This window comes from Saccoglossus kowalevskii, chromosome 9 (genome assembly GCF_978046115.1).
Source record: "Saccoglossus kowalevskii chromosome 9, keSacKowa6.1, whole genome shotgun sequence".
In the NCBI taxonomy this organism is placed as follows: domain Eukaryota; kingdom Metazoa; phylum Hemichordata; class Enteropneusta; family Harrimaniidae; genus Saccoglossus; species Saccoglossus kowalevskii.
Window position 1 is genome coordinate 28,192,890 of NC_140649.1, and position 144,179 is coordinate 28,337,068.

General features: G+C 32.2%; 3 protein-coding genes across 11 annotated transcripts; 2 read left to right on the forward strand and 1 right to left on the reverse strand.

The window, feature by feature from the left end:
* Positions 1 to 5,485: 5,485 nt before the first annotated feature.
* On the reverse strand, positions 5,486 to 19,827 carry LOC100373200 (hsp70/Hsp90 co-chaperone CNS1 homolog). Its single transcript, XM_085503368.1, has 10 exons — positions 19,628 to 19,827; positions 15,980 to 16,097; positions 15,072 to 15,233; positions 13,210 to 13,357; positions 12,813 to 12,867; positions 9,752 to 9,838; positions 7,853 to 8,019; positions 7,378 to 7,465; positions 6,936 to 7,018; positions 5,486 to 5,756 (listed from the first exon to the last, which is right to left on the reverse strand). The coding sequence occupies exons 1-10, from the start codon at positions 19,757 to 19,759 to the stop codon at positions 5,645 to 5,647; spliced, it is 1,152 nt and encodes a 383-aa protein (XP_085359494.1). The 5' UTR covers positions 19,760 to 19,827; the 3' UTR covers positions 5,486 to 5,644.
* A 60-nt stretch (positions 19,828 to 19,887) lies between these two features.
* On the forward strand, positions 19,888 to 32,865 carry LOC100373053 (peroxiredoxin-like 2C). The gene is made up of 7 exons (XM_006812592.3): positions 19,888 to 20,216; positions 22,179 to 22,215; positions 22,476 to 22,507; positions 27,094 to 27,147; positions 27,535 to 27,634; positions 28,462 to 28,593; positions 32,444 to 32,865. The coding sequence occupies exons 1-7, from the start codon at positions 20,019 to 20,021 to the stop codon at positions 32,569 to 32,571; spliced, it is 681 nt and encodes a 226-aa protein (XP_006812655.2). The 5' UTR covers positions 19,888 to 20,018; the 3' UTR covers positions 32,572 to 32,865.
* Positions 32,866 to 42,399: 9,534 nt separating this feature from the next.
* LOC100372905 (dual specificity protein phosphatase CDC14A) lies at positions 42,400 to 91,868 on the forward strand. 9 transcript variants are annotated; one of them, XM_078005509.2, is made up of 19 exons: positions 42,400 to 42,754; positions 42,951 to 43,041; positions 43,132 to 43,207; positions 47,307 to 47,399; positions 56,218 to 56,297; positions 65,013 to 65,142; positions 72,495 to 72,582; positions 72,719 to 72,949; positions 73,422 to 73,560; positions 73,814 to 73,964; positions 74,743 to 74,814; positions 77,785 to 77,900; positions 78,071 to 78,118; positions 79,157 to 79,216; positions 81,295 to 81,312; positions 82,857 to 83,000; positions 83,667 to 83,769; positions 85,234 to 85,283; positions 88,506 to 91,868. In XM_078005509.2, exons 1-19 carry the CDS (start codon positions 42,685 to 42,687, stop codon positions 88,546 to 88,548), a joined length of 1,803 nt encoding a protein of 600 aa, XP_077861635.1. In that variant the 5' UTR covers positions 42,400 to 42,684; the 3' UTR covers positions 88,549 to 91,868. The 9 variants fall into 9 exon arrangements, with proteins under 9 accessions (XP_077861635.1, XP_085359498.1, XP_085359502.1 ...); XM_085503372.1 differs by lacking the exon at positions 85,234 to 85,283; XM_085503376.1 differs by lacking the exon at positions 83,667 to 83,769.
* The last annotated feature ends 52,311 nt before the right edge of the window (positions 91,869 to 144,179 follow it).

Below are 144,179 nucleotides of genomic sequence, written 5' to 3' on the forward strand. Positions count from 1 at the left end.
CGCACTGATCCTTAGCTTAGTTAGAGCAGATCTGTGCGATGGGTTTTTAACATCTTCCAGATATTTTTCAAAATCGAAATTATGTTTTATCATTCTATAAGTTCTTAATTTATTTTTGCGATTTTTACCTTTGTTATCATTATATAGTGTCTCTTTAAAATGATTTTTGAACATTGATTTTAGATTGCTCTCAAGGGATGTAATGATTGTCTGTTTTTTATCAGCTGTCACAGTATCCAACATATGGTCCATGTTTGTAATATTAAATATGTTTTTAGCGTGGGACACCCAATTTTTTATCCCCTTTGAGTCCATATCTTTACCTAGTCTGAAGGCCTCATAGATTAAAGTGTTACATGGTTTGTCAGAAATTCTGAGCCAATATTTTATTGTCTGTACAATGCTTGAGAAGGCAAGAGGATAGCTTCCTAATTCCAGAAGGCAAGCTATATTTGATGCTTTGCAGTTAACTTTTAACAGAAATTTGCAAAATTTACTGTGTAATTTTTCCATAGGTAAATTAAAGTTGGACAGATTGTTTATATTAATATTTTCATTTGACCATATTTCACAGCAGTACAGCAACACTGGTTTAATTACAGAGTCAAACATTTTGAGATATATTTTAATTGGGATGTTTGTTTCGGAAAATAATTGTTGCTTTAACTTGAAACATGCTTTCATAGCTCTGTTTGCGAGATCTTCCTGTGCTTTACAAAATTTACCTGAAGCACTCAGTTTGATGCCTAGGTATGAGTATGTAGGGACATTTTCTAGTTCTTGTTTGTCAATGCAAAATTTGTGTTTTTTGATGTGTTTACCCATTTTATTAAATATCATGATTTTGGATTTTGTAGTATTAACTTCTAATTTCCATTTTTTGCAGTAGGTTCCTAATGAGTTTAAAGCGTTTTGCAGCCCGGATTCCGAAACAGACAGCAAAAGCAGGTCATCTGCATATAACATACAGGATAGCTGACTGACTGTTAGAGAGGGGGGGGGGTCATTATTGGACTGCTCAATTTCATTTTTTATATCATTCACATAAATGTTGAACAGAAGAGGGCTTAGTCCATCGCCCTGTCTGATGCCTCTTTTTACTGGGAATTCACTGGTGAGGCCATTTTTGGTTTTGACACAACTTAGAGATACTGAATACATTGACCTGATGATAGTATAGAATTTTCCTGTGATACCATTTTGTGCAAGTTTGTGAAACAAGCCTTGATGCCAAACTGAATCAAAGGCTTTTTTAAAGTCAATGAAGCATGCAAAGACTTTTTTCCTTTTTTCCAGGTATTTTGCAAGAATTTGTTTCAGAACAAATATGTGATCACTTGTTCTGAACTTGGGGATGAATCCAATCTGTTCCTTAACAATTAAGTTATTTACATCAATATATTTAATAAGTCTTTGTTTTAAAACTGCTGTGAACAGTTTGCTCAAGGTGTTTAACAGTGTAATGCCCCTATAGTTACTAGGGTCAGATTTATCACCCTTTTTAAAGACTGGGGTTATTATTCCTGTATTCCAGTTAGTGGGGAAAAATCCACTTGTAAGAATCATATTAAAAAGTTTTTGAACTGGTATAATAAGAGTGTGCCTGCCAGCTTTAATCATCTCATTTGAGATGTTATCTTTTCCTGGGGATTTCCCATTTTTAAGGTTATTAATAGCTTTTTGGATTTCAAGTTGTGAGATTGGTTCATTTAGTTCTTTTGAATCTGTTGATAATTTATTTAAGATATTAGACTCATGATTGATGTTTGTATTAATATCTTGACTGTCTGTATCATTATTAAGGTCTTTGAAATGGTTGAATAGTTTATTACAATCAATATTTTCATAGCTATTATCTTTGTTATCATTTTTTAGTTCTCTAATTAACTCCCAATATTTGTTGGCGTTTGATTCACCCAGTTTTTGAAGTTTATTTAAGATGTCACTCTTAAATTCCATTCTCTTCTTTTTTACCAAATTTCTATATTTTTTCTTCATATTATAAGTTTCTTTATAAGTTTTGTTAAAAGGGTTAGTACTCATGTTTATCGACATTTTGTATACCTCTTTTTTTAAGGCATTAAGTTCTCTAGTATACCACTTTGGTTTGGCTTTTTTGGTGTTTTTCTTTTTACTTTTAATTACATGTTTTCGAAGACTTTTACCAGCTACTTTAATGTAGATGTTTGATAGCATTGAGCTCGCTGAGCCAATGGATTGTTTTGAGCAATCAAAATGCTCTCCACAAAACCTTTCTATCAACACAGCAATTTCTTTACTCATAATAGCCTCATAATAGTGATAACTGGAGTGTTTGTCCCATTTGTAAGAAATGTTTGGCTGTATATGATTAATAACCTGGATGGTTTCTGTTCTGTTTTGGTTTTCATGAACAGTGTCAAACAATTTGTTTGTTTCAATCCGAAATGACATCTGACAGTGGTCAGAAAGATTTAGATTCAGATCATGAATTTGGAAAAGATGACATTTTTTGAATAAATCATGGCTGACGATAGTGTAGTCAACCACACTACTGCCTGCACTTTGATGACATGTAAATCTGCCTAGTTTGTCACCTATGCATCTGCCATTAAGTATGACAAGATCTGAAGAATTACATAGATCTAAAAGGTGATTGCCATAATTGTTTTTGGTTTTTATATCCTGAGAATTTCTTTTTGTAAATGATATGTTTTCTTGGGAAAATTTATACTGTGAATTTTTGAAAAGGGCAACATCTAGATCATTAGTATGTACGTAATGACCGACTTCTCCGATGTTTCACCGGCCGACTTCCCCACTGGCCGACTTCTCTGATGTTCACTGGCCGACTTCTCGCACTGGCCGACTTCTCCGTTGTTTTGCTGGTCGACTTCTCTTGTTACCGTTATAACCCGGGGTTATAACAGGTATAAAAGCTCTTATCTCAGTCGGTCAACGCTTATCAAGCCAGCCTGGTACTGGAGTTATTCAAATATTTGACTTTGTGTAATCATTGACGGAATTACCTAAAGGTATTTTACAATAATATATTATCGCATTTTCATCACAGTGTTTACATATTTAAATTACTCTGATTATTACTTTGGCTCTCAGCAGCGTGTGGAATGAATTACCAATCTCAAAATCATGTGACCATTTCGAATTTTGATTTTCACCGATCGTATATATTAATTATACCCAATTATTAAAAGTAAGGGGTTCTCGTACAAAAACAATATACAATTGTTGCAAGAATAATTAGATAATGCCAAAATTAACTAAATATAGTAGCACACAAAAAAATCGTTAAAATCGTCTACGTACAAGTACACTAACCAGTGGCAATGTTAAATAAAAATTAAAATTCCAATTTATAGAAAATATATATGCAAACTCAGAATTAGTGATCATAATTTAATGATAGAGAAAGGTCGTCATACTAGACCAAAAACAAAAGCGGATGATAGAATGTGCGAAAGGTGTGGTACTAATAAAGTTGAGGATGAATTTCACTTTCTGATTGATTGTCCACAACACAAAGAAGCAAGAATGAGACTATTTCAATCAGCACAAACCTCAAATCATAATTTCACATGTTAGATAATGAAGCAAAGTTTATACTAGTAAATATTATGGGCAACATACATATAGAACTGGCAATTTATATTAACGAAAGTGACATTTTCTAAACCATTTTCATCTCTTCTTTTTGTTGTTGATATTCTTGTTTTGTTTCTTAGAATAGTGTTTGACTATGTTCTATTCAAAATGAAAAATGTCAATAAAGTTATTATGTTATTATGTTATGAACGCTATATTATGTTTAATGTACAATTTCTGTGAATATATTCCCCTATTACTGCATGTGTACAGAAAGGTGTACTAGATTGGTTCAGTAAGTTATTTTGGTTGTTGTGTGCACCATGAAGCTCCATGTGTAACTAACCGACTGACTTGGCAGTGAATGACTTGTTTATTTGTTCATGTATAATGCTGGAGATTGTCTTCATTTCAGACAATTCTTTAAACTAATTAAATACAAGTGTAACAATGCATGACTCTGTAACAATTAAAGTTCAGACGTTAGAACCCGTGCATTTAATCTCCTTCCTGTTGTTCTTTAAACAATCTCAAACCCACTCTATTTTTTTTTCAGTTGAAACCCTTTAAAATCAGGGGCTTGCCAATAGAAGTACATATACAAGAATAAATAAATTACCACATGTCTTGCTAGGTCCGCAAGTCCCATTTTCTGACTCCATCCGAACAGGGACTAATGATCTGTTGTAAAGAGGTGCATGGGCGAGACAGTCAATATCGACATTTATCAATATTTTCCCTTCACTCCAAGGCGGCAAAATATCAGGTGGTAACTTTACACATTCCATTGTGATGTAAACAATCAATAATTATGGTCTCTGTACAAGTTTTCACTGAGCAACATGACTAACAATATGTATCTACCGGTACTCAGTAGTCTGTCTGTTTGTGAAAATCAAGTGTCAAGAAAGGTGAAACCAAGTTAAATGTTGTACATGACCATGCCTGGGTAAAAAATGAAGAAAAGCTGAAAATTAGTTTTCGAAGGATTATCTGAGGGAATTCCACGATCTGGTCCCATTATCCAATGAAAACGTACACCATAGCGGAGCATCTCAGATCAATTAGTTTGAATTTGGAGCCAGTTTGTGGGTTCCACAAAAAAAAAAAAACTAGAAACATTGAGAGAAATTATCCATGAAGGTAGATATTCTTACCAACAATTTGCAATTGTGACAAGACCTGTTTATTTTAGATGTTTCTATTGAAGGAACAAGGAATGGCAAATGATCCATATAATATATACAAACAACTAATCACTAAGTGGCTTCTGTGTTCCTAACAACTAATACCAGAGTCCATTCATTAAGTGATATAGCTGGTTGAGCACATTAGTCAAGGGAGGTGTGGAAATACATTTTACAGTATCGTGAGATTCGATTGAACAATTTCTCATACCCAGAGAAGCATGTAGATTGTTTTAATTTAAAACTTTTAAGTGGAGCCATCAGTTGCCACAGTGGTACAAGGAATCCACTGTGGTGTCAAGAAACCCTTATTTGAATCTTTGCACTGTTTTGATTCCCTAAATATCAAATGAGAAATGGCATTTAAACATTGTCACTGGTAGCATAGTGGTTATTGCAACAGACTCATGATTGGTAGACCCAAGTTCAAATCCTACCTTAAGCTGCACATCAAATGCGTCGACCCCTACCCTGGGCGAGTGTGCCACAGACTCAATGGGAAGGCTGATTCCACTGGTCGAGATTCATTCACGACTCATATGCCACTCTGGGGAACCTTGGTTAAGGTCCGCAGATGCTTGTGTTCGACCATGGAGGTTCTTATTACCTCCATGGTTCGACCGAGCCTGGTTAAAACCAGGATAGCACATTAAAATTGCCATTTGATAGAGAGATGGCCACACATTGTTTTATGTAACACATCATCAGAACACGCGAGCATGTACAAGTATATTTATTCAATAATATATCATAATTGTCTCAAATATGCTGCAGTTTATTACATATTTCATTTCTGAATTGTGAATCAATGTTTTCATATTCCATGGTTGTTTTTAATTTATATGATAACATATCAGCAGTGTTACAAGTTTTTGTTATCCAAACATCTGTTGACACACACGTGCAAAGTTCTCAAAGTAGTGATCCTTGAAAGGTGATCCAGCCACTAAAATAATGAAGTGTGGAGTGTAAGGATGAAGTGTATACCTGAAAAGATAACAGAGTTAGAGTCATTAGTGTTGTTCTTACTGGACAAAATAAGCCGTTGTCACAACACCTTTTATTTGAGAACGTTGTTAAAATGTGTGTGTGAACAGAATACGCCGTTGTGGCGTCGGCAATTTTTTTGACACCATCGTAAAAGGGGTGGGCCAGATCCTAAACGCTGTTGTCACACTGGCTCTTGCACAATGCAATGTGCCATGTGAACACAACACGCCCTCTATCGCCGACTTATTTATGCTTGTCAGTACACGAGATGGCGTCAGAGGTTACAGGTCGAAAGAAACGAGATTACTGATATCTGTATGGAGAGAATCGAATATTCAAAGAATTATGGATGGAACATCTAGGGGTGCTAGAGTATATCCTCTGATTGCAGAAAAAGCGGCTGAAAAGGGGTTAGACAGAACGTCATTACAATGTCAACGGAAGATCAAAACTTTATGTATAAAGTACAGAGAAGTGACAGCACAATCCTCAAACACCGGCCTTTTTACTATTGAAAACGCGAGCAGACAATTTAGCAGATTATCAAATATTTGCACAGCAAAAAAACAGTGTTAACACTGGCATTTTTTAGACGTGTGAGAACGTAGTTAATAACTGAAGAGATTACATAAATACACTGGTGGTAAAATGCCCATGGTAACTATGGCTACAGATTTTGCAACAAATCAAACCACCTTCAATACCATCAGAAGAGGGTGTTTTATGTAATGGTTGCTTATTTGAAAATAAGTTTCAAAACTTTATATCTAAATCCCAAATTACCGGTACTTTATTAATGGTGGCCCGTGCTTACTGGTAGTCTCATCTCAAATGAACATGCACATTGTTATGTAACACAAAGACTTGTGACATAAAAAGCTACTACACATGTCTTTTTAAAAAAGAAGTTAATCTCTTTACTGTTCGCATAAGTGAGATACATCATGGAAGTGCACCATTGCACAAATATTGCTTATTTTGTCAAAGCGATAATATCTTGAAATATTTATATTTTATAAAATGCTTCAATCCAGGTAACTAAAAACGGCTTTTACTATTATTCACTGGGTTTCAGTTAATTTTTTTTAATACTGCAGAGATATTCACTAGGTTTCAAATTCACTATCTTGGGGAAAACAATATCATGTGCTAAACAATAAATAATTAAGTACTTACCCTTTCATTGTGATTGCCTCAGCCAGTGTCATGTCAGGCATAACACGGTTAAGCTTTCTAGAACTCATATCTTCATAATATATCTGTGAAATAATGAAAACAGTTTATTTTATTCTAGATATGGAGAGTCGAAAAAACATATAAAATTGTACATATACCTATAAAATTGTCAACTTGTACACTTCAAAATATGTCAACATGAAAACCTACATACAGAAATAAATCAGTGCAACATACCTTTATATTCTTTCTCTGCTCCCCAAGCAGCCTATCACCATAAGTGTTACATACCTCCATTCTCTGCATACCAAGCAGCCTATCACCATAAGTGTTACATACCTCCATTCTCTGCATACCAAGCAGCCTATCACCATAAGTGTTACGGGGTACATACCTTTATTCTCTGCATCCCAAGCAGCCTATCACCATAAGTGTTACATACCTCTATTCTCTCTGCTCTGTATTTCTTCTCTGCATCCCAACCAGCATATTCATCTTCTTTGAACATTTCATTCAAATGCTCAACAAATCTGAATTAAACAAGAGTATGAATGGAGGCAGTTTAAATGACACTCTAAGTAAAAAAGAGATCGTAATTATTTAGCTTTTGCTCTGAGTGCCTGCAAACATTCAATCATACCATAATAGTTGAAAAGTTGCATTTATTAGGAATACTGTAAAATACTTTATTTTCACTTAGAATTAATTTTCGCTATTTTCGCTGAAGTAATAATTCAGTGAAAATAAAATCCAGCGAATATACTTTTTTTCCTATAATATTTTACATTCAACCCGCCAAAAATCAGTGAAAATAAATTCCAGCTAAAATAAAGTATTTCACAGTATACAATTGTCTGTAGAGGCGTTAAAATTTAGATAGATAGGAATAAAATTTGTGTTTGTGTTGCTATGGTTACCTGTGATTCTCATTGAAATCTGCAATGATATCGGACTGAGCATACTCTGGGTATAGAAACAATACTGGCCAATGAATAACTCCATCACTGTCAATAATTGGTTCATGTCCACTACCCTCAGAGTAATCTTCAGGTGCCTCTATGTTTTTAATAGTGATGCCACGTTGCTGTAAAAGTAAAAACATATATTTAAAATAGCGAGCTAGGAGCCTCTATTGATAGCAAAATGACTTGTATATATTCTATTGTTTTCAGTGTAGGATGTGTAATACCTCGGTACTGTTCAATAGCATGTAAGCATGGGGTGTACATTTCAGAAATGAACATACAACTGATTGAAACATGGGGGTCACTCAGTCCCACTCGTAACTTTTTCTTCCTGCTCCCTTGCTGGGCAAAGGACTTCATCCTGTCCCCCATTACAAGGACGAACGCCCACTTTCTGGCTTTTCCTTTGTATGGCATGGCAATTTATGAACACCTTTGCCCAATGGTCACCAGTGGGAGTTTTAAAGGGTGACCCCTTGCCCAATTTTTTTGTGTGTATTTTTATTGTGTAATCTTTCCATTAGTGGTTATGTCAATGCATGTATTTTATTTCTTTATAGCTGACTTGTTTTAATAAATTGTCTTACTTTTAATCTGGTGTGTAGTGTCTTTAAAAATTTTTGGTTTGTGTTGGCACAGACCTGGTTTGTAAAGACACGGCCCCTGAGCTTGATGCAATTCCAGGATTCACACCTTTTTGAGTTAACCAATCAGTTTGCATTAATTTTGACCATACACAGGGCTCCTTTTTTAACCAATCAATGTAATTCTATTAGCCAATCAGTGCTGTCTTGCATAGCATCTCTCCTTTGATGCAACTTATTTGCGTGAACGTTCTTGTCGGCTAACCCACCAACCAACCCCATCTTACCTCCTCTTCTGGTCATTTTTCACCCCACTATTTGGCAAAGAATTTCATCTGGTCCCCCATTACAAGAACAAACGCCCACTTTCTGGCTTTTCCTTTGTATGGCATGGCAATTTATGAACACCTTTGCCCAATGCTCACCAGTGGGAGTTTTGAAGGGTGACCCCTTGCCCAATTTTTAGTGTGTATTCTTTCCTTTCTTACTTTTAATCTGGTGTGTAGTGTCTTTACAAACTATACTATGTACGACTGTGAAAAGATACCCAATTCAAATACCATATTTCATCTATTAGAAGTACAGCTCTAATATACCGGATTCGACTGATACCCCGCCCATGGGCACTATTTCAAATAGTGGGCGATGTTTTAGTCCACACATTGTCTGACTGAGCCAACAAACATTTTAACAGATCCCAATTTTGCCGTCCGACATCTTGCATCTTTCGTACTGTTTCAAATATGATGCTAAAAAACAATTTGAGTTTGAGAAAACATAACACAAAACGATTTTCTTTTGGTATACTCTTTCGTAGGATGTATTGGCCCTGAAAAGGGCAATAAAATTATAGTACATGTACAGAGTATTCATACGATGTTGACACGAGAACAAAAGAATTAGTTTAAAACGTCGCCCCTCCTCCATTTAATTTTGGTTTGTATGTTGCATGTATATTAGATCATTAAAATGACTCCATAGACACACCCTCTGTTATAAGTGCATATATTAGAAATAACAGTGCAAATTAAAAAAAAATACAATTTTTTTTTTCTTCTGATTGTACGAGTTTGATGACTTCACTTGATTATTTATACCAATTTGATTCTACCAAAGAACTGAATATTTGATTTCAGTAAAATGTGTAAACCTGAGTGTGCATACCTGTAAACCTTGTGTACAAATGCTGGCATCTCACATTGCCAAAGATAGCACGCTTTAATACACATTCGCTGAACAGGACCAAGATGTAACATTTTATACCAACCTGTATGGCAGTTTCCAACACTCGCTTTTCTTCAGCTTTTTGCTTCATTTTCTTTGCCTTTATCCTTTCATCTCGTTCTTGTTTTCGCTGAAATCAAAACATATACATTTATTTAGATGGTTTATTTGAAATATTTGATATGAATTAATAATAATAATAATTAAATTTTTGAGACTGAATACACTTTTTTTAGTTAAAAGGTGCTGTAGAAAAATATATAGGTTGAGAATTTCAGTGACTATATTACAAATTGATTTGTAAAAAATATTGTGATCACCATCATCAACTAACAAGAGTATTGGCTGTTGCTTTGTCGAACAGGTTGGGACTATAGATTGTTGATACCTATTTATTTTAAAAGTGTCAAAGAAACGTCTCAGGTCATGAGTGGAAGCTAAGTGTCTTCTCAGGTCACGAGTGGAAGCTAGGTGGCCTCTCAGGTCACGGGTGGAAGCTAAGTGTCTTCTCAGGTCACGAGTGGAAGCTAGGTGGCCTCTCAGGTCATGACTTAGTAGCTAAGTGGCTTCTGAGGTCACAAATGGTAGCTAGGCGGCCTCTGAGGTCACGAGTGGCATCTATAGGTGGCCTCTCAGGTCACGAGTGGTAGCTAGGCGGCCTCTCGGGTCACGAGTGGTAGCTTGGTGGCTTCCTTAGTAGGTGGCCTAGCTAGGTGGCCTCTCAGTTCATCAGTGACAGCTAAGTAGCCTCTTAGGTCATCAGTGGTAGTTAGGTGGTCTCTGAGGTCACAAATAGTAGCTAGGTGGCGTGCATGGTTAAAGATTCATTTCACACATAATTCTACGGTACATGCTGGAGGCAAGAATGAGTGAGAGTGTTGATAATCACATATATTAGATTTGTCCAGATGTCAAATTCTAAAGATGCATTCAAAAAAGTGTAAACACTGACAATTCAAAATACCATGTTTTATTTATCAATGAGAGAGAATAAATATTAAACAATATGATCCAGAAAATTAAAAAAATGCAATATATCAACAGCCAGTTGATATATCAACAGATATTTAGTCCGAAATCAGGGACTATTAATTTGGGGGTTTGTTGGTGCGTGTGTCTGGAACCATTTCTCAGACATGCTATGACCAAGCTTATTCAAACTTCACATGAAGATAATGTACGATGACTTGCATATGCACGTCGAGTTTTATAACAATTTGATCAAATATGGCTGACTGGTGGCCATTTTGGCTCTAAAATTTGCTAAATTCCGATACTGGGTTTGTTCCTAGTTAATCATTACCTACATCTTTCATATCAAAACTGTGCCCACTATGAGATTCTGTTATTGCCCCTATCTGTGGCCACAATATCATCACATTCATTAATTCTCACTCCTCTGGTTCACCAACATTTGTCAGTAAGCTTCTTGAAAAGATCTGTGTTTTCTGGCTTAAACAAGCCCAGAATAATGTGTTCTCTTTTGTCTGAATGAATTCATGTGCCGCAGTTTTCATCCTTGACACTGGAGTTGCTGTATCATATGGATTTGGATGCTAAACAAATCGATTGCATTTTTTTTTGTCCAATTACTGGACGTTGCAAAGATCCTAGTTTGCCTTGTGAAGACATCAGGACTAAACTCCCGAAGTGTGCTATTGTTATCTCTCCATTTTTTTCAAGTGATATCAGAGTGTCTAGTTGACTCAAAGTCTCCTGACTTTCTTTATCAGCAGTTCTGCATCACTGCTGTTTTGTAATAAATTGTCTATGAATTTGTTTTGTACTTGATCAGACGTTTCTCAGTTATGTTATACTGACGTATTTCATTCTTAATTGTTTGATTCATTGTAGTCAGTTTTTATTACCCTTGGATGATCATGTTCCTCTTTTTTATCTATTGTTGCATATGAATGTTTCTTTATCATCTGTTCTTGAATTACAAGTTGTTTCGTTCTTTGGACTGTATTTCCACATCTTTCCTGCTTTGTTGCACTTCAATCAGTTTTGTATCTAGATCTTGAGCATAGCTTGCCAGTAAATCATGGTGTCTATGTGCTACCATCTGTAAATCTGTCACGATATGGCCTCTGTGCTCAAACGACATCAAACATATATCGCAGATTGATACCAGCTGACATTTCTCACAGTAAAATCCAATTATTTTATCTTCAGCTTTTCTAAACTGCTCAGCAGCAACAATGCGATGATGTCGCGTGATACGCACCTGCTTGTTGATAGATTTTCTACACAATCATGACATGTTCTGTCACCTTGTTGATTTTCCTGTTCCTCAACCAGCATTAGCACAGAATTTGTCAAGCTACTACGTGGGAGTTGTTGAGCATTTCTCACAGTGTCTACAGTTAGGACAACTCAGTGTGCCATATGGATCAATCCAACTGTACAAACATCGCTCATAGAAGGAATAACAACATTTTTTATATCATTTCTTATATCGCTCCAAACAGATAGAACATGCCAGTACATGTAGTTGGTCATGATTTTGTTAACAGGTATTTTTTCTCTAATTTTGCTGTGTTACCTTAATACTGTATGTGTATCGAGTTCATATTTACATAGCAGACAAAGCTCATATCCAGTGGATAATGTTCACTTGGCAAACAGCCAGGATGGTACATGTGTCCATGGAAAAAGGTGGTGCATCATTTATTTCTTTCTTTCTTTCTTTTTTGTTTCAACCTCTGGTTCAATTCTTCATGTGATAACAATGTCATTCCTATCATGTGTACCACCAGAAGAATACCAAAAATTTCATTCATTGCCATGGTGATTAAGGGCTATTATTTATCCAAACTTATTTTTTTTTTAGCTTTAGCATTTTTGTGTGTGTGTGCATTGTATCCATTATCATTTATTCCAATAGATGTAAAGTGATTAAAAATTCAATAATGCTATTGTGAGAACCCTGTACTTATACTTGTTTTGCGTGCACATAAGTGTGCAGAAATAAGAGGACCATATTTTTATAAATAAAAGCACATAATCAGATGCAACTATAAATGACATCACAGAATAAAATTATCAGTATATGAGTTTTTTTCTAGGAAATACAATATTATTTTAAATCTGTGCAGACTCACCTTTCCCTGGTCTGCGAGTGTTCTGGTTTCTAATAGTTTCTTATCTGTGGGACTGATTTACATGGAAAATTAAGGAAATACACAACACCCTACATGTTTCATGGGCTTATTTTATCTTATTTACTTTCATGTATAGCTGTTGTCAAGTTCTAGTCAAATTGGTTTTTATATGCTAATTATTTATAGGTCACAGTGGATAAAAGTGACTATGAATGTTACAGCAGTGATTTTGTACCATAATTATGATAATAAATTTCTTATGTATGAAGATTTCATTCATTAAATGCCAAAATACACAAACAGGAAAACAAAACCAATAAACAAGGATTATTTTGGGACAGTTTGCACATGACAATTGTCTTCAATTGTACAATCATGTTTCTAGGCAAAAAAGGATATTTTAAGTGCCATGTCACACCAATCTAAGCATTTTTCATATTTTCGCAACTTCAGCAAACATTCTGCTCCTCGTATTAATGCCTTTAAATGATCAGGTTTCAGTTTTTTGGCTCTTGCTACATCCATCATACAGGACTGGTAGTTTTCTGAAAAACAAAACAAAAAAATGTTAACCGAAAATGCAAAGTTATTAATGATCAAATTCATGGATATTACAAAACGTGGCAACTTTTATCAAATTTCTTGATTTAATTATGTCATCATTGATGTCATAACTTTCAGTTTAGCTATATAAAACATAATATGTTGCAATAATCACTCTTAGTAATGAATAAGAAAATAACACACGTGTTTCTATGGTGATGACACTAGTACAATATGTGTTTAATTAGTAGCACATGTATATACATACATGTATGTAATTTTTGCATTTGGAGATGTGCTTCTAAAAGAGCAAATATTGTAATTATAATGAGACGCTCACAGCGACCAGAAACATGAATATTTCTTTTTAAAATATAGGGAATGAAAATAACAACTATATTATAGCATTACCAATACCAGTAGATTTTATGACATCATTGCAGCAGATTATTCGCAATAATGTATGGTCCATTGCCAATAACAGCGGATATCAATATTAAAATCAGACAATTTTGTGAGAGCATCGTCGTCTTCTCTGTACTCTAAAGCACGCTCGGTCAAAGCGCTCCATCTAGTAAGCGTGCTTCCAATTTCCAGGACTAATGCCGCTATACTGGTGGCTTCTAGACGAAGTCGCTCTATTGTGTCGATGAAGTGAGATTAACTGAGGGTGATTTAGTCAAGCAAATTCAATAAACGAGGTGGGGGGCGTATGTCTACGAGTACAGAGAAATGAATTTGTTCTGTTTTTGTAGTGAGTAGTACTACACAATTTGCGAAACGAGATCACCGAAAGACCGCATGACTTTTATTTCCTCAGCGTCGAATTCCCGGTAAATGTCACAGTTCGTGGCACAGTTTGCATAAACAAATGAAACTATCCGTGTGCTTTTATACAGTCACTGCTGGTGCCTCTTCTAGAATGACTAACACCCACTAGCATTTCTGCAGCCATGTTTGGTTTGGCTTCAAAGTATCACCTGCCTCCCGTAGAATTTGAAAATAACTATTACACAGACAGGACAGTTGTCAATAACATCTACCTTGAAGGTCTAAAAACATCCATGGGATGGGGTAATGATACGACTACATACATGTACCCCGAGTACGCACCCCTATGCATGGTCGATCCAGTCAGTCCACTACATCGATCTAGCGCAGCATAGTGCAATGCCATGGCGCACACCTTGACAGCAATGCTATTCCACACTACACGTCAGTCACTCGCAATGTAAATGATTTAAATACAATAACATTTGTTGGATTAAAACTAGTTTCTTTCTTAGTTTGCCTGAAGAAATTGTGGCATTATAAATTATTCAGATTCACTGTGGAGTTTTTCTCCAAATTTTCCGTTTTTTTAGTGGCAGCAAATTCACTGGTAGTGACAACGCTACAAAATAATAACAATGATGAACTCCCCGACAACCCATAATGGACTCAAGCATATGTACTTGGCACTCCATATATGTACTTGGCTCACGCCTTGTAATATATGTCGCACAAAGTGAGCTTTCACTGATTATGGGTTGGCGGAACATTCACTATTGTTTAATTATAAAATCTCCTCAGATAAGATAATGGAACCAGTTCAAGAAATTTTGAATGGGAACTCATAATCTGAATACGACAAGAAAATTTGCCTTGAAAAGGTTTAGGGTAAAAAAAGACAAAAATAATAAAATCAAGAATGAAAGCAATCATTTTAGAACTAACCAATATGAAACTGTGCAGCAGCTCTGTTCGTCAGTAGAATAACTTTTAATAAGTCGTCATCAAAATTCTCTTTAAGTGCTTCTGTGTATGCAAACACAGCTTTCCTGTAGTCTCTTTCTTTAAAATACTGGTTGCCTTCTTCTTTATAACTCTGAGCTTTCTCTGTGGAACAAATTTGTATCATTTGATGTACCATACTTTTAGAACAGTGGTAACAAGAGATTAGTACCCTCTACAGACCACTGAGAGCTACATTGAGGTCAAACATTTTATGTTTTTTTTTACTTCTCTGTAAAATCCTAAAGAAAACACTGAAGAACATTTTATTCTATACAAAATAGGAGAGCAGAACAACAAATCATTTTGGCAAAATATTATTAATAACAAACGAGTATGGAAGTGACCACTTTCTAATTTGGCCATAAAAAGATAGTGTTGGCATCCAAAATCTAGGCAGGCCAGTTAAATGGAAACACACAATTTTTTTATTTGGCTTATTAATCTGTGTCCTCCTATCAGCTTGAAATCAACTCATAGCAGGAGATACAAAAAAATGAGGGTAGTGAATTCAAATACTGTTTATTTTCGCTTGGAATTTATTTTCGCTGAAGGGATGATTCTGTGAAAATAAAATCCAGCGAATATACTTTTTTTCCTATATTTCACATTAAACTCATCAAAAATCAGTGAAAATAAATTCCAAGCAAAACGCCCAAAAAGCCTTTTCAGCGAAAAATTAATTCCAGCGAAAATAAAGTATTCCACAATAGATCAATCCAGAGTTGCAAGTCTAAAGCAAAACATGCTACCATAGAAATCTAGCATAGAAAAAATTCTGTGACAAAGGGTACAATAACAATGTTTTTTTACTGGAGTTTATAAGAATGCTAAAAGATGTAAGTAATTACCTACTGGCGTGGAATCTTCATCATATTTTATTTTTTGTATTGCAGCTAAGGCTGGATTATTAGCATAGTCAGCTTCATTGGGAGATTTGGTCATAAAGAGTGGAACATTCTCTATTTCCTAAAAAATACAAACATACTAGTAGTAACTTTATAAAATACAACATAAAAAGTCAAACAAAAAATATTAAATAGCTGACTACATAATACCATGGACGGGAAATATTTTCTGGGATTAATATTAGCAGACTTGGCATATTCACTAGGTTTTAAATTCACTACTTTGTGAAGGAAACAGTTGAGTCTATTGTTAAATTTCCTTGGTTTTATTGTCTAATAGTTGTAAAAAATAGAAAACACAGTTTGTCTTTTTTTGTCTTCATTTAAAGGGAGGTGGTATAGGGTTCACAGCAACATACACAATAAAGATAGTAATTATTTATTTATGTCTTTAGCCCAGTTTTAATCATTTTTTTTATAAATCCACAGGGCCAGTTACACTGCTATAAATTAAAATATAATTTGTAAATACAAATAATGTTTTCATCCTTACTATTTAAAATATTTATTAATAATACCATTGTATTTGTTGTCTTGAGGCAATCTAGTGTTTTCTGAACAAACTGTCTTTTTCCTTAGTGTATACATGTAACTGTCATGACAGCAAGAAATATTTCTTGTTTTCAATCTTTTTCCTAAACTGAACATTTCCTATCACAGATTGGTACGGCAATGGACAGTTATTCTCAGTTTGTCATAGAAAAATGATATAGCCTTTCTATTTATCATTTGCAAGTATATTTTCCAGAAAAAAATTTGTTTAATTTTCTGTAATTATTGTTATGGTTTGCCTTTTTCTTGTCATTGTTATAAATTCTTTAAATCTTTTCTGGCATTTAAGTTTTTTACAAATGTCCTTCATTAAGGCTTCTTGTATTTTAATTCATTGTTAGAAACCCAATTTGTCATACCTATGTTGTGCATTTTCAAACCAAGCTGATATGCTTTGCTCATTAGTGTATTTTCTGGCATATCCCTTATCCTCCAATAGAAACCAACCACTGAACTACCGGGGGGGGGGGGGGGGGGGGGTACTGTATCTTATTTGTGCAACCTACACTCCTATCAGTACATGTATCAGTGGGAGTGGGGGTATATTTATGAGCAGGATTATGGAATAAATGTGTAAAAGTAATTGTTTCAACACAAAAAACAGAGGAAAATCTTTAATTTACAAGGCATGATGGGAAATTCTAGGATCCTTGCTGCCACTCATTTCAGTACAGTTTTTTCATTAAAAAAAAAAAAAATTCTCCCATCCAATTCCTAAATGACCAATAAACACAATAATTCATTTACCTTTCTGTTAATATATTACTTTGATATTTATAGTTTTGCTGAGAGAAATATTTGCCTTTTGTCTTTCAGACATTGATTGTTACTGTTTGTAAAATCTAAGTTACAAATTGGTAAAAAGTCTGTTTTCTTTCACTTAGACACAAATTTTTAGGGTGGCATTATAAAGCATTAAAAAGCAATCATTTAGAGCAAATAGTTGCTTTTACATAATGAATAAATTGGATTTGGATTAAAAAAAAAAATTCTGTTTTGGTGGCAAAGTGCTAGTTTGTTTGGTGTCAGTGTTACAGGCAATAGCATTTGTAGTAAACCAGTCCTTAGGTTAGCCCTGAGTACAGTCCTTAGGTTAGCCCTGAGTACAGTCCTTAGGTTAGCCCTGAGTACAGTCCTTAGGTTAGCCCTGAGTACAGTCCTTAGGTTAGCCCTGAGTACAGTCCTTAGGTTAGCCCTGAGTACAGTCCTTAGGTTAGCCCTGAGTACAGTCCTTAGGTTAGCCCTGAGTACAGTCCTTAGGTTAGCCCTGAGTACAGTCCTTAGGTTAGCCCTGAGTACAGTCCTTAGGTTAGCCCTGAGTACAGTCCTTAGGTTAGCCCTGAGTACAGTCCTTAGGTTAGCCCTGAGTACAGTCCTTAGGTTAGCCCTGAGTACAGTCCTTAGGTTAGCCCTGAGTACAGTCCTTAGGTTAGCCCTGAGTACAGTCCTTAGGTTAGCCCTGAGTACAGTCCTTAGGTTAGCCCTGAGTACAGTCCTTAGGTTAGCCCTGAGTACAGTCCTTAGGTTAGCCCTGAGTACAGTCCTTAGGTTAGCCCTGAGTACAGTCCTTAGGTTAGCCCTGAGTACAGTCCTGTAGGTTGGCCTCCTTCGACTGATCATTCGCCACTATTGTAAAGGAATGTATCAGGCGATTTAAGAGGCATTCAGATTTGCAGTTAAAAATTAAGCAGGTCGATACGTCCAACTATTCTAAATACCTTAACCGGAAGCGAAATTACATAAGATTTCCCACTAGGGGCGATCAAATCGACATTTTCCAACGTCAACCGCCATCTTGTTCTTCACGTACTAACAAAACATTGTTTCGTTGTGTCAAACTAGCTTTCGCTGTTCATTTTACCGCCACAAAAAAGGTATTTGTGATCGCTAGATTGGTCGATAGATGTTTTAGCTGGTTACAATCATGAAATCTGGTTTTCTGTCATAAATTTGTAGGCGGATGCTGAATCCTCGGTCTATGTGACTTCTCAGAACTGTGGGGGCCAAATGATCAACGGAAGGAAGCCAACCTACATTGTACAGAACTGTTCTCAGGGCTATCCTTAGGTTTGACTAAATTTTACCCAACAATCTTTGCCAACTTTTTTGTTTTTATAATTTATGGTAGATAATGAAATTAATTGAACTCCATTATTATACATCTGTCATCGTAACGCCATAAGTTACAGCGTGCCGTAATTTTGAGGTATTTTATGGGGTATTTTCATACTACCATATTAGGAAATGCGAATTCCAAATATGGAATAATTACGCACGTAAGCGTCCTCTAATAATAAAAACAAACATGGCTGTCACCAGGATTTGACTGGACTCCATACAAAGAAGTTCGCTAATTTTGTTCTAAACTGTTTGGATTTTGGCATTCCCATGATGTATCCTTGGAAAAAAAAGATGTATAATAATAAGGTTATTACGAAGATACCTCAAAGTATGCTACGCGTTGGTCGATACTGTCACTGTACTGTCTTCGTGCATACTTTGAGGTATCTTCGTAATAACCTTATATTATAACCTGTAAATACCCATGAATACATCACCTATCTTATAGTGACGCTAAATTGAGTTTTAATTTAGCTGCACACATCCTCCCCTACTCTCCCCAACCGTAGCTCCGAGATGACCTATGGCATTTCAAAGTACAAATATGTCTTGTCACTCGGGATTGTTCACACTTCATGGTCAGTGACCTCTGGCATTTAGGACTTGTTCATCCAAGTTTCACGTGTCTTGCTGCAGATTTAATCACTGTGACCGTCAAGGAACATCCCGTACAAAGGGTTTACCATTTGAAATACTCGGGGTGGAAAGTGCCGTAGATTACATTGTTTTCACATGTTATATGATGTTATATTCATTTGTCTCATGTGTAATTGAACATATCTGTCCACTATTCGAGATCTTTTTTGTTTCGGAAAGTACTGTTCCAAAATCTTCCAGCCCCCCCCCCCCCCCCAGGGAGCTCTCTGCTTCACCTGACATTTCACAGCTGAAGTAGTGCATAGTTGCATACAAACAAACCTTTTCCCAGTTTTCTTCAGAAAACCCTTCCGTATATGGTTTCTTCTCGAGACTGTCTATATGGTCTTCGATTTCTTGGTCCAAAGCCTTCGCCAACGAACTCAAATCGGTAGCACCATGCTTCTCAGCCATGTTGATATCGCGAACGCACGCGTGACCTTTCACCCGTACCCTGACCTAACCCCGTGGTCACGTGAGATTGCTTGCGCGTTTTTAACTCGAGTTGAGACATCCCACAAATCCAAAACGTGCACATCATGCTTTGATTGTCATAAAAATCACCGATAGTATTGCGCCTGTCAATTATGTGAAACAAAAAAAAGTGTTTGTGTTTGCTATGGTAACACGAAATTTCGTCCGACCGTTCAGGTGAAAGGTCAGCTTTTCTACTATGGCGACTATCGACAGAGGTGCAACACCAAGTGAGGGCTTAACATCGGTGGATATGTACGTTCCAGCACCAGAACCGTCAACGCCACATATCGATTATGAAATCATAGCAAAAATGCCAGTGTGGGATAGTAATGGTATCATGATCCCACTCGATCACTTATATAGAAACCAAAAAGTGATTATTGTATTTATTCGAGTAAGTACTCTACTGCACACACAGTCTTTCTCTTTCATCGTTTCTGTGACGTTGACAGTGTTGTGTTTACACACTTTCGTACGTGTTTACCGTGGCTTGTGTTTACCTAAGGTTGGTATAGCTTCACGCATGAAAATCGCATTTGTTTAGTAATGTTTAGTCTTTTTTACCTCCATGGTTTAGTGCGATGGTGAATATTAGATGATTTGGAGAATTGCTATTTCAAAGAAAAAAACAGGTGTCTCAAGGAGTCCAATAAACGGGTAAAGAAATACCCTAGTAATGGTTTTAAAACCTCAGCATGATAACTGATGTAGTTGTTTGACCAGTTTTTCATTTAAAGTTTTTCAGTAATCATGAAGCTCCATGCAGTAATCAAGACAGCATGTGTTGTACATGTTGAATAACACCTATTAGTGACAAGCGTAAAATTTAATTTTTACACTAATTTAAATACATAGCATGATTATTTTACATGTATGTTCAGATTTTGTGAAGTTTGTACACTGTTCCTGTCAACATTACTTTGCTCTTTACAATAAGCACAGAAATAAACTGATTATAAAAAACGCTATCTACCTATCACTTTTTTTGGAACATTGCAAAATCCTTTCAAAGTTTTTTTTTTTTTTTTACTTTGGCAATTTCAATCCAAACAGCTCATTTTTACAAGGGGTGTTGAGTGGTAAAAATCATTTACTTTCAGAAATAGCATTATCAAAGCTCTTAAAAAACTGCCAGCAATTAAATAATAAATTAAAATAAAATAAAGTAAAGTAAATGTATACAAATGTAATAAAAATAAATAATTAAACACATATTTAATAAAAAGAATATTTAAGCCCAAACTAGAATTTTATTTTAATGAGATTGAATCACATTGCTGATGGTGTTCTATGGAAGCTTGATTTTGTGGGTGATAATTCCTCTGTTAAAACCCTTTTCATTCAGAGGGTCTGCGTGAAATATAAATATGGTGAATTTTTTTATGCTTTGAGCATTCTACACTTAAAAACAATTAATCAGTCTTTGATTACAGGTGTACAATATGATTTCAATTATAGTTGGTTTTTCAAACTGCAAATTTCCAATGATTGAATCGAACATCGTAACAAACACTACTAAGAATTTTCCAAGGAATGTTCCAAGAAAAAATGGTAGGGAGATACCTCTGTTTTCACTATCAGCTACTGTAATACTGTCCTATTGTAGCTCTAGACATTTTCACTGTCACTGCAACCATCACAGGTGAAAACAAAGGCCGAAAAATCTCAGAAAACTGTACTATGGGCAAAAACAATAGGGCTCACTTTATACTAGTATAATAGCATAACACAACTTATCTGTGACACTCTATTTTCCTGGGGAGAACCATAGACCCTCCAGTAGAGGGTCTATGGGAGAACACAGTTTATGAGAAGGTTAAACAATGTCAGTTGGGACTTTCTATTCCCGGATCACAATTTAAAGAACTTCCAGCAAAATATTGTATTGTTCAAAATTTGTTATGTTCCAGCCTAGTATATACAGCTATAATGTTGTTCATAAATTATTTTATTACCTTTCCCTTCTAAATGCACTGATTAGTTTTAAAAATCTTTTTTTCTTTTCCTTATAAATATTTATTTAGTGCAGAATTGTTATGCTTCATAATACTGTACAATATTTTAGCTGGAATAAATTTTCGCTGAAAAGACATTTTTTTATGAAATTTAATTGTATGGATTCTTGATGAGTTGAATGTAAAATCTAGAAAAAAAGGTGTATTTGCTGGTTTTTATTTTCACTTATGCATCCTTCTGCGAAAATAAAGTATTTTGCCGTTGTGTTTTTTCTCCATTTAAAAGCTAATTTCAAATAGAGGTGCATTAAAGGTAACTTTTAAACAGAACTTAATGTTAGCATTACAGTTTACTACTTTATACATTAACAATAACAATGTTTGTTGTTATTTATTTGTAGAATTTTCTATGTTACACTGCTAAAGAGTATGTAGAAGGTAAGTTATATACTTATTTACTGTATATTTGCACAATATTTCTTGTATTAATGTTTGTCATTAATCCAGTCTAGTGGAGTCACACTATTGGAAAATTAAAATATGCATGTCTATATGAATGCTGAATGTTGTAACATGCATCTTGGATGTATTTGGAGCTATTCTCTCTGCTTATAGTCTAGCAATTATTTAATATTTTGTAGTACTTTTGTTTGTTTGTAACCATAGTAAATACAGTACATTTATGATACATTTTACAGATTTAGCCAAAATTCCACCAAACTACCTCTGGGTAAGTACATGTATTTTTAATTCCTGTGTGTGAAGCACACAATGGGAGTCTTTGCAGTTAGTATGTCTGTATGTGTATGTGTGTATGTGTGTCCATGAACCACACATCGGGTTTTGATGAAACTTTATACATAGATGGTCTGGGCCAATGTGCAGATTTGATTAGGTTTTGGTCAAAATCTATGCATATTAATTACCTAATTTGCATGATAATTAGCTAATTTTTAGCTGTTCCATGACTGTTCCACTGATATCTAAAGAACCACTCATAGGATTTTGATAACACTTTGTACATAGTTGCTCTGAACAAATGCTAGGTTTTGATCAGTTTTGGGTAAAAATCTGTAAATATAATTACCTAATTTGCATAATGGTTGGTAAATTTTCGGCTTTTCTACTGATATCTCAAGTATTAATTCATCACATTCCAATGAAACTTGGTACATAGATGTCATAGGACACTGCACAGAGCTGATAGTTTTTGGGGTAATATCAGTACATATTAATTACCTAATTTGCATAATTAATTAATTTTCAGCTTTCCCACTGATATCTTGAGTACTAATCATCACATTTCAATGAATCCAGGACTATGCAGAGATCCAATTAGTTTTTTGGTAAATATTTATGCTTATTAATCAATTAATTTGCATAATTAACCATTTTTCAACTTTCACACTGATATCTCAAATACTAATCATCACATTTCAATGAAACTTTGTACATGGGATACTGTAGGACAATAGACGAACCTGGTTAATTGTGGGTTAAAATCTGTACATATTAATTACCTAATTTGCATAATTAACCAATTTTCAGCTTTCACACTGATATCTAAAGTACTAATTATTCCATTTCAATGAAACGAGAGTTCTTTCCAAGCTTTCTTTGATTTATATTTAAGGTATAAGCCAAATTCAAAATAGGAATGTTTTGATTTATTCAAATTTATTATTATGGTTACCGTAGTATGGTGTACTCCTGAGCAAATATTAAGTATGATGGTGTACAGAAAGGTGATACTCACCATATCTTGGCTATAATTTTAGTAATGTTTGTATTCTGTCGGTTTAAGATGTTATATTGGATTATATCTTGTGTGATGACATAATGTGAACATTAACTATTGTGAATGGCAAGGTATTTTGGGTTTTAAACTATCATGTGGGGTTCTAATAAAAACCTGCCTGTCAGCTGTGATTTGTATTGTTAGTCCCTGTTCGAACAAAGTCCGAAAACGAGGACTATTAAGGTAGAGATGCAGGTTTGTGGGCACTTGGGAGTTTTTTTTTTTTTTTTTTGCTTTTTCATTATCCAAACAGTCTTGGCTATAGACTGTTAAAATTTTGTAGAATTGTAAATAGTGAGTGGAACATACTCAAAAAACGATTTTAAAATATAGATAACAGGTGCAAACATTCTCTCTTTTGAATGCTTAGCAAGGTTTAGCAAGGCTTTACACGAATCATTAAAAAGAAACATGGTGAAAAAAAGAAATGACGAGATCTCCATATTATGCACTATATTTAACTTTTAACAAAACGATAATACATTTAAATTTGGAACTGTTACAGCCATTTTAATTATGAGCATTAGCAAACTTCTTACTGAGTGAATTGTTATGCAAATTAGCAATTATCTCAGCTTCTTTTTAGTGCACATCCCAGAACTTTAAAGAAAAATAGCTCCTAGACGCTTTGACCTTTTGTTTTGAAATTTTCACAAAGGATTGACAATGTGTTTATCTTCAAAACGCCATCGGGGCATTGTTTTTGGTTGCACAGTGTTACAACAATCGTACAGACAACTAGCCTGGGTGTTAATTTATGCATAAACTTGAAGTAGTGAAATTTGAGCTGCTGCCTTGGAAAACTGACAGTTTTCAAGACGGCACTTTCTTCATGGTAAACAGATGTACCCATAAACCAATTTTTACAGGAAACAGAAGCATGGTTTAGAAGCTAATTTTTTTAAAATCACTTTTGACCAAAAAAGCACATTTTTGTGCATATTTCAAACTACAGGGTCCCTAAAAAAAAAAATACTAACATTTTAAAATTCATACAATAAGCTTTCCGAAAATATATAGTTTTGTGGAAAAGGGAGATCATCTTAGTTTCCTAATTAACTAATTAAAATACCTGTCAGGTAAACTGCATCTCTACCTTAATTTGGGTTCGTTCTGTCTGCCCGTACGTCCGGAGCTATATCTCGGACACCCATTAACGAATTTTATTCAAACTTTACATGAAGACAATACATAATGTCTTACATATGTGCGTCAAGTTACTTTTCACTGACTAGCAGTCATTTTGGATGTAAAATTTGCTATTTCTGATACCTAAACGTGTCTGCAGCAGTTTCTCAGAGATGACTGGGCCAATTTGGATCAAAGTTGGTATGATGATCATACATATTGTAGGTGCACGTCATTTTGTTTTTCATGGTACCCATGCTACCTTATCTTGAATACAATGAACGTTTCTGTTTAAATTTTGTACAAAGATAGTATACTAAGGGGTACATGCGCACCAACATTATGTTTGTGATTCAATTCAATATGGCTGGCCGACACCCAAATTTCATGTAAAGGCACTAAATCGTCATTTTTACATGTCCGGAGCTGTTTCTCAGAGATGACTGGGCCGATTTGGATCAAATTGGGTATGGTATGATCATACATATTTGGTCATAGGTGCATGTCATACTTTTTTCGTGATTCAAACAAATATGGCTGACTGGCAGCCATTTTGTTTTTCATGGTACCCATGCTACTTTCTCTTGAATGCCATGAACGTTTCTGTTTAAATTTTGTACAAAGATAGTATACCAAGAGATACAACTACACCATCATTATTTTTGTGATTCGATTCAATACGGCTGAGCGACGCCCAAATTTCCTGTAAAAACGTTATATCGTCATTTTTTACATGTCTGGAGCTGTTTCTCAAAGATAACTAGGCCAATTTAGATCAAAGTTGATATGTTAATCATACATATGGGGTTATAGGTGCACGTTATATTTTTTTCATGATTCGAACAAATATGGCTGACTGACTGCCATTTTGTTTTTCATGGTACCCATGCTACTTTCTCTTGAATGCAATAAACATTTCTGTTTAAATTTTGTACAAAGATAGTATACCAATGGATACATGCGCGCCAACATTATTTTTGTGATTCAATTCAATATGGCTGACTGACACCCAATTTATATGTAAAAGCACTATAAATCGTCATTTTTACATGTCCAGAGCTGTTTCTCAGAGATGACTAGGCCAATTTGGATCAAAGTTGGTATGATTATCATACATATTGGGTTATAGTTGCATGTCATATTTTTTCTGTGATTCAAACTAATATGGCTGACTGGTGGCCATTTTTTTTCATGATACCCATGCCTACTCTCCCATGAATGCAATGAACATTTCTGTTTAAATTTTGTACAAAGACAGTATACCAATAGATACATCAACATGAACATTATTTTTGTAATTTGATTCAATATGACTGAACAATGTCCAATTCTCATGTAAAAGCACTAAATCATAATTGTTTACAAATCCATCTCCTATTAATGGTTTCAATCTAATCTCAATGACTTCATCAGCATCAAATTGATATGTCAGATCTCAAAATTTTGGATGGGGACTGTGTCATTAACAATGACTTGTTGCCTAATAATTAGCTTCGTGGTTGGATCGCCGTGGTGATTGCTCAGAGTTATAGCATTCTTTATACATGTATTTTAACATCAATGCAACAACAAGAAAACAATGGCAACAGTCTTAGTACATGTAGATGATGCCATCCTTACACACGGTTGCTATGGGACCTTAAAATGTTTTTAATACTAGTACTACTGGAATACTTTGGGTTTTGTTTTGACTTCTCTGAGTGTAGATGTAGGAATTAAATTTCCAAAAATGTGGTCTCTTAATTTTCATATGCTGAAACCTGTTGTAAAACATATGTTAATTAAGGTTTCTCTGTTATTGGCTGATAATAGCTGTGTTCTCACTGGAGAACTCGATCCGGATTGAGATGGAGCTAAACCTCGAGATGTGCTGAAATCTAACAGTCGGGATCGAGTTGGCACGTGCTGAGTTTTTGCGTATCTCGGTCCGCTTAGAAAGCCCAGATCTAACTCAGCACGTGCCCACTTTTGTGTGTCGGAACGCATTTTAGTGGTACCGAAACAGCCCCCAGTGGCGAACCAGAGAGAGGTTTGCATATTCCTTTCATTCGAACTCAAAAAATGGCGGCAAGTGTATCGTCCGGAGAGACTTCTACACCAAGAAAGGTTTGGACAGATATCAAAATTTTGGCAAACTTAACAACATTAAAATACAAGACAGCTGGACCGTTCCAATGATCAGACATGCCGCCGGCCATTTTGATTAAAAACTGTCACCACTCCATCGAATGAGGGCATGATTTAGGCATATGTCGACTGGGTCCAGTACTAGTATGAACGCATTGTTGTTAATCCTTATACAAACATTGAAGATTAACTCGGTTTCGATCCGGATCAAGTTCGCCAGTGAAAACACAACTAATGTTTTCATAATACTAATTTATTATTAGGATGCAAATGTACGTCTGGTTGTGATTGGTTGTAGTGAATGGAAATATATCAAGGTACAGTCTTTTTTTATTACTTCTGATCTGATTAATTTAAGTGCCATTTTAAAATACTCATGCGTGTAATATTAACATTATTCAACACTATGTATGTACACATTACCAGTATTAAAATGTTGAATAATACCAAGTCACAATACTGGTAATAATGTAACGGGCATTTACATGTTTACATGCTTTACATGTTACCTATGTTACCTTTTTTGAGAGGTTTTGTTGACCAACAAAGTAAATTCCCAAAATGAATGTTGAGACCCAGACATTCAGGGATCACCCTTCATGGAATATGGATACTACCCGGTAGATTTATGCTATTTCATGAATCAAATACACCAACTACTGATTCCATAAGTATCCCAAAATGCTGACATTTCTTCTTTTCAGGCATTCAAGAATGAAACTGGTTTTCCATATGAACTTTATGTAGATCAAGAAAAAAACATTTTTAGTGCATTGAAGTTAAAGAACCATTCTTCAGTTCAAGGTAAGACATACGCGGTTTAGTTTTAGTGATCTGCTACTACAGGGTAAAGTTGTGATTTCCAACATTATGGTATCACTCACCTGTCTTAACAACTCACATGACATTATGACATGATATGAATCATCACTACCAGAATTAGAGGTTTTTATGTCATAATGCAATTACATTAATGCACAATAATGTAAAACTTTAAATTTATTTCAACAAAAAGCTCCCAAAATTAACACAAATTTCAGGATGTGTGAAACTCTGAGAATTTTGCTGTTCCCAGTGAGCCTTGCTACATAGAGCTATAGTGCATTGGTGAAGAGTTTGATTGATTTGTTATTTCAACCCAAACCACATTGATTGAGCTAGAATAGGGAGTTTATGTTCAAGTTCCTGGTTAAAAATTTTGTTTTGGCATCATGTCAGCAATCTCTGTTGTTATGTAAGCTCTTGAAATTTTCTAGAAAACTGTTTGAATAGAAAAATTATTATTTTAGTGATTGTTATGAAGAGGAATGTACATGTACATATCATGTGTTATTTGCCCTTTTCCACTCAATCAGTATATAATATTGTATCCTCATATATCACTGCTTAAATATAGTTCTGAGGCCTACTTCTTTCCCTGGCTTAATAACAGTGCAGTACCATGTCACATGACATACCAAACAACTTGACATGCGTGTACAACGTCTCCTAATGTACCATTCGCCCATTCAATACGACTTACCAAATGACTTACCCTACCTGTGCCTTTAATTGTAATTCACTGAATATAGCTCACTTAGTATTTGCATGAATTGTATAATGCCTTTTTTGTATTTTTCTGTACTTTGCAGGTAGCATACATAGTCCCCATGTCAAGTCGTCTATATTTGGAGGACTGATAAAAAGCACTTGGCGAGCTATGTTACATGGTGATTACCATGGTGATATTAAACAATTAGGAGGTCAACTCATTGTTGGACCAGGTTAGTTCCAATGTCGTAGCAAATTCTGTTATTTCAGTTATATGTTATATTATTACATATTTGTTCACAGATTCTAAATTATAAAAACAGAATAATCAATAGAGACTGTAGTCACTTAGTACTGTGCAGGGGTTTAGTTAAGAGCCGGCCGCCGACATAATGGCCTGCTGTAAGGCTACGACGGTCTCGCTGCAGCGCTTCGCAATGCTGAGAGCCTTTTTATTTTATTTTTGGCCTGTTGTTACAGGATGATGGCCTGCTATTAAATGTATTTGTGAAACCCCTGCAGTACACTGTGCTTTTATCTCAGAAAGTCAAAACTCAAAGGTAACACATGAACTTCTTTTGTCAACTAGCTACAAGATATTACTGACAGTTGTGATGCTGCTTCCTGGATCAAAACAAAAATAAAATACATGATATATTGACAATATATAGCTATGGTCTATTTAGAAAACTAAATTACACAATAATAAACTATGCACATAAAACAAATTTAAAACAACATATGAATTTGAACCATATTTAGAACAAGTGAAGAATATCAATCGCAGAACAAGCATTACAAAATTCAGAATATCAGCACATGTTCTACCAATAGTAAGACTGAGGTATCTAGGAATTACCCTAGAGGCAAGTAATTGTATCCATTGTAATGGTGGAAATGAAGTACATGCTTTAATAGAATGTAACCATCAAGGCATATCGGATGCACATTCACGATTCTGTGATACAATTTCGCTATATGATGAGAGCATTCTGACAAAACAAGACAAATTTGAAAAACTATTAAGCTCAAGTTTTAGTTTTATTATGAATAGATTTGCTAAATTTGTAAATGAAAAATTTTCCATGTTCTACAAAACTTTGTAAAACACATTTTTAGTCCCCGTTCGGACGCAGTCCGAAAACGGGGACTTATGTTTTGCCCTGTGTGCGTCCGTGCGTCCGTCCGTCCGTGCGTCCGTGCGTCCGTGATCACCTGTATCTCGAACATGCATGGACCGATTAAGTTCAAACTTCACTCATACATCACACATTATATGGGACATATGCACATGCATTTTTTTCATGATCCGATTAACGATAGCCGAATAGCGGCCATTTTAAGGCCGAAAATGCATCAAAATCGCACATTTTCACCATTCCGGACCCGGATCTCAGTTATGCATGGACGGATTTTGTTCAAATTTGGTACATACATTAAACATAATAGGACCTTGATGCACGTCATTTTTTTTTTTGGATCGGGTTCGAAATGGCCGACTGGCGGCCATTTTGTTTTAAAGAATTCAGTTCTGGATCCGTATCTGTGACATGCTTGGATTGATCGAGTTCAAACTTCACACACACAAGATACATCATGTCACAAATATGTATGTGCATTTGTTTCATGATCTCATTAACGATAGCCAAATGGCAGCCGCTTTAAGGCCGAAAATGCATTGAAATCGCACATTTTCACCATTCCGGACCCGGATCTCAGTTATGCATGGACGGATTTCATTCAAATTTGGTACATACATTAAACATAATAGGACCTTGATGCACGTCATTTTTTTTTTCGGATCAAGTTCGAAATAGCCGACTGGCGGCCATTTTGTTTTAAAGAATTCAGTTCTGGATCCGTATCCGAGACATGTCTGGATTGATCAAGTTCAAACTTCACACACACAAGGTACATCATGTCACAAATATGTATGTGCATTTGTTTCATGATCTCATTAACGATAGCCAAATGGGGGCCGCTTTAAGGCCGAAAATGCATTGAAATCGCACATTTTCACCATTCCGGACCCATATCTCAGTTATTCATGGATGGATTTTGTTCAAATTTGGTACATACATTAAACATAATAGGACCTTGATGCACGTCATTTTTTTTTTTCGGATCAAGTTCGAAATAGCCGACTGGCGGCCATTTTGTTTTAAAGAATTCAGTTCTGGATCCGTATCCGAGACATGTCTGGATTGATCAAGTTCAAACTTCACACACACAAGGTACATCATGTCACAAATATGTATGTGCATTTGTTTCATGATCTCATTAACGATAGCCAAATGGGGGCCGCTTTAAGGCCGAAAATGCATTGAAATCGCACATTTTCACCATTCCGGACCCATATCTCAGTTATGCATGGATGGATTTTGTTCAAATTTGGTACATACATTAAACATAATAGGACCTTGATGCACGTCTTTCTTTTTTTTTCGGATCAAGTTCGAAATGGCCGACTGGCGGCCATTTTGTTAAAGAATTCAGTTCTGGATCCGTATCCAAGACATGTCTGGATTGATCAAGTTCAAACTTCACACACACATGGTACATCATGTCACAAATAGATATGTGCATTTGTTTCATGATCTCATTAACGATAGCCAAATGGGGGCCGCTTTAAGGCCGAAAATGCATTGAAATCGCACATTTTCACCATTCCGGACCCATATCTCAGTTATGCATGGATGGATTTTGTTCAAATTTGGTACATACATTAAACATAATAGGACCTTGATGCACGTCTTTCTTTTTTTTTCGGATCAAGTTCGAAATGGCCGACTGGCGGCCATTTTGTTAAAGAATTCAGTTCTGGATCCGTATCCAAGACATGTCTGGATTGATCAAGTTCAAACTTCACACACACATGGTACATCATGTCACAAATAGATATGTGCATTTGTTTCATGATCTGCTTAACAATAGCGGAATGATGGCCATTTTAAGGCCGAAAATGCATCAAAATCACGTATTTTCACAATTCCAGAACCGGATCTCAGTCATGCATGGATGGATTTTGTTCAGATTTAGCACAATGTGTTGTACATATGCAGGTGCATTTCGGTCATGATCTGCTTTGAATGTATATGTCACTCAAATATGAACGGAACGGGGACGTGTCATTGACAATGACTTGTCATATTTTTGGTTCCCAAATTACTGTCAGACGTGATATAATTCTCTTTGCGCATGCATAACCTACCTAGCAACAGGTGAGGGTAGGACAAAAATATAAAAATCAAAAGACACCGGTAGACATGCAACCCGGAAGACGTCAGCGACATATTAAAACATTTTTTTAGAGATAGCGAAATGAGTGTGGGTGGGTACAAACGAGGACAGCTAGAAGAACTTTTTAAGATAGCTGGTGAACATGGATTTGCAGTGTGTGTTTCACAGAGTAAATATGAATGTGACATGATTTTTTAACTCCCAAACTACCCACAAAAAATATGAAAATATTACACTATAGCCAAAGATAATTTGCCTGCTCGTTATTCTTGCTTAGGCAGAATAGTGTGCAAATTTTTAGAGGCTGGTACGAGTTAGTGGAAAGATGATGGCAGTTTTATTTCAGGGGAATTTTTATGCTGCGTGTTGAAAACACAGATGTTCCATGCTTTGCACCTCTACATGTCATAATTTCAGGTTTGTTGACCATAGGTCACGCAATATGCACAAGCTCACAAACGATGAACGCACAAATTAGATGTTCTATTCTATTCTATTCTATTCTATTCTATTCTATTCTATTCTATTCTATTCTATTCTATTCTATTCTATTCTATTCTATTCTATTCTATTCTATTCTATTAATAGTAATTGTCTACACTCTTCGTCTGTATTCATTTCTCAGACATGCATTGCCTTATTTCATTCAGATTTTGCATAACATCTATGCATATTCACATCAATTACTTTTGGTAACGAATCAGAATGGTTAGTATTTCTCTAATATGCATTGAATCATTCAATTAAATGTAGTTACAGGGTGTCAATTGATCTAGCTATATGTTATGATTTTCTCCTTAGCATTTTTTTTATTAATTTGGTTACGGTATTTCTATTTTTCAGGTCCTCAAGAGCATTTCTTCCATATTGATAATAACATGATGGACCACACCCCAATAAACCGATTGCTAGCTGTGGCTGGTGTGGACCAAGTCAGTTATGAGAAACATGCTAGAGTCATTCAGCTATAATAGATCTATGAGCTTATTGCTGGTTACTGGATATACCGTGGAATCTGTATTAGAAGCCGCATCCTTAATAGAAGTCCCACCCATTCTTTTTGAATAATTGAGAACCATACATTCACCATTTTTCATATGTGTAGATGCTCTAATAGAAGCCACATCCTCTCTGTTGCATAATACCAGTTTAACAGAAGCTATGATTTCTAATACAGATTTTTCAGTTATTTTAATTGAAAATAACCTGTACAACACAACACAACAATAAACAAACTAAAACAAATAAATAAGTCAAAACATTAAAGGACGGCATGTGTTCTAATCTTGTGTATACAAACAATGTTTTTTTCATGCATACTTTACATTACTATCAGACCCATATCGAACAGATGACAATCACTACCCTTTGAAAGATGAATGTAAACAAATCTTCAGTATTCAAGTTTTTAAGGCTAAGGCCACAAGAAAAAAAATCTTAGCAGTTAAAAGGTTACAAATTCTGTTTTCTCTCATAGTGCTACTCTACCTGCCTTTTCAATTGGCCACATTCTGGCAGAAACTCTAAATAAAAATTGATCTTAATTTTTTACCAAAATCCAAAAAAATTTACTTTTTTCTTTTTCTGTTTTATATTATATCTGAGTTTTTCCTTCATCATTGTCATCGATGTCAATCAGTGTTAGGCATAGTTTTAACTTTCATCTTTTTTCTTCTAATTTTCACTCTATAAGTACATAAACTTGCATGTCCAACCCTCCTTGTTGGCTCTCAACCAACGACCCTAACCCATTTCTACCATGAATCGTCCCTTCAAATATGTTTTTCAGAATAATTGTCAAATAATTTTACAACTTACAATTCTACAGCATTAGGGTCTTCTAATGAGACTCAACAGAAATACTTCTATACAATGGTGAAAACAGAATTACTATGCTTCTATGTCAATATTTAATTCATAATTTTTTTTCACCAATACCTTTGGTGCAATATTTTATGTATTTTTCTAAAATATTAATCTATTATTATCTATAAATTTTGGACCAAATGAATACAAATTTCCATCGGTTTCAGTTTTTAATCAAAATTGTTGCAAAAAATGTATATTCTTTTGCAGAATGATTTTGGCATCAAACAGCTAAAGTTGAAACGATTAAAGATTAATCGGTGAATGTCTAGTCAACTCTTTATATGTATGAAACAACTTTTCGTGTTTTAATGAAGTTTTAATGATTGTGGTTGCGCATTACAAAAATTAATTTCACATTTATAAAACTTAAATAATTTTTCAGGTCTAAGTGCAATGTAAATCTTACTGTTTAACAAAGATTTGTAAATCTGATATTTATTGTATACTTTTTTTACTCCTTTCTCTGTTAAAAATTTTCTATGTATATTTTTGCTACCAAATATATTTATACTTTGTTATCACTACTCTATTTGTAATGAGTTGTTTATACCAGTATACAGTGTGTTTGATACTGTTTTTTAAGCAAAAAAAAAATGCTGCATTTTGGTTCTCAAATTAGAGACATTTCTTGAGGTTGATTCTTATTTTCTTCATTAAAGAATGACAGTCGGTAGGTAATTTTACCTTCTAAATAATTAATGATTGTTTGCAATTGTAATTTTACAATAATTTTTAAATTTTATGTGTGTATAAATTAATTTGAACAATGCACTCAAAATTATAATTTTTTTTCTCATTGATTTTCTCCATTGTAAGTACTGTAGAATAATTTATTATCAGTTCCAATGATCTTTTAATAATTAAGCATCAATATAATATTGTGATAATATTTGTTGATGATAATTTTTTTTGTTTTTGTAGGGATTGTGTGCTGAATTCAAATAACAATTGTATTTTATAAAACTGCTTTAGTTCTGTATGTAAAAAATATTTTCAATAAAATGCTTTCGATCATCAAATAATAAAATGACGATTCATTGTTTCTCACCTTGTCCATATCACCATAGATGAAAGGCAAGGTATATAATGATAAAATGTCTGTCCTCATTGTTGTCGTTTGTTGCTGTTATTGACTCCATCATACAAATTTTTCTTGTGGTTACAATAACTCAAACAGTTTTTATCAAATTTCTTTCAAACTTGGATATTTTATTATTCAGTTTGGGGTCTTGCTCACGTTTGATTATGGTACAGGTTCTGTTAAGATGTTGGTTAAATTTCACTTTAAATTGTCTTCTTGTCCTCAAATTTGGGAATCTTTTCAATCACTATGAAATGTCAACCAAATTTGACTAAATAAATAAAACTTTTTTAGATGTCAGGGTTCTCCACGGTTTGAAAATTAAACCGGGCGCGTCAATGTGAAGATGGAGTGGGCGTGGCACTTGACCTTTGACATTACATTTTGTAACGTGCATCATTGGCATGGATGTTGAAAAAATGGAAACCATAAAATCTATTGTATAATTACATATGCATAATATATATATTTGTTATTACAAAATAGTTTTCATAAATGAATGAGAACTTTGTAGAGCTATAAGTGGAGAGAATAAATACGTTTATACTGTTTATAATGAAATCCAGTAGTACTGTTCACATGATACCAGTTCTGTTCAGTGTAATTGTCTGCCTGCAATTTATTATAGGTTTTGTATACAATGTATAATATTTTTTCATTATCTAATCAATGGAAATATGAATCAAAATTTCGTCCTTTTTATTTTTGCGGAAATAAGAATCAAAATTTCGTCCTTCTTGTTCTTGCGGAGCCCCTCCGCCAATATGTGATATGAACATGGAGGTATAAACATACCTTCATGATGCGAATTAACCGTAATCTCCATGTTTAATTCACATATCGCCCTCTATCGGTTGTCGTCAACGCAACTCTGCCCGATATTAAACTGAATAACTTTCCGTAAAATCCACGGATATTTAATTTTGGGAATTTCAAAAAATTAATACAATGTATTTTTTAGTATTTATGTCTAATGCACATTGTATGAAAACAAATACAACGTCAGTGGGTTCAACGTACCCCCTAACTGTATACATGTAGTAATAATTATAGTGACTTGCAGCTCCAACAACTGCCAAGCCCAATGGACTTGTAATGATACATTTACAAATTTCTTTTCAATGAGTTTTAACCTAAATACTCTTATCGTAAGTCAAGTGTATCTACAAGTTCACGACGAAATGTCTCAACACGAAGTGTTAATATATCCATGTGTAGTTGGGCCATTAATAGAGGTCACCTGCATGCGACTAGTTTGACTCGGCCAACCGAAATTTGCGATATTTTTTTTTTACTTTTTAATTACATGTACATTGTCTAAACCCATAGTCTTCATTTACCTGGTCTATTTCGCAATACAATAACATTCAACGCATGATCTCATAGAAATGTATTTTTTGTGTAATTATATTGCTATTCAATTTAGTAAAAAAATACGAGTATATCCAGAACATATCTGCGATCTCTGCACGAGTCCTAGTCGGTACCACCCTCACTGCAGGTAGTGGGGATGGGGTGGTCACTTTCCGCAAAGAGGCATGGGTGTAATGGTGGGAACATCCCAGTGCCAAGAAAAAAACAAGAAATATATTGTTATGCCAAGTTAAGAATATGTCTTAGTATTCAACAATCTTAATATTGCTTTTAAAGAGAGTATATACCAGATGGAAATACTGTGTAAGATACTAATAATCTGCCACCCAGTATCCTCATATTTAGCGTTGTACTTTGTCTGTATGTAAGAAATTCTAATTTATTATGGGTATGTTGTTCACAGCGCCCAAATAGCTTATGGGTACATTTTGTGAATTTATAATGTGGACTACTTAACGCAGTATCCCTCCACTCCTTTGTAGAAAGTGCCGTAATTGTTCACCTTCTTTGCTTTTATTTTTCCTCGGATCATATGACAATGGCTAGGTGTCGAGATGTGTGTGTTAAAATAAACTGACAATGCATTTTAGTGCAATCACCGTGACTGCAAATCTCCCGTAAAGATAAGAGGTCTATAAGACCAAGTGTACATGCTTGTAAATGAGTCCCAATCAGATCTAGATGTAGTACAAAACTGGGATGTTTCGTCCGTCAGCATTTCTCTGACATGGCTTGACTGATTTTATTTAAGGGAAATTGATAGAGAGAATTTGTTTACTTCGGCGCCCGCTGTAATTTTGAAAACTGTCTATTGCCCAACAATACACCCATACAAACATCTGCACTGGGGTTAATACATCACCTATACAACACGCAAAAACAAAACAAAATATTCTAACAATTTTGGTGTGATCATCACATGTGATGAGTAATAGGTGATTTTCCGTACAATTGCGAGATCTCGCGAGATGCATGAAAGACGCGCGTCGAACGTCTGCCGCAAAAATCGAACGATTTGATTTTGAACTAGAATTTCTTTATTTCGCAGCTTACATTGACCGGCCGATCTTCGACAGAGGAATATTGCTTCCGAATACCCTCACTTAATCGAAATTGCCTATCATCAAATGTGGACAGCACATTATTAAGCATGGAAATGTCCCCGAAATACTTTCGCGTTTGTCGAATCCCACGCGATGTTTGACGCGACTACGACGCTATGACCTTTGTTTGTCCTGTTTTTACGTTCGATTTCACGCATAACGCGTGATTCTCGCAGTGTACGGAAAATGGTCTATTGGTTACTGATGCACATTTGCCATTTTGGTTTGTTCTCATGTGTTCCACACTTTCGCCATTTGTTTTAATTTACTTGAATGCCAATTTCATTTCGGCTATGATGAAATTTCGATGACATTCTTCATTCTTTGTGTCTTCATAGTTCAATTCAGTCGAATTTAAACATAAAAAGGGGCTACATCACCAGAATCCCAAATGGATTTTAAATTTTGAACATAAGAGAAAAACTGGACATGAAGCGAAATTTGGTATGTATATACTATTATTATAGCCTAAAATTTCTTGTAAAATTTAATTTAATGTGATATAACCTTTTGAACTGTTAAAAAGACACAAAAGCTCCAAGAGAAATCGGTTCTTTGATTATAATACATGTATTTAGTAGCCAATATTACATTTCTAGTTGTGTCATTGTGGGGCTTTGTTGTACAGCATATCAAATCCAAAACAGTAATCACATTTGAGTCTTCACTTAAATTGTGTTGAGGCAAAACTGTACGTTCATGTAGTAAGGAATTGTATCGTGCACCGACCATCTCGGTTGAAATCCCGTATTTGTTTGGTATTTATTTGGTATATACACTGAAAATCCTAGTAACCGTGGTTCACTGTAAATCCACCTTTTTTTATAAATAATACGCACAGAATTCGATTTTAGCAACAATTTCGATAGAGCACAATGAAAACACATATCCTCATGAAAACCCCACTAAAAATATTTTAAACATTGTGACCGCAATGTTTTATTTCATTTTATAACAAACTTTTAAAAATTGTTTACTTTTGTGTAGTGTTCTACCTTAAGTACTGTTTGTATTGTAAGAGGTTGAAAATAGATAATAATAGCATGTCAGAAAACAAAATGAAAATACAAGACAATGTAAGACGACAGTCGGCAGCAAGAGTCCACAGTCCTCTACGGCGACAAAGGGAATATTTCATCTGAAGCGTTCCATTGTCTTATGACGTCACGGTTCATATATTCGCCAATAAACGGTGACACAAGCGAATGAAAGTTGAGTTCAGGAAATAAAAAAAAGTGTGCTATTCGTTTGTGTTGCTGTGAACACGTCTGAATTGTACAACAAATTTACTTTACGCGCTGCTGGCCCTGACTGTAGCGTAAATTAGGTGAGTACATGGTAGCTTGAACGTGAAAACGCGGACGCTTCGTGGCGCTCCTGGTGGACGCGCACGGCATGCGTGCACTTGGTTGCGGTTACGAACAATAAGGGAATTGTATAATTTTGTAATCTGGTTGCGAGTTTCACTCTGAAATAATGTAGCATCTTTCATATACAACATATTTATTAAACTGTGAATTCCTGCAAAGTAGTAACAAAGTAACGTATTTAGCCACGATAGTTACTTTCATTTCATTATAGTTTTAGCTGTTATTTCTGTGTCATTTATCATGTCTAAATATTTTCTGTTTTAAGCTTACTACGTTCGTACGTATATTACGCATTTGTTCAAACAAAATGATCTATGTACAGTTCTAGTCATGCTTACATTTAAATAGAAATACCCCCAAAGTGAGAAATTACATTTCTTACAAAAGTGTTCTTCAATTTCCGCTGACCTCATAATACCAGTGATACAAACATTCCGTTCATAATCCCCACATTTATGAGACGGTGGGATAAAATAATACGTTTTCATAGTTTTTAAATGAATGCAATATCTAGTTAGTTTCCTATGTGGACATGCAAAAAGTCAAAATAATGTACATTATGATACATAATGTATTAATGGGGCCAATATACTGAAAGACATGTCTTTTTAGCTAGCATGTTATTTTAGCTAATTTAGCTAATCTGTAATTTCGCTGATTCATGATGTCGCTAATTTAAAATAAAGTATATTCTCACAATGAGATTGTTGGCACTTCAGCTAAATTAAGATTAGTTAATTCATGCATGGAGTCAAATTCGCTAAAGTGGCATGTAGCTGTTTTACAGTACTATCAGGGGGGAAATCTCTCTCTCGGGGTTCTCCACTGTTCTCCATACTGTTAACGGTGTTAGTCGTCAAGCGCGGTTTCGTCTCTGCCATCGAGCCAGTTAGTTCGGTTCACAAGAAAGACACATCTTCGCCATTTCACTTTTCTTCACAGGATGTCAATGTGCGTAAGACGCAATGCCCGGGTTCTCCACCACGTATCAGGGGGAAATCTCTCTCTCGGGGTTCTCCACACTTGTCAGGGGGGAAACTCGTCTCGTCTCTCTATCTCGTCCCCTTGTGGTACGGGATCGGGAAAGTCACTTTAACTTTACAGTCAAATAAGGCACACACAACGAAATACGTTTCAACTCTCGTCTTAGTCGATCTTTTGGAGCACTCTATAAGACACAGCGCCCTGGGGAAAAGTTCCCAAGACTCTCACAAGGCTGAACCAAGACTCGCCCAAGACTGGACTGCCTCAAGGCTCGCCCCTGGACTGGACTCTCGACTGCACTCTCTCTCTACTGCGTCTGTCGTGGAGTCTTCGCCAAGACCAACTCAAGCTCTCTTTATTCATTTTCAAAACTCTAACCAATTACAAAACAGTAAAAAAACTCTAGGGCGTAACCTTCAATCATAAAGCCAATCACACTAAGTACTGAATACGTCATATCTTTTGATTAATCGTTCACTACATTAATAACTATGGATATAAACTGTCAGATTGAGTAGTCTAAAAAGCGGTGGTTATCTGGTAATTAGTTCCAAATCACTGAGCCAAGTTCCGTCCAAAACTTCAAATAGGCCTACACGATGACAGACATAACACAGCAATTCGCTAATAATCAACTAATTAAGTCGGTCAACAGATACGCGAAAACAAATTCATGACAGTACATATATAATCTCTTCCGTGTGAATGACTCCTTCGGGGTACTCTCACTGTGGCCGTTCTCGGACGTACAATTTCAAGATTTCTGAAACGAATTCGATCTCGAACTCAATAGAATGTTGTCCGCAACTAGTGGAAGCAACATTACATTTACATTACATGGGCAAGATGTAAAATGTAATCAGCTATTTTATTCGACGGTAATTTGTACACAGATTTTATTTTTTGTAAGCGTATAAAGCATTTTCCACATTAAATGTCGCAATTCTCACGCAATTCCTAATTTTGATTCTTAAACACAAATTATCAAATATAAAAATGTATAGTGGAATTTGCTTTATCTGTAAAGTGTAAAAACTTGTGATCATTGTAAATGGAACTTTCATTTTATTTTCTGTAAAAACGTAAAATGCCCTTTTTCTTCCTGTAATCTGTACTAGCTATCCCCCTTATCTCCTTCTTTATTCTGAAGCGCAAGAACTCGTGGCCCTTTGTGTAATGTTAGCTCAAATTTAGATTTGAATTTATCAACATCTCTGTAGATCATTTCTCCGGCTATTGTGATGTGAAATCGACACCTGTCGCCGCATTACACGTCCCCTGAAAATTGTACAAGCCTTAATTGTTGACTTTTTCAAGGCCGAAGAGTCTCTGAAACAGGCATCATGCGTAAACAAATGCCTTTTCCTCTCCTTCCTGGAATAGGCCCGGGAAACAGGTATAGAACGGTCTCAATCCCCGATCTCAACTGAATCTCGAGCTGAAACTACTTCAACCACGGTAATGAATTTAGTAGTGATAGATTATATGTGTATTTTCAGCAATGACACAGGGTAGAAAACGGAAAGCAGAAGATTGTGTTCTACTGATTATACACCAGGTGTCAAAACGACCCAGACGCGAACCATCTCCCAACCTATACATACAAGGTAAGGAATATATAATGACTGTCAATTGAGGGCGTCCTAGACGTTGCCTCATTTGAAGACTTTACGATTACGTGTATTGAAAGAGACACGTCTTTCAGTGGTATCATAGAGGGGAGAATAAGTTAGAGGGTTGGCAAGGGGTATTTTCATAAGCTGTAATTAACTATTTTTATTTTTGTAATAATGTAATTTAAATAAATAAAAAAAACGTATAAATTCGTAGACACGGGCAAGGTGTAAAATCTAATCAGCTATTTTATTCGTCCGTAATTTGTACAAAGATATTATTTTTTGTAAACGTATAAAGCATTTCTCGAATTGAATGTCGTAATTCGTACGTAATTTCCAATTTTGATTCTTAAACCCAAATTATCAAAAATATTATAAAAATGTAAAATGTAATTAGGAGTTTTTACTGTAAATGGAACTATCATTTTATTTCTTGTAAAAACGTAAAATACCGTTTTTAATTCCTGTAACCTGTACCAGCTACCCTCCTGCCCCCTCAAGTTACGTTCTGATACGTTTTTCCCTGGTTCATCCCTGGTTTGTGGACGGTATGCGGTACTGATCATCGTGTGAAAAACATAAATCACAATGACGATATAAAGCAGATCCGGATTCAGCTTGAAACAAAACTAAAGTAAACCAGATTAAAAGCCGCTCTCTCCCTTTTTCTAATAACTTCCAAGTTCCATTGCGATATTGTATCAGTCTTTGAATTAAAAACAACAACAACAACAAACAAACATAAAACAAAAAAACAGCGGCAACATATACAAGTTTTTCCCCCCAATTCATTTTGCATGAATATATTTGTTTGCACTGTCAATAGTGAACACAATAATACGACATATTTTCGGGCCAACACAACTGAATTACTAAGTGGCAATAATAACTTTTGACAACTGGTATCGACCCCGTATTTATGATCAATTTTATTGGCTTCGTGCTTCTGTTTTCTGGTTGAACGTGTTGTTTGTGTATGAAAGGGAAACCACTGAGTTTATCAACAGTTCAATATATCGCATGTTTCGTTCGTAAAAGACGGATGACATCATCCCCTCGTGGAACATTTCATTGTTGATGAAGGTAAATATTTAAAATCGATAATGAAATGTGGGCTGTGCATTTTTTTCTTTCTCAAATAACATGCCTATAAACGACGTATAACCATCTTAATATATTCCATTGCACCCAAAATATTCAATGATATTAATTGTATAATTTAAATACCGTAATGTATCTTCGAAATTCACCCCTAGATACGAAAATGGTTGTATCCAAAATAGTGTTTCTATTTGGCGATGACAACACTGCGAAGCACTAGCAATTAACATATTCCCGTGACAACGAACTGAACTGAGCTGCTGATTGGCCCGCCAGTGACACATGACCTGTAGCCAGCCCTGTTTTCGAATTTATCCAAAAGAAATATGGCCGTTCGCGTCTCCTAGAAGTTTGGCAGGTCGTTTCGTCGTTTTTGGATCAAATTTTGTCCCCTTTACCATCGAGCACAGGTCATCACGTCTATTTGCGCACGCAGTGTATGTGTTCATGGTTGTTGCTGCTTCGTAACTTTAAGGATATCGTCAGACAACACGCGGAAACAGGGATTTAAGGTCACCCAGTGATCTGTTGTTGAGTGGGGGACTTTTAAGTTTGGGTCGGAAACCGGTACGGTGGGACTATTTTAATGGATAATAGGACGATTTTTGAAATGGCAGAAGAGAATGAGTTACTTAGCGCTTCAGAAATTATAAAAGGTAGGTGCCATTTCCGATATTGACAACAACTGAATGCTATATAAAATGTTGATGGACTGACATTCGCGTGTGTATACGTAGTAGGGAGTTTTAAAGCATACACTGCGTATACCGTACTACTTACTACGCGCGACTGTATGTTAACATTTTTATCATGGACTTTATCTCTTCTCACAGTTATTCCTTCACGTTTCAGATCGCTTGTATTTTGCAACCTTGCGGAATAAACCTAGAAGTACTACAAACACACACTATTTCTGTATCGACGACGAGTTAATTTATGAAAAGTAAGTATTATATTTGCTGCCACCCATATATGTATACAGTGTTCGAAGTTTTAAATTTTTTAACCATATGTTTGTTTTTCCTATTTGTAGCTTTTACGCTGACTTCGGGCCACTAAATTTAGCTCTGTTGTACAGGTATTGCTGTAAACTAAACAAGAAGTTAAAGGTGAGATACATAAAATGAAAATGAACTCGCTGTAACCGCAAATTTGATGTGTGACGTATAATGAGCTTACTGTTTTCTCGTAGTAACAGTATGAACGCCATTCATAAATTCCGTAGGTTGTTGATATGGTATAGGTAGTAGGTGGGCGGTATGTCGTGCTGCCACATTAACTGCCAAATGAAAAATAAATAAATAACTCAAGCTAATATAAGTTGGTACTGTATGTAAATTAGTTTTCTTAGATTGTATTGGAGCATTGATAGGGTGTGGTACATGTAATTGTCCCTTTAAACTTCTTAAAGACAGTTTCAATGAGAACTCTTCTGTCAATGAATACTATTATAACTCTTGACTTCACTTGAAAAAAGTCTGGTTTGAAGGATTCCTAGACTCCAGATATAAAAAGAATAAAAATGAATCCTGGGGAGGTTCTCGGCCCACAGAATTTGACCTTGTCATTTTGATGTTTGGTCCTTGAAATTCTTATTGCCAGGAGCAAATAGAACAAATTCTACATAAACATGGTAGAACACAGGTGGCAATTCAGATTATCCTTGACTCTAAATGTAAATTTTTATATTGCTTAATACAGAATGTTGAAATTTTGCATTGTTTATCTGGGAGTGGATAATGAAATGTTTTGAGTTGTTTCTTCATCTGAGCATGATGATCTGAGTTGACATACCTATTGTCAGGTGAACTGAATCCCAATTTCTAAAGTAAATTGCAGCAGCATCACATTCTTATTCACCATCGCTTGAAACATATAAATCTTTTGTGATGATATTTTTTTTGTTTACAATACTACTTCGCCCCATAGCTCTAAAATCTTAATTCACTTAGCACTCATGGTTTAACCAGTTCTTTTTAAAACGCATGGTTGATATGTTTCCTGTTTGATGCATGCAAAATATTTGTTTAATTTTATATACAAACTTTGAACACGTGCTGCAAGGCGACTGACATAATGGTTTTGTGATTTAAAAGGTAGTGGTCGTTATGTAAGGTGCATTTGAGTAAACATTACATTTTACATGCATTGTATACTGCGCATTGGACCATATCAAACGTGGTGTGTTGCGGCAACCTCCACCCTCTAAACTTACATGTTGGTAAGAATAAAGGAGGATAATTTTTTGCAGAGGTCTGTGTGATAATAAATAAAGATAAAAGGTATTAAATCAGAGCAGAGAATGTCCTCTCCTGGCGCTATTTATTGACCCTGTGAATTTCATAACGCAGTTCTGTGTGACCACCTAAATAACAGTCATGAAACAGTGGATGTTTTTTTTCAAACACTGGTGTAGTTTGTTTTATGCATCTATGATTACTTTGAATGGAAGTATGTCAATAAGATCCAGATGTCTCTGATTCTTCATTTTGTCAGTTGTCCGAAGTTCTAGTCAATGATGACTATAAAATAAATAAAAGAAAAACAAAGTGTCCAATTATTCATAACTTTTAATTTTTATTTATATCAGGGATTGTGATTACCTTAAATGTGCCTAAAAATGCATAATTTGTAAGAAACCCTAATTTTGATACTAGCCTGTGTCTTTACTGTGATTGAGATACATAGAATGTAATTTGAATAAGTCATAAAGCAATCTTCTCAAAAACTATTAGTACAACTCTTGTTATTCATATTACAGTAGATCTAAATAGTTTTATTTGAGTGAGCATATAGTAATGCATGGTATTCCTATCTAGATCAATATATTTTTTATGATTTGTTAAATCTCATCCTTAATAATAGTGAAACCAATGTTTATTCTAAAACTGCTACTGTAGTAGTTGGAAATTGATTATCATTATTTCTGTTTGCGTAGTAATGTGATCTTGTTAGTTGAGAGGAAGTAGAACCTAGTTTGTCAGACTGTCAATTGTTCATGTGTTTGTTAGTAATAGCATAGGGTGACGGGTGTAAACTACTCTCTCTGTAGTATACATTGCTTGTGACAGCAGGACATACAACATGTAGTAGATATAGGAACACAACTGTAATTTGTTGACAACAGTGAATGTTAATTACTGTACCTGCATGGCAATGAGGGAGTAAAATGTAAAGCTCCTGAGATCGGTTCTGATTGGCTACCTACCAAATGGTTAGACCAATCAGAGCCCAGCTTGTTTGTTGACATGTTTTTTTTTAACTTATCACTTTCCACCTTGTATATATGCTTGACTTAACTGCAATGAGGTCATTGACATGCTATTTTATGGTGATTGTGGCTCTGTTCAGCTGACTGATGTCTATCTTATCTGCAGAATTATGCTACTATTCACAAATTGGATAACATGTCGGCTTCTATTTGCACTGATTTCAACCCTCCTCCTTTCCTTGCATGTGCTTATATCGCAATTACATCATCTGGTCAATGCAACGGCTGTATTTCCACTATTAGAATCTCATGTAATTCAAAAATAAAATATATATTTGTTCATAAATCCATCTTTAGAGATGTTTCTACTACCAAAAAATTTCCACATTGTGTTCCGAAAAAAAAAATGTTGGTAATTATCTCTGAACCCTTTAATTTTGGTCACCAATCACAAAATAAATAAAGCTGCATATTTTTGCAAAGATCTCTGTTCAAGATCTGTAATTAGAAATTATTTCAATTGGTCCAAAATAACCTAAAATGTTTTTTAATTGTTCATCAAAATGTTAGTCAAAAAAATGATGTTTAATATTAAATTTGAACGAAAATGCGATGGTGCTTTTATAGATTTCAACTGAACATTGGAGGATTTTCTCTCAGCTGTGAATTTATCGGAATCTTGGTGCCTGTCAAATAATTTAGAGGAGGCAAAAGTTGACTATAGAACTCGTATACTAGCTGCTTCAAAACTAGAATATATAAACGATATATCACTGTATTTACACAACTAGCTTATTCATTGTATCTTATTTATTGCTATCTAGTGCTGCTATATTTTAGTTATCATGTCACGCCAGCATCATTCACATGCTAGCATCTCACAATATTTTGCCATAAATCTGATGACACTCTTTGCTCCTTTTCCTCCCACTTTTTCTCCATTTTGTAGGCTTTCACTTTCAGAGACGACAATTGCTGGAGTCATGTAAGCTTAATGTCTTTCACTCACGTCTCTGCATGCTGTTCTTTTTTTGAAATTAAGTTCACTTTAGTGTCTTGCAGTTTGATAAGAAGAATCATATTATAGTTAGTTCCCTTATTAATAGCCAACTTAGCATGCTTTTTATTGCACCTGTTTTTGTTTCTGTATCAGTTCAATTTTGCATCACTATAAACACTCCTTTCATAAATGAATAACAAATGCTTTGGAATAAAACTAAATTATAATGGAGTTTTTAGTTTTCTACTCCTACCACTGTTTATTATGGCTTCTTTAGTTTGGATTATCAACTAATTCCCAGCAACTGATTGTTCTTGTAGATTTTACCGTTAATGTTTTTTTCTAAAATGTACATGTATAATTTGAATCTTCCAATTCATATTTGTTGTTATTAATATATAGTAATTATCAAAATATGACATTTATTTTGTAATAATACATAGTAATAATCTAATGTGTAATAATGTTCAATTGGGAGTGGAGATGAAGGTACGGTATGTACAATCAGCCAATCAGACTGCTTTAGTGAGCTGTACATAACTAATATTGTTCACTGTTTTTTCTAGAGGTTGGATATACAGTGTATTAATTAATAAAATGTACTGCACAACCATCTAGAAAGTTAGATTGTTTTCAGTATCTGGACCTATTGTAGTGACAACTTATGTACACTATTCTAAAACTGTACAAATGTTGTATGGTACACAAACTGCGCCCCCCTCCATTTTTGGAGGTATATGGAAAAGTTATGTTTTTTTTTCTGTTGAGGATTCTCAGACAAAACAACTGGATGCATTGAAGCAGAAATCCTGGCCCTTGTAAGAGTGTACTTTCAAAGTTTAGCCTTTGCCCCCATCTTCACTTTGACAACAATAATATCTCAATAGTCGAGTAATCGTGTCGTTTGTGTTTCTTAAGACATAGAGGATGTGGAGCTTGTGAGTTTTCACAACAGGCATGTTTGGTTTTTTAAATATATACTTTGTTTTGATTGCAGTCTTTTTCTCTGAACAAAAAGAAGATAGTCCACTATACCAGCTTTGATGCCAGAAAACGTGCCAATGCGGCTTTCCTGATAGGTGCCTATTCGGTAAGTACACCTTAGCTGTATTTCACTGTGACAAGGTCACAGGGTCAGTATACATTGAACACTGATTCCAAAGAACAGGATGTTTATATTGCTATGGATTGTACACCCTGTATATTTTATGGTGGCCTGTACCTGGTCATGTAAAAGTAGACGTGTGTTAACATTTGAACACACGAGCCTTGAATCAACTGCAGACATAAGCCATTTTTTTCCTCTCAGTTATTCACATTTTTGAATCCATATAATTCTAAGCCAAAACTACCTTTGTGAACACGCATGTAATGCAATTTAGACAGCTGTGACATAAAATTCTGGTTGACTAAACTGGCATGTTATTATGATTGATATACACCATGTTACATGACATGTTACTATGTGTTTACTCATTGGGTACCACAAAGCTAATTTTGGCTCATTTTTACTTGAATTAAAAAAAGTATGAAAATAAGATTTGGTGAAAACTGACAGCATATTAGATTTATGAAAATCTAGCGAACGTTGTAAATACGGCTAGAATTTAAATTTTTGTTCGAGTTTACATGCAATCTGCTAATGTTTTTGTTTATTTTCTGTGCATATACATTTCGTTCGTATTTACTTCTTTCTTTCGTGATCGGAAGACGATTATTAAAAATACAGCTGTAAATTGAAACCACTGTAGTTGCGTATCGTGAGCAATAAGTGGCAACAATGTCGGGCGACAATGAATTCAAGCGATTGACACATTGCCATGAATACACTTGATAACTGCTTGCAGACCTCCAGTGGTTATTGTTTATGTCTGGACTCTTGAAACAATAGCAAAATAAAGGGTTGGGCAACTACTCTTTTGTTTAGGCTTGGGAAGAACAATGCAAGCTTTTTACAAATAATTTCAGCTGGATGTACGTTGGTGGGCGGGTGTTGAGAGTTACTGGGCGGCCGTAAAACTTGATGGGCGGGCCGCCCGCCTAAAACCCCTTGTGGAGAACACTGATTATAATACTGTATTCACTCTATTAGTTGCACATACACTTATATAAATGACAGGTGTATCTGTGGTCAAAATAAGTAACTTTTTGGAACATGCATAGTAATCTATAATAAATGAAATTTTTGAATTTTGTTTGTTTTTGTTGGAGATGCATTCCTAATAAAGCAAATACAGTGTATGCTGATACCTATAATAATACATGAATGTTGCCATACATAGACATTTATTTGTATGTGTTTTGATGCTGTTTGATTTTTGTAACACCATTAATTCCTAATACTGGTGATTTTAGTTCTCTGAGGATGATATACAAGCAAGAGTGTGGCATCAGTCGTAGTATTTTTTTAGTCCTCGTTCGGGCGCAGTCCGAAAACGGGGACTTATGTTTTGACCTCTGTGCGTGCATGCGTCCAGACCTGTATCTTTGAAATGCCTGGATCAATCACAATCAAACTTCACACATACATCATACATGATATTATACATATGCATCAAAATCAAGCATTTCTTGGCTGTTTACAGATGGATTTTGTTCAAACTTGGCATATGCATTGGACATTATGGGACCTTGATGCAAATCATTTTGTTTTTCAGATAAGATTCAAAATGTGGTTCTAGTGCTTTGACTGATTATGTTCAAATTTTAAATATTCATTATACATCATGTCATAGATATACAAAATGGCCGAATTGTGACTACTTTTATGCTAAAAAAATCATCAAATATCAAGCATTTCTGGGATTTATAGATGTATTTCGTACAAACTTGTAACATACATTAGACATTATGGGTTCCTGATCATTTTATTTTTCAGATCGGATTGAAAATGGCTGACTGGTGGCCATTTTGTTTTAATGAATGTGGTTCTAGTGTCATATCTCTGACATGCTTTCACTGATTATGTTCAAATTTCACATATTCATTATACATCATGTTATAGATATTTAGATGTATTCAAAATGGCTGATTTTGTTTTGATTAATGCTGTTCCAGAGGAATATCTCTCAATATGGACAAGTACTCATTTGACAATCAAATACAAATGTCAATTATTTTAATGTTAAACAATCATCATATTCCTGACATGCTATATTCCAGCTATATTACTATAAACAAAACTATATATCTTAAATTTGATAACAAACAGGGACTGTGCCATGCATGGCTTGTCACTAATGTTGTGTCTTAATCATCTCCATTTAAATTGGTACAGTATCCCATAGAGCACTGAAATACACGATCTCATTACTAGCGATGTTGTAAGGAGGCAGTTTGTTTTGTATGTAAAGCAAACATTTTGTACTGTGACTACATGTCTATTATTATTTCCTAGCTGTTTGCTTCGTTCAACTTAACTGCTTGGTTTCTATTTCTATACTGTATCCTGAAAAAACATGACATGTCGTTATTGACAATATTTTTTTGTTCAATTAAGAACTGAGCCCAAAATGAAATGTGTTACTCAATTCACACTATGTTAGCATATACAGACTATACATCACCTGCAAGCTAAAAGTTTGTTTATTTCTAACTATTTGCATGCTAGTACCATATATAAAACTTGACTTATTCTTGGGAGCGGACATCCGTCATTATCACCGCTTGACAACCATCATCAGTGAAAACATTCTCAGGGAATTGTACTTTGGGCTAGTTGTTGAGACTCCAAACAGTGCAACAAAATTAGCCCTACACATACATATATAAATTTGGTTATTTAGGATTGCCTCAAAGTTAAGTTTGTGCTGTTTTCCTGACATTAGCTGTTTTCACCGACTCTTCGACCAACATTCCACAGCAGCTTGCGCATAGCCCATAGAAATACATGATACAGTGGTGCGTCTCTTAGCAACATAGAACGTGCTGTAACATAGCTCCGCCCCCAACAATTCAACAGATCTTTACTCATTTGGTAATCAAAGGTCATACTGGCTCAGTATTACATGGATTAAAAATATGAAAACAAAAATACATTTTATTCTCACTCCTGTTAGACTTGAAAAGCATAAAATAAGAAAAATGTTCTCCTTAACAAGATGGTAATTTAGATCAATGTAGGACATGTGTTGAACTCAGTGCCTTGTAAGTTTAACCATGAACGAACAGTAACCCGAATCTCTAGGGAGCTGTGTTATTGACTCTATAGCTGAACTATTGAAGGATGATCTTCCAAGTATTAAACACAATTCTTTGTCAAAGGCTACCCAAGCTTTTTTATCTAGAATATTTTTAGTCCTCTCGCATGGGCTGGCTTGCCATAATTTTCAAGAAATGCAACACAGTACCGATGAGCTAACTAATAGCTTTCTGCTCTAGATGTGATAGAACTGGTAAATTATTACTGTCATTAAAGTTGATCCTAAAATAACTATGTAACCATCTTCAATGATCCATTAAATCATGACATAAAAACATTCTTAATCAGCATTATTATCAGCATAATACTGTAAATGTACTAATTATTCACTGCATTTTAATTTTGCTCATCAATTGCCTTCATGTACTGTTGACTTTGTCTGATTGATTTCATATTGTACTCTCTCAGATTTGTTCATTTTGTGAGGATATTTTCAATTCTGAAATTGAAATGTGCATTGCTAACAGCAGGGCTATTTTAGTCAAGAGAATGTGTATTATATCCTGCTTACTTAGTTGTGTTTGTTTGTAGTACATATGTAATAGTTCCTCATATGTAAGATCTTATGCAGTCAGAGAAACACAACATACTGTCAACTTCATTTTTGTGTTGTTTTGCTGACTCACAAAATTTGTCTTGTTTACAGCAAAATATCCTACTGCGGCTGTCATTGCTCTACTTCCAACATTTAGCAAGCTGTCAGTGACCAATGATATCACCTGTTTATTTCAACTTTTTTTAATTACATGACCTTTTGACCCAAATAAAGTACTTTGTTGCTAGCATTTTGAATTCATGCGTAGATTATTTGCTGGTCATTTTTATCATGTATTGATACCACCAATGGGTTACAAGTAATAAAGACAGCAATTGGTGAAAATTATCCTAACTGGTTTTCAACCAATCCCTTTCTACCTTGATTTGTCAATAAGCATACTTAATAAAATAATTTCTTGGGGGAAGGACGGGTATTATTAATACCTGTTAAAATACTGTAATATAGCTAGCTACATGTCCATTTTAATGTCAACCTCATGAAGAAGACATTTTGTTGAATTACATGTAGCTATGCAGAAATATCTGAGCCAATGTAAAACTATTTCCAAGGTTGTACCTAATAGGCTACCCAACCAGACCAATGTCAGACCAATCAAAGATCAGCTGTTTGTTGGCATGTTGTTTCAATATATCAACTTCTGTTTTGTATACATGTATATGGTTTGACTCAACTTAAATATCTTGCCAGCTATGAACAGTAATTTTACTTATAATGATAATTGTATTGGTCTGCCTGTTGATGTCATTTTTCCTATTCATCTATGGAGGCTTTCAGCAGGTGTTGTGTTAACATTTGGTCTTTTGACTTTAATTATGTGTTTGCACTTTTTTGTGTTTCTGTAAAACTGTTTTTGGATTATCCAAAAATTCACCTTGTTGCAATACCGGTACTAATTCATTCATACGTACATTTATGTATATCTAAATTATCAGTTACTAGAACAAAGTCAGTGAGTACATCCCAATTTACTGTATAGCAAGGTCATTGGACTGTTCCTACTGTTGTCTGTCTGTACAGTGGGTAGGAGGGTAGAATGTCTATAATGATTATTCATTCGTGTATGTTCATTACAGGAACATACAAGGTTATTGTATTGTCAGTGGAAGGACATTTTATTTACATAAATTTCAGCGTACATACATAACCTCTGTGGTTTAGTCATCGCAGTATAGTTAAATTTATGGTGCAGTTAACATTTTAGCAGTTTGATAATTTGACTACACTCACGAACTTACTGTGACAGTGAAAGAAAGGACAGAGACTCAATAATTTCGTTGTTTCAGCCTGCACCAGGAGCTGGTTGTTCTATGAAAGAGATGTCAGATATAGTTGATATCACAACCACTGTCTGGTATATAATCACATGTTATTAACACAAAGTGCTGGACGTTTGTCTGTAAAAAGCATTGCTAAATTACTAGTTTGCTTGCTAACATGTGCTGCATTGGTGTTTGAATGTTACATTCAATGGTAGTAAAGTGCTAGTGACATAGTTTAAATTTCGTGAACAACAATATTTTTTGAATGCTATATGTAGCCTGGAACTCATTTTGAACAGGAAAAGCAGATTCACTATAATAAGGGTTCAACCCTAGAGAAATAAGTGGTCATTAATAAATTGGCAGGGTATTGACCTCCACATGTTAATGTCAAGGTGAAAGTTAATTCTTTAGGGGATAAAACTGTCAGTTATTTTCTCTCCTCATAGAAGCTTGCATTATTATGCATTATGCTTTGATATACACCAATCAGTTTGGTTAGTTTTAATTCTGGTCACCAATGTATGTTGCCTTCAGGAAGCTTTCTTCTCATGGGATTCATCAGTCAAGTGTATTTTACGAGAGAGTGTTCTGTAAGCTCTAATTGTTTGCTCATACATTTGTATATACATTACATGTAAGTAATTGGTCAGATGCTGTAAGAGGCAGTATACAAAAACAACAGGAAACCTCTGACACAACAGATGCTAATATGATCAATGTCAAAAATCCTGATTTCTACATGTAGTGTTTCTAACTACTGTAAAACCTGTGTATATAGTGACCGCCTGATGGCTCTGTTAAAATAGTCTTTAATAAACAGGTGGTATTTTATGAAGGTTGTATTATTTGTTTTATAAATGTAATGCTAATTATTAATTTGGTATTTAAAACAAGGACAAATCTGCAAAAATATTTCTGAAAGGGTGGTTAAACAGTGTATAAGAAAAGTGGTCTTTATACAATGGTTGCATCAAGATGAAAGTCACTAGAATTTATCATTACAGGCAGGTGGTCTTTATATAGAGGGGTCACTAACACAGATTTGACTACTACATATTCTTTCTCTACTGGCTTCTTTAATCAGACAAGGAATCCATGCAATCACTTCCTTATTTGCATAGATAGTAGAATGGAAAAGCAAAAAAATAATTTGACAAGAGAAAAAATCTTGATGAAATGATTGAAATAATCTGTTGTATTAAAAAAAACACTTGATGTTCATTGAATAGCTGTGCATCCTAACTGTCTATTGGCATGACTGGGTTTCATTACCGACGCACTTCATCAAAGAACTGCCTTCTCAAATCTAAGTCTGAACATGGAATATTCTATGAGCTTGTGCTTCTTAGTTCTCTAAGGGATTGAGTTAATGAAATTGAATTAAAGAAGACGTTTTGTGTTTTTTGTTATTACCCGATGTATAGGAATGTGTAGTTGAATTCTATTATTGGTATCTCAATCCCACACAGATTAACGTACAACTGACTTATTGTTGTCGCTGAATTTAGGTCACGTTCACCACACACTTTTTGTAGAGCGCCATTTTATCCTTCTTATAAACGTTTTTCATGTATTAAGGCTAGGTGTAATAATTGAATCGCATCTTTGAAGTTAAGCTTATTAGGAAGTTTGGAATGCTACTAATTTATGCAAGTGATATGGCTAATTACGAAAATGTAGAGAGATTCACTTTTAGCCGTTCTTAATCATATATTTGATATGAATATGGACAACACTTTTCTAATAGCTAATTCAGCCATGAAATTTAATGCATTGCTTCCTTTTCTTAGACAGATTTTACCCCTTTGTGTTCATTGAAAGGGGTGGGGCTGCAAACCACGTTGATATATTAGGCTACGTCAAAGCAAGTAATTGTGATGGAACGTTTTGAGGGTCATTGTTAGTCGTGCTGTTTTGTGCTCATTTTTACTGTGCGTATGTAGCCCATGGAACACAATGCCCAATGACGTACACAGTAGCGTTATTACCGTCACTGGGGCGGTCAGCTCGGTTCTATTCACAATTAGGGACCAGGTGTAATATCAGACAACATTCCACACGTTGTACGTAAACATTCTCACCTATATATTCTACTACATCAGCATAATACTGTGAACCCTGGCATGGCATTCTTGAGGACTACATTTTTCAAAAATCACCAACACTCTGTTTTGTGGGACCCCGGCGAATTTGTCACTGCTAGCAAATTTTGTGGTTTGTCTCGTGCAATATTAAAGGGATGTGTATCAGGGGTTTCACAAATGCATTTAATAGCAGGCCATCATCCTGTAACAACAGGCCAAATATAAAATAAAAAGGCTCTTGGTAGTGCGAAGCGCTACAACAAGACCGGCGTAGGCAGTCAGGGGGGCAGAGAGTAGACAGCCAGTTTGGGCTTGTAGCCGGCGATGGGCTCTTAACGAAACCCCTGGTGTATTGTTAGTTTATATTTATTTTATATTGTCATCTGCTGGGTAAAAGTAGGAACATTGCACTTGTTATACTGTAGAATTGTTTTAATTTTTCTAAAGAGACAGTAGTTATTAAATCATCAATTGTTGACCTTTGCAGTACATCAAATTGCTGTGTTCAACAGAAATGAATGACCACTCAAATAAAATCACCTACAATACTTGGTAATCATAAACATCCTCTGACTACCGGGGGTATACTGTTTAATTCACTCGTTCTTATCAGAAGATTGGATTTTCAGAAAGCAGATGAGAGTAGAAAACATGTAGCAGAAAAATCATATTTGTCGATAGGGGCATATGCATGGAAAGATTAACATAACGCCTGCAGGAAGCAACTAGTGATAGCAAAAATAAATGGGAAAAACAGCCTCAGCAGGCAATTTGTAGAAAGATTTGTTCACATTGCGTAAAATTTGTGATATCTGAGTTATAGAAGCAATCAAAAATACCTCCAACGCCTATAACACTCATGAAATTCAGAAAATGAGAAGTCGGAAAATATGACATGATTATTTTTTTCTTTTTATTAAATTTTGCAGAAAAATAGGATTGTTAAATCTTTCATCCATACCGCATTTCATTTCATCTTGACCGACCTCATTACTGTTTTTATGCTCATCATCCCTGAAGTATATTCAGAAATTAAAGTGTTAATTAATTGAGACAGTGAATATATTAAATTGTAAATTGAGTTCTGGTGAGGGTCACCTAATCATTACTCTTTGTTTTTCAATCCCATATCATGAGCTTGTAATTAGCTTTTATTTACCTAATGTTGGATCATACCACTTATGGGAGAGGGGTAGATATTCACATGCAATTTAAGGGACAATGTGTTCGATATTGGGATGGGTTATTTTACATTGTAGTATGTAGTAAAGGTGAATTTCAATTCATGCACTGTTTTATGACTATATTGAAAAATACATTAAAATGGAGTTTGAATTCCTGTGTGATTTGCTACATGTCAACACTATACACACAATCTTTTTTACTTTAATTCAGAGATAAATATTAGCGAGAGTGATGACAAACAAAAATAATATGTGTGCACATAATATTATATACTGTAGAAGACTTTATTTTAGCTGGAATTAATTTTTGCAGAAAAGGCTTTTTGGGTGTTTTGTATGGAATTTATTTTCACTGATTTTTGAGGAGTTGAATGTGAAATCATCCGAAAATAAATTCCAAGTGAAAATAAAGTATTCTACAGTAGTCAAATGAAATACCTACTATATTTTTGGGGAAATGGAAAGTGAATTTTATGCAGATAAGCCCATATTTTGTAACTTTCCAGTTCTCGGTGTAGTTTTATTCATTTACACTATCAAGACACAATATATACCTTCTGTTGTGACAGATAATGGGCAGTATGTATTCATATAAACTTGTATTTTTTTTGATTATAGATAATATATTTAAAGAAGACTCCCGAGGAAGCGTATCGTCCTCTGGTAGCTGGCAATAATCCCCCATATTTACCATTCAGGTAAGAATAATATTATTTTGTGAAAGTGTATTATATATTGTTTTGGATTTCATGCGACAGTAGTCAATAAAACGTAAATTGATACTTTACTGCTGCAGGCATCAATTTCTTATTTATGTAGGTAGCCTTGTGGCACTGTGTTCTGTGTGATTATCAGTATACTGTATTTTATGAGAAACAATGTGGAATTAGGAGCACACCTTAAGCAAAAATCTCTTTCACTGTACAATTGTATGTTAAATAATTTTTTACCATAAAGTGATATTTTTCCATCTTCCGTTGCTATAGCTACATGTACAAGTATTGTTACCATAAATTCACCTCTGTGCTATAATTTTGTGTCTGAAACAAATGCAACTTATACTGAAACGTTAACTTTTTTTCAACCCCATCGTTATAGCTACCTTCTAAATTGGACAATAGATAATAATAGAGCAAATATGTTGATGTTAAAAATACATAAATATATTTTTTTCTGTGCGCTATGTTGAAGCCCTTTTAAAAAGATAGCATTGACAAATCTTCCGGTGTGAGCTAGGATAGTTTCATCAACAAATGTTTTGAGAATAATAAATGTCTCAACTACAATGTATCTTTGCTGCTTACAGTTGTCCGGTATTAGCAGCTGTGTTGTTCACCATGCCTAATAAACATTTACTAACATTCTCTAATCAATATTGCAAGTATCAGTTATTTTTGTTACTTATTCAAATTAAATTTTTTGATCCAAGGTTACTCACAAAATATGTGAAGTTTTTATTAACTTTTAATTTTTGGAATTCACTTTGTTTACAGTTTAAAATTTTTCCTGCAGAGAATTGTATGTTGTTAATCATTCCTACTTATTGCATATGTGAAATGGTTTCATATTTCAGATCAGCTGACAAATTTTCTATATGCAGTGATGATAATTAATACTCTCCTAATGCTATCGTATTTTGTTATTTAATAATATTTAATGTTGGATTTAGTTTCATCAGGGATTCTGGTATGATTGCACAAGTCAGAGCATGGGTGAGCAAACTGGATATCAAAACAAACACATCAAATCCAGCATAGACAATCTCTGTACCGTATTTGCTCTATTAGAATAGCAGATATAATAGCACATTAACCTCAAATCAGCAGCATTTTTTTCATTACATAATTTTTTTTAGGAAGCATGAGAATTTATGTGCTAGATTATTATTGTTCAATCAATCATCAGTATTTGTTATGTTAATCGAGTCCATTCAAATAAATCACCAAATCTGTTACAACATCATCTGAGCTGTTAAATGCAAGTTTTCAGATTTGTGCTTGGTATGATAAACTAGGTATCAATAACCATTAGACTTTATAATGTCTGGCATTAATTCAAATCTTACTGTTTATTTTTTTATACAAATGGCTTCCATTTCTAAACGTCATTCAATGCTGCAAGTTTTTTTCTACATGTAGACATCTAACAAATAATGAATCCAAGGCATGCATGTAACCAAATGACTAGAGTGAAGTTTTCTTTCCCTTGCCTCATTTCCAATCTGTTCATGCAAGTTGTTTGTCCATATATAAAGTCAACCATTATTCAATTTGCTTTTCTTTTCATTTTCAAATTTAGGTCATCTATCAATATTCATAACATGTAAGAATGTTCCATTCAATGCATGGGGGTTGAAGACACAATTGGATGAGCAGGGTTAAATTGTTTTATTTATTATTTAAAATTATTCTTTAAAATTGGTCTATTAATATTCAATTTTGACAATTTTGACTGCAATGTATACGCATGACATATATTCAGTGTAGCGTGCATTATGTGTAATGCCTGGGTATAAGTATATCAAGATAAATGTGGTAATACATAAACTACAATACAATACTACCGTGGGCTGTTTAATTTTCACAGCTAGAAATGCCAGTGATTTGATAATTTAAAGATGTTCTTGAAGATAAAATTTCACTGACTGGATGTATTACAGTAAAATTTCACAAAAATGAATGACTCTGGATTTAACCCAGTAAAATTTTACAAAATGACTACAAAATTTCACAATTCTCACTGTATCTTGAAATTTGCAAGATTTTGTCTATGTGAAATTAACATTAAGTTTGTCCTTCATTGTATTATGAATAATTTAATATACAAATTTGATCTTTGTGAGTTTAAAATATTGTTTGTCACGGGTCTTGTTATGGTTCTCTTGCTCCCATGAGAGCCGTGTGACCATGATGTTTTATATCTGTGATTTGTACTGATTTCATTTTACTTGGCTGATGTAGATCTAATGCTTGGCTGTTACTGTGTGTGTCTCGAAGGTTAGGTAACAATTTGGGATTACCGAAATGTGTTGATAAAAAGCATAAATCATCCCGTGTAACTGATTATGTCATAATGGTGTTTTATCACTACAATATCAGTAAAAATGTTGACAATGGAAAACAAATGTCAGGCATGTTGTACAAAAACAGACTGCTACAGATTAACATTTTGTACAACCACAATCAGTAACATCAGTACATGCCCACTTCTAAATCTAAATAATATTCATGCTTATAGGAATATATTTGTCATTCACTACATGCTTCAGTATCATCAGGTTGAAATCAGAATAGGAGTGGGTGGATGTTTGGGTGAGTGGGTTGGTGGCATACACGTGACAGCTCATATGCTTGTAAACTTATTTACATATTGATTGTATGAAGTAGTATGGTCTTTTCAATCATATCAACACAGGACTCGGTGTTTTCGCTGGAAGCCAAACAAATAAGCTGTTATGTTTTGTTGGTCACATATACCATTTGCAATGGTCTTGATAATAGGGTGTACTTTGACCCTATAGGGTTATTGTGTTTTTGTATTTCACTGTCGCAGTGTCAGGTAGTGAGCTTCCTAACAGTTTTATGGCAACGGTCTTTCACAATAACTGGTATAACAGTCGTGACTTAACAGCTCTGTATTCCAGTAACAATCTTTTAGTACCATGACACGTATGCTATTTTTGACAATGATTCAGGGCTCTATCCGAATCACAAATTACCGGTATACAAAAATAAAACGTGCTATAACTTTGGTTGTCTTTAATGTGTACTTAGTTTGGTTGGTTTGTTTATTATTGTTGTCATGGAAACCACAAAGGGTGTTTTAATTTGTTTTCCGTATGTACTTTTTCAAGACTGCCACATCTCAGAGTTTTAATGGTTTCCAGGTTTCCTTTTAGTCTACATTTATTTCATTCTATATGTATGTTGGTGGGTGTTGAGTTTGGTGAAAAATAAGGATTTCAAAAGCTTAAGAATTGTGTGTCTTTTTTTTAAACTGGATTTCCTGTTTGGTACATACAAATTCATTACACACTAGGTTATTATTTTGCTGTATCACTTGATAAGTGCTATCTAAAAGAACCTGGAATTTGAATATACCGGTACTCTTGTCCTAAAATAGTGGAAATCAATCAAAGTACAAGAAATATTACATTTTCACTGAATGTTTGTTTTAGTTTTGCTGATTTTACTGTCTTGAATGGTTTTATTAATTTATTACCCCCCCCTCCTCCTCCAGCAAACATGTCTGTGGGCCAACATAATCTCTGTGTAACAGTGGTTGCCAGCATACCACTGTTGTGAGAAATGTCCATGCAGTTACCTGTGTTTACTTTAAGTTCAGTTTTATTTCAGTTTGTAAGTTTGTTTGAATCCAAAGAATTGTTGCCATTAGATGATGTTTTCAGAGACTGTAAGATTTCCTAATGTTTTCTGTGACTCCCACTCCAAAGAAGCCCAGTGACACAATCCTGTAGTTCACTCCTGTTGTGATTAACTGTTAACAGGACTTTTGCAGAAGCTCTGGCAATAAAGCAAATACAATATACAATTCAACTAATTACGTACCAACCCTTTTCGCTTTTTTCACCCAACCCCCATTTATAAAATTCCTGGCTATAGTTTCAATTTAAACAATTTATGGATTTAACTGCACCCTAGATACTGGGTAATATTCGCCTATTATTCAACTCCAACCCCCTACTGTGTTGGCTCTGTTGCCAAATTTCTCTAGAATACTGTAATGCGTGTGCAGTTGCTGACACTGTGAGCGGTCTCTTTACATGGCCGAACAATTAAAGAGCTAACATGTTTCCAGGTTACAGCGAGATACAAAGCAAGGATGTTGTCCCTATTGTTATAAAAAAAAGGACAGACCGGTATTCCTTCAGTGTATTTACCACTTATGCAAACACTGGTACAATTATGTGCTTTCTCCCCAACCTTGCCTTACTGTGTTTAAATTTCTACCTGTATATAACTGTACATTTTGCTGACATCTCATGTTTGTAGAGTAGCTTAACAAGTCAGCATGGACACAATTTTATCCTTAGCAGTTATCCATTCCAGTGCTCTGACGTAGCGGGTTTCTATTACAGCTGTATTTGAAATGTAATTTTCCCATACCGTGTTGTTACAGACTAATGGCATTAAACTGATTGCCTTCAGTTGTATTAACCCTGATTGGAAAATTGCTTGTCAATTTATTAAGCCCCAAGGTATAATGTTCAATTCATTACTGGGGCACTGGAGTGTATGGAATAATTTACTTGGGAGTTCAATGGTATGCGGCTTACAAGTCAAATCTGTTACCCTACAGGCTTGGTTAAGAAATACATAGTGATTATCTCCATGTGACCACAATAGTCAAAATACTGCTGTTATTTCAAACATAATGTCACAATATGAGTACGGTAATTCGTTTTTTGCTGGAACTGGTTTCTTGTAAAAATTTCCAAATCTGGAATTGTGCAAGATGCAAATGCAAATGAGAATTTGTAGATGGGGGTTTAGTGGTTGCCACGTGCATGCTCTAAAACAGTCTACATAAACAATGAATACTTCAGAGAAATGTCTAACCTATTTATTGCAAGTAGATTTTCCAAAATGTTCTATTGTTGTATATATAATTGTTATTTTTATATAGATATCGATTAATATTAACCAAAAAATATATCTGATTACAATAAATATGATTACCAGTTACTTTCTCAATCAGTCTCTACAATGTAGAATGAAATCCTGTTTCATTTGTTGCTATAATTGTTTTATATGACTTTGGATTATTTATATTTGACTGTGTGTCACCTGTTGTTGGTGCCATGTGTGAGGTCACCTCTCCTCATGTTTCTATGTACACAAGATATCTAGTGCTAATATTTCTTTCAACTCATCTATTAACTTTTGACACCATTTCATAAATCATAAGATTAAGGAGGCTGGGTATCGATGATTCATTTCGTCATGATGCACTTTGTTGCATTTTGTTAATTAATGCTGCTACCCACTTTCCCATGACCATCGTAATACTGCCTTTTTAGCTATGCATGAAACTGCAATAATCTTAAGTGGAATTCAGATATGTGCTTGTAATAATGGAAATTTGTACAGGTACTTTAACACCTGAATGCTACACGAAAGAGACATTATTCTCACACTTTAATTCCTGTATTTAGAATTTTTTCTTTCTCTATATGCACTCATTTGGTGTTGTGTGTGTCTTTTTCTGATAAAACTCAAAGAGAGCACTTCTGTTGAATAAAAGACAATTTGGTTCATCAATCTGCCACATTTGTGACGATAAAGACTTGCAGATGTTTTAGGCACAATGCATTGTCCATTCACTGTCTCCTGATGTTTTCTGCACACACAATACCATAATTTCCTGGTCTGTACAGTACATTGAGAAATGCATGTATCGTATTTGAAAATGCATGTGCTTACATCATTTTCTTAAGTGTGCTTATTTTTTTACGCTTTTTAATTGACAGATTCATGAATATGAATTTTTAATGAGAAATTATTGATGCAAACGGTTGACAACAACAAGAAACCTAAACGACATTGTTGCACTATAATTCTTATGATTAAAATAAATCATGTGTTTAGCTTACATGATCTTCTAATAAAGATAGAGCTAATATGGTATTCCACTTTAAGCTGACACATTACATCATACATGCTGGTCTAAAAATAGTTCTGGTCACAGGACACCAATCGTTTTGCACCTGAAAATGTTGGAATTTCACCTTATCTGATTTGGTAAACAATAACAGCATTGTGTACTGCTGTCTGAGTGATATATGATCTAAAAATATGTGGTCAAGAATTTGCAGGTATAGTTTACAATAAGGCAGCTTCGTTTCCTTGTTGGCTAACAATTTCAATTCTAAATTTTAATGACAATTTGAAATTTGTTTAAAAATACCTCAACAAATGTCAGAATTAAATTTAACACTGGTAGCTTGAAACATTTATAGCCATTAAAAATTCAACTAGCCTATCACATAGGGTTTAACCTTCATCCTGCCAAATCCATGTACAATGTACTTATGTATCGACTTAACCAGTTATGGTTTAAACTTGCGTGTACAATGTAATATTGCGACTTACACACCCCTCTCGTGTCAACCCCTTGAACTCTAACCTAACTTCTTCCATAATTTGAGTGTGCAATATTTAATACATTTCTATCTATGTTTTTAAACTTCTTTGCTAATTACAGACCAAATTAGTCATTTCTTTAAAGAATTATGGAAAGAAAATGTGGGTTTTGTAAAAGGCAACTAAAGATGACATGAACAAAGTGTCACTAAGGGCATCAAGATATTTAGGTGTAGGGCATCAAGATATTTGACTCCACATGCATTTCCTTGATCATTAAATATTCAAGTTGTTTTATGCTTGGCTGGTTTTATGCTCTTGCTCCTAGGAAGAGTAGTTTTAATTCTTGATTAAAATGTTTTCAATTTTCTGCCTGATGGACACCTATCATCTTTTCATACAAAATGTCTTATGGGCCTCTCGCCAGGTTGTTTTACATCCTGAGTTCATTAACATGGAATGCAGTTGTGTTCTTTCCACGTATGAAAACTCCTTTTTTGTAAATAGGGATAAGGAGGCTCATAATCAGTCATAATCAAACGTGGTTCAAGGTGTGTTCAATTGCAGAGATTAATTTTATACCACAAAGATTATTAATATTTAGAATGGTTGCTTTCAAAGATATACAATAGCAGAGCCTACCATCTTTGATATATGCAGATGGGTGGGTGTGTGCACTGAATAGGACTAAAAGAACTATTTTCACATAACATAATACATGCATGTGGATCAGAAATTGTTCGTAAAGTTTACAGTCTATGAGACAATCGTCTTGTATATTCAAGGCGTATAAGGCAGAGATACAAAATATTTTGTTCTCTGTTTACATGTAGTGCACATACAACTTTACAACTCTAGTACAAGTTCTTCCTCATGTGACAAGGTTCATTATTTTGTTCATAAATTGCTGAACGATGTGATTTGAGTACATGTATAAATGCTGCAATCAGTGCCATGGTCAGAAAACATTCCTACTGTTCACCCAGTCAATTCTGCAGTAATGACTTAAATTATTTTGACAAAGAACTGTTTAAGGAGGTGGTTTTCCTGAAAAGCCAAAATCTGAAACGACCAAAGCAATAACATTTGGCACAGGAAATTCCATTGGTAATTTACATGCATATAAAAGTTCACTCAATTCGTGAAAACCTTTTTATTCGTCTGAAACAAACGATTGTTATTGCGCTGTATATATGGCACAGAATAGGAACAATAGGCTTTATTGCCATGGTTACCAATAAATGTGTTTGGTAGTTCATATAATGCAAACTGCCAATGACCTCGTGTTTTCATTGCTGCAATTTATCTACCATTGTGTCATGTCTAATACTCTTAAATATACGTTTATAAGTTTGTAAGAATATGACACTTTGAATGAGGTCATATGTTATTATTGGGACATAGTTCAGTGGTTATATGAACATTGAATGGATTCCTGGACTGTTGGGTGTCTTGGTTTTGTTAAATCTTCGAATTATCTGATTATTTAATATTGCTTTTTGTTTATTTGATTGAAAAATAAACTATGCAACCAATACTAACCACAAAGTTTTCCATCCATTTTACTCTGTGAACTCATACATTTGTACATGCATATCTTTCATGCATTTTTGTCTTTGCACTTTATATCACTGCAATGTGAGTGACTGCATTGAAATGAAACTGTCTATTCTGGTATGAAGAGTGAGGATTTGGTTATGTGTAGTCAGCTTCTTTCTGTCTTGGACCTCTTTGGAAATGAGTAGGTGCTCAGACGTAAGAGCTCCTATAAAATGAACAAATAATCCTATAATATATAATCCCAAATATAATAAACACTTCACACTATATTTATATAAACCAAGATTGTCTGTTCTGTAGCCACTTTGGTTTTGAGCATCACTTTCAAACCTGGTCCATAATCATGTGATAATATGAGGTTATTATGAGAATACTGCAAAAGTATGCACAAAGGTAGTACAATGTTTATTTTGTTGGACGTGTAGCAGAGGTGGATGCCGTCCGGTATCACTGGAGTACATGCTTTGCTACATTCTCGTGATAATCTTTATCATTCAAATTCTTTGATCATTCATTGATATAATTTTATTTTAGTTACACGCTAAATTGTTGCTGCATAAACATAAGACAAATTTTCCAAATAAAAAATACTTTTCAACGCGTTCATACATCATTTTACAGACTTCTATTGTTTTTGCTGACAGATGTATGATAATGAGGTTATTACAGGGATACTGCATTAATTAATTATTCTGAATCATGTCATGTCTCGTACATTAATATTTAATAATTTTTTCCTCTCAATTTCAGGGATGCATCGTTCGGTTCGTGTACATACAATCTTACACTTTTAGACTGTCTGAAAGCAATAGATAGAGCTTTAGACAATGGTTTCTTTCACTTTGATACATTTGACGTAGAGGAGTATGAACATTATGAGGTAAGTTCATGTCACTTAAGGTCAAACCAAGTCCAAATTCTTCCTGGGTTTAACTCCTAAATAGGGTTAACCACTTTACTGTCCCTGGCCTCTAATGCATATGACTTTGGGAGACTCAGGATTTACACAGTATTAGCGCATTGGATATTTTTGCCATAACAAAAGGTCAGGAGAAACAACTGTGACATTCAATGACAGAAACTGTTGCTTGGCTATAATATTATTAATTACAATAAACAGTATTTGTATTTTATTTGTACTGATTCACCCACCTATATAAATAAGCAACAATAAATTCCAAGTGAAACTATGTACATGTAGTAGACTAAGTGGGATCAAGCATAAGGATTTAAGAGAAGACTGCAAACATTATATTAAAATTGTGGCGTTGTTGCAGTAATGGTCAGGGCTTGTACATGTATCGGTATACAAGGATCTAAGGATACCCAATTTCAAGCATAAAAACTGCTAAAAATGCCTTGCAATGATTGCACTTATGGAGAAAATTAACAGTGTATGGGAATTCTGAAGACACTAAAATGTTGGGGGCCTTTCATTCCATTTATTTTATTTATAAAATGTGAATTTTTATTTTACAAAATTACTTATTCCATACCTAAATTAAGATGTTTTTTAATATCTCTGTTAATGCATGATTTTTTGTTGCATCAATGACGTACCAGAAAATTAGCATAATTAGTTGCATCACTTGAAGTCTGTGTGTCAGGGATGTATTCTGAGACAATTTGTGCTTTGATTCAGCTTGAAAGATAAACTAAAATACAGTAAACTGGTTTTCTTTTGCAAGGAAAAAATTGTTGTAATCCCACGAGTAAGGGAAAATCATATCATTTGGTAGAAGTGAACATTAGAAACTATGGATGCAGCTGTCAAGATAGTTTTTAATAGGTTTCACTCACATAGGTTTGATATTTGGTCCATGAGAATGGTCTCAATTCATCAAATGTTGAATACTTCTTGCAGGCAACAATTTAAATTTAATAATGGTATTAATTAGTTTTTTTTTTTTATTGATTTCTGTCAAGTTTTTGTATTGATCTCTGTAAAATACTGTTTTTTGGCTGGAATTAATTTTCACTGAAAAGGTTTTTTGAATGTTTTTTTATGGAATTTATTTATACTGATTATTGATGAGTTGAATGTGAAATACGGTATAGAAAAAAAAGGTATATTTGCTGGATTTTATTTTCACTAAAAAATCCCTTCAGCGAGAATAGCCAAAATAAAATCCAAGCAGAAATAAAGAATTTCACAGTATTTTTTTTTTTTTTATATGTCAAAACCTTTGTGAATAGGAAAGGATGTGTGTTTGTTATTAAAATAGCTTTTGTGAATTGTGTGGGTGTGTAGATGACGACATGGCAGCCATGTATGTGTACTAAAGTGAAACTGTATAAGCTGTATCAACATAGCAAAGTAAATATAATCATTAGACCTGCTATACCACAACCACTAACGATCCAATTAACTTACAGTCATATAATTACCTCCTGGTGAGATCATCGATAAAGTATTGCCTTTTGATATTTTTAATGTAAAGTGTTACTAAAAATACTACCATTAGTAAGGCCTAACAAATATAAAGTTGTGTTTGGCGATCCAAATCATGTTTATCAATTTCCTGTTTACTAGTGAATACTATAAGAATATTAAAAATATAAAAATGGAATATGATATACATGTAATATAACAATGGGAAAATAATTAGTTGTCATCTGGTCAATGAATGAAAACATTTTAGTGGTATTTTTGTTGTCTGTTTAATTATACCAAATTAAATAAATCTTGGTAAAATCACATCTGTGAAGATGCCAGCTATGTCATCAGCACCATCACAATATTTCCCACACTTGAGTTTACAAATATGATTATGCAATTTCTGTACCTTGTTTTTTTCCACTAATACAATACATGTTTTAATACCAACCAGGCTCTGTTTCGTGTGAAATTATTTGATATATATGCAGTGTTTACAATGTGTAAATTAATTAATTGTTCCCTAGATATTTAATTTAATCATTTCTGTCTGGTTGTTGTATAAATATCATGTTATTACATTATATTGTAAGCAGATCTTCTCAAATATGTATTACGTGAAAGGATATTAAACTGCTACATTTATTCTTAGCAAAGTGATTTGTGAGTAGAGACTGTTATGGTCATATGACATAAAGTGCATACTGATTGCTTCAATTCATAGTTTTTTGACCATTATCTAAACAACATTCTGACCAAAACTACACCAAGCATTACTTTGTCACTGCTAATCACAAGTAACTATTCAATTATTTGTTTTTAATTAATTACTATGTTACATGTGTATGTGCAGCAGGCACACATCGCTTTAAATGTGTATGTTATATTTAATCATATTGTCAAATCATAGACCATAATAGGCCATGGTCAAACTTCCGATGAAGGAATTACTAATAAATTCATAAGGTCATTTCCATGGTTACAGGCTATTTTTAGCCACAAAGTGGATGGGTCATTGATTGGCTGAAAAATTAATTATGTTATTGGTGGTTGGATTATACAAATGTAGTTATTATGCTCTGTATTAATTATGTTTAGAGTATAAGACAATATAAAAATTGAGTGGTTATATCTTGATGTAGTGTGTGGATGATCAAATTATTCTTCACAATGACGTATAATTAACTACTCATCTGATATCGTACTGAGGCAAATCCTTTATTATCAGCAGTTAAAAAAAAAATTTCATTTAAATAAAACATATAATCTGTTATACTTATACATCTTCTAAGAACCACTTTTATGTTGAATGGAACCTTTTTGCGTCTCTTCAACAATCTGCTGTAAACGTGTTGAAATAGCTATATGCAAATTTAGCAAATTTGATGCATAAATTAACAAAATTATAATTTAGATAAAGTGTCAACTATCTCATTATGAGAATATACTTTATTTTAATTAGCAATATTTCTTATTACCTAAAATAACATGCTAGCCAAAAATACATGTTTTACAATATGCTTGCCCAAGTTAAATTAGACCTGTTTTGTCACTCTATGTACCATTTGTGCTTGTAATTTGTACATAAGCAAGGTCAAGAGACCAGAGTAATATTCGATGTCTGGAATGGACTCCTAAAAAAATATACTTAAATACAAAAATAATCAGTGATACTAGCTTAAATAGCAGTTAGTAAGCCATCAAAAAAAGGTTGCTTTCCTGTTCTTAAATGTTTGAAAATAAACTGTTTTTATTGTGTTTGCTTTTAAAAGTTCGCATTCAGAAATCTCCACTTCCTGCAACAGTAACTATGTAATGCTTGCATGGGGGATTAGTTCATCAGACTCTTTTGAAAACAGCTAAATAATGTGTGACATCTAGTATTCAAAATGTCAGGTTATATACAACCACAATGGAGTTACCATGGCAACATTCTTATGACCGGGTGCACCATGTTACAGAAAAGTCTTTGGCAGTATTTCTCATACAAATAGTGATTATGTAATTGTCATGTAATTCATTTATATGTCTATCTTTAAAATGAAAAATCACTTTTTTGGTATCTTTTTTGATTCCCTATTCTCTATTAGTAACACTTGTTTTACCAGTTGTTATCCATTAAGAGATGCCTACTGCACATTTTCATTGTCACTATGGAAACAAACAGAGAGAGAACAACCAAAACTCATTCTAGCAGATGTCACTATATTTTATTATTGTTAAACTATTTTTTGTGATTATTTTTGATTTATTTAAAATTGATCATTGTTGCATTAAATGAGTAAATACAAGGTGATACCAGACCTTGTTTTTTTAAATGGCCTGGAAGATTAAAATGGCACTTCTGAATATGGTAACACAGGTGAATATGAGAGCTACAGTTTTTAAACCTTTTCATAATGGTATGGATTTGGGAATAATAGTTAACTTATCTGGATTTTAAATTTGGGCGAGTAGAGTGATCACTGTCTTATAATCTATCAGATCACATGACATAACATATACATTATATCATACAGAGGGATTTACATCGTAACATTTTATCCTATATGTATCTGTACCACAAAGACGTTTGTGACTTTTGTGATATATTTAGGCCACACTGATTTAATTTTATGGATGACATCCTCTGGAGACCCAAAAACTAATGCGAGAGGGCGAAAAAAAAAAAAATTCTGCCAAAAAAAAAAAATGCTGCTAAAACCACAGGACTGCGGAGCTGGTATTACGAATTGAACCACAGAACAGAGTGTACTAAAAAAATAACAAGAAGTCTTTATTTGTAGGAGGCACATGTTGATGTACACCTTTCGCACTGTATTACTGTCACATGTATAACCATTTCAGACAAGCTCTAGTACATGTAGTCATGATGAAGTATCTTCAGTCAGAAACACTGCATTCAAGGTACAGCATGAACACCATATTCAAGTCAAGGCAGAATGTACACATGTACATGTTGTACATATCACTACTTTATGACAATAACTAACAAAACATTGCACTGTGTGTGCAAGCAAATTATCCGAACCAGAAAATAAGAAGAAAATTTTCTTCGTCTCCAAAGCGGAACTTCCTCTGCTTTCTTTGCAGTTTTGTCGACTTCAATGCTAACAAAACAACCGAACTGACTTGTTGCCTGACCAACTTTTAGGCCATCATACACCTCCACTCCTCTCCCATTTCTCTCATCATTGCAGAAGAAACGCGGGATAGCCACTCTGGACAATATGTCCTTAAAGTTGTCTGGGCGAAACTCGCTTGCCGCTACCAATCTCTCGTATAGCTGTGTAAACGCCACATCTCCCTGGCCGACGTCAATTGCGTACCAGTCTACAACAATCCCTCCGTTTTTCCTCTGAACTTTTATGCTCACGTATTTTGGTGGCGTGGTCGCCATGTTGGAATCATTTACGACAAAATTGGCATGTTTTGAGGTAGTCCAAATCGAGTTTTACGACAAGCCGGCGCTTTGTGGCAATATGAGTCGGCAAGTTTCGACAGAAAACCGATCTGTGTAGACTCGTCGGAGATTTTTTTTGTTTTTTTTTTGAGAACAGACGAAAACTAATGCGCGCGCGGATGTCATCCATAAAATTAAGTCGGTGTGGCCTTATGAATATAAAAATATGAAAATGAACAAAAAAATGCATATTTGATGGAGTAAATGATGAATTGCATGTACAGAGCTTCATTCACTTGTTTCACCTTTCACGTAAATATTAGACTTTGTCAACTCTCTTCGTGTCACGGAGGTCATCTTAGGGCATGATTTGCCAGTCACCTATTACTGATTATCCAGCTTATGCAATACAATAGCCTGTCTGTGTTGATAATCAAAGAAATGACTAGATGCAGCTGTATCACATTTCTCTATGTATTATCATTGTAGTACAGTGAATAGTAGTACTCAGACTATTTCATTTCTATACAAAAAGAATTTATATTTTTGTAGTTAGGTTAACATATAGATGAGACGTTTCAGCAAATCCAGCTGTGTGAGTGATATTGTTACTTTTTATAGAAATTGCATTAAAATACATATTGTATAATTTTATGTCAGAGTTGACTTAGTCATGATATTAAAATTACATGAATTACCGTAGCCAGGCCTGTATGTCATTTTTAGTTCTGCAGCGTTGAAGCTATTCATATTATTGGTTGTTTGTCATTGTCAAATTTTACATTTTTGACTTCTCTTAAAAAACTATGGATTTCATGTTACTACAAATGTAACTTGGGTGCTTCTCTTAAAAAACTATGGATTTCATGTTACTACAAATGTAACTTGGGTGCTTCTCTTAAAAAACTATGGATTTCATGTTACTACAAATGTAACGTGGGTGCTTCTCTAAAAAAACTATGGATTTCATGTTACTACAAATGTAACTTGGGTGCTTCTCTTAAAAAACTATGGATTTCATGTTACTACAAATGTAACTTGGGTGCTTCTCTTAAAAAACTATGGATTTCATGTTACTACAAATGTAACTTGGGTGCTTCTCTTAAAAAACTATGGATTTCATGTTACTACAAATGTACATGTAACTTGGGTGCTTCTCTTAAAAAACTATGGATTTCATGTTACTACAAATGTAACTTGGGTGCTTCTCTTAAAAAACTATGGATTTCATGTTACTACAAATGTTGCTTCTCTTCCATGCTTTTCTTCATGTTGTTACAATAAAATTAGTTCTCCAGTATTTACCGGTAGTGAATATTTTTGGTAAAAAATGTTATTTCATACTTTTTATTTAAAGACTTCTAGCCTAATTATGTTTATATTTTATATTTACAAATGAACCTTGGGTGGACCTCTGCAAGATTTGTTTGTTCATTTCGTGACAATAACATCAATTCTCTAATTTTAAGTCAAAATTTTTGTAATTTTTAGTTAAAATGTCATTATCAACATTTTGAAAAAACTACCAGCCAGATTGCCTTTCTATATGTCTGTATGAGGTACCTTTGCTGACTTGGTGACAGTTATTTTTAATTCTCCTGTGTATATCGTTTGAGACCCATATTGACCAGAGTGTGATGACTTTGTTTTTCTGAATAGTGTTTAAATTCTCCTCAAATCATTTTAGACAGAACATTCTACTTTTGATATATAATACAAACATGTACCCTTAATAATTTCACAATACTTCTATTAATGTCAAGGTCATAATAGTTTAACTGTCAGTAGAGCTGTATCAGTTGACAAGCTGCAAGTTATTTCAGTTGAACGTGTACTTGACTTATCAACAAATAGATGCAAGTTGTTCAATGATGCTACTCAAAACACAAATCGACAAAGCATGAGAATCGTTTCAAATTTTGCAGAAAACATGTTGATATCAACAAGGACAAAATCTGCCAAAGTCAGTGACCTTTCTCAGTCACACAATTTTTCACTGCTACACGGATTTGCAAACAAATAGACCATTTTCCGTACACTGCGAGAATCACGCGTTATGCGTGAAATCGAACGAAAAAACAGGACAAACAAAGGTCATAGCGTCGTAGTGGCGTCAAACATCGCGTGGGATTCGACAAACGCGAAAGTATTTTGGGGACATTTCCATGCTTAATAGTGTGCTGTCCACATTTGATGATAGGCAATTTCGATTAAGTCAGGGTATTCGGAAGCAATATTCCTCTGTCGAAGATCGGCCGGTCGGTGTGAGCTACGAAATAAGGAAATTCGAGTTCAAAATCAAATCGTTCTATTTTTGCGGCAGACGTTCGACGCGCGTCTTTCATGCATCTCGCGAGATCTCGCAATTGTACGGAAAATCCCCTATTGGGTGTACAGTATTGTTTTGTGTTACATCTACTGATTTACATTGATTGTTTGTTTTTTTCCTCAGAGAGTGGAGAATGGTGATTTTAACTGGATCATACCGGATAAATTTCTTGCATTCAGTGGGCCACATAATAAAAGCAAAATTGAAAACGGTAAGTGGATATTATCTGTAGTATTTATCATATCGCAATTATCTGAAGTAGCTGAATCTTGATTAATCCCATGTGACAACTTGTGATAACAGAACCTTGTTTACTTTACCTATAATTTGTCGTGTCATTTTTGCAGGCTACCCACTTCATGCTCCGGAAGCCTACTTCCCATACTTCAGGAAACACAACATTACAACTGTAGTGCGGTTAAACAAGAAAAATTATGATTCCCGGCGGTTTACAGATGCAGGATTTGACCATCATGATCTTTTCTTTATTGACGGCAGTACGCCGAGTGATGCACATGTTCAGAGATTCTTGTCAATCAGTGAAAATGCTGAGGGCGCTATTTCAGTACATTGTAAAGGTGAGAAAAATACACCCAATGCTTGCTCGATTTGATCTAGGTGGCCCTGAGTTAATCATGGCTGAACTGAGGGGCCCACAGTGCTTCCCATGATCTATTTGGCAACTTTTAGTTGTCTTTATTTTGTGTAAACTCATTGGTACATATACATGTATCAGTTTGCACACACATAAGTTGCCCCCCCTTTTTTTTTAAAAAAAACCTGATTAGAATTAATATACAGTAGGTAATGTATAAGTCATTATTATTATTGATTACAAATGTTCCAAAATTAACAAAATTTGTAGAAAATACATGAAGCTCCAAAGTGTTGCACAAGTTAAAAGGTTTTATTATGTCTTGTAATCCTATGTCCATGTTATGTGCACACTTGATTTGTAGTTTGAAATTTATATTTAATCTTGGGTCAAAACAGGTTGTACATATGTACATATATTTCACTTGTTTATTTTTGTCTCACTTTGTTGTACAGCTGGTCTTGGTAGAACTGGTACACTGATAGGTTGTTACATGATGAAACACTATAAATTTACGGCAGCAGAGACGATAGCGTGGTTGAGAATATGCAGGCCTGGATCTGTTATAGGACCACAACAAAATTACCTTGAGGAGTGAGTATTATATTTCTGAATTACTTCACAAATTTAATGCAGTAACTATAACAATAACAACTGTTGGTCCTGTGTATTGTTCCACAGCCCATGTTAAAAAACCCAGTTAGACTCGTCATAAAGGGTGATTGATTCAGATAACAGTACACTGAAACACTGAAATGAAAAGTGTCTGTTCAAAATAACAAAAAAAAAAGATACTGCAAAATATTGGTTTAATTATAATGTAGTGGTGTTTTGTGTCTTTTCCCAGGAAACAAGCAAGTATGTGGGTACAAGGTGATATCTATAGGAAAAAACTGAAAGAAGGACGGCTAACGAACAAATCTAGTGTAACAAAGATACTCTCAGCAGTAGATGACATATCAATTGATGATTCTGACAGAGGCTACTCTAAAATGGAGGTAAGAAAAAAACAAAATTTTATACATACACTTTTAGTAGTCTCTTCAAATCGCAGTCACAATTCCAAACTGTAAGACCCAATCTGTGGTAAAAGGTACTCAATAATGCATATATTAAGTGGTACAGGTATTTGGGGGGAAATTGTAAGATCATGAGCACAGTTTGTTGTTCATTATAACAAGGTAACAGTGTATTTCTAATTTTTTAATCCAGGTGACACATCGATGCACCAAATAATCTTTCAGGTCACATAATCTTTAATTATCAATACACATCATGCAGTAGGGCGGAATATTTTTCCCCAAAACAAATTTGTTTTCCATCGGACTAGTGCTGTATGGTAACACTTGACTACCTGTGTTTTCTTTTGGTACCACTTAAATTCTTATTGTCTAGTATCACATGGATTCAAAAAATGCAGTTGAAGCGTCTTTATCATATTTGAAAACACTGCTGGTGTATAGCAGTGATCTTGTCACTTTATTGAAATAGGATTCAGAGAACAAGCTGTTCTTTGCTTCTGTCTGTCTTCTTCCTATCACCATTATTCTGTATTCAATGTTTTGACCAGTAGCTGTGTAAGACTTCCACACTAAATAAACATGACATCCAGCGTTGGTGAATATATATTTTTATAGTGGGATTTAGTTGATACAAGTTACCATCAGATTGAAAAAAAATCCACATGATACATGACTATTGTGATTGGGTGAACTACATCATATGATAGACATCCACCAATCATCACTCAGCATCTAACATCTTACCTTGTTACAGGATGACGATCTCAATGCTCCTGAGAACGACGATAATCATAATGAGCTTCGTACATTAGATAGATACTACCAGGTAACATTATAGTCCCACTCACTCCGTAAAACTAATCCCAGCTACTGTTTGTGGTGTTTCTGCGTGTAGATTGCTTAACACAACGCCCATCATCGGTCATTTGTTTCTACTAATGTGCACATGTTTATGAAAAAAAAATGCCACATTGCCCCTGGATATTCATGGGCAATGGCAATTATTTTAGGCACTTGCATGGTCCATAACAATTAAAAGATGAGAGAGGGGCATTATATATGCATAACAGAGCCATTTATTATAAATTCACATTTTATTATTATATTCATTGATCATGGATGATCACAGTACGGAAGAAAATGCTATTTCTGGTCAATTTGAGCAGTACGTATAACAGGTATATGTAGCTGAAGTTCTCCAGCAATTGTCAGTAGAGCAGGCAGTCATAAATCCCAATGGAAAACTTCAAGACTGGCCAAACATGCGTACATGGAGCAGCATCATGTTTAGCTCATTAACTGCCAGGTCAATTTCTATCTTAAACATCTGGGAAAAATTAACAATTGATTTGGTATGCAAAGACAGTAAATACCGTAATCAGTGATTATTGTGCATGAAAATGCCCAGTTGCTGAAAACTACCCATCACTCTCTGTGAAGTCTTTCTCATTGTCTTTTCGGATATTTTGACAACTGCTTGTGTCATTAATTATTATTCATATTTTTAGATTTCTCAAAAAGGTTAGGAACTGAATTCAAGGGTTGAAATGCAGAAAACACTGCAATTGACAACACAGACTTCACATGTCACTATTTAATTTTGACTAACACAATGGCATTTAGTGCCATGGTAGGCGGTGTGTATAAGGTGCTTTCTTTGTCACTGTGTGCCTGCATGCTTATTTGTTACAATGTGTTTTTTATTACTTACCTCCAGTGTGTATTTGTTATATTATTTTCAGTAATGGGTGTTTAATTATAAGGTGATTTGATGAGAGACTGGGCTTGGTACTATTATAATGAATTCATATTGCTGTGTTTCATTGAAGCTCATATTTGTAATGGCTTCATTATGTAAAGGTTTAGGGAGTAGCATGTGACATATTTAGTGTAAATTGTACAAATATGACTAAATACGCTTCTGTAAAAATTGAAATATCAGAACTTTTGAAAATGGTTACTTCTATTTATGTAGATTAAAACTCATTTACAACTAATTTGATAATAACCAGACTACTTTGTTTCATTGCATTTTCCTTGTTATGTGCTGTACATATTAACACTGTATAATATCACATACTAGTCAAAGAACATTGTGAATTGAATATTTTATAACTACTGTAAAATACTTTATTTTTCACTTTGAACTAATTTTCGCTGAAGGACTGCTCCAGTAAAAATTAAAATCCAGCAAATATACCTTTTTTCCTATATTTTACATTCAACTCGTCTAAAATCAGTGAAAATAAATTCTATACAAAATGCCCAAAACGTGTTTTCAGCAAAAATTAATTCTAACTAAAATAAAGTATTTTGAATCTACTCATAGATCATATGTTTTATCGAGTCTTACTTAGACCAGCTCATTCCCTAGTTCAGTCCAGTACTCATTCCCCTGCCCTGTTCAGTCCAGTCCAGTTCAGTCTAGTCTAGCCCAGTCAAGTCTGGTCGTTCCATTCGTCTGTCCTGTCCTGTCCAGTCCAGTCAGGACCGGTTTGGTTCGGTCCTCTCCTCTCCGATCCATTTCCCAATCCAGTTCAATCTGGTCTGGTCTGGTCTGGTCTGGGTTAAATGTACAAAAACTTATTCATATACTACTTGTACATTCCTCGGTAAAGTGCATGCAGCAATTATTTTAGTTGTAAGATTACATTGTACAGTATTTTTAGAATATACAGTATTTCTATGTTAGAAAACGTGAAAAGCAGAATACAAATTCATTGGTATAAAAACAATAGTATAACATATTAATGATCACTAGAGGGCAGCTGGCATTTATCTCAGATCTTCTTTCACCCAAGCTCTTCTATGTCAGAAAATTTGGTATTTGGGATATGCATATGCAGTGTTTGGGGGGGGGGGGGGCTTAAGAAATTTCTTTCTTTTGAAAATATTTGTTTCACTTTTGCTGGATACAAATTTATGTATTCATATTATTCTCATTTCTCTTACAATATGTTAGTAATTATGCAAAATTTTCATTTTCACTCCGCATCTACAACCTCCTTCAGCCCATCTCTCAAGTCTCTTTCACTCTTTAGAAGTTTATCACATCCGAAGTATTTCAAAAGAAAACAAAAACAAAATACTTGTGGGTGCATTGATCAGACGGCCGAAATGGGTTTCACTATATTGGGATAAAACAAGGTTTATGTGTTTGGATATTACTAGTAGTTGTGATTGTTGTTACCCCTTAATTCCTAATTGATCATTCTAATTCACGTGCCCTTTTCCCCGTCATGCATGTGGAGCTGACATCCATGCCACCTTTCCTATAACTTGGTTCTTAATACAACACTCTGAGATTATTCCAAAACCTTTTATTATGGCCTTAGAACTAGTATGTGAAATATTTGATGGTATGATTATGCATGAATTATGGGAAATATTTACTAAATGTTCAATTTCTCAATGATTTACACCATGTTTGAATATTAGTTTTCATTCAGACTTCCAATTTCATTGTATGTTTAATTTCATTTGCTTAAACATTTTGAATAGTGTTTGAAAATAAATTTGAGTTCACAGATTCATGCCCTGCTGTAATTAAAATTTTAATTAATTTCCGTAAATGAGCGTATATCCAATCAGACCATTAAATATGTCACATAATACTGATGATAAAGTAATGTGAATAATACTTTGAGGTGAATGTTGTTGATTATGTGAACAATCTTTGCCAACAAGTATACTGGCTGGCCATTTCCAAAAAGTGATCCCAACATCCATGTGCCCCGTTCTTCCTTCAAGCCAAATTGGTGACTGTACTTGACGTGTTTCTTATGTTGGTTTGTAGGATGCTGATTACAATAGCAGGACAGCACGGCGGTCAGGGGGACTTACACAAGGGGATAAATTGAGACAGTTGAAAGTACAGCGAAAAGCAAGATCAGCCACCACAGGAGCTCTTAAGTAAGTCCACATAGATAACTAGTGTAGCATAGTTATGTATTATAAACCTACAATTAGCTTGTTTTGTCGTAATGTTTACAAGGATAATCTTATTTCTTTAATAACTAATGCAGTGACATGCTTTTAATCATCTTTGCAGCATAATTAAAAATAAATTATTTTTTCTCCAGGTTGGAAGATGGTAAGCTCCATGCCAGATCCCCATCACAACCATTCAGGTGAGTTGTCATGACAATGGTCTCCGTACCGAGTAGTCATGAGTTGCTTTCTGTTTTACAAATACTGACAAAACCCACCCCACTCGTAATATGCTTTTACTTTTTTTATGGATCACGCCCTTGTGCATTTTGATCTATAGTCGTTCATCGTTATTATGTTTTTTGACAAATTTACCATATTCTTGATAGCGGATGACTCCACAGCTAAAAACGGTTGTCAGTTACTTACACCCCTACACATTTGGAAAGTTACAGAAGTACTACTCGAGGGCAGTATCACTGATACAAAATGTTGCTTATTTAAATTTCATGACTTAGTCATGTAAAGCCTTGATTTGGGAAATGATTTGCAGTACTATGTAAACTGTTGCCGTAGAAACATAGTTAATTGCTCATTGATTTTTCGCATTCTCATTTCGATAATTTCCTCAAATTACAACCATTATTTTCAGCATCTAGCTATACAGATAATTGTGCTTCTTACATTTCAGTTGTACTTGTGTGAATCATTTCCTTTTGCTATGCTATCACCCCTCTCATAAAATGGTCTCTTCTGTTCCGATTGTGAACCACACATGGCTTCTATGTCTGTTTATATTATGCACTCCCTTTGGCTTCAACACTTTCCTGGAATTTTCAACTTTTACTCTCACAGAATACTTGTTCTAGTTTCTATAAATCTTCAATCAAAATTAACAAACACTACTGCGTTAAGAACATCTGTAATATGCTGAAATTTAAAACAAATGTTTGTTGTTGATGTATGATTTTTTTTAATTTTTGGTATCACAAATGCAGATTGCAAAACCATTTCATAGTTCATAACAGAAAACATCAGGTGTTTCTAAATAAAAAAACAAAGGCATTTTCATCAGATTTGGGTACATGCATAGGTAACACATGAAGAAGCTGCCTCACTCAGACAGCTTGTCTCTGTGTGTTTAGCCATACTAAGTGTGGAATGTGTGCATCGTATTGCAATTTTCTGTTCTCTCATTTAATTTGCATATATATATACATGTGTTTACTTCTTCGCAGTGGGTACTCATTGAAAAACCTATTGAGGTATGCACATGGCAGTAAAGCACCGTCCAGACAGTGAGCCTTTACTTCATTCCAAGCACATTTAAATTTTGCATGGTGTGGGTATTTTTTTTAAGTGACTGCGTTGGATTGCAATCTAGAGTTGTTGCATGGTACTCTCTCTACGCATGGCTTTTGTTTGTTGCTGAGTCTCTGTCTTTAATTTTTGGCAGTAATATAATCTTGAGTTTGATATTCTACCTAACTCCTTTCATGTTTTCTGAGTAAACATTTTGAACATACCACATTTTGGGGATCATGCTGTAAATGTTTATTTGCAATCTTAGGAAAAAAGGATTGTTAGTGTGTAGCATGTCTTCGTCCACTGAACCAATGTACCTACATTAAACCTGTTAGATTTGTTATTAAATCTGTTAATGCGATAAATTGACATGTCACAATTTTCAACTAAAAATCAATCAAGGCTAACTTGCATGTTCTGGAAACTTGATTTAGTACTATGACCATAACTATGATTCTTGCTTATGAAAAAAAAAAATGTAAAAAAAAATATGTTGGGTAGTTCAGGGAAGTTAAATTGTGACGCTTTGAAGTTTGAATGTTTCTTTTCACTCCTAATCCACTGGTGCACAAACACTAATTATTTTGACAAAAAATTTCAAATTTACTGTCACTGTTATATTGTTGAAAACATCGAAACAGCAAAATTGTCAGCTAAGTTGCTGACTGGTTTTCTATGTGTGCATGGAGATCGTTATGAGATTAGAGCAAACCAATCTCAAATAGTGTTGAATATAGATTACAATTACCTTTCAATTTATTTCATTCAATCTTATGAATTGCTATATGATAAATGGCAAAGTTATCCAAGCAAAATGTACACATTGACACAGTCACTGGTGTGTCTGGTTGTCGCATACGACTTGTTTACCACTCCCGTGTGACTGAGAATGTTCTAGAACCGTACTGTGTCTGGGTGGAATTTTTAGAAACTGGTTGAATAGGTAATAGGACACTGTAGGAGGCAATAGAAGGTAATGGAACATTCTAGAAATTTGTAGTAAGTTCCAGACTCATTATGTATGCTGATGTAATGGTATATTTATAGACATTGTGGGTATATTTGGGGGAGTTGTTCAGCACTGAGATCAGATCGGAGATCTCGTTGAATTGTATTGGAGTTTAAGTATCTAGTTATTGGAGTAGTGGAGTTACCGCGTTATTGTACTTGATGTTTGCAGAGTATAATAATACCAGTACCAGTTGAAACCTCATCTGTTGGCTCCGTGTTCGTATTTTATCATCGCCGCCAGGGACGTCTTTTTGTTACTGTTGCCATTTTGGTATTTGAACCATCACACCTGTACTATACCAATTACGGTAATATTACGTTGCGTGTGACACTGGTGCATGCCTTAACACTCATAAATATGTTGATTTAGCTGAACGACGTACCCTCGTACCAATGGTTTAAACTAACCAGTTCTAATTATATAACGATCTTGGGACGTGCATTGTGAACCAGTCAGCAACTTAGCTGGCAATGTTGTTGTTCTGGTGTTTGGAAAAATATGACGGTGACAGTAAATACCTCGCTATAACACTGCTTTAATCTTCATTAAATTAAATTGAATCAACTTGCTGAATGTATTGGTATTTAAGAACCGATTTTATTTAAATTGGTTATTTTGATTTTCACCATTGGCGATCCCAACAAAATCTGTCTTAGCTTCATTTTTTCTCCAAAATTGATACTTTTTAATTGGTTCTGAGATATAGGCCGCAAATGGAGGTTAATATTATGCACACCTAGTCAGTTTTTGTATCATAAGTCTGAATTATTTGTTTTCTCTGTAAAAAGTCTGAGATAAATTATCTTCATTTAGTTTAAAATTAATAAAAAATGTTTGAAAAGCATGTAATATGCAAAGTGTAGCACCAACAATTTGGTGGGATGGCATTAAGCAGGTTGATTCAGTATTTCATTGCCAACTTTACCGTATAAGGTCATATTGAAAGAAAAACATGTTACATGTGTTATCACGTACACGTCAGATTCCTCAACACACAATGATTAATTCTTTCTTCTTCTCTTTCTTCTTTTCACAAACAAAAATAATGTGATCGTCCAGGACGAGAGCATCTAAAAAGTAAGCACTTGAAAGTTCATGTGACCTTATATTTAGTGTGTGACCTCTTATTTTTCATTGGTTGTGGGCTATCAGTTGAGATGTTTCGTGACAGTTGTGATCTTTGACTATTGGGAAATTATGGCATAAGCGTTCACATGACCTTTCACCTTAATCACAATCGCAATCGCGTGACCTTTCACCTTTCACTGTTCCTCTGACTCTATTGGGAAAATTGTTGAATATAAGTTGAAAGTTCATCTGAGTAATGGGTGTGACCTTTGATCTGTTGAGACTTAGATGTATGACTGAAGGGTCATGTGATTGAATACTGTCATAGCCATTATTTCCAGTAGTATTTTTACATCATTCTGACATAATATTTGCCTGGTGAGTGGTCATTGTGGTCTTTTTCATGTACATCTCATGCAACATGCAGTTTTGATTCTTTGCTAGCTTTGAGTGAATCTCAATTGTTAAAGTTTTTTTCGCTTTTGCTTAAGGTTAATCGGTTTTCATGACATATATGTTGCTGATTCAACTTACATTCCAAGTTCACGTACTATGTGCCAATGCCTACATTCCAGCATTTAAAGTGGGAGGGGAGTCACCTGCGTATGCGCGATAATTGAGTCTAATGCGACGATAACAACACGCATTAAAAACGCAAAGGCTCATTGGTAGACGCTTGTTTGTAAACAATGACACGCTGTGACCATCTGACGCATGCGCAGGTGACGACTCCTTCACTTTAACATATACCATATTTGCTCTATTAGTAGCACATCACAGTGCTGTTTCTATGGTTTTGGGTATATATGCACTTATAATAGAGCAAATACAGTATATTGAAATATTAAAGTCAAATACTGGTCAGGCCGAGTGCCAAAATGTCTAGATGGTGTGAAACTCATCCAGTGTTTTACTTTATCCTTCATTTGGTTCACAAACATTTAGTGCAAGTACAATCATTCTTAAACAGTCCCATTAGGACCAGTAAAATTGTAGTTTTCTCATTGGCATGCTTGCTTCATAATTTGATTGAAATTATAAATTACTAATCCTACATCCCTCATCTCTAATGCCTGTCAATTCTCAATGTAAATTCCCTTATATTCCTCAATCATATACTATTTGATAAGATGAATTATTTATAAACCTAAGCACATTTACTGTGGCCGTGAATTTGTTTTGTACACCTAGCCAGCAATAATGTCTGCTTATTAAAGCGGGAGAATCGCACCTGCACACATGCGGGAATTGAGTCCCAAGCAACAAAAACAACACACACTAAAAACGCAAAGGCTCATGGGTAGACGCGTGTTTGTAAACAACGACGCGCCATGCGCAGGTGACGACTCTCCCGATTTTTCCTTTAATGAAAGCAACATTATTTGAAACAGAGCTATATTGTCAACCAATTAGCTGCCGATGTTGCTGATTCGATGTACAAACATATTCATGGTGACAGTGAGTTGAGCACAGCATCAACAGGAAATTGATACCAATATGATGATGATTGAGAGCTGTAACTGCAATACTTATTTAAATATTTACATTACCAGATTAACAACATCAACAGCAGCTCAAAGCACAATGTCACCAATGAAGTCTTCCAAAGTTAGTAGTACAGGAGTACATCTAGGTTCCACCAAGAGATCTACACGGCATACACATGCTGGTGCTAGTGGTACTGCTGCATTGAGAAGGTGAGCACAACTATGAATTCATTCATTTCCACACAACAAAGTCATAATACTGGCAGATCTTCTGCATACTTGGCTGTCTTTAGCACATTGTATTATGATAATTCTGAAAGCCATTGTTACAAAAATCTAACATGAAATAAGAGTGTATAGTTGCATAGAATTGAATGTCTATTTTAACAATTTTCGCTTGAAAATTGAATGAATTATTTAAAAAAAACACAGCTTACAACTGGCAATTAAATGTGATTTCCAAAATGGATTCTTATTGTATATTCTTAATGCATTGTTTTTCATGTATTGATAACTTTTGTTTTTTTATTTTATTTTCTATTTAATATTATATTAACTGGTATGAAAACTATTTTAAGCATGTCTGGTGTTAAGTGGTGATGTATTTTACTCAAAAAGGCTTCATTCAATCTGAATATTAATATCTTCATTAACATAATAAAATTAACCTATCAAATAATAAACAATTTCCCTACTAATGAATTCTCATTTCATGCCTTTTATGAAATAATAATATAAAAATAAACATCGTTGCTAATTATTGCTCCAAGTTAACTTATGGTAGTGGCGTAGTCCATGTTTGTCCATTATCCATTTATGTACCGTCTCCATTGCTTGTTTATGTGGTTATCTCTTTATTGTCTTTTCATTACCTAGCTCCATCAGGTTAAGTAGAGAGTACAATAGCGCTATCAACACCGATAGTAGTTACGGCTCCCCTACTGCGGTGCCTGTCAAATACCACACTAGATCTACTCCAGTAAGTTTCTATCCGATGTCTACTCTTGTTTTTGTGCCGTGATTTTTTTTGTTTTGTTATTCTTGGCTTTTTTCACGCTCCTCTGCCGCCTTCCCCCTCCCTCCCACTTGTCCTTACTTTTGAGTTTGCTTAAATGTTTGCTGTGTCTTTTTTTTATTAATATGACTAACTCTGCATGTTTGCATGCCATGTACAAGTTAATTACTCACACTATTAATGCCAGTGTGCTACTGAGTATGGATGTGTGTTATTACTGAATGCCTCCTGCACAGAGGACACTAATTGCTATTTATCAGCAATACCTGTGGTTCTGGTGTGGTATTATGTTTTAACATATTGATCGCTGTACCAATGTGTTAAACCAATACTTTAAATTATTTCAGATTTTGGAATATAAGTTGTGTTCAATTCCATATTTTTATTGACTGTTCATACTGTTGGCGTGTAACAGCCATTCTAAAGAGTATAAGCAGTTTATGAAATTTTGAAATATTGTGACAGCTTATATCTGCCAATCTATACCTTGCTAAAATGCATGCGCTGTATCACATTGCGATATCGCTAAAAAAGTACTGTTTTGTTCTCACAGGCACTGAGATGGAAGAATGCTAACTTATTATCACTTGCTTTTATAAATCTCCACCAGATAGTTTTAGTTTAGTTACTAATTATTTGCCTTTTTCACAGTGTCATACTGATTACACACACTTTCATCCACCACATACTCAGAGACAAGATGGCGGCGCCCTTACTTCCCCAGACTGCTGACCAGTTACAATATGTGTTGCATGTCGTTGTTTTTTCCCAGTCACATACCTAGAGGAATTCACATCCCACAATTATTATGATTATTTACGTGATAAATAAACCAAATACTTCTAATTTAGTTATTGTTCTGTTAAACTTGAACTCTCACCTTGAGTAGCTCTTCGCTAATATTGTTTTGATAGTGTTTATGTCTTGTATTGTGGTAAAGCTTTTGTTTTCAAAAGTGAAGAGATATTTCAAATGAGATTCTGTTCAATACATTATCAAGCAAACCATGTAACTTAGATACTCAACAATTTAACCTCATACTCTCATTCAAATTCATCTAACATAAAATAAAATAAAATAATATAATTTAATATAACTTCTTAGTGATCATCAAACTTTCAAAAATGTTCTTGTTAAATGTTAAATTTAAATTTTTAATTAATTTAAATTTACCTACGTCTGGCTAACAAATATATCTGTATTTTTTAATAAAAATAAAATTTTTGTAATTATTTAAAAAATATATACATTGATAATTTACTTTAGTATAAATATCAAATGTTTTGAACTTAATTCAAATAGAAATGAACCATCATTTGAACTAAAAGCATAACTTGAAACTTAAGTAATGTGAAATATCAGAATTCAAATAAAATTTGAATTCAAATATCCGTTGCAGTCATAAAACTTATTTGTATTACACTGTAGGTAATTCAAGATCTATACGGAGAGTATGATTATTTGTACCAAGACCGTCGGTGAGTTCCCATCCTGCCCTAACTCTTCCCTACTTTCCGTTCCTGTTCCGTTGTCTCTTTCTAATAATCCATGTGTTGTCCTCAATCCACAACCATCTGAACATTTGCCATCATTCAGAACATGTAACTCTGACCACATAACACACTTTGCCAGCTCGCTTCACAAGCAGGTATCACTGTCAACTCGCCATGATTATCGTTTCAGCCATGTATCATCCTCACTTGTACTAATAAAAACACATTGTAAACATATTCATCTGTGACTGATATGATCACTTCTCATTGCATTAACAAGGTCAATATTTAAAAAAATCATTCGCTGCATTTTTTACCAATTTCATCATGTTTTAGTGTAATATTGAGCCAAAATAGCATTTGTGGTATCAGATGAATACACATACGGTTTAATGTTAGGAAGTCCATGTTATGAATATGTAAAGTTTACATATTACTAACATTAAGTATATGCCGTATTACGTGACATATCATGTGTATTTATTTTGTACTGCAAAAACAATTAGGTCTCAGTATTACATGGATTCAAAATATAAAGAATCGGTGAAAATTAGCTCAGCCCTCAAATGATATCTATCTCAGAATCTTTTTGAAATTAAAAAAGAAAACATTTCCATGCACCAGTCACAACTGACTTCATGTAATAAAAGTGCAGCATTTCATTCTGAAAGACCCCAAATATTGCGTCTCGTCTCCAGTGCAATAAGAAAATAATCACTGATGTCGATATTTCTAATTTTCTCTTTCAGATTTCTTATCTTTATATGTCAATATTTCATATGTAATAATTTTGTTTTCTGTTTCAACTAAGTGCTCTCCACCTGTTATCTTTACTGGAGATTCTTGTTTGTTACGTGACATTCATCTTCAACCAATGACAAACCAGTCTTTTTTCTACAACCTTTTAAATAAATCCACATAATTTGTTAATCAAGATTGGTTGATAATGTGAAATATTTGGTCCAGAATAAACAAAAAAAATTATAGAGAAATAAATAAAATGTTCTACAAAATGTTGCACTAACATTTTGGTTGGGTGTGGTTCTTATAAAAACTATGTTAAATTGGTCAAAATTCAAAACATTCATGTTTTGTAACCAATGAAAAATAGTTTTATACTGAGACTGGATTTCATGTGTTGAAGTGCGATGCGAATTTCATCAGCCATTGTTGTGTGGATGGGTGTTTTATTTATTTGAGTGAGTGATATTGGACTGTTGCTTTCAGTGTGCATGCTTGCATGTAATTTGCAGTGTTTGCATGATTAATCTAATCATTTTTCGTATTTATTCTAACAACATGTATGAATATAATTGTTAATTTTTACAATTTTGGGGAATGTATTATTGGTTAAAAAACCTATTGAAGAATAGGTTATACAGTGATAGTGAAGTAGAACTGTGTGAATGTAGTGTGAAATTATGGTAGATGTTAACCTTGTGGTCTTCACAAGTCTTGTTAAACTTCACCACAGTTATTATAAAGCAGGCATTTGCATTTTGTGCACACAGAAGATATTGCATTGCGTGGGATCATACCAACATGGCATGGTGTACAACTGCATCTTTATGGAAGTTTAGGCCAGGGAAAAAAATTCCCTGTTTCTCGTTTCATGAAAATTTTAAAATGAGGCATTTTTTTTTTTTAATACTGAGCTAAAATGGGGGAAATTTGCGACAAGTGCGAGTACAAGCACATTTTGGAATGCTTTAGAAGGAAAAAAACATTTGAGGGGCATAGTTCAAAATGATGCGCACGGAAACAAGAAACAAACATATTTTTTTTCTCAACCTTAAGTCGGATTTAAGATTATATGTCATCTTGTCATACTTTCAGTTTTATGGGTTCATGCCTTCAGAATATCGAAAATAAAAAAAATCTGGTCACTGGATGATTTCGTCATACAAAAATGTTGTGGTAAATGGTCAAAACTGGCATTTTTACACTAGTTTCTATGAAGTGATTATTTTTTCATATCTCAAAATTTTTCATGATGACATGGATAAAAAAATCATATAATTATTGACATGAATGACATAATTTTGTAAGTTTTCATTATATACATTGGGAGCTTACATGTCCCATAATGCATTGCAGTAAGATGCTTAGTACGGTAGTACACAATTTGAATTCAACTCAAACTGATTTAATGATGAGGGGTATCTATGATCAGCATTTAAAAACAGATTCATGATCAGGCTAATAATACAAATCTGAAATTAACTTTCAAATTATTTCTGTGATGGAATTTTGTAAATTCAATGTATGATTATTAAAAGAGTGATGGTCGTCGCACAGCGTGTGTTCGAATTTCATGTAAACAAACAGCGTATTTCACACATGTTAAATACGTCGTTATCATCCCATATCAAATAGGAGGTGGTACGACATCTTCCACCTTTTAAGGGTGATGACAGTATGGAGTATACATCATGTGGGTTACACTGTCCGACTACATTCTCAGTTATGTTTAGTGTGTTATCCTTGTTTTATAATGTCATACTAACAGTTTACATGTATGTTGCCTTTAGTAACAATTTGTTCAAGGATTGTGTCTGATTTTGATTTGCTGTATCGGTTCTGTTCACCATGTTTTGTTTTTAATTATTGTACCATGTTTGTACCGTTAGCTCTATTAAAAGTGCATGGTGTAAAAAAAAACATGTGTGATTGTTATATGCTGTATGACTGACTCATTATAATAATACACGAAACTCAGTCATTTATGTAAGCATATTAATATCATAATAGGGCATATGCTATTTATTACAAGCAAATGCACTCAGGTAAAAGTCTGTGGTGATAATAATATTTAAAAAAAAAACAGTGTACAGTAAATAAAATATTTGATTTATGTGTGCTTCTCCTGGTGGTGCACTTCTAATAGAGCAAATATGGTATTTAATTGTTTCTCTGAAATCATTGTATATACACTATAGTTGTATGCATCTATAAGTCTCTGAAATCTACTTATAGCTGCATCTGAAATTACTGAACTCTGTTCAATCTGTCACACGTGTTCGTACAACATTCCTTGCAGCATCCACATATGATCACTAACTGTGGTCTTTGTTTGTTTCAAGCAGCTTTTACTTTTAGCAGATAAAGCTTGCATTCATAATGGCGGCTCTACCTGGCTTCCTCATATCACACATGTGTCTGTATTGCCATCTAATATATACCATATTATGTATGATTTGTCCACAGTCGTACTACACGTATGCTTACCAATAAATCTGTTGTCCAGTAGTCTTGAAGACAAGAATCTACAAGTACTCAAAAAGAGAGATAATCCATACATTGTTCTAGGGAAGTTGATGTCTTAGTTATTGGTAGTTGAGTAGGGCTGGTCCCAGCTGAACCTATTAGAATCAAGATTTAAAGACACATTCGTGACCAACGAAGCTGCTTACATAAAAGATTTTGTTTTGTTTTTCAAAGATGCGCATTAAAAAAACTGGAATGATGGATTGCTTGCTTTGTAGTTTCCTTTTACAGGGATTCATAGTGTTATGCCATTGAATTATGTATTATTGAAAGTACAGTCATAACAAGTACTGTAGAATACTTTATTTTCGCTTGGAATTTATTTTCGCTATTTTCGCTGAAGGGATGATTCCGTGAAAATAAAATCCAGCGAATATACTTTTTTTCCTATATTTCACATTAAACTCAACAAAAATCAGTGAAAATAAGTTCCACAAAAAACGCCCAAAAAGCATTTTCAGCGAAAATTAATTCCAGCGAAAATAAAGTATTCCACAGTATTGTTTATTTCATTGTATCTTCACAAAATCCAAACTACAAATACATTTATTATATGTACAGTGTTTCAAGCATTGTGAAAGTTTTGACAATTTATCACATTTTGGAGCTTTTGTTTGTTCATATCACAGAAAAAAAAAATTATTTCGTTCCATACAAAATTCATTGAATTTAATGTTGTGCTTTTTAAAATCGTTCAGACAATGGTCACATATTCACAAAGTCATCATTCAAAAATCATGTTGTAATATGGCTGCCTTTAACCTCTGACCTCTTCCATAATCTTGACATATTACAATATGACCTAATCATCATTTTTGACTTTTGTCTTCTTTCAGAAACTATTTGCCAAAGTGTATTTTTGATTCATATGCACTTATATTGGAGATACGCTTATAATAGAGCTTATAATGTCGTGTTTACTTTGTTTTATGATATGCAGTTGTAAATAATGCTATATTTTTAATTCTCAAAAGCTTAGCGTTGCTCGGCAATCTTGTCAGAAACAGTTGTGATTGAGACAAGTGTGTATGTCTGCTTGAACATTTTTAATAAATTGCAGTTAGAAATTGACTACCATTATTCAGTTTGAGAACTGAATTTTTGCAGAGTAGGGGATAGTTTGTAAACATAGAAAATAACATGTACAAGCAGTCATTTCACAGACAGTTTATTTTAATAGGCAAATCATGTAGTATATATATATTATTTACCTTGCTGTGAATTGTTCTACTTGTACTTTAATACTTATTAATTTGCATTGATTTGTTCTGAAGCAATATTAGTTCGCCAGTGTCACCATTTTTTTTCAAATATTTGTTTAAATATAAATTGACTAATTGTAATGATTAATTAATTAATGAGTAGATTTGAATATGCTTCATTTCATATGTATTGGACTTGAGTGATTTTGATGTATGGTCCCTCTCTATTGAAGTGAATTTAGCAAGTTTAGAAACTTTTCAGTTTGTAAACAGTCACGGATTTTGGGGAGTTTAGAAACTACATCATTTAGGTTCATTGCCACCTCAAGATTTTGTTATTGATAATCACATATTAAACCTGTGAAGTGTACCGTAATTATCACCATTTGAAGAGATATAATTAATATCTAATGGTTGTTATTCACAATTTTCATTTAGCAGATATTTGTAATTATAAACGTCTAGGTTGTTATTTTAAGTTCATTAACTCTTCGTCTTCATAACTTAGGCGACAAATATTGATTTGTTCTTAGCTACTTTGTTTCTCTTCCACGACCTTAGACGAACACGATTTTGTCTTTCACAAGTTTTTTTTTTTTTTTTTTCTTCCACTGGTCAAAAATTGTTTCAGATTTATAGAATCTTGATAATGACCACTTTATTTTTAGCAAAAACTTTTGGTGTTTTGTGTGTGTAATGGGTGTACCTTAACATATATTGGGTTTGCATATGGAAATATTTAGCAACTGTGTCGCAAAGCCTTGTGTCCCCTCCTTAATTAACCAAAGATGTAGTGCTATAGGGATATTGAGAAAAAATTGCATTGCAACAGGACTCTGAAATCACTAATAATGCTTTGATAATACTTGTAGTGCCAACAAGATATTTTGTGTGTGTATATTTAAATATATAGAAGACTGGTATCATGGTTTAGACGTCATTAAGACATAATATATTTACGTGTCTGATCATGTGACTTTGAAAGATTCTAATGAAATTTACAATAGGAAAAACCCAATGCACATATTGGAGAAACATTTTTTTTTACAGAAGATAATGAGATTATTTGTGTACCAAGTATTTATGAGATTCAAACGGTATTTCTTGTATACCAATGTAATTATTTGATCAACTTGCATGGGTTTTCTGATTTTAACAGTATTTTACAGTAGAATTGACCCCTATTGCTCAACTATACCATGTGGAGGCACTATAATATTAGTCTTTGCAACTTGTGAGTATTATTTGCATTTCAATCTTAGTCTCATTCAGCATGATCAAACTTTGACCAATGATAGATGCAGCACAATTACTGCAATCTTGACCTATTGTGACAATGTCTGACCTTAGGGTTTGACATGTGATCTTGACCAATTGTGACAAAGTCTGACCTTAGTGTTTGACATGTGATCTTGACCAATTGTGACAAAGTCTGACCTTAGGGTTTGACATGTGATCTTGACCAATTGTGACGAAGTCTGACCTTAGTGACATGTGATCTTGACCAATTGTGACAAGTCTGACCAGGGGGTTTGACATGTGATCTTGACCAATCGTGACATCTTAAGGAGATTTGTAAGTGTCATGTACTTATGAAACAAGGCTGCGAGTAAAGAATTAGTTGAGCAGTAGGTGGTGTATTTATCCTTTTTACTCCAAATCATTGAATCTTGTACAGGAAAATAAAAATAATTGTAATTTGTAGTATAAATTTTCCATACTGTATTTTTCAAACAAATAATGAGAGAAAAAATTAGGACCAAAAAAAAAAGTGTACAATTTCTTACTCTTGTATAATATTACATATGTATCATAATAAATCAATCTTTTTTCATTTTTTAAAACTTAAAGAGAAAGTTGTATTTTTTAAAATTCCTTGTAAATGTCTTCAAGTGTGTATAAATAAGAAATTTTTAGCTCACTGTTATTTTTTTCTCTTTTAAATGATTCACATACTCCAGTGTATTTTATACTCGGTGAGTAATTTCACAAAATTCTCATCTAACCATAGAGAGAAAGAGCGCCCTCTTTGGTTTGATACTGTCTTAGTAACTGTATTTGTTTTTACAACTTCTTGAAAATAAACAGTCAGTTAATAATATGTATCATGTCCTACTTTTGTATCTTCCACATTGATAATGTCTTCTACTTCATACAGGCCAGGGTTTGAACTTTGCAGTTGAGAGGGTACCCAGTTCAAAACGTGTACAGATAATATAGGTGATTGCCTTCTTTGCCTCAATGAAGAGATTCTTGTGATTCTGGAAGGCAAATTCTACATGAGGTTGAATACCTTAAGGGGATTGAGGTGGCTATTCTCTCCCTCAGATGAGTGCCCAACACAGATTTGGGGGTGACTGCCACTGGATGATAAATTGGCACTGAATGTCTTGGTTCTACGTGCTTTGTTGACACCAGATTGTTATGAAATTCCAATTTCCTGGGAAGGTGGTCCCTGTCATGTATATTGAATAATTAAATATTCACTGTGTTGGAATTTTGCTATTTTCTGCTGATAAGTCATATAAATTAAAGCCGTGTGAACATTTAAAAACATAACTCGTTGTTTCATGGGCATATCATTAAATTTATCCAGTGCTCAAAATCTGAAAATAAATGTTCCAAATATGGAATTCATATTTTTCTGGCAATATGCACTACATAAAACACGGTTTGCATTTTTCATATATGTGAGAGTAAGTACCTTCTGGTGGCCACATGAATAAAACGTGTATTGCACCATATTGTATGGCCTTACATTATAGAATAGAGTACAATGAAGCAGGGGAGTCGTCAACTGCGTATGCATCAAATGGCCATAGCGTGTCATTGTTTACAAACAAACGTCTACTTTTGCGTTTTTAGTGTGTGTTATCGTCGCTTGGGACTCAATTCCCGCGCGTGCGCAGGTGACGACCCCCCCCCGCTTTAAGGCTAGACAAAGTATTAAATAATTCCAGTTTGAGGTATTTTGTTTGGTTTATTTGTGACTATCAGTGTTTACCACGGGGGTGGCTCAAAGTGTTGTTTTTATCACGACAGTGTCAAACACACCACATATCTTGTCAAACTCCCGAGGGTTGGGTCAAGCTTTAACTGTCAATTTATTAATTAGTGTTGTCAAATTTCCCTAAATACGGGAACAACATCATGGATGAAAGACGAAAGGCATTTTCTTGTTTTTTCATCTTCTTTTCTGAAAAAAACAGAAAAAGCAAACAGATTACAGCAAGAATTTATAAAAATCCTTGATTTGTTGGGACTGTTTGCTAACAGAACAAACTAAAATGAGCGATCCTTTTTGGTTGGAAACATTACGAACAAGCAGACAGAAATGCGGATAGTTTGTCACAATTTAGACTTTAGGGCACAGAGGGACTGTGATAGAGCGAAGCCCCAAAATAATATTTCTCGTTATTTTAAATTACAATTTGCTCTGTTGGGAGACAGAAATGCGGGTTATCACGCCCGGTAAATTGTGTATTATTTTATTTCGTTCTGATGGAAAACAGTTGGAACAAACATACAGGAATATATAGCACATCCCTATACAAACACAAATGTTCTCAAAGTCACAAAATGGAATGTCAGAAAATTCTGACGAAGTTTGAATATGTAATTTAAAGAAATCTAAAAACTGATCAAATCTAGACTTTCCCTATTCCATATACACGTTTCAATATTGCAATAGTTTAGTATGTTTTTAGGAGGGGCTAACAACCCGTGTTTTGAAATCAAGAATTAACCGACATGAATCAACCTTGACTTAGTGTTTTCTTTGGTGTTTTTTTAGACAGGTACGCCAATATTGTTATCTATTTATAATAGTTACTTAGGACAACGATTATCAACTATTGTCTGCTATATATTTATTGACTAAAATTACGCCTGGTTAACCATTTTACAAGCATCGACTGATTTATGACCGTTGGTGGCGTGCTTGCGTCGTCACTTCGTTGGCTGGTTCCAGCCATTCTCTACCATCGGCTCCACGGAGGATGGCGCGTGACCCTTTGTCACGCAGGATGGGTTCCAGCCTCAAGTGTTATGGCGTACCATGAACGCGCGCGAACGCTCTAAGTGTGAGCGCCACGCATTTGTTGTAAGTGCGCGGTTACTATGCTACTTGTTGTACGCGTATTGTATTTGACGCGCGCCCATTCTCACATTATTCGTCAGTTGCTTTGTTACGATTCGTTTGTTCCAAGCATTCTTTACGACAACAAACAATACAGGAAACCACATGCTCGTATATTCGCTCTCTACCTACCAAGTTATCAATAATTTGACACTCTTTTTCATTAGTACGGTCCGTGAGTATATACTCTTTTATCAGCATCTTTGTTTTCTGTCTGTGTGCATGCGCGTTGAGTGCATGACCTTGTGCATGTGTACATGGAACTTGTCTTTGACTCCATACGATGTACCATATGATTGTGTCATACGATTATCCACCATTTAATTATATGTGTATTCTGAGGGGGTTAGTTTCTTCGACAAGTCCGTGTATATTTTGCAATTATTATATTCTAACACTGAGGCCCAGTATATAATACATTATCTATGTTTGTTTTCCTCAATATACATATAACCAAGAAAGCGAAAAATTAACTATATGATGTAGCTGGTATTGTTTTATAATCGATAATTATCGTTTACGCTGCTTACTTTTCTTTCTACGTAGGTAGCTAGACCGACACAGTTTTCCAGGTTTATTTAATTAATTGTTTGCACAAGGCAACAGCCATTAGTTTTCATGTTGAAGACAATATTCGATAATCGCTGTCCCAAGTAAATTAATATGCTACCGATAAAGAACAATTGCTTGAAACATTGAAGATAATATTTGGTAATCGTAGTCCTAAATAACTATTAAAAATAGCTAGACGTTTCGAGCAATGGCTCTTCATCGATAGCATAGAAGCAAGTGCTATCGATAAAGAGCCATTGCTCGAAACGTCTAGCTATTTTTAATAGTTATTTAGGACTACGATTACCAAATATTATCTTCAATATATCATACTTATCAGTCCGAGCAGCGTTTATTTATTTATAACTACCATTGCTTGAAACGTCGTGCTATTTCCAATACTTACTCAGGATAACGCTTACCAAACATTTCCTACAATATACCACACTTATCAGCCATAGCACGGTTTATCTATTTATTTTTTGTAAGTTTTATTCGTATCCCAATCGAGGTATGTCTAGTATTTTATGCACAGATGAATTATTTATATTTATTTATTTAATTAATTAGTTAGAGTTCTCGGCGATCTCGTCTAGAATGCGTATTTCTGTGATTGTTCCATGCGTGTAGTCAAACTTATGCTGTCCACGTTGCTATCGCCAAACAACCTCAACGCAAGTCACGGATGGAAATTGTTGATGACATTCGTCACTAGTAAATGCTTTCAGTAGTCTTTAACGTTTTAGCATGACGGAAGTTTGTAGAATTTGTTTTTCAGACACTCACTTATTGTTCGACGCTAGTAAATGTTTTCAGAAGTCTCATCGTTATATATTTGTTTACATGCAACATCTGAAAACCAATGGATTGATGAAAGAATCAAGGACCAAAGTTTAGTGTTTTTTTTATTTGTTCGACGCTTTTTTTATTCTTGCCCGATGCTAGTAAACTTTATCAATAATCAGGAAAAAAGTTTGTTTCCACTCAACACTAAAAACATCTTTGAGACACCAACGCCGGTAAATAGTTCCAGTTGTCCACATCATTTTATCTGCGTTTACATATGACATGAGAAAAACGGACAACTGTTACTCTGGATAGTGAAAAAAACAGGAGAAAAAGTTTGTAGAATGTTTGTTTGTTACTCAACACTATAATCGTCATCAAACCACCAAATTGTTGTTCGACGCTAGTAAATGTTTTCAGTGGACTGTGAATGAAAATAGAGAAGTGGACAGCGAGGCGTAACCTCAACTGATTGTTTTGATGAACAGAGCTGAACTATCTGTAATGAACTAATGTGTATTCCTTTGGGACGAATCTACGCACGGTTTAAAACCGTGATCTACGCGTAAGCGTTGTTAGCTAAGCAAGGCAAAGCTCCTCGAACACAACGCAAAACAGGAATGTGAACGAACGCAGAACAGACGTTTTTGTTCAGTGTTTTTTTTATTTGAATTTTACGCATGAAAGACGGACAACGCAACGACGGATTGTAGAGAAAACCCAAGACAAAAGTTTTTGTAGTATGTTTTTTTGTTTGTTTATTTTTTACTCAAAACTAAACATCATCGCTGAGACACTGTTTTTTAACAACCTGCATCAGAACGCATGACGTTCGTTAAGTTATTTTTATGAGTGATACGGCTGTATTCTCACAAAGACGGTCAGGGCGCCTCGTTTTGAAAATACCAAGAATTACTACATGGGCACGTGACTAATTTGCATTGCTATTTCTTTATACTATTGTTTGTACAGGAGTGTGTATTTTTAAGTCTTATTATTCAAAATGCCAAACTTTACTTCAGAAGGTAAAATTTTATCTCATTTGCATATCGTTTGTATACATTACTAATGCTATCTGACGGCAAATAGCCACGTATTCGCAGTGCATATGTAATAATATGAGGTTATTACGAGGATACCTCAAAGTATGCACGGAGACAGTACAGCTGGAGTATCGACCGACGCACAGCTTACGCTTACGCACGTAATCATTCCATATTTGGAATTCTCATTTCCTTATATTGCAGGATGATAATACCCCGTGAAATTACGGCACGCTGTAACTTATGGCGTTACGGTGACTGATGTATAATAATTGTTTATATGTGACATTTGGAAAGCAAACAGCGCAATACTGTGGAAGAAAGCAGGACAGAAGTTTCTATCCAATGTGTTTTTATGACGATAAATCATCATGTAAAAAGATGCGAGACACAAATGGAATGATAATTGTTTCATCTACACAATTACTAAATCATCGAGACGCAAATCAATCCACATTATTTCCTGGTCAGGCAACATGATCACCGCATTATTCACGCTCTTAGATATTCAAGAAATGACGTATGTTTATATTTTTTGTTGAGTGGCATCACAGAATTGTCAGGATTAATTTGATGATCACGGACAACTTCCACCTTAATTGGGTAGGGGTGTACAGCCCACCTCTTGTAAACCATACTCACTTCTAAACCATTTTTTTTTCTATTTATATACCCACTTCTAAACACAAGTGTTTTCAGTGAACACCCGGTTCACAACATTCACAATAAGTGAGCACATCCGGGCAATGCATTCATTCAGCCTTTTCCGGTATTTGGCTTTGAATATAAGGACCTGTGAAAAAGTAAATAAATGCTACACACTTCCAAACCAAAACATTGATAAATGACTACCCACTTCTAAACAAAATAACGTGAAATGACACCCCAGTCGGCGGCACATACCCGTATTGCACTTCTATGCAAGCAGCCCCCCCCCCCCCCCCCGCGGCTGCTTGTTCACTGCGAGATCCCGGGCTATGCATGAAATCGAACTTCAAAGCAGGACAAACAAAGATCACACCGTCGTACAATCTACTTTTGTCAATAGATTTCAGTTTGAATGTTGATATTGTATATATGCTAATATGTTATGAATGATGATCTTGTATTATTGAATATAATTGATTGAGATTGAATTTGCTATTTAAACTATTCGAATGTAAATATTGTGAATACATATTTTAATTTGTAACTACACGTTGTAAATTGTACTGTGAACTGATAACCACGTTGTTTTATAGAAATTGTGATATTGCTTTGTATGTACTGTATTTTACTGCCATTGCATTTTACTTGCATTGTATAGATTGTAACGTTATTTTATATAGATTGTAACAATACTTTGTATATATGTAACATTGCTTTGTATAGATAGTAAAATTGTTCTGTATAGATTGTAACAATGATTTGTATAGATTATAACATTGCTTTGTATCGATTGTAACATTGCTTTGTATAGATTGTAACATTGCTTTGTATCGATTGTAACACTGCTTTGTATAGATTGTAACATTACTTTGTATATATTGTAACATTGCATTGTATAGATTGTAACATTGCTTTGTATAGATTGTAACATTGCTTTGTATAGATTGTAATATTGTTTTGTATCGATTGTAACATTGCTTTGTATAGGTTGTAACATTGCTTTGTATAGATTGTAACATTGCTTTGTATAGATTGTAACATTGCTTTGTATTGATTGTAACATTTCTTTGGATAGATTGTAACAATGCGTTGTATAGATTGTAACATTACTTTGTATAGATTGTAACATTGCTTTGTATAGATTGTAACAATGCGTTGTATAGATTGTAACATTGCTTTGTATAGATTGTAACATTGCTTTGTATAGATTGTAACATTGCTTTGTATAGATTGTAATATTGCTCTGTCTCGATTGTAACATTGCTCTGTATAGATTGTAACAATGCTTTGTATGGATTGTAATATTGCTCTGTCTCGATTGTAACATTGCTCTGTATAGATTGTAACATTACTTTGTATAGATTGTAACATTGCTTTGTATAGATTGTAATATTACTTTGTATGGATTGTGACAATGCTTTGTAAGATTGTAACATTACGTTGTATATATTGTAACATTGCTTTGTATAGATTGCAACATGGCTTTGTATAGATTGTAACATTGCTTTGTATAGTTTGTAACAATATTTTGTATCGATTGTAACAGTGCTTTGTATAGATTGTAACATTACTTTGTAAAGATTGTAACATTGCTTTGTATAGATCGTAACATTGCTTTGTATAGATTGTAGCATGGCTGTGTATGGATTGTAACATTGCTTTGTATAGATTGTAATATTCCTTTTTATCGATAGTAACATTACTTTCTATCGATTGTAACATTACTTTGTATAGATTGTAACATTACTTTGTATAGATTGTAACATTGCCTTGTATCGATTGTGGCATTGCTTTGTATAGATTGTAACAATGCTTTGTATAGATTGTGATATTCCTTTCTATCGATTGTAACATTACTTTGTATAGATTGTAACATTACTTTGTATAGATTGTAACATTTCTTTGTATAGATTGTAATTTTTTTGTATAGATTGTAACAATATTTTGTATAGATTGTAATAATGCTTTGTATAGATTGTAACATTGCTTTGTATAGATTGTCACATTGCTTTGTATAGGTTGGAACAATGCTTTGTATGGATTGTAACATTACTTTGAATAGATTGTAACATTGCTTTGTATAGATTATAATATTGCTTAGTATAGATTGTAATATTGCTTTGTAAAGATTGTAACATTGCTTTGTATAGATTTTAACATTGTTTTTTATAGATTGTAACATTGCTTTGTATAGATTATAATATTGCTTTGTATATATTTTAACATTGCTTTTTATTGATTGTAACATTGCTTTGTATAGATTGTAAGAATGCATATATAGATTGTAATATTGCTTTGTATCGATTGTAACATTGCTTTGTATAGATTGTAACATTGCTTTGTATAGGTTGTAACAATGCTTTGTATGGATAGTAACATTGCTTTGTATAGATTGCAACATTGCTTTGTAATGGTTGTAACAAGGTTTGTGTGGATAGTAATATTACTCTGTATCGATTGTAACATTGCTTTGTATAGATTGTAACATTAATCTGTATAGATTGTAACATTGCTTTGTATAGATTGTAACATTACTTTGTATGGATTGTGACAATGCTTTGTAAGATTGTAACATTACTTTGTATATATTGTAACATTGCTTTGTATAGATTGTAACATTACTTTGTATGGATTGTGACAATGCTTTGTAAGATTGTAACATTACTTTGTATATATTGTAACATTGCTTTGTATAGATTGCAACATTGCTTTGTATAGATTGTAACATTGCTTTGTATAGTGTGTAACTATATTTTGCATCGATTGTAACAGTGCTTTGTATAGATTGTAACATTACTTTCTAAAGATTGTAACATTGCTTTGTATCGATTGTAATATTGCTTTGTGTCGAATGTAACATTGTTTTGTATAGATTGTACCATTGCTTTGTATAGATTGTAACACTGCTTTGTATAGATTGTAACATTGCTTTGTATAGATTGTAACACTGCTTTGTATAGATTGTAACATTGCTTTGTATAGATTGTAACATTGCTTTGTATAGATTGTAACATGGCTTTGTATGGATTGTAACATTGCTTTGTATAGATTGTAATATTCCTTTCTATCGATTGTAACATTGCTTTGTATAGATTGTGACAATGCTTTGTATAGATTGTAACATTACTCTGTATAGATTGTAACATTGCTTTGTATAGATTGTACCATTGCTTTGTATAGATTGTAACACTGCTTTGTATAGATTGTAACATTGCTTTGTATAGATTGTAACACTGCTTTGTATAGATTGTAACATCGCTTTGTATAGATTGTAACATTGCTTTGTATAGATTGTAACACTGCTTTGTATAGATTGTAACATTGCTTTGTACAGATTGTAACATTGCTTTGTATAGATTGTAACATTGCTTTGTATAGATTGTGACAATGCTTTGTATAGATTGTAACATTACTCTGTATAGATTGTAACATTGCTTTGTATAGATTGTAACATTACTTTGTATGGATTGTGACAATGCTTTGTAAGATTGTAACATTACTTTGTATGTATTGTTACATTGTATAGATTGCAACATTGCTTTGTATAGAATGTAACATTACTTTGTAAAGATTGTAACATTGCTTTGTATAGATTGTAATATTGCTTTGTATAGATTGTAACACTGCTTTGTATAGATTGTAACATTGCTTTGTAGAGATTGTAACATTGCTTTGTATAGATTGTAGCATGGCTGTGTATGGATTGTAACATTGCTTTGTATAGATTGTAATATTCCTTTCTATCGATTGTAACATTACTTTGTATAGATTGTAACATTACTTTGTATAGATTGTAACATTGCCTCGTATCGATTGTGGCATTGCTTTGTATAGATTGTAACAATGCTTTGTATAGATTGTAACACTGCTTTGTATAGATTGTAACATTGCTTTGTATAGATTGTAACATTGCTTTGTATAGATTGTAACATGGCTTTGTATGGATTGTAACATTGCTTTGTATAGATTGTAATATTCCTTTCTATCGATTGTAACATTGCTTTGTATAGATTGTGACAATGCTTTGTATAGATTGTAACATTACTCTGTATAGATTGTAACATTGCTTTGTATAGATTGTACCATTGCTTTGTATAGATTGTAACACTGCTTTGTATAGATTGTAACATTGCTTTGTATAGATTGTAACACTGCTTTGTATAGATTGTAACATTGCTTTGTATAGATTGTAACATTGCTTTGTATAGATTGTAACACTGCTTTGTATAGATTGTAACATTGCTTTGTACAGATTGTAACATTGCTTTGTATAGATTGTAACATTGCTTTGTATAGATTGTGACAATGCTTTGTATAGATTGTAACATTACTCTGTATAGATTGTAACATTGCTTTGTATAGATTGTAACATTACTTTGTATGGATTGTGACAATGCTTTGTAAGATTGTAACATTACTTTGTATATATTGTTACATTGTATAGATTGCAACATTGCTTTGTATAGAATGTAACATTACTTTGTAAAGATTGTAACATTGCTTTGTATAGATTGTAATATTGCTTTGTATAGATTGTAACACTGCTTTGTATAGATTGTAACATTGCTTTGTAGAGATTGTAGCATGGCTGTGTATGGATTGTAACATTGCTTTGTATAGATTGTAATATTCCTTTCTATCGATTGTAACATTACTTTGTATAGATTGTAACATTACTTTGTATAGATTGTAACATTGCCTCGTATCGATTGTGGCATTGCTTTGTATAGATTGTAACAATGCTTTGTATAGATTGTGATATTCTTTTCTATCGATTGTAACATTACTTTGTATAGATTGTAACATTGCTTTGTATAGATTGTAACATGGCTTTGTATGGATTGTAACATTGCTTGGTATAGATTGTAATATTCCTTTCTATCGATTGTAACATTGCTTTGTATAGATTGTGACAATGCTTTGTATAGATTGTAACATTACTCTGTATAGATTGTAACATTGCTTTGTATAGATTGTACCATTGCTTTGTATAGATTGTAACACTGCTTTGTATAGATTGTAACATTGCTTTGTATAGATTGTAACACTGCTTTGTATAGATTGTGACATTGCTTTGTATAGATTGTAACATTGCTTTGTATAGATTGTAACACTGCTTTGTATAGATTGTAACATTGCTTTGTACAGATTGTAACATTGCTTTGTATAGATTGTAACATTGCTTTGTATAGATTGTGACAATGCTTTGTATAGATTGTAACATTACTCTGTATAGATTGTAACATTGCTTTGTATAGATTGTAACACTGCTTTGTATAGATTGTAACATTGCTTTGTACAGATTGTAACATTGCTTTGTATAGATTGTATCATTGCTTTGTATAGATTGTGACAATGCTTTGTATAGATTGTAACATTACTCTGTATAGATTGTAACATTGCTTTGTATAGATTGTAACATTACTTTGTATGGATTGTGACAATGCTTTGTAAGATTGTAACATTACTTTGTATATATTGTTACATTGTATAGATTGCAACATTGCTTTGTATAGAATGTAACATTACTTTGTAAAGATTGTAACATTGCTTTGTATAGATTGTAATATTGCTTTGTATAGATTGTAACACTGCTTTGTATAGATTGTAACATTGCTTTGTAGAGATTGTAACATTGCTTTGTATAGATTGTAGCATGGCTGTGTATGGATTGTAACATTGCTTTGTATAGATTGTAATATTCCTTTCTATCGATTGTAACATTACTTTGTATAGATTGTAACATTACTTTGTATAGATTGTAACATTGCCTCGTATCGATTGTGGCATTGCTTTGTATAGATTGTAACAATGCTTTGTATAGATTGTGATATTCTTTTCTATCGATTGTAACATTACTTTGTATAGATTGTAACATTACTTTGTATAGATTGTAACATTTCTTTGTATAGATTGTAATTTTTTTGTATAGATTGTAACAATATTTTGTATAGATTGTAATATTGCTTTGTAAAGATTGTAACACTGCTTTGTATAGATTGTAACATTGCTTTGTATAGATTGTAACATTGCTATGTATAGATTTTAACATTGCTTTGTATAGATTTTAACATTGCTTTTTATAGATTGTAACATTGCTTTGTATAGATTGTAACATTGCTTTGTATAGATTTTAACATTGTTTTTTATAGATTGTCACATTGCTTTGTATAGATTATAATATTGCTTTGTATATATTTTAACATTGCTTTTTATTGATTGTAACATTGCTTTGTATAGATTGTAAGAATGCATGTATAGATTGTAATATTGCTTTGTATAGATTGTAACATTGCTTTGTATAGATTGTAACAATGCTTTGTATGGATTGTAACATTGCTTTGTATAGATTGCAACATTGCTTTGTAATGGTTGTAACAAGGTTTGTATGTCTAGTAATATTACTTTGTATAGATTGTAACATTGCTATGTATAGATTTTAACATTGCTTTGTATAGATTTTAACATTGCTTTTTATAGATTGTAACATTGCTTTGTATAGATTGTAACATTGCTTTGTATAGATTTTAACATTGTTTTTTATAGATTGTAACATTGCTTTGTATAGATTATAAAATTGCTTTGTATATATTTTAACATTGTTTTTTATTGATTGTAACATTGCTTTGTATAGATTGTAACATTGCTTTGTATAGATTTTAACATTGTTTTTTATAGATTGTAACATTGCTTTGTATAGATTATAATATTGCTTTGTATATATTTTAACATTGCTTTTTATTGATTGTAACATTGCTTTGTATAGATTGTAAGAATGCATATATAGATTGTAATATTGCTTTGTATCGATTGTAACATTGCTTTGTATAGATTGTAACATTGCTTTGTATAGGTTGTAACAATGCTTTGTATGGATAGTAACATTGCTTTGTATAGATTGCAACATTGCTTTGTAATGGTTGTAACAAGGTTTGTGTGGATAGTAATATTACTCTGTATCGATTGTAACATTGCTTTGTATAGATTGTAACATTAATCTGTATAGATTGTAACATTGCTTTGTATAGATTGTAACATTACTTTGTATGGATTGTGACAATGCTTTGTAAGATTGTAACATTACTTTGTATATATTGTAACATTGCTTTGTATAGATTGTAACATTACTTTGTATGGATTGTGACAATGCTTTGTAAGATTGTAACATTACTTTGTATATATTGTAACATTGCTTTGTATAGATTGCAACATTGCTTTGTATAGATTGTAACATTGCTTTGTATAGTGTGTAACTATATTTTGCATCGATTGTAACAGTGCTTTGTATAGATTGTAACATTACTTTCTAAAGATTGTAACATTGCTTTGTATCGATTGTAATATTGCTTTGTGTCGAATGTAACATTGTTTTGTATAGATTGTACCATTGCTTTGTATAGATTGTAACACTGCTTTGTATAGATTGTAACATTGCTTTGTATAGATTGTAACACTGCTTTGTATAGATTGTAACATTGCTTTGTATAGATTGTAACATTGCTTTGTATAGATTGTAACATGGCTTTGTATGGATTGTAACATTGCTTTGTATAGATTGTAATATTCCTTTCTATCGATTGTAACATTGCTTTGTATAGATTGTGACAATGCTTTGTATAGATTGTAACATTACTCTGTATAGATTGTAACATTGCTTTGTATAGATTGTACCATTGCTTTGTATAGATTGTAACACTGCTTTGTATAGATTGTAACATTGCTTTGTATAGATTGTAACACTGCTTTGTATAGATTGTAACATTGCTTTGTATAGATTGTAACATTGCTTTGTATAGATTGTAACACTGCTTTGTATAGATTGTAACATTGCTTTGTACAGATTGTAACATTGCTTTGTATAGATTGTAACATTGCTTTGTATAGATTGTGACAATGCTTTGTATAGATTGTAACATTTCTCTGTATAGATTGTAACATTGCTTTGTATAGATTGTAACATTACTTTGTATGGATTGTGACAATGCTTTGTAAGATTGTAACATTACTTTGTATATATTGTTACATTGTATAGATTGCAACATTGCTTTGTATAGAATGTAACATTACTTTGTAAAGATTGTAACATTGCTTTGTATAGATTGTAATATTGCTTTGTATAGATTGTAACACTGCTTTGTATAGATTGTAACATTGCTTTGTAGAGATTGTAACATTGCTTTGTATAGATTGTAGCATGGCTGTGTATGGATTGTAACATTGCTTTGTATAGATTGTAATATTCCTTTCTATCGATTGTAACATTACTTTGTATAGATTGTAACATTACTTTGTATAGATTGTAACATTGCCTCGTATCGATTGTGGCATTGCTTTGTATAGATTGTAACAATGCTTTGTATAGATTGTAACACTGCTTTGTATAGATTGTAACATTGCTTTGTATAGATTGTAACATTGCTTTGTATAGATTGTAACATGGCTTTGTATGGATTGTAACATTGCTTTGTATAGATTGTAATATTCCTTTCTATCGATTGTAACATTGCTTTGTATAGATTGTGACAATGCTTTGTATAGATTGTAACATTACTCTGTATAGATTGTAACATTGCTTTGTATAGATTGTACCATTGCTTTGTATAGATTGTAACACTGCTTTGTATAGATTGTAACATTGCTTTGTATAGATTGTAACACTGCTTTGTATAGATTGTAACATTGCTTTGTATAGATTGTAACATTGCTTTGTATAGATTGTAACACTGCTTTGTATAGATTGTAACATTGCTTTGTACAGATTGTAACATTGCTTTGTATAGATTGTAACATTGCTTTGTATAGATTGTGACAATGCTTTGTATAGATTGTAACATTACTCTGTATAGATTGTAACATTGCTTTGTATAGATTGTAACATTACTTTGTATGGATTGTGACAATGCTTTGTAAGATTGTAACATTACTTTGTATATATTGTTACATTGTATAGATTGCAACATTGCTTTGTATAGAATGTAACATTACTTTGTAAAGATTGTAACATTGCTTTGTATAGATTGTAATATTGCTTTGTATAGATTGTAACACTGCTTTGTATAGATTGTAACATTGCTTTGTAGAGATTGTAACATTGCTTTGTATAGATTGTAGCATGGCTGTGTATGGATTGTAACATTGCTTTGTATAGATTGTAATATTCCTTTCTATCGATTGTAACATTACTTTGTATAGATTGTAACATTACTTTGTATAGATTGTAACATTGCCTCGTATCGATTGTGGCATTGCTTTGTATAGATTGTAACAATGCTTTGTATAGATTGTGATATTCTTTTCTATCGATTGTAACATTACTTTGTATAGATTGTAACATTGCTTTGTATAGATTGTAACATGGCTTTGTATGGATTGTAACATTGCTTGGTATAGATTGTAATATTCCTTTCTATCGATTGTAACATTGCTTTGTATAGATTGTGACAATGCTTTGTATAGATTGTAACATTACTCTGTATAGATTGTAACATTGCTTTGTATAGATTGTACCATTGCTTTGTATAGATTGTAACACTGCTTTGTATAGATTGTAACATTGCTTTGTATAGATTGTAACACTGCTTTGTATTGATTGTGACATTGCTTTGTATAGATTGTAACATTGCTTTGTATAGATTGTAACACTGCTTTGTATAGATTGTAACATTGCTTTGTACAGATTGTAACATTGCTTTGTATAGATTGTAACATTGCTTTGTATAGATTGTGACAATGCTTTGTATAGATTGTAACATTACTCTGTATAGATTGTAACATTGCTTTGTATAGATTGTAACACTGCTTTGTATAGATTGTAACATTGCTTTGTACAGATTGTAACATTGCTTTGTATAGATTGTAACATTGCTTTGTATAGATTGTGACAATGCTTTGTATAGATTGTAACATTACTCTGTATAGATTGTAACATTGCTTTGTATAGATTGTAACATTACTTTGTATGGATTGTGACAATGCTTTGTAAGATTGTAACATTACTTTGTATATATTGTTACATTGTATAGATTGCAACATTGCTTTGTATAGAATGTAACATTACGTTGTAAAGATTGTAACATTGCTTTGTATAGATTGTAATATTGCTTTGTATAGATTGTAACACTGCTTTGTATAGATTGTAACATTGCTTTGTAGAGATTGTAACATTGCTTTGTATAGATTGTAGCATGGCTGTGTATGGATTGTAACATTGCTTTGTATAGATTGTAATATTCCTTTCTATCGATTGTAACATTACTTGTATAGATTGTAACATTACTTTGTATAGATTGTAACATTGCCTCGTATCGATTGTGGCATTGCTTTGTATAGATTGTAACAATGCTTTGTATAGATTGTGATATTCTTTTCTATCGATTGTAACATTACTTTGTATAGATTGTAACATTGCTTTGTATCGATTGTAACACTGCTTTGTATAGATTGTAACATTACTTTGTATATATTGTAACATTGCATTGTATAGATTGTAACATTGCTTTGTATAGATTGTAACATTGCTTTGTATAGATTGTAATATTGTTTTGTATCGATTGTAACATTGCTTTGTATAGGTTGTAACATTGCTTTGTATAGATTGTAACATTGCTTTGTATAGATTGTAACATTGCTTTGTATTGATTGTAACATTTCTTTGGATAGATTGTAACAATGCGTTGTATAGATTGTAACATTACTTTGTATAGATTGTAACATTGCTTTGTATAGATTGTAACAATGCGTTGTATAGATTGTAACATTGCTTTGTATAGATTGTAACATTGCTTTGTATAGATTGTAACATTGCTTTGTATAGATTGTAATATTGCTCTGTCTCGATTGTAACATTGCTCTGTATAGATTGTAACAATGCTTTGTATGGATTGTAATATTGCTCTGTCTCGATTGTAACATTGCTCTGTATAGATTGTAACATTACTTTGTATAGATTGTAACATTGCTTTGTATAGATTGTAATATTACTTTGTATGGATTGTGACAATGCTTTGTAAGATTGTAACATTACGTTGTATATATTGTAACATTGCTTTGTATAGATTGCAACATGGCTTTGTATAGATTGTAACATTGCTTTGTATAGTTTGTAACAATATTTTGTATCGATTGTAACAGTGCTTTGTATAGATTGTAACATTACTTTGTAAAGTTTGTAACATTGCTTTGTATAGATCGTAACATTGCTTTGTATAGATTGTAGCATGGCTGTGTATGGATTGTAACATTGCTTTGTATAGATTGTAATATTCCTTTTTATCGATAGTAACATTACTTTCTATCGATTGTAACATTACTTTGTATAGATTGTAACATTACTTTGTATAGATTGTAACATTGCCTTGTATCGATTGTGGCATTGCTTTGTATAGATTGTAACAATGCTTTGTATAGATTGTGATATTCCTTTCTATCGATTGTAACATTACTTTGTATAGATTGTAACATTACTTTGTATAGATTGTAACATTTCTTTGTATAGATTGTAATTTTTTTGTATAGATTGTAACAATATTTTGTATAGATTGTAATAATGCTTTGTATAGATTGTAACATTGCTTTGTATAGATTGTCACATTGCTTTGTATAGGTTGGAACAATGCTTTGTATGGATTGTAACATTACTTTGAATAGATTGTAACATTGCTTTGTATAGATTATAATATTGCTTAGTATAGATTGTAATATTGCTTTGTAAAGATTGTAACATTGCTTTGTATAGATTTTAACATTGTTTTTTATAGATTGTAACATTGCTTTGTATAGATTATAATATTGCTTTGTATATATTTTAACATTGCTTTTTATTGATTGTAACATTGCTTTGTATAGATTGTAAGAATGCATATATAGATTGTAATATTGCTTTGTATCGATTGTAACATTGCTTTGTATAGATTGTAACATTGCTTTGTATAGGTTGTAACAATGCTTTGTATGGATAGTAACATTGCTTTGTATAGATTGCAACATTGCTTTGTTATGGTTGTAACAAGGTTTGTGTGGATAGTAATATTACTCTGTATCGATTGTAACATTGCTTTGTATAGATTGTAACATTAATCTGTATAGATTGTAACATTGCTTTGTATAGATTGTAACATTACTTTGTATGGATTGTGACAATGCTTTGTAAGATTGTAACATTACTTTGTATATATTGTAACATTGCTTTGTATAGATTGTAACATTACTTTGTATGGATTGTGACAATGCTTTGTAAGATTGTAACATTACTTTGTATATATTGTAACATTGCTTTGTATAGATTGCAACATTGCTTTGTATAGATTGTAACATTGCTTTGTATATTGTGTAACTATATTTTGCATCGATTGTAACAGTGCTTTGTATAGATTGTAACATTACTTTCTAAAGATTGTAACATTGCTTTGTATCGATTGTAATATTGCTTTGTGTCGAATGTAACATTGTTTTGTATAGATTGTACCATTGCTTTGTATAGATTGTAACACTGCTTTGTATAGATTGTAACATTGCTTTGTATAGATTGTAACACTGCTTTGTATAGATTGTAACATTGCTTTGTATAGATTGTAACATTGCTTTGTATAGATTGTAACATGGCTTTGTATGGATTGTAACATTGCTTTGTATAGATTGTAATATTCCTTTCTATCGATTGTAACATTGCTTTGTATAGATTGTGACAATGCTTTGTATAGATTGTAACATTACTCTGTATAGATTGTAACATTGCTTTGTATAGATTGTACCATTGCTTTGTATAGATTGTAACACTGCTTTGTATAGATTGTAACATTGCTTTGTATAGATTGTAACACTGCTTTGTATAGATTGTAACATCGCTTTGTATAGATTGTAACATTGCTTTGTATAGATTGTAACACTGCTTTGTATAGATTGTAACATTGCTTTGTACAGATTGTAACATTGCTTTGTATAGATTGTAACATTGCTTTGTATAGATTGTGACAATGCTTTGTATAGATTGTAACATTACTCTGTATAGATTGTAACATTGCTTTGTATAGATTGTAACATTACTTTGTATGGATTGTGACAATGCTTTGTAAGATTGTAACATTACTTTGTATATATTGTTACATTGTATAGATTGCAACATTGCTTTGTATAGAATGTAACATTACTTTGTAAAGATTGTAACATTGCTTTGTATAGATTGTAATATTGCTTTGTATAGATTGTAACACTGCTTTGTATAGATTGTAACATTGCTTTGTAGAGATTGTAACATTGCTTTGTATAGATTGTAGCATGGCTGTGTATGGATTGTAACATTGCTTTGTATAGATTGTAATATTCCTTTCTATCGATTGTAACATTACTTTGTATAGATTGTAACATTACTTTGTATAGATTGTAACATTGCCTCGTATCGATTGTGGCATTGCTTTGTATAGATTGTAACAATGCTTTGTATAGATTGTAACACTGCTTTGTATAGATTGTAACATTGCTTTGTATAGATTGTAACATTGCTTTGTATAGATTGTAACATGGCTTTGTATGGATTGTAACATTGCTTTGTATAGATTGTAATATTCCTTTCTATCGATTGTAACATTGCTTTGTATAGATTGTGACAATGCTTTGTATAGATTGTAACATTACTCTGTATAGATTGTAACATTGCTTTGTATAGATTGTACCATTGCTTTGTATAGATTGTAACACTGCTTTGTATAGATTGTAACATTGCTTTGTATAGATTGTAACACTGCTTTGTATAGATTGTAACATTGCTTTGTATAGATTGTAACATTGCTTTGTATAGATTGTAACACTGCTTTGTATAGATTGTAACATTGCTTTGTACAGATTGTAACATTGCTTTGTATAGATTGTAACATTGCTTTGTATAGATTGTGACAATGCTTTGTATAGATTGTAACATTACTCTGTATAGATTGTAACATTGCTTTGTATAGATTGTAACATTACTTTGTATGGATTGTGACAATGCTTTGTAAGATTGTAACATTACTTTGTATATATTGTTACATTGTATAGATTGCAACATTGCTTTGTATAGAATGTAACATTACTTTGTAAAGATTGTAACATTGCTTTGTATAGATTGTAATATTGCTTTGTATAGATTGTAACACTGCTTTGTATAGATTGTAACATTGCTTTGTAGAGATTGTAGCATGGCTGTGTATGGATTGTAACATTGCTTTGTATAGATTGTAATATTCCTTTCTATCGATTGTAACATTACTTTGTATAGATTGTAACATTACTTTGTATAGATTGTAACATTGCCTCGTATCGATTGTGGCATTGCTTTGTATAGATTGTAACAATGCTTTGTATAGATTGTGATATTCTTTTCTATCGATTGTAACATTACTTTGTATAGATTGTAACATTGCTTTGTATAGATTGTAACATGGCTTTGTATGGATTGTAACATTGCTTGGTATAGATTGTAATATTCCTTTCTATCGATTGTAACATTGCTTTGTATAGATTGTGACAATGCTTTGTATAGATTGTAACATTACTCTGTATAGATTGTAACATTGCTTTGTATAGATTGTACCATTGCTTTGTATAGATTGTAACACTGCTTTGTATAGATTGTAACATTGCTTTGTATAGATTGTAACACTGCTTTGTATAGATTGTGACATTGCTTTGTATAGATTGTAACATTGCTTTGTATAGATTGTAACACTGCTTTGTATAGATTGTAACATTGCTTTGTACAGATTGTAACATTGCTTTGTATAGATTGTAACATTGCTTTGTATAGATTGTGACAATGCTTTGTATAGATTGTAACATTACTCTGTATAGATTGTAACATTGCTTTGTATAGATTGTAACACTGCTTTGTATAGATTGTAACATTGCTTTGTACAGATTGTAACATTGCTTTGTATAGATTGTAACATTGCTTTGTATAGATTGTGACAATGCTTTGTATAGATTGTAACATTACTCTGTATAGATTGTAACATTGCTTTGTATAGATTGTAACATTACTTTGTATGGATTGTGACAATGCTTTGTAAGATTGTAACATTACTTTGTATATATTGTTACATTGTATAGATTGCAACATTGCTTTGTATAGAATGTAACATTACTTTGTAAAGATTGTAACATTGCTTTGTATAGATTGTAATATTGCTTTGTATAGATTGTAACACTGCTTTGTATAGATTGTAACATTGCTTTGTAGAGATTGTAACATTGCTTTGTATAGATTGTAGCATGGCTGTGTATGGATTGTAACATTGCTTTGTATAGATTGTAATATTCCTTTCTATCGATTGTAACATTACTTTGTATAGATTGTAACATTACTTTGTATAGATTGTAACATTGCCTCGTATCGATTGTGGCATTGCTTTGTATAGATTGTAACAATGCTTTGTATAGATTGTGATATTCTTTTCTATCGATTGTAACATTACTTTGTATAGATTGTAACATTACTTTGTATAGATTGTAACATTTCTTTGTATAGATTGTAATTTTTTTGTATAGATTGTAACAATATTTTGTATAGATTGTAATATTGCTTTGTAAAGATTGTAACACTGCTTTGTATAGATTGTAACATTGCTTTGTATAGATTGTAACATTGCTATGTATAGATTTTAACATTGCTTTGTATAGATTTTAACATTGCTTTTTATAGATTGTAACATTGCTTTGTATAGATTGTAACATTGCTTTGTATAGATTTTAACATTGTTTTTTATAGATTGTCACATTGCTTTGTATAGATTATAATATTGCTTTGTATATATTTTAACATTGCTTTTTATTGATTGTAACATTGCTTTGTATAGATTGTAAGAATGCATGTATAGATTGTAATATTGCTTTGTATAGATTGTAACATTGCTTTGTATAGATTGTAACAATGCTTTGTATGGATTGTAACATTGCTTTGTATAGATTGCAACATTGCTTTGTAATGGTTGTAACAAGGTTTGTATGTCTAGTAATATTACTTTGTATAGATTGTAACATTGCTATGTATAGATTTTAACATTGCTTTGTATAGATTTTAACATTGCTTTTTATAGATTGTAACATTGCTTTGTATAGATTGTAACATTGCTTTGTATAGATTTTAACATTGTTTTTTATAGATTGTAACATTGCTTTGTATAGATTATAAAATTGCTTTGTATATATTTTAACATTGTTTTTTATTGATTGTAACATTGCTTTGTATAGATTGTAACATTGCTTTGTATAGATTTTAACATTGTTTTTTATAGATTGTAACATTGCTTTGTATAGATTATAATATTGCTTTGTATATATTTTAACATTGCTTTTTATTGATTGTAACATTGCTTTGTATAGATTGTAAGAATGCATATATAGATTGTAATATTGCTTTGTATCGATTGTAACATTGCTTTGTATAGATTGTAACATTGCTTTGTATAGGTTGTAACAATGCTTTGTATGGATAGTAACATTGCTTTGTATAGATTGCAACATTGCTTTGTAATGGTTGTAACAAGGTTTGTGTGGATAGTAATATTACTCTGTATCGATTGTAACATTGCTTTGTATAGATTGTAACATTAATCTGTATAGATTGTAACATTGCTTTGTATAGATTGTAACATTACTTTGTATGGATTGTGACAATGCTTTGTAAGATTGTAACATTACTTTGTATATATTGTAACATTGCTTTGTATAGATTGTAACATTACTTTGTATGGATTGTGACAATGCTTTGTAAGATTGTAACATTACTTTGTATATATTGTAACATTGCTTTGTATAGATTGCAACATTGCTTTGTATAGATTGTAACATTGCTTTGTATAGTGTGTAACTATATTTTGCATCGATTGTAACAGTGCTTTGTATAGATTGTAACATTACTTTCTAAAGATTGTAACATTGCTTTGTATCGATTGTAATATTGCTTTGTGTCGAATGTAACATTGTTTTGTATAGATTGTACCATTGCTTTGTATAGATTGTAACACTGCTTTGTATAGATTGTAACATTGCTTTGTATAGATTGTAACACTGCTTTGTATAGATTGTAACATTGCTTTGTATAGATTGTAACATTGCTTTGTATAGATTGTAACATGGCTTTGTATGGATTGTAACATTGCTTTGTATAGATTGTAATATTCCTTTCTATCGATTGTAACATTGCTTTGTATAGATTGTGACAATGCTTTGTATAGATTGTAACATTACTCTGTATAGATTGTAACATTGCTTTGTATAGATTGTACCATTGCTTTGTATAGATTGTAACACTGCTTTGTATAGATTGTAACATTGCTTTGTATAGATTGTAACACTGCTTTGTATAGATTGTAACATTGCTTTGTATAGATTGTAACATTGCTTTGTATAGATTGTAACACTGCTTTGTATAGATTGTAACATTGCTTTGTACAGATTGTAACATTGCTTTGTATAGATTGTAACATTGCTTTGTATAGATTGTGACAATGCTTTGTATAGATTGTAACATTACTCTGTATAGATTGTAACATTGCTTTGTATAGATTGTAACATTACTTTGTATGGATTGTGACAATGCTTTGTAAGATTGTAACATTACTTTGTATATATTGTTACATTGTATAGATTGCAACATTGCTTTGTATAGAATGTAACATTACTTTGTAAAGATTGTAACATTGCTTTGTATAGATTGTAATATTGCTTTGTATAGATTGTAACACTGCTTTGTATAGATTGTAACATTGCTTTGTAGAGATTGTAACATTGCTTTGTATAGATTGTAGCATGGCTGTGTATGGATTGTAACATTGCTTTGTATAGATTGTAATATTCCTTTCTATCGATTGTAACATTACTTTGTATAGATTGTAACATTACTTTGTATAGATTGTAACATTGCCTCGTATCGATTGTGGCATTGCTTTGTATAGATTGTAACAATGCTTTGTATAGATTGTAACACTGCTTTGTATAGATTGTAACATTGCTTTGTATAGATTGTAACATTGCTTTGTATAGATTGTAACATGGCTTTGTATGGATTGTAACATTGCTTTGTATAGATTGTAATATTCCTTTCTATCGATTGTAACATTGCTTTGTATAGATTGTGACAATGCTTTGTATAGATTGTAACATTACTCTGTATAGATTGTAACATTGCTTTGTATAGATTGTACCATTGCTTTGTATAGATTGTAACACTGCTTTGTATAGATTGTAACATTGCTTTGTATAGATTGTAACACTGCTTTGTATAGATTGTAACATTGCTTTGTATAGATTGTAACATTGCTTTGTATAGATTGTAACACTGCTTTGTATAGATTGTAACATTGCTTTGTACAGATTGTAACATTGCTTTGTATAGATTGTAACATTGCTTTGTATAGATTGTGACAATGCTTTGTATAGATTGTAACATTACTCTGTATAGATTGTAACATTGCTTTGTATAGATTGTAACATTACTTTGTATGGATTGTGACAATGCTTTGTAAGATTGTAACATTACTTTGTATATATTGTTACATTGTATAGATTGCAACATTGCTTTGTATAGAATGTAACATTACTTTGTAAAGATTGTAACATTGCTTTGTATAGATTGTAATATTGCTTTGTATAGATTGTAACACTGCTTTGTATAGATTGTAACATTGCTTTGTAGAGATTGTAACATTGCTTTGTATAGATTGTAGCATGGCTGTGTATGGATTGTAACATTGCTTTGTATAGATTGTAATATTCCTTTCTATCGATTGTAACATTACTTTGTATAGATTGTAACATTACTTTGTATAGATTGTAACATTGCCTCGTATCGATTGTGGCATTGCTTTGTATAGATTGTAACAATGCTTTGTATAGATTGTGATATTCTTTTCTATCGATTGTAACATTACTTTGTATAGATTGTAACATTGCTTTGTATAGATTGTAACATGGCTTTGTATGGATTGTAACATTGCTTGGTATAGATTGTAATATTCCTTTCTATCGATTGTAACATTGCTTTGTATAGATTGTGACAATGCTTTGTATAGATTGTAACATTACTCTGTATAGATTGTAACATTGCTTTGTATAGATTGTACCATTGCTTTGTATAGATTGTAACACTGCTTTGTATAGATTGTAACATTGCTTTGTATAGATTGTAACATTGCTTTGTATTGATTGTGACATTGCTTTGTATAGATTGTAACATTGCTTTGTATAGATTGTAACACTGCTTTGTATAGATTGTAACATTGCTTTGTACAGATTGTAACATTGCTTTGTATTGATTGTAACATTGCTTTGTATAGATTGTGACAATGCTTTGTATAGATTGTAACATTACTCTGTATAGATTGTAACATTGCTTTGTATAGATTGTAACACTGCTTTGTATAGATTGTAACATTGCTTTGTACAGATTGTAACATTGCTTTGTATAGATTGTAACATTGCTTTGTATAGATTGTGACAATGCTTTGTATAGATTGTAACATTACTCTGTATAGATTGTAACATTGCTTTGTATAGATTGTAACATTACTTTGTATGGATTGTGACAATGCTTTGTAAGATTGTAACATTACTTTGTATATATTGTTACATTGTATAGATTGCAACATTGCTTTGTATAGAATGTAACATTACGTTGTAAAGATTGTAACATTGCTTTGTATAGATTGTAATATTGCTTTGTATAGATTGTAACACTGCTTTGTATAGATTGTAACATTGCTTTGTAGAGATTGTAACATTGCTTTGTATAGATTGTAGCATGGCTGTGTATGGATTGTAACATTGCTTTGTATAGATTGTAATATTCCTTTCTATCGATTGTAACATTACTTTGTATAGATTGTAACATTACTTTGTATAGATTGTAACATTGCCTCGTATCGATTGTGGCATTGCTTTGTATAGATTGTAACAATGCTTTGTATAGATTGTGATATTCTTTTCTATCGATTGTAACATTACTTTGTATAGATTGTAACATTACTTTGTATAGATTGTAACATTTCTTTGTATAGATTGTAATTTTTTTGTATAGATTGTAACAATATTTTGTATAGATTGTAATATTGCTTTGTAAAGATTGTAACACTGCTTTGTATAGATTGTAACATTGCTTTGTATAGATTGTAACATTGCTATGTATAGATTTTAACATTGCTTTGTATAGATTTTAACATTGCTTTTTATAGATTGTAACATTGCTTTGTATAGATTGTAACATTGCTTTGTATAGATTTTAACATTGTTTTTTATAGATTGTCACATTGCTTTGTATAGATTATAATATTGCTTTGTATATATTTTAACATTGCTTTTTATTGATTGTAACATTGCTTTGTATAGATTGTAAGAATGCATGTATAGATTGTAATATTGCTTTGTATAGATTGTAACATTGCTTTGTATAGATTGTAACAATGCTTTGTATGGATTGTAACATTGCTTTGTATAGATTGCAACATTGCTTTGTAATGGTTGTAACAAGGTTTGTATGTCTAGTAATATTACTTTGTATAGATTGTAACATTGCTATGTATAGATTTTAACATTGCTTTGTATAGATTTTAACATTGCTTTTTATAGATTGTAACATTGCTTTGTATAGATTGTAACATTGCTTTGTATAGATTTTAACATTGTTTTTTATAGATTGTAACATTGCTTTGTATAGATTATAAAATTGCTTTGTATATATTTTAACATTGTTTTTTATTGATTGTAACATTGCTTTGTATAGATTGTAAGAATGCATGTATAGATTGTAATATTGCTTTGTATCGATTGTAACATTGCTTTGTATAGGTTGTAACAATGCTTTGTATGGATTGTAACATTGCTTTGTATAGATTGCAACATTGCTTTGTAATGGTTGTAACAAGGTTTGTATGTCTAGTAATATTACTCTGTATCGATTGTAACATTGCTTTGTATAGATTGTAACATTACTCTGTATAGATTGTAACATTGCTTTGTATAGATTGTAACATTACTTTGTATGGATTGTGACAATGCTTTGTAAGATTGTAACATTACTTTGTATATATTGTAACATTGCTTTGTATAGATTGCAACATTGCTTTGTATAGATTATAACATTGCTTTGTATAGTTTGTAACTATATTTTGCATCGATTGTAACAGTGCTTTGTATAGATTGTAACATTACTTTCTAAAGATTGTAACATTGCTTTGTATCGATTGTAATATTGCTTTGTATAGATTATAACATTGCTTTGTATAGTTTGTAACTATATTTTGCATCGATTGTAACATTGCTTTGTATAGATTGTAACATTACTTTCTAAAGATTGTAACATTGCTTTGTATCGATTGTAATATTGCTTTGTGTCGATTGTAACATTGTTTTGTATAGATTATACCATTGCTTTGTATAGATTGTAACACTGCTTTGTATAGATTGTAACATTGCTTTGTATAGATTGTAACATTGCTTTGTATAGATTGTAACATGGCTTTGTATGGATTGTAACATTGCTTTGTATAGATTGTAATATTCCTTTCTATCGATTGTAACATTACTTTCTATCGATTGTAACATTACTTTGTATAGATTGTAACATTACTTTGTATAGATTGTAACATTGCCTTGTATCGATTGTATTTTTTTTGTGTAGATTGTAACAATGTTTTGTATAGATTGTAATATTGCTTTGTATAAATTGTAACATTGCTTTGTATAGATTGTCACATTGCTTTGTATAGGTTGGAACGATTCTTTGTATGGATTGTAACATTATTTGTATAGATTGTAACAATGCGTTTTATAGATTGTAACAATGCGTTGTTTAGATTGTAACATTACTTCGTATAGATTGTAACATTGCTTTGTATCGATTGTAATATTGCTTTCTGTAGATTGTAACATTGCTTTGTATAGATTGTAACCTTGCTTTGTATAGATTGTAACATTGCTTTGTATAGATTGTAACATTGCTTTCTATAGACTGTAACATTGCCTTGTATCGGTTGTGGCATTGCTTTGTATAGATTGTAGCATTGCTTTGTACAGATTGTAACATTGCTTTGTATAGATTGTAACATTGCTTTGTATAGATTGTAAAATTGCTTTCTGTAGATTGTAACATTACTTTGCATGGATTGTAACATTACTTTGCATAGATTGTGACAATGCTTTGTATAGATTGTAACCTTGCTTTGTATAGATTGTAACATTGCTTTGTATAGATTGTAACATTGCTTTGTACAGATTGTAACATTGCTTTGTATAGATTGTAACATTACTTTGCATAGATTGTGACAATGCTTTGTATAGATTGTAACCTTGCTTTGTATAGATTGTAACATTGCTTTGTATAGATTGTAACATTGCTTTGTATAGATTGTAACATTGCTTTGTATAGATTGTAACATTGCTTTGTACAGATTGTAACATTGCATTGTATAGATTGTAACCTTGCTTTGTATAGATTGTAACATTGCTTTGTATAGATTGTAACATTGCTTTGTACAGATTGTAACATTGCTTTGTATAGATTGTAACATTGCTTTGTATAGATTGTAAAATTGCTTTCTGTAGATAGTAACATTACTTTGCATGGATTGTAACATTACTTTGCACAGATTGTGACAATGCGTTGTATAGATTGTAACATTGCTTTGTATAGATTGTAACATTACTTTGTACAGGTTGTAACATTGCTTTGTAAAGATTGTAACATTACTTTGTATAGACTGTAACATTGCCTTGTATCGGTTGTGGCATTGCTTTGTATAGATTGTAACAATGCTTTTTATAGATTGTGATATTCCTTTCTATCGATTGTGACATTACTTTGTATAGATTGTAACATTACTTTGTATAGATTGTAACATTTCTTTGTATAGATTGTAACATTACTTTGCAAGGATTGTAACATTACTTTGCACAGATTGTGACAATGCGTTGTATAGATTGTAACATTGCTTTGTATAGATTGTAACATTACTTTGTACAGGTTGTAACATTGCTTTGTAAAGATTGTAACATTACTTTGTATAGACTGTAACATTGCCTTGTATTGCTTTGTATAGATTGTAACATTACTTTGCATAGATTGTGACAATGCTTTGTATAGATTGTAACCTTGCTTTGTATAGATTGTAACATTGCTTTGTATAGATTGTAACATTGCTTTGTATAGATTGTAACAATGCTTTGTATATATTTTAGCATTGCTTTGTATAGATTGTAACATTGCTTTTTATAGATTGTAACATTGCTTTGTATAGATTGTAACAATGCTTTGTATAGATTATAATATTGCTTTGTATAGATTGTAACATTGCTTTGTATAGATTGTAACAATGCTTTGTATAGATTATAATATTGCTTTGTATATATTTTAGCATTGCTTTGTATAGATTGTAACATTGCTTTTTATAGATTGTAACATTGCTTTGTATAGATTGTAACATTGCTTTGTATAGATTGTAACATTACTCTGTATAGATTGTAACATTGCTTTGTATAGATTGTAACATTACTTTGTATGGATTGTGACAATGCTTTGTAAGATTATAACATTGCTTTGTATAGTTTGTAACTATATTTTGCATCGATTGTAACATTGCTTTGTATAGATTGTAACATTACTTTCTAAAGATTGTAACATTGCTTTGTATCGATTGTAATATTGCTTTGTGTCGATTGTAACATTGTTTTGTATAGATTATACCATTGCTTTGTATAGATTGTAACACTGCTTTGTATAGATTGTAACATTGCTTTGTATAGATTGTAACATTGCTTTGTATAGATTGTAACATGGCTTTGTATGGATTGTAACATTGCTTTGTATAGATTGTAATATTCCTTTCTATCGATTGTAACATTACTTTCTATCGATTGTAACATTACTTTGTATAGATTGTAACATTACTTTGTATAGATTGTAACATTGCCTTGTATCGATTGTATTTTTTTTGTGTAGATTGTAACAATGTTTTGTATAGATTGTAATATTGCTTTGTATAAATTGTAACATTGCTTTGTATAGATTGTCACATTGCTTTGTATAGGTTGGAACGATTCTTTGTATGGATTGTAACATTATTTGTATAGATTGTAACAATGCGTTTTATAGATTGTAACAATGCGTTGTTTAGATTGTAACATTACTTCGTATAGATTGTAACATTGCTTTGTATCGATTGTAATATTGCTTTCTGTAGATTGTAACATTGCTTTGTATAGATTGTAACCTTGCTTTGTATAGATTGTAACATTGCTTTGTATAGATTGTAACATTGCTTTCTATAGACTGTAACATTGCCTTGTATCGGTTGTGGCATTGCTTTGTATAGATTGTAACATTGCTTTGTACAGATTGTAACATTGCTTTGTATAGATTGTAACATTGCTTTGTATAGATTGTAAAATTGCTTTCTGTAGATTGTAACATTACTTTGCATGGATTGTAACATTACTTTGCATAGATTGTGACAATGCTTTGTATAGATTGTAACCTTGCTTTGTATAGATTGTAACATTGCTTTGTATAGATTGTAACATTGCTTTGTACAGATTGTAACATTGCTTTGTATAGATTGTAACATTACTTTGCATAGATTGTGACAATGCTTTGTATAGATTGTAACCTTGCTTTGTATAGATTGTAACATTGCTTTGTATAGATTGTAACATTGCTTTGTATAGATTGTAACATTGCTTTGTATAGATTGTAACATTGCTTTGTACAGATTGTAACATTGCATTGTATAGATTGTAACCTTGCTTTGTATAGATTGTAACATTGCTTTGTATAGATTGTAACATTGCTTTGTACAGATTGTAACATTGCTTTGTATAGATTGTAACATTGCTTTGTATAGATTGTAAAATTGCTTTCTGTAGATAGTAACATTACTTTGCATGGATTGTAACATTACTTTGCACAGATTGTGACAATGCGTTGTATAGATTGTAACATTGCTTTGTATAGATTGTAACATTACTTTGTACAGGTTGTAACATTGCTTTGTAAAGATTGTAACATTACTTTGTATAGACTGTAACATTGCCTTGTATCGGTTGTGGCATTGCTTTGTATAGATTGTAACAATGCTTTTTATAGATTGTGATATTCCTTTCTATCGATTGTGACATTACTTTGTATAGATTGTAACATTACTTTGTATAGATTGTAACATTTCTTTGTATAGATTGTAACATTACTTTGCAAGGATTGTAACATTACTTTGCACAGATTGTGACAATGCGTTGTATAGATTGTAACATTGCTTTGTATAGATTGTAACATTACTTTGTACAGGTTGTAACATTGCTTTGTAAAGATTGTAACATTACTTTGTATAGACTGTAACATTGCCTTGTATTGCTTTGTATAGATTGTAACATTACTTTGCATAGATTGTGACAATGCTTTGTATAGATTGTAACCTTGCTTTGTATAGATTGTAACATTGCTTTGTATAGATTGTAACATTGCTTTGTATAGATTGTAACAATGCTTTGTATATATTTTAGCATTGCTTTGTATAGATTGTAACATTGCTTTTTATAGATTGTAACATTGCTTTGTATAGATTGTAACAATGCTTTGTATAGATTATAATATTGCTTTGTATAGATTGTAACATTGCTTTGTATAGATTGTAACAATGCTTTGTATAGATTATAATATTGCTTTGTATATATTTTAGCATTGCTTTGTATAGATTGTAACATTGCTTTTTATAGATTGTAACATTGCTTTGTATAGATTGTAACATTGCTTTGTATAGATTGTAACATTACTCTGTATAGATTGTAACATTGCTTTGTATAGATTGTAACATTACTTTGTATGGATTGTGACAATGCTTTGTAAGATTATAACATTGCTTTGTATAGTTTGTAACTATATTTTGCATCGATTGTAACATTGCTTTGTATAGATTGTAACATTACTTTCTAAAGATTGTAACATTGCTTTGTATCGATTGTAATATTGCTTTGTGTCGATTGTAACATTGTTTTGTATAGATTATACCATTGCTTTGTATAGATTGTAACACTGCTTTGTATAGATTGTAACATTGCTTTGTATAGATTGTAACATTGCTTTGTATAGATTGTAACATGGCTTTGTATGGATTGTAACATTGCTTTGTATAGATTGTAATATTCCTTTCTATCGATTGTAACATTACTTTCTATCGATTGTAACATTACTTTGTATAGATTGTAACATTACTTTGTATAGATTGTAACATTGCCTTGTATCGATTGTATTTTTTTTGTGTAGATTGTAACAATGTTTTGTATAGATTGTAATATTGCTTTGTATAAATTGTAACATTGCTTTGTATAGATTGTCACATTGCTTTGTATAGGTTGGAACGATTCTTTGTATGGATTGTAACATTATTTGTATAGATTGTAACAATGCGTTTTATAGATTGTAACAATGCGTTGTTTAGATTGTAACATTACTTCGTATAGATTGTAACATTGCTTTGTATCGATTGTAATATTGCTTTCTGTAGATTGTAACATTGCTTTGTATAGATTGTAACCTTGCTTTGTATAGATTGTAACATTGCTTTGTATAGATTGTAACATTGCTTTCTATAGACTGTAACATTGCCTTGTATCGGTTGTGGCATTGCTTTGTATAGATTGTAACATTGCTTTGTACAGATTGTAACATTGCTTTGTATAGATTGTAACATTGCTTTGTATAGATTGTAAAATTGCTTTCTGTAGATTGTAACATTACTTTGCATGGATTGTAACATTACTTTGCATAGATTGTGACAATGCTTTGTATAGATTGTAACCTTGCTTTGTATAGATTGTAACATTGCTTTGTATAGATTGTAACATTGCTTTGTACAGATTGTAACATTGCTTTGTATAGATTGTAACATTACTTTGCATAGATTGTGACAATGCTTTGTATAGATTGTAACCTTGCTTTGTATAGATTGTAACATTGCTTTGTATAGATTGTAACATTGCTTTGTATAGATTGTAACATTGCTTTGTATAGATTGTAACATTGCTTTGTACAGATTGTAACATTGCTTTGTATAGATTGTAACCTTGCTTTGTATAGATTGTAACATTGCTTTGTATAGATTGTAACATTGCTTTGTACAGATTGTAACATTGCTTTGTATAGATTGTAACATTGCTTTGTATAGATTGTAAAATTGCTTTCTGTAGATAGTAACATTACTTTGCATGGATTGTAACATTACTTTGCACAGATTGTGACAATGCGTTGTATAGATTGTAACATTGCTTTGTATAGATTGTAACATTACTTTGTACAGGTTGTAACATTGCTTTGTAAAGATTGTAACATTACTTTGTATAGACTGTAACATTGCCTTGTATCGGTTGTGGCATTGCTTTGTATAGATTGTAACAATGCTTTTTATAGATTGTGATATTCCTTTCTATCGATTGTGACATTACTTTGTATAGATTGTAACATTACTTTGTATAGATTGTAACATTTCTTTGTATAGATTGTAACATTACTTTGCAAGGATTGTAACATTACTTTGCACAGATTGTGACAATGCGTTGTATAGATTGTAACATTGCTTTGTATAGATTGTAACATTACTTTGTACAGGTTGTAACATTGCTTTGTAAAGATTGTAACATTACTTTGTATAGACTGTAACATTGCCTTGTATCGGTTGTGGCATTGCTTTGTATAGATTGTAACAATGCTTTTTATAGATTGTGATATTCCTTTCTATCGATTGTGACATTACTTTGTATAGATTGTAACATTACTTTGTATAGATTGTAACATTTCTTTGTATAGATTGTAATTTTTTTCTATAGATTGTAATAATATTTTGTATAGATTGTAATATTGCTTTGTATAGATTGTAACATTGCTTTGTACAGATTGTAACATTGCTTTGTATAGATTGTAACATTACTTTGTACAGATTGTAACATTGCTTTGTAAAGATTGTAACATTACTTTGTATAGACTGTAACATTGCCTTGTATCGGTTGTGGCATTGCTTTGTATAGATTGTAACATTGCTTTGTACAGATTGTAACATTGCTTTGTAAAGATTGTAACATTGCTTTGTATAGATTGTAAAATTGCTTTCTGTAGATTGTAACATTACTTTGCATGGATTGTAACATTACTTTGCATAGATTGTGACAATGCTTTGTATAGATTGTAACCTTGCTTTGTATAGATTGTAACATTGCTTTGTATAGATTGTAACATTGCTTTGTACAGATTGTAACATTGCTTTGTATAGATTGTAACATTACTTTGCATAGATTGTGACAATGCTTTGTATAGATTGTAACCTTCCTTTGTATAGATTGTAACATTGCTTTGTATAGATTGTAACATTGCTTTGTATAGATTGTAACAATGCTTTGTATAGATTGTAACATTACTTTGTACAGGTTGTAACATTGCTTTGTAAAGATTGTAACATTGCTTTGTATAGATTGTAACATTGCTTTTTATAGATTGTAACATTGCTTTGTATAGATTGTAACATTGCTTTGTATAGATTTTAACATTGTTTTTATAGATTGTAACATTGCTTTGTATAGATTATAATATTGCTTTGTATATATTTTAACATTGCTTTTTATTGATTGTAACATTGCTTTGTATAGATTGTAACATTGCTTTGTATAGATTGTAACATTGCTTTGTATAGATTGTAACATTGCTTTGTATAGATTGTAACATTGCTTTGTACAGATTGTAACATTGCTTTGTATAGATTGTAACATTGCTTTGTATAGATTGTAAAATTGCTTTCTGTAGATTGTAACATTACTTTGCATGGATTGTAACATTACTTTGCATAGATTGTGACAATGCGTTGTATAGATTGTAACATTGCTTTGTATAGATTGTAACATTACTTTGTACAGGTTGTAACATTGCTTTGTAAAGATTGTAACATTACTTTGTATAGACTGTAACATTGCCTTGTATCGGTTGTGGCATTGCTTTGTATAGATTGTAACAATGCTTTTTATAGATTGTGATATTCCTTTCTATCGATTGTGACATTACTTTGTATAGATTGTAACATTACTTTGTATAGATTGTAACATTTCTTTGTATAGATTGTAATTTTTTTCTATAGATTGTAACAATATTTTGTATAGATTGTAATATTGATTTGTATAGATTGTATCATTACTTTGTATAGATTGTCACATTGCTTTGTATAGGTTGGAACAATGCTTTGTATGGATTGTAACATTACTTTGTATAGATTGTAACAATGCTTTGTATAGATTGCAACATTGCTTTGTATAGATTGTAACATTGCTTTGTATAGATTGTAACAATGCTTTGTATAGATTGTAACATTGTTTTGTATAGATTGTAACATTGCTTTGTATAGATTATAATATTGCTTTGTATAGATTGTAATATTGCTTTGTAAAGATTGTAACAATGCTTTGTATATATTTTAACATTGCTTTTTATAGATTGTAACATTGCTTTGTATAGATTGTAACAATGCTTTGTATAGATTGCAACATTGCTTTGTATAGATTGTAACATTGCTTTGTATAGATTGTAACATTGCTTTGTATAGATTTTAACATTGTTTTTTATAGATTGTAACAATGTTTTGTATAGATTGTAATATTGCTTTCTATAGATTGTAACATTGCTTTGTAAAGATTGTAACAATGCTTTGTATATATTTTAGCATTGCTTTGTATAGATTGTAACATTGCTTTTTATAGATTGTAACATTGCTTTGTATAGATTGTAACAATGCTTTGTATAGATTGTAACCTTGCTTTGTATAGATTGTAACCTTGCTTTGTATAGATTGTAACATTGCTTTGTATAGATTGTAACATTGCTTTGTACAGATTGTAACATTGCTTTGTATAGATTGTAACATTGCCTTGTATAGATTGTAAAATTGCTTTGTATAGATTGTAACCTTGCTTTGTATAGATTGTAATTTTTTTCTATAGATTGTAATAATATTTTGTATAGATTGTAATATTGCTTTGTATAGATTGTATCATTGCTTTGTATAGATTGTAACCTTGCTTTGTATAGATTGTAACCTTGCTTTGTATAGATTGTAACCTTGCTTTGTATAGATTGTAATTTTTTTCTATAGATTGTAATAATATTTTGTATAGATTGTAATATTGCTTTGTATAGATTGTATCATTGCTTTGTATAGATTGTAACCTTGCTTTGTATAGATTGTAACCTTGCTTTGTATAGATTGTAACATTGCTTTGTATAGATTGTAACATTGCTTTGTACAGATTGTAACATTGCTTTGTATAGATTGTAACATTGCCTTGTATAGATTGTAAAATTGCTTTCTGTAGATTGTAACATTACTTTGCATGGATTGTAACATTGCTTTGTATAGATTGTAACATTACTTCGTATAGATTGTAACATTGCTTTGTATCGATTGTAATATTGCTTTCTGTAGATTGTAACATTGCTTTGTATAGATTATAACCTTGCTTTGTATAGATTGTAACATTGCTTTGTATAGATTGTAACATTGCTTTGTACAGATTGTAACATTGCTTTGTATAGATTGTAACATTACTTTGCATAGATTGTGACAATGCTTTGTATAGATTGTAACCTTGCTTTGTATAGATTGTAACATTGCTTTGTATAGATTGTAACATTGCTTTGTATAGATTGTAACAATGCTTTGTATATATTTTAGCATTGCTTTGTATAGATTGTAACATTGCTTTGTATAGATTGTAACATTGCTTTGTATAGATTGTAATATTGCTTTGTATAGATTGTAACATTGCTTTGTATAGATTGTAACATTTCTTTGTATAGATTGTAATTTTTTTCTATAGATTGTAATAATATTTTGTATAGATTGTAATATTGCTTTGTATAGATTGTATCATTGCTTTGTATAGATTGTCACATTGCTTTGTATAGGTTGGAACAATGCTTTGTATGGATTGTAACATTACTTTGAATAGATTGTAACATTGCTTTGTATAGATTATAATATTGCTTTGTATAGATTGTAATATTGCTTTGTAAAGATTGTAACACTGCTTTGTATAGATTGTAACATTGCTTTGTATAGATTGTAACATTGCTATGTATAGATTTTAACATTGCTTTGTATAGATTTTAACATTGCTTTTTATAGATTGTAACATTGCTTTGTATAGATTGTAACATTGCTTTGTATAGATTTTAACATTGTTTTTTATAGATTGTAACATTGCTTTGTATAGATTATAATATTACTTTGTATATATTTTAACATTGCTTTTTATTGATTGTAACATTGCTTTGTATAGATTGTAAGAATGCATGTATAGATTGTAATATTGCTTTGTATCGATTGTAACATTGCTTTGTATAGGTTGTAACAATGCTTTGTATGGATTGTAACATTGCTTTGTATAGATTGCAACATTACTTTGTAATGGTTGTAACAAGGTTTGTATGTCTAGTAATATTACTCTGTATCGATTGTAACATTGCTTTGTATAGATTGTAACATTACTCTGTATAGATTGTAACATTGCTTTGTATAGATTGTAACATTGCTTTGTATAGATTGTAACATTTCTTTGTATAGATTGTAATTTTTTTCTATAGATTGTAATAATATTTTGTATAGATTGTAATATTGCTTTGTATAGATTGTATCATTGCTTTGTATAGATTGTCACATTGCTTTGTATAGGTTGGAACAATGCTTTGTATGGATTGTAACATTACTTTGAATAGATTGTAACATTGCTTTGTATAGATTGTAACATTACTCTGTATAGATTGTAACATTGCTTTGTATAGATTGTAACATTACTTTGTATGGATTGTGACAATGCTTTGTAAGATTGTAACATTACTTTGTATATATTGTAACATTGCTTTGTATAGATTGCAACATTGCTTTGTATAGATTGTAACATTGCTTTGTATAGTTTGTAACTATATTTTGCATCGATTGTAACAGTGCTTTGTATAGATTGTAACATTACTTTCTAAAGATTGTAACATTGCTTTGTATCGATTGTAATATTGCTTTGTGTCGATTGTAACATTGTTTTGTATAGATTATACCATTGCTTTGTATAGATTGTAACACTGCTTTGTATAGATTGTAACATTGCTTTGTATTGATTGTAACATTGCTTTGTATAGATTGTAACATGGCTTTGTATGGATTGTAACATTGCTTTGTATAGATTGTAATATTCCTTTCTATCGATTGTAACATTACTTTCTATCGATTGTAACATTACTTTGTATAGATTGTAACATTACTTTGTATAGATTGTAACATTGCCTTGTATCGATTGTAATTTTTTTGTGTAGATTGTAACAATGTTTTGTATAGATTGTAATATTGCTTTGTATAAATTGTAACATTGCTTTGTATAGATTGTCACATTGCTTTGTATAGGTTGGAACAATGCTTTGTATGGATTGTAACATTATTTGTATAGATTGTAACAATGCGTTTTATAGATTGTAACAATGCGTTGTTTAGATTGTAACATTACTTCGTATAGATTGTAACATTGCTTTGTATCGATTGTAATATTGCTTTCTGTAGATTGTAACATTGCTTTGTATAGATTGTAACCTTGCTTTGTATAGATTGTAACCTTGCTTTGTATAGATTGTAACCTTGCTTTGTATAGATTGTAACATTGCTTTGTATAGATTGTAACCTTGCTTTGTATAGATTGTAACATTGCTTTGTATAGATTGTAACCTTGCTTTGTATAGATTGTAATATTGCTTTGTATAGATTGTAACATTGCTTTGAATAGATTGTAACATTGCTTTGTACAGATTGTAACATTGCTTTGTATAGATTGTAACATTGCTTTGTATAGATTGTAAAATTGCTTTCTGTAGATTGTAACATTACTTTGCATAGATTGTAACATTGCTTTGTATAGATTGTAACATTACTTCGTATAGATTGTAACATTGCTTTGTATCGATTGTAATATTGCTTTCTGTAGATTGTAACATTGCTTTGTATAGATTATAACCTTGCTTTGTATAGATTGTAACATTGCTTTATATAGATTGTAAAATTGCTTTGTACAGATTGTAACATTGCTTTGTATAGATTGTAACATTACTTTGCATAGATTGTGACAATGCTTTGTATAGATTGTAACCTTGCTTTGTATAGATTGTAACATTGCTTTGTATAGATTGTAACATTGCTTTGTATAGATTGTAACAATGCTTTGTATATATTTTAGCATTGCTTTGTATAGATTGTAACATTGCTTTTTATAGATTGTAACATTGCTTTGTATAGATTGTAACAATGCTTTGTATAGATTATAATATTGCTTTGTATAGATTGTAACATTGCTTTGTATAGATTGTAACAATGCTTTGTATAGATTATAATATTGCTTTGTATATATTTTAGCATTGCTTTGTATAGATTGTAACATTGCTTTGTATAGATTGTAACATTGCTTTGTATAGATTGTAATATTGCTTTGTATAGATTGTAACATTGCTTTGTATAGATTGTAACATTTCTTTGTATAGATTGTAATTTTTTTCTATAGATTGTAATAATATTTTGTATAGATTGTAATATTGCTTTGTATAGATTGTATCATTGCTTTGTATAGATTGTCACATTGCTTTGTATAGGTTGGAACAATGCTTTGTATGGATTGTAACATTACTTTGAATAGATTGTAACATTGCTTTGTATAGATTATAATATTGCTTTGTATAGATTGTAATATTGCTTTGTAAAGATTGTAACACTGCTTTGTATAGATTGTAACATTGCTTTGTATAGATTGTAACATTGCTATGTATAGATTTTAACATTGCTTTGTATAGATTTTAACATTGCTTTTTATAGATTGTAACATTGCTTTGTATAGATTGTAACATTGCTTTGTATAGATTTTAACATTGTTTTTTATAGATTGTAACATTGCTTTGTATAGATTATAATATTACTTTGTATATATTTTAACATTGCTTTTTATTGATTGTAACATTGCTTTGTATAGATTGTAAGAATGCATGTATAGATTGTAATATTGCTTTGTATCGATTGTAACATTGCTTTGTATAGGTTGTAACAATGCTTTGTATGGATTGTAACATTGCTTTGTATAGATTGCAACATTGCTTTGTAATGGTTGTAACAAGGTTTGTATGTCTAGTAATATTACTCTGTATCGATTGTAACATTGCTTTGTATAGATTGTAACATTACTCTGTATAGATTGTAACATTGCTTTGTATAGATTGTAACATTACTTTGTATGGATTGTGACAATGCTTTGTAAGATTGTAACATTACTTTGTATATATTGTAACATTGCTTTGTATAGATTGCAACATTGCTTTGTATAGATTGTAACATTGCTTTGTATAGTTTGTAACTATATTTTGCATCGATTGTAACAGTGCTTTGTATAGATTGTAACATTACTTTCTAAAGATTGTAACATTGCTTTGTATCGATTGTAATATTGCTTTGTGTCGATTGTAACATTGTTTTGTATAGATTATACCATTGCTTTGTATAGATTGTAACACTGCTTTGTATAGATTGTAACATTGCTTTGTATTGATTGTAACATTGCTTTGTATAGATTGTAACATGGCTTTGTATGGATTGTAACATTGCTTTGTATAGATTGTAATATTCCTTTCTATCGATTGTAACATTACTTTCTATCGATTGTAACATTACTTTGTATAGATTGTAACATTACTTTGTATAGATTGTAACATTGCCTTGTATCGATTGTAATTTTTTTGTGTAGATTGTAACAATGTTTTGTATAGATTGTAATATTGCTTTGTATAAATTGTAACATTGCTTTGTATAGATTGTCACATTGCTTTGTATAGGTTGGAACAATGCTTTGTATGGATTGTAACATTATTTGTATAGATTGTAACAATGCGTTTTATAGATTGTAACAATGCGTTGTTTAGATTGTAACATTACTTCGTATAGATTGTAACATTGCTTTGTATCGATTGTAATATTGCTTTCTGTAGATTGTAACATTGCTTTGTATAGATTGTAACCTTGCTTTGTATAGATTGTAACCTTGCTTTGTATAGATTGTAACCTTGCTTTGTATAGATTGTAACATTGCTTTGTATAGATTGTAACCTTGCTTTGTATAGATTGTAACATTGCTTTGTATAGATTGTAACCTTGCTTTGTATAGATTGTAACATTGCTTTGTATAGATTGTAACATTGCTTTGTATAGATTGTAACATTGCTTTGTACAGATTGTAACATTGCTTTGTATATATTGTAACATTGCTTTGTATAGATTGTAAAATTGCTTTCTGTAGATTGTAACATTACTTTGCATGGATTGTAACATTGCTTTGTATAGATTGTAACATTACTTCGTATAGATTGTAACATTGCTTTGTATCGATTGTAATATTGCTTTCTGTAGATTGTAACATTGCTTTGTATAGATTATAACCTTGCTTTGTATAGATTGTAACATTGCTTTGTATAGATTGTAACATTGCTTTGTACAGATTGTAACATTGCTTTGTATAGATTGTAACATTACTTTGCATAGATTGTGACAATGCTTTGTATAGATTGTAACCTTGCTTTGTATAGATTGTAACATTGCTTTGTATAGATTGTAACATTGCTTTGTATAGATTGTAACATTGCTTTGTATAGATTGTAACATTGCTTTGTACAGATTGTAACATTGCTTTGTATAGATTGTAACCTTGCTTTGTATAGATTGTAACATTGCTTTGTATAGATTGTAACATTGCTTTGTACAGATTGTAACATTGCTTTGTATAGATTGTAACATTGCTTTGTATAGATTGTAAAATTGCTTTCTGTAGATTGTAACATTACTTTGCATGGATTGTAACATTACTTTGCACAGATTGTGACAATGCGTTGTATAGATTGTAACATTGCTTTGTATAGATTGTAACATTACTTTGTACAGGTTGTAACATTGCTTTGTAAAGATTGTAACATTACTTTGTATAGACTGTAACATTGCCTTGTATCGGTTGTGGCATTGCTTTGTATAGATTGTAACAATGTTTTTTATAGATTGTGATATTCCTTTCTAGCGATTGTGACATTACTTTGTATAGATTGTAACATTACTTTGTATAGATTGTAACATTTCTTTGTATAGATTGTAACATTACTTTGCATGGATTGTAACATTACTTTGCACAGATTGTGACAATGCGTTGTATAGAATGTAACATTGCTTTGTATAGATAGTAACATTACTTTGTACAGGTTGTAACATTGCTTTGTAAAGATTGTAACATTACTTTGTATAGACTGTAACATTGCCTTGTATCGGTTGTGGCATTGCTTTGTATAGATTGTAACATTGCTTTGTGCAGATTGTAACATTGCTTTGTATAGATTGTAACATTGCTTTGTATAGATTGTAAAATTGCTTTCTGTAGATTGTAACATTACTTTGCATGGATTGTAACATTACTTTGCATAGATTGTGACAATGCTTTGTATAGATTGTAACCTTGCTTTGTATAGATTGTAACATTGCTTTGTATAGATTGTAACATTGCTTTGTACAGATTGTAACATTGCTTTGTATAGATTGTAACATTACTTTGCATAGATTGTGACAATGCTTTGTATAGATTGTAACCTTCCTTTGTATAGATTGTAACATTGCTTTGTATAGATTGTAACATTGCTTTGTATAGATTGTAACAATGCTTTGTATAGATTGTAACCTTCCTTTGTATAGATTGTAACATTGCTTTGTATAGATTGTGACAATGCTTTGTATAGATTGTAACCTTTCTTTGTATAGATTGTAACATTGCTTTGTACAGATTGTAACATTGCTTTGTATAGATTGTAACATTGCTTTGTATAGATTGTAACATTACTTTGTACAGGTTGTAACATTGCTTTGTAAAGATTGTAACATTACTTTGTATAGACTGTAACATTGCCTTGTATCGGTTGTGGCATTGCTTTGTATAGATTGTAACAATGCTTTTTATATATTGTGATATTCCTTTCTATCGATTGTGACATTACTTTGTATAGATTGTAACATTACTTTGTATAGATTGTAACATTTCTTTGTATAGATTGTAATTTTTTTCTATAGATTGTAACAATATTTTGTATAGATTGTAATATTGCTTTGTATAGATTGTATCATTACTTTGTATAGATTGTCACATTGCTTTGTATAGGTTGGAACAATGCTTTGTATGGATTGTAACATTACTTTGTATAGATTGTAACAATGCTTTGTATAGATTGCAACATTGCTTTGTATAGATTGTAACATTGCTTTGTATAGATTGTAACAATGCTTTGTATAGATTGTAACATTGTTTTGTATAGATTGTAACATTGCTTTGTATAGATTAAAATATTGCTTTGTATAGATTGTAATATTGCTTTGTAAAGATTGTAACAATGCTTTGTATATATTTTAACATTGCTTTTTATAGATTGTAACATTGCTTTGTATAGATTGTAACAATGCTTTGTATAGATTGCAACATTGCTTTGTATAGATTGTAACATTTCTTTGTATAGATTATAATATTGCTTTGTATAGATTGTAACATTGCTTTGTATAGATTGTAACATTGCTTTGTATAGATTGTAACATTGCTTTGTAAAGATTGTAACAATGCTTTGTATATATTTTAGCATTGCTTTGTATAGATTGTAACATTGCTTTTTATAGATTGTAACATTGCTTTGTATAGATTGTAACAATGCTTTGTATAGATTATAATATTGCTTTGTATAGATTGTAATATTGCTTTGTATAGATTGTAACATTGCTTTGTATAGATTGTAACATTGCTTTGTATTGATTGTAATATTGCTTTGTAAAGATTGTAACAATGCTTTGTATAGATTATAATATTGCTTTGTATAGATTGTAATATTGCTTTGTATAGATTGTAACATTGCTTTGTATAGATTGTAACATTGCTTTGTATTGATTGTAATATTGCTTTGTAAAGATTGTAACAATGCTTTGTATAGATTATAATATTGCTTTGCATTGATTGTAATATTGCTTTGTAAAGATTATAACAATGCTTTGTATAGATTGCAACATTGCTTTGTATAGATTGTAACATTGTTTTGTATAGATTGTAACATTGCTTTGTATAGATTGTAACATTGCTTTGTATAGAATTTAACATTGCTTTTTAGAGATTGTAACATTGCTTTGTATAGATTTTGACATTGCTTTTTAGAGATTGTAACATTGCTTTGTATAGATAGTAACATTGCTTTGTATAGATTTTAACATTGTTTTTTATAGATTGTAACATTGCTTTGTATAGATTATAATATTGCTTTGTATATATTTTAACATTGCTTTTTATAGATTGTAACATTGCTTTGTATAGATTGTAAGAATGCTTGTATAGATTGTAATATTGCTTTGTATCGATTGTAACATTGCTTTGTATAGATTGTAACATTGCTTTGTATAGGTTGTAACAATGCTTTGTATGGATTGTAACATTGCTTTGTATAGATTGCAACATTGCTTTGTAATGGTTGTAACAAGCTTTGTATGGATAGTAATATTACACTGTATCGATTGTAACATTGCTTTGTATAGATTGTAACATTACTCTGTATAGATTGTAACATTGCTTTGTATAGATTGTAACATTACTTTGTATATATTGTGACAATGCTTTGTAAGATTGTAACATTACTTTGTATATATTGTAACATTGTATAGATTGCAATATTGCTTTGTATAGATTGTAACATTGCTTTGTATAGTTTGTAACAATATTTTGCATCGATTGTAACAGTGCTTTGTATAGATTGTAACATTACTTTGTAAAGATTGTAACATTTCTTTGTATAGATTGCAACATTGCTTTGTATAGATTGTAACATTGCTTTGTGTGGATTGCAACATTGATTTGTATAGATTGCAACATTGCTTTGTAATGGTTGTCACAAGGCTTTGTATGGATAGTAATATTACTCTGTATAGATTGTAACATTGCTTTGTATAGATTGTAACATTACTTTGTATTGATTGTGACAATGCCTTGTAAGATTGTAACATTACTTTGTATATATTGTAACTTTGCTTTGTATAGATTGTAATATTGCTTTGTAAAGATTGTAACAATGCTTTGTATATATTTTAACATTGCTTTTTATAGATTGTAACATTGCTTTTTATAGATTGTAACATTGCTTTGTATAGATTGTAACAATGCTTTGTATAGATTGCAACATTGCTTTGTATAGATTGTAACATTTCTTTGTATAGATTATAATATTGCTTTGTATAGATTGTAACATTGCTTTGTATTGATTGTAACATTGCTTTGTATAGATTGTAACATTGCTTTGTAAAGATTGTAACAATGCTTTGTATATATTTTAGCATTGCTTTGTATAGATTGTAACATTGCTTTTTATAGATTGTAACATTGCTTTGTATAGATTGTAACAATGCTTTGTATAGATTATAATATTGCTTTGTATAGATTGTAATATTGCTTTGTATAGATTGTAACATTGCTTTGTATAGATTGTAACATTGCTTTGTATTGATTGTAATATTGCTTTGTAAAGATTGTAACAATGCTTTGTATAGATTATAATATTGCTTTGTATAGATTGTAATATTGCTTTGTATAGATTGTAACATTGCTTTGTATAGATTGTAACATTGCTTTGTATTGATTGTAATATTGCTTTGTAAAGATTGTAACAATGCTTTGTATAGATTATAATATTGCTTTGCATTGATTGTAATATTGCTTTGTAAAGATTATAACAATGCTTTGTATAGATTGCAACATTGCTTTGTATAGATTGTAACATTGTTTTGTATAGATTGTAACATTGCTTTGTATAGATTGTAACATTGCTTTGTATAGAATTTAACATTGCTTTTTAGAGATTGTAACATTGCTTTGTATAGATTTTGACATTGCTTTTTAGAGATTGTAACATTGCTTTGTATAGATAGTAACATTGCTTTGTATAGATTTTAACATTGTTTTTTTATAGATTGTAACATTGCTTTGTATAGATTATAATATTGCTTTGTATATATTTTAACATTGCTTTTTATAGATTGTAACATTGCTTTGTATAGATTGTAAGAATGCTTGTATAGATTGTAATATTGCTTTGTATCGATTGTAACATTGCTTTGTATAGATTGTAACATTGCTTTGTATAGGTTGTAACAATGCTTTGTATGGATTGTAACATTGCTTTGTATAGATTGCAACATTGCTTTGTAATGGTTGTAACAAGCTTTGTATGGATAGTAATATTACACTGTATCGATTGTAACATTGCTTTGTATAGATTGTAACATTACTCTGTATAGATTGTAACATTGCTTTGTATAGATTGTAACATTACTTTGTATGGATTGTGACAATGCTTTGTAAGATTGTAACATTACTTTGTATATATTGTAACATTGTATAGATTGCAATATTGCTTTGTATAGATTGTAACATTGCTTTGTATAGTTTGTAACAATATTTAGCATCGATTGTAACAGTGCTTTGTATAGATTGTAACATTACTTTGTAAAGATTGTAACATTTCTTTGTATAGATTGCAACATTGCTTTGTATAGATTGTAACATTGCTTTGTGTGGATTGCAACATTGATTTGTATAGATTGCAACATTGCTTTGTAATGGTTGTCACAAGGCTTTGTATGGATAGTAATATTACTCTGTATAGATTGTAACATTGCTTTGTATAGATTGTAACATTACTTTGTATTGATTGTGACAATGCCTTGTAAGATTGTAACATTACTTTGTATATATTGTAACTTTGCTTTGTATAGATTGTAATATTGCTTTGTAAAGATTGTAACAATGCTTTGTATATATTTTAACATTGCTTTTTATAGATTGTAACATTGCTTTGTATAGATTGTAACAATGCTTTGTATAGATTGTAACATTGCTTTGTATAGATTGTAACAATGCTTTGTATAGATTGTAACATTGTTTTGTATAGATTGTAACATAGCTTTGTATAGATTGTAACATTGCTTTGTATAGATTATAATATTGCGTGTATATATTTTAACATTGCTTTTTATAGATTGTAACATTGCTTTGTATAGATTGTAAGAATGCTTGTCTAGATTGTAACATTGCTTTGTATAGATTGTAACATTGCTTTGTATAGATTTTAACATTGCTTTTTAGAGATTGTAACATTGCTTTGTATAGATTTTAACATTGCTTTAGATAGATTGTAACATTGCTTTGTATAGATTGTAACATTGCTTTGTATAGATTTTAAAATTGTTTTTTATAGATTGTAACATTGCTTTGTATAGATTTTAACATTGCTTTTTATAGATTGTAACATTGCTTTGTATAGATTGTAACATTGCTTTGTATAGATTTTAACATTGCTTTCTATAGATTGTAAAATTGCTTTCTGTAGATTGTAACATTACTTTGCATGGATTGTAACATTACTTTGCATAGATTGTGACAATGCTTTGTATAGATTGTAACCTTGCTTTGTATAGATTGTAACATTGCTTTGTATAGATTGTAACATTGCTTTGTACAGATTGTAACATTGCTTTGTATAGATTGTCACATTGCTTTGTATAGGTTGGAACAATGCTTTGTATGGATTGTAACATTACTTTGTATAGATTGTAACAATGCTTTGTATAGATTGCAACATTGCTTTGTATAGATTGTAACATTGCTTTGTATAGATTGTAACAATGCTTTGTATAGATTGTAACATTGTTTTGTATAGATTGTAACATTGCTTTGTATAGATTAAAATATTGCTTTGTATAGATTGTAATATTGCTTTGTAAAGATTGTAACATTGCTTTGTATAGATTGTAACAATGCTTTGTACAGATTGTAACATTGCTTTGTATAGATTGTCACATTGCTTTGTATAGGTTGGAACAATGCTTTGTATGGATTGTAACATTACTTTGTATAGATTGTAACAATGCTTTGTATAGATTGCAACATTGCTTTGTATAGATTGTAACATTGCTTTGTATAGATTGTAACAATGCTTTGTGTAGATTGTAACATTGTTTTGTATAGATTGTAACATTGCTTTGTATAGATTAAAATATTGCTTTGTATAGATTGTAATATTGCTTTGTAAAGATTGTAACATTGCTTTGTATAGATTGTAACAATGCTTTGTATAGATTGCAACATTGCTTTGTATAGATTGTAACATTTCTTTGTATAGATTATAATATTGCTTTGTATAGATTGTAACATTGCTTTGTATAGATTGTAACATTGCTTTGTATAGATTTTAACATTGTTTTTTATAGATTGTAACAATGTTTTGTATAGATTGTAATATTGCTTTCTATAGATTGTAACATTGCTTTGTAAAGATTGTAACAATGCTTTGTATATATTTTAGCATTGCTTTGTATAGATTGTAACATTGCTTTTTATAGATTGTAACATTGCTTTGTATAGATTGTAACAATGCTTTGTATAGATTATAATATTGCTTTGTATAGATTGTAATATTGCTTTGTATAGATTGTAACATTGCTTTGTATAGATTGTAACATTGCTTTGTATTGATTGTAATATTGCTTTGTAAAGATTGTAACAATGCTTTGTATAGATTATAATATTGCTTTGTATAGATTGTAATATTGCTTTGTATAGATTGTAACATTGCTTTGTATAGATTGTAACAATGCTTTGTATAGATTATAATATTGCTTTGTATTGATTGTAATATTGCTTTGTAAAGATTGTAACAATGCTTTATATAGATTGCAACATTGCTTTGTATAGATTGTAACATTGTTTTGTATAGATTGTAACATTGCTTTGTATAGATTGTAACATTGCTTTGTATAGATTTTAACATTGCTTTTTAGAGATTGTAACATTGCTTTGTATAGATTTTAACATTGCTTTTTAGAGATTGTAACATTGCTTTGTATAGATAGTAACATTGCTTTGTATAGATTTTAACATTGTTTTTATAGATTGTAACATTGCTTTGTATAGATTATAATATTGCTTTGTATATATTTTAACAATGCTTTTTATAGATTGTAACATTGCTTTGTATAGATTGTAAGAATGCTTTGTATAGATTTTAAAATTGTTTTTTATAGATTGTAACATTGCTTTGTATAGATTTTAACATTGCTTTTTATAGATTGTAACATTGCTTTGTATAGATTGTAACATTGCTTTGTATAGATTTTAACATTGTTTATTTATAGATTGTAACATTGCTTTGTATAGATTATAATATTGCTTTGTATAGATTGTAACATTGCTTTGTATAGATTTTAACATTGCTTTTTATAGATTGTAACATAGCTTTGTATAGATTGTAACATTGCTTTGTATAGATTTTAACATTGTTTTTTATAGATTGTAACATTACTTTGTATAGATTGTAACATTACTTTGTATAGATTGTAACATTGCCTTGTATCGATTGTAATTTTTTTGTATAGATTGTAACAATGTTTTGTATAGATTGTAATATTGCTTTGTATAGATTGTAACATTGCTTTGTATAGATTGTAACATTGCTTTGTATAGATTGTAACATTGCTTTGTATAGATTGTAACATTGCTTTGTATAGATTGTAAAATTGCTTTCTGTAGATTGTAACATTACTTTGCATGGATTGTAACATTACTTTGCATCGATTGTAACAGTGCTTTGTATAGATTGTAACATTACTTTGTAAAGATTGTAACATTTCTTTGTATAGATTGCAACATTGCTTTGTATAGATTGTAACATTGCTTTGTGTGGATTGCAACATTGATTTGTATAGATTGCAACATTGCTTTGTAATGGTTGTCACAAGGCTTTGTATGGATAGTAATATTACTCTGTATAGATTGTAACATTGCTTTGTATAGATTGTAACATTACTTTGTATTGATTGTGACAATGCCTTGTAAGATTGTAACATTACTTTGTATATATTGTAACTTTGCTTTGTATAGATTGTAATATTGCTTTGTAAAGATTGTAACAATGCTTTGTATATATTTTAACATTGCTTTTTATAGATTGTAACATTGCTTTGTATAGATTGTAACAATGCTTTGTATAGATTGTAACATTGCTTTGTATAGATTGTAACAATGCTTTGTATAGATTGTAACATTGTTTTGTATAGATTGTAACATAGCTTTGTATAGATTGTAACATTGCTTTGTATAGATTATAATATTGCGTGTATATATTTTAACATTGCTTTTTATAGATTGTAACATTGCTTTGTATAGATTGTAAGAATGCTTGTCTAGATTGTAACATTGCTTTGTATAGATTGTAACATTGCTTTGTATAGATTTTAACATTGCTTTTTAGAGATTGTAACATTGCTTTGTATAGATTTTAACATTGCTTTAGATAGATTGTAACATTGCTTTGTATAGATTGTAACATTGCTTTGTATAGATTTTAAAATTGTTTTTTATAGATTGTAACATTGCTTTGTATAGATTTTAACATTGCTTTTTATAGATTGTAACATTGCTTTGTATAGATTGTAACATTGCTTTGTATAGATTTTAACATTGCTTTCTATAGATTGTAAAATTGCTTTCTGTAGATTGTAACATTACTTTGCATGGATTGTAACATTACTTTGCATAGATTGTGACAATGCTTTGTATAGATTGTAACCTTGCTTTGTATAGATTGTAACATTGCTTTGTATAGATTGTAACATTGCTTTGTACAGATTGTAACATTGCTTTGTATAGATTGTCACATTGCTTTGTATAGGTTGGAACAATGCTTTGTATGGATTGTAACATTACTTTGTATAGATTGTAACAATGCTTTGTATAGATTGCAACATTGCTTTGTATAGATTGTAACATTGCTTTGTATAGATTGTAACAATGCTTTGTATAGATTGTAACATTGTTTTGTATAGATTGTAACATTGCTTTGTATAGATTAAAATATTGCTTTGTATAGATTGTAATATTGCTTTGTAAAGATTGTAACATTGCTTTGTATAGATTGTAACAATGCTTTGTACAGATTGTAACATTGCTTTGTATAGATTGTCACATTGCTTTGTATAGGTTGGAACAATGCTTTGTATGGATTGTAACATTACTTTGTATAGATTGTATCAATGCTTTGTATAGATTGCAACATTGCTTTGTATAGATTGTAACATTGCTTTGTATAGATTGTAACAATGCTTTGTATAGATTGTAACATTGTTTTGTATAGATTGTAACATTGCTTTGTATAGATTAAAATATTGCTTTGTATAGATTGTAATATTGCTTTGTAAAGATTGTAACATTGCTTTGTATAGATTGTAACATTGCTTTGTATAGATTTTAACATTGTTTTTTATAGATTGTAACAATGTTTTGTATAGATTGTAATATTGCTTTCTATAGATTGTAACATTGCTTTGTAAAGATTGTAACAATGCTTTGTATATATTTTAGCATTGCTTTGTATAGATTGTAACATTGCTTTTTATAGATTGTAACATTGCTTTGTATAGATTGTAACAATGCTTTGTATAGATTATAATATTGCTTTGTATAGATTGTAATATTGCTTTGTATAGATTGTAACATTGCTTTGTATAGATTGTAACATTGCTTTGTATTGATTGTAATATTGCTTTGTAAAGATTGTAACAATGCTTTGTATAGATTATAATATTGCTTTGTATAGATTGTAATATTGCTTTGTATAGATTGTAACATTGCTTTGTATAGATTGTAACAATGCTTTGTATAGATTATAATATTGCTTTGTATTGATTGTAATATTGCTTTGTAAAGATTGTAACAATGCTTTGTATAGATTGCAACATTGCTTTGTATAGATTGTAACATTGTTTTGTATAGATTGTAACATTGCTTTGTATAGATTGTAACATTGCTTTGTATAGATTTTAACATTGCTTTTTAGAGATTGTAACATTGCTTTGTATAGATTTTAACATTGCTTTTTAGAGATTGTAACATTGCTTTGTATAGATAGTAACATTGCTTTGTATAGATTTTAACATTGTTTTTATAGATTGTAACATTGCTTTGTATAGATTATAATATTGCTTTGTATATATTTTAACAATGCTTTTTATAGATTGTAACATTGCTTTGTATAGATTGTAAGAATGCTTTGTATAGATTTTAAAATTGTTTTTTATAGATTGTAACATTGCTTTGTATAGATTTTAACATTGCTTTTTATAGATTGTAACATTGCTTTGTATAGATTGTAACATTGCTTTGTATAGATTTTAACATTGTTTATTTATAGATTGTAACATTGCTTTGTATAGATTATAATATTGCTTTGTATAGATTGTAACATTGCTTTGTATAGATTTTAACATTGCTTTTTATAGATTGTAACATAGCTTTGTATAGATTGTAACATTGCTTTGTATAGATTTTAACATTGTTTTTTATAGATTGTAACATTACTTTGTATAGATTGTAACATTACTTTGTATAGATTGTAACATTGCCTTGTATCGATTGTAATTTTTTTGTATAGATTGTAACAATGTTTTGTATAGATTGTAATATTGCTTTGTATAGATTGTAACATTGCTTTGTATAGATTGTAACATTGCTTTGTATAGATTGTAACATTGCTTTGTATAGATTGTAACATTGCTTTGTATAGATTGTAAAATTGCTTTCTGTAGATTGTAACATTACTTTGCATGGATTGTAACATTACTTTGCATAGATTGTGACAATGCGTTGTATAGATTGTAACATTGCTTTGTATAGATTGTAAAATTGCTTTCTGTAGATTGTAACATTACTTTGCATGGATTGTAACATTACTTTGCATAGATTGTGACAATGCGTTGTATAGATTGTAACATTGCTTTGTATAGATTGTAACATTACTTTGTACAGGTTGTAACATTGCTTTGTAAAGATTGTAACATTACTTTGTATAGACTGTAACATTGCCTTGTATCGGTTGTGGCATTGCTTTGTATAGATTGTAACAATGCTTTTTATAGATTGTGATATTCCTTTCTATCGATTGTGACATTACTTTGTATAGATTGTAACATTACTTTGTATAGATTGTAACATTTCTTTGTATAGATTGTAATTTTTTTCTATAGATTGTAATAATATTTTGTATAGATTGTAATATTGCTTTGTATAGATTGTATCATTGCTTTGT

Coding starts and splice junctions, on each gene's coding strand:
- LOC100373200 (XM_085503368.1), bottom strand. CDS start 19,759: ATGGCTGAGAAGCATGGTGCTACCGATTTGAGTTCGTTGGCGAAGGCT. Junction 7,466..7,852: donor GATTTCAATGAGAATCACAG/GTAACCATAGCA, acceptor TGTTTAATTCAG/ATTTGTTGAGCATTTGAATG. Junction 7,019..7,377: donor ACAGAGCAGAGAGAATAGAG/GTATGTAACACT, acceptor ATTATTTCACAG/ATATATTATGAAGATATGAG.
- LOC100373053 (XM_006812592.3), top strand. CDS start 20,019: ATGGCGACTATCGACAGAGGTGCAACACCAAGTGAGGGCTTAACATCG. Junction 22,508..27,093: donor TTCCACCAAACTACCTCTGG/GTAAGTACATGT, acceptor ATTTATTATTAG/GATGCAAATGTACGTCTGGT. Junction 27,635..28,461: donor GAACCATTCTTCAGTTCAAG/GTAAGACATACG, acceptor TGTACTTTGCAG/GTAGCATACATAGTCCCCAT.
- LOC100372905 (XM_078005509.2), top strand. CDS start 42,685: ATGGATAATAGGACGATTTTTGAAATGGCAGAAGAGAATGAGTTACTT. Junction 43,042..43,131: donor GACGAGTTAATTTATGAAAA/GTAAGTATTATA, acceptor TCCTATTTGTAG/CTTTTACGCTGACTTCGGGC. Junction 78,119..79,156: donor TCCCCATCACAACCATTCAG/GTGAGTTGTCAT, acceptor ACTTCTTCGCAG/TGGGTACTCATTGAAAAACC.